This window comes from Myotis yumanensis, unplaced genomic scaffold (genome assembly GCF_028538775.1).
Source record: "Myotis yumanensis isolate MYYU_CA2020_CCGP unplaced genomic scaffold, mMyoYum1.0.hap1 SCAF_13, whole genome shotgun sequence".
NCBI classification, from domain to species: domain Eukaryota; kingdom Metazoa; phylum Chordata; class Mammalia; order Chiroptera; family Vespertilionidae; genus Myotis; species Myotis yumanensis.
The window spans coordinates 33,590,737-33,712,632 of record NW_027223764.1 but is presented as its reverse complement, the minus strand read 5'-3'; the positions used below and the strand labels follow the sequence as shown (position 1 = coordinate 33,712,632).

Here is a 121,896-nt window from a genome sequence, read left to right as displayed (position 1 = left end):
TGATGACCTGCTGTTTGCATATCTGTAAGAAAACTTGACATGCGTCGTCAGGGTCCACAGAGTTTTTTGTTTGTTTTGTTTTTTTTCATTCTCATCTCACAGGCAAGATAAGAAAACGGAAGCTCAGAAATCGACCCTTTGCAAAGTGTAGGGTCTGTAAGTCAAAACCAGAGCCTTCACTGTATAAGGGAATTCTCATCCCCGTGCTGGGTGGCCCCAGGCCCCTTTGAAAAGCTAGTAGAAGGTATGGTGCCTCTTCCCAGAAATATGTACACACACAGAGGACACCAAAAGGTGCATAGTAGGCGGTTCCCACACCAGGTGAGGCCCTGGTACCTGTGGACTATGCCAGTCGGTTGCAGTGACTCTGTGGGGATACAGCACACAGCGCCTTGCCCGTTACCCTTCAGCCACAGGTGGGAGTGTACTGTCAGCGCAGTCCACCTGCAGGTCACCCCTTAGATGCGTGCACCGCGGGGCGCCCTGCTTTCCGCGGAGCTGTCACAAAGGACAGCACTTGGCATCCTCACTGCTCTCTGCCCAGGAGCACCGACTCCAGAATTCCGGTGCCCGTTTCTCCGGGATCACTGCCAGCGGAGTATACAGCTCCTGACCGACGGGCACCCGGCGGCCCCGGGAGCCTGGGAGACCAGGGGCGACTCTCATTCATCTCCAGACCCCGGGATCTCCCCCACCTGCGCATGGGCCCTGGGAGGGTCGGCGTCGGCACAAGCGCGGCGGCGGCGGGCGCGGCGACTCCGGGCGCGCTCCTGTGAGCGCGGAGAGGGCGCCCGGCCGGCGGTGCCAAGCTCTACCGCCTTGGTGGCTCCCGGCCCGGCTCGGGGCCCTGGCAGTGCCCTCCCTCCGCCTGGCCGGCCTAGCCCCGCACCGCTCGGGGCCGCGAGAGCTGGAGCAGCGCCCCCACCGCCCGCTTTTCCGCCTCCATCTTCTCCGCCTCCTCCTCCTTCCCCCGGCAACCCGCGCAGTCCTAACCGGTTTAGACTGGCCAAGGTGCCCCGCAAAGCCGCGAGGGGTGTGTGTGCGGCGTGGGGCAGAACCCGGGGAAGGACTTCCCCGGGAGGAGGCGAGAAAGAAGGTGGAGCCCAGAGGAGGGGGCCGGCTCCCTTCCTCCATGTGGCCGCCGCCGCCGCGGAGCTCGGCGGGGGCAGAGGGCGGCGGCTCCCGCGGCAGCGCGTAGCGGGACCGATTGCCCAATACTCCGGCAGGGGCCGGAGCCGGGGCTGGGGCCGGGCCCCCGGATAAATACCGCCCGGCAGGCCGGCCCTCCAGGGGACAGCGGCGGCCGAGGTCCCCACTGCACCACCGCCCGGCCCACCCGGGGCACCGCGCCCCGTGCTGCGCCCCGGAGTCCCCCACCGCGGCCGGTGCGCAGGTAAAGGGCTGGAGCTCGCGGGAGGGTCCCACGCGTGGGTCGGCGGCCGTCCGAGCTGCCGAGCCGCCCGGAGGCCAGAAGTAACTCCTCCGACTCCGAGCTGGAGGCGGCGGCGGCGGCGACGCTGTCACCCGCGGCCAAACAGCTTGGAACCGGCTTCTGGTCGGAGTGTACGGGGGGCTGAGAGCGCTCCGTGCGCGCGCGCCCACCCCTGACAACCCTTTTGCTGGAGTGCGTCTCCGTGGTGGGCAAGTTCCCCCGGGAATCCGAGGGCGGCGTTTTGAACGGAATGGGAAGCGAGAGCGAGAGAGAAGTGGGTTCTAGGAGGAAAAAGGTGTTCTTGGGTTGGGTTCGCGGGGGAGAACTGTCCCAGACTCCCGTAACCGCATCTGGGGCTGCTGGTGGCAGAGCTGGGGGTGGGGGCGGGGACGACTCAGCGGGCCCCTATTTCCCAGAGGCCATCGAGGCCTCCCGGCGCCTTGGTGGGGACTTGTGCTCACAGGTGCCCCCGGGAGGGTCGGAATTAAAGCCCGAGTTCTCCCGGGCTGTGCCGCGCCAATTCAGCATCTGGGAGCGCAGGAGCCCAGCCTCCCATTCTGCTGGGGCAGACAGGGCCCCTGGGCCTCCTGGACACCCAGCTGGCACCTAGGAGGACTTGTGCTGACCGCTCCACCGGTGGCTCCCTAGGGCACCTACTCTGGCTTCCGCAGCGCCCAGAGCTGGGGAAACAACTGATAACCAGTTAAAAGTTGGTCATCAGCCTGGCCGGTGTTCTCAGTGGTTAGACCCAAGTACCAAAGGGTCGCAGGGTCGCAGGGTTCCATTCCTGATCAAGGGCGCATACCTAGTTGCAGGTTCGATCCCTGGCCCTTGTCCTACTTGGGTTTCAGGTTCGATCCCAGGCGGTGGTCGGGCTAGTTCGGGAGGCAACCAATGGTTATGTCTCTCACATCAGTGTTTCTCTCTCTCCCCCAACCTCCCTTCCACTCTCTCTAAAAATCAATGGAAAAAAATATCTTCAGGTGAGAATTAGCATAAATAAATAAATAAATAAATAATAAAATAATTTGGTCATCCAAAATAAATTAAAGCTTATTGGGATGCCAGGTCTAATCCAACACAGACCAATCCTCTTGGAAGTTTAGGCAAAATTTACACTAAATATGTTACTACTTACAGTAAGTTATTTAACATAACATATTTTTACTAGTTTCCCGTGTCACAGTTAGTTTGGGTGTATTTTTTTTCTAAATCTTGAATTAACCTGTAGTTCTGATTGTAGGTGGATTTACACCCAGAGTAGTCAGCAGTTCCATCAAATTTTGTTAATTTGGTACTATGTCCTAACAGTTTCTTAGATTCAGGTTGGCTTCAGGTGTGAGCAATTGTTCTGGCTCGTTCAGGCAGAGAACTGAGGACGCTAGACAAGATTCTGCAGTGAAAGCAATGGTTACTAATTATACAATCACACCTTCTTTTAAATAACATGTGAATGCAAATAACAGAGTTAGTGCCCGAGTCATTGCCAAAAATGTGCCTTTTTTTAAGGCCCTGAGAAATGGAAATTACAAAACAAAATAGTTGCACCTGCAATTTTGCAAAGACTCATACATACTTTTAGCACCACTGGCTGCCTGAGGACATCCTTCTCTGTTTCTTATCTTTTGTGTGTAGGCAAGTAGGGTAACAAGGGCCCTTGGTATCAATAGGATAAATATAGGGGCGGAGAAAAGATACGGGGAGGTAGATCAGGATATTAAGAAATCTCTTCTAACTTCTGACTGTGACTTTGCAGAGATAGTGCTGATGGTATGCATTGGTTGGTGTCTGAAGCTATATGAGGGCAGGTCATGGTGCTTAAGGGGTGAATCATGAAGCTCAAGCTAGAGGATGAGGGTTAGACAGACCTGGTCAGATTTACAGGCTTTATTTCCTCGTCCCATGCCTCGATCTTTTGAACCCCTAGCTTTTGTAGTTTTTTTCTTTTAAAAAATATGTTTCATTGATTTCAGAGAGAGGAAGAAAGAGAGAGAAACATCAATGATGACAGAGAATCATCAATTGGCTGCCTCCTGTACACCCCCTACTGGGGATAGAGCCCACAACCTGGGCATGTGACCTGACTGGGAAGCGAATCCTGACCTCCTGGTTCATGGTTAAAGGCTCAACCACTGATCCACACTGGCTGGGCTGTAGTCTTTTTCTTAAGTGAGATATTTCTTTAACTTAATTGGGTATAGAACGACAGTGGGAAAGTACAAAAGAAAGTGTCTTGCTTCTATAACTATAGCTTTCCAAGGATCACCTAGTGACTTTAATTAAAAACTGGAAGAATGTATATATGTTGAGCTAGTTGGCCTTTTCTTTGGGATGTTCTTTATAAACATCAAAGTATTTCCTGAGACTGCAAAGATTATGAGACTGAACTATAAGTTAAAACTAAGTTCATGGGAAGAATACATAGTCCCTGCCTTCAAGAAGGTTAGCCTCTGGAGAAAGATAGGCATGCTGACAGATATCTTCAACACCAGATAGTGCGATTGGATTCAGATGGCAGTGATATCAATAGTGTGATCTTAAATGGCAGAGGAAAGGAGAGGTTCACTTAAGGTTAAGAACTGAGAAAAGTTTTGTGGTGGGTATAGCATTTGAGCTGGGACTTGAGAAAGGAGGAGCATTTCCTCAGTGGAATGGAGGCCTGCTGGAACAAGGGAATAGTATAGAGCAGCGGTCACCAACCTTTCAGACTTCATGGACCACCGGTTGGCGACCACTGGTATAGAGGAATGGAAGTCTTGTGTGTTCACAAGTAGAAGAGCAGGTTGAAATAGCTGGAGCCTGGAATTTAAGGTAGATAGGCTGGGAAGTAGGATAGGGCTAGATTATGGAGAACATGACAAATCATGCTAAGAAATTAAAATGTCATTGAATATTATTATTGTTATACTTACACCAATAATTTTAGCATTATTAGCTGTAGTTCATACCCTGAAGTTCAATTTTGTGAGCTTCCCCCTAAAATACGTAAATTAATAAAATCCCAGTGGTACATGGTTCCTATAAATGTTACTGTAAAAGAGTAATGTGTTCTGAGTAGCCTTCAATTTTGGGGGGCGTGCTTAGCTCAAGCCAGATCTGATCCCTAGAAACAATAGTATGGTGACATTAGTTTTCCAGAAGAAATGAGCCATTATTCTAGTCCCCCGCGCCTCCCCCCCTACCCCCACAGACACAAATCTGCAATTTTGTGGTATAACAATTCTTAGTTTGATTAGAACTTTAGATAGGAAAATACCTCTACTTCCCCAGGCCAATATGCAGAGCAAAGCCACCTTCTATTTTCTGTTTCTCTTATTATTACTAGAGGCCCAATGCATGAAATTCGTGCAAGGGGCTCGGCCCTCGCAGCCCAGGCTTCAAGTGGAAGGTTGTCCAGAAGGATGTCGAAAGTCGTTTGGCTGTCCGCTCTAATTAGCATATTATGCTTTTATTATTATAGATTATTAATGTTTATCAAACATGATATGTCAAGTGAGCTAACACGCCTCATTTTACCTATGAGGACATAACTTACATCTTAGACTGAGAATTTCAACAGGTTACTCAGCTAAGTGAATGATGGGACCAGGATTTGGACCTGAGAAGTCAGTCTTGAGAACCTATCCTTTGAATAATTGTGCTATCACATAACAAGGGCGTAATTAAAGGATAACTATTATTAATGGTAGTCAGGAGGAGTGTTTCTCTGTTTTCCTTTGTATCCTCATTCTCATCATTCTGAGCATTTTATTTTATGTTTTATAATTGAGATATGATTGACATATGACATTGTATTACTTTTAGGCATACAACATAATGGTTATATATATATATATATATATATATAATCATTTTAGTTTCTTATATATATGTAAATGCTTACCATATAAGTTTAATTAATACCAGCCGTGGGCAAACTACGGCCTGCGGGCCGGATCCGGCCCGTTTGAAATGAATAAAACTAAAAAAAAAAAAAAAAGACCATACCCTTTTATGTAATGATGTTTACTTTGAATTTATATTAGTTCACACAAACACTCCATCCATGCTTTTGTTCCGGCCCTCCGGTCCTGTTTAAGAACCCATTGTGGCCCTGGAGTCAAAAAGTTTGCCCACCCCTGATTAATACCCATCACCACACCCAGTTACATACTTTTTTGATGAGAACTTTTAAGATCTATTCTCTTAGCAACTTTCACATATATGATACAGTATTAACTATAGTCATCATGCTATACCTTCCACATCATTCTGATTAATTTTACTTTACACAATCACATATTTCAATGTTTTAACACATTTTCAAACTATTATATGAACTTGTACATTTGTCTACTCAAAAGAAACTCTTAAACTCTGAGAAAAGACGGGATATGGGGTAAGGAAAACATTAATGAATACAAAGACCAGGCCTGCCAGGTTCTCTGGAAGAGTGTCAATTTTAAATATTCTTCTCATTATTCGATAAACCCCCAAATTGCACTACAACTTTTTTATTAAAAAAAAAAAATATATATATATATATATTTACATATATATATATTTTAATTGATTTCAGAGAGGAAAGGAAAGGGTGAGAGAGATAGAAATATCAACGATGAGAGAGATCATTGATTGGCTGCCTCTTGCACACTCCCTACTGGGGATCAAACCCAAAACTCAGGCATGTGCAGTGGCCAGGAATCGAATGGGAACCTCCTGGTTCATGGGTTGATGCTTAACCACCAAGCCACACCCACTGGGCAGGCTCCTTCTATATTTTGCATGCCATATATGTTGCCATGTGTTTTGATTTTTATTTTGAAAGTGATGCAGCAAATATACTAGTTTGTACATAACATACTGAAGTGTGTATTCTGACATCTGATTGGATTCCACATTGTCATGTTCAAATTATGCAAATCATATTAAGCAAAAGACCATACCAGTTTAGATAGCTTCATCATAGACTCCTTCACCAGAATACTGCTATTAGGGCCAAGCTTTGTGGGATAGGGATTGTATGGAGCATACTAGACAAAATGCAACAAGAACCTGGCTGGCAGTACAGGGAGCATGGATAAGAGTTTGGGATATAGGGAGGTATTGTACCAGTCAACTTTTACCTAATGTCTGGCCCTCATTTTGCTTATACTTCTGTTAAATCTCTAGATCTTTTTATCTATTCTCAGACTATGAGTGATTTTAAAATTCTGCTATTTTCTCTTCTGAACCTGAGAGCAGGACTTGGAAATAGGTGACTGCTGCATTAGTCAGTAAGGGATCTTGATACTGGTCTCTCCCCTGGCATGACACATCTGAACCTCAGTTTCCTCATACAGATGAGGAAATTGAGGCGTTGATAAGAGCAGTGGCAGCAAGTTCACAAGGGAAGACAGACATCAGAGATAAGGAAAGCAGATTGGGGTGGGAGCATGTCAGGAGAGCACAGGGGAAACTAAATGCAAGTCAATCTTGGTTCCATGTCAGGAAGACATTAGGGAGTGGAAGGAACTGGAGACAACATGCCCATTCAATGAGGGCCAACATTAGTAAGTTCTAGACAGTTTTATCTAAGAACCAGGGCCCAGTGTTGCCAGACCTTCTGATTTTTCAAGAGAGTTTGGAAATTTGAATTTTTTTGTAAAGAATCTCCCAGATTTAAAACACTGGAAATTCATTCAAAATTGCTAAACATTAAAAATAAAAATAAAAATTGGGCAGGCCAAACAAAACACCTTTGGAGATCTAGAGCTCAGACTTGGCCTGAGCACTGCCAATTTTCTCGGTGATTTCCGAGTTTCCTTTAGGCTTCAGACTTCCATGCCCCTACACTTCACCCGTTTTATCTCTGACCTATTTCTTCCCCTTTACTAAAACATATTTCAGTGCTCACCATATCTAAATTATGATAACTTTAGAGGAGCTTTTTGTCATGTGCTGGACTATGTATGATAAATCTATATGGTCTTTTTTTTTTTTTTTAAATATATTTTATTGATTTTTTACAGAGAGGAAGGGAGAGAGATAGAGAGTCAGAAACATCGATGAGAGAGAAACATCGATCAGCTGCCTCCTGCACATCTCCTACTGGGGATGTGCCCGCAACCCAGGTACATGCCCTTGACCAGAATCGAACCTGGGACCTTTCGGTCTGCAGGCCGACGCTCTATCCACTGAGCCAAACCGGTTTCGGCAAATCTATATGGTCTTTAAAGTCAAAGGATGCCTTTTTTTTTTTTTTGATGGCCATGCTATTGACATAATTTGAAGGCCCCTGCAGTTAATTACTTGTGTTAATTATCCCTTTTAGGGACAGTTAGTATGGTTATGGTTTAATTCCAGGACCCAGAGCTGTTTCTCTAAACATTTTAATTCCTGCTCTTCCTTCTCACCCCAATGTGAGATAATAATGAGTGAGGGAATTGATTCTGGTTTTCGCCTGGACAAGGTGTATTTATAGGCTTGACTTGTGGTGCTAAGACAAAGGAATCTTCACCCTGGCAAGATTTCACTATCTAGTCTGCCTCTCTTCTTAAACATAGAGCAATCTGGGGATATCCTTGAATTGCAAGTAGGTGAATAAGGGTTTGGCTGTTATGAGTTGTGCTACTACAGCAGTTTAGTTTTTTTTTTAAGAGCATATTACTGTGGATCCAAAAATAAAAATGGAAATAAAGGTAATGGATTTTCATATGATTCCAATCAATTCTGGCTCCTAAGAGAACTGTGCAGAGAAATTCTTTAATGACATTTTTTCAAAGCTGGAATTTTTGGATTTGACTGGTTAAGGTGTGTTCTTCGCTTTCTATCCATGAGCTATTTTACAAACACAGGGACCTGACTCTAATTGAAAAGATCAGGGCAGATATTGACAATGGGAAGGAAGAATTCGAGTTAATAAAGCAGGAGTGATGCTTAGAGGAACCACATGCATCACTGGGATGAGTTGATTGCAAGAAGACAAACAGAAGGCTCTGAATGACAGTTCTGAGCTACAGTTTGTTCTTATCCTGGCTCCAGTGATGACTCAACCCTCCTTTGCACCTCTGAGAGTGTAACTACCTCTGGATGTTTAACATTTAAAACCTAACCTGAAAGAATCAGGTAATTATTTGATCAAAACATCCGACATACCATCTAATGTTATATTGGTAAAAAGTTGAGATTCAAAACATCAATTTTTTATATTTTTACACAGATATTTGGCTAGCCCTTCAGATTCAATGATGGAAGCAGGCTATGAGCTCTAAAGAGTCAGGGGTGTCAATCAATTTGACCAAAAACTGCAAGGCAAACAAAAGCTTCATTTGGGGGCCTTTTTGGAATTGCAATTCTGGAACCAGATTCGGATAGGAACTGAGGTGGAAAGAAAGGGATAGAGTTTATTAAAACATAAAAAAGGGGGTTTTCCAAAGCGATTGCACAAGTTGCTTTGAAAGAGCTGTGGTTGGTGCTGGCAAGCTCACTGACTTTATACTGTATATGATTAATTTCTTGTGTCCATGGCTAGGTGAAAAAATATTTTTTGGGAGAACCAAGATGGTAGCATAGCTAAACCCTACCTCCCACAACCACATCAAAATTACAACTAAAATACAGAACAACCATCATTCAGAAATACCTGAAATCAGGTATTGATTGGAAGTCATATGACTAGAGAACTAAAGAAAAAACACATTGAGACTGATAGGAGAGAGGAGGCTCAGAATGGGCTTGTTCAACACACACTTGTGGCGGTTTTTTACTTGGGAGGGATATTGAGGCTGCAGAGGCCTCCCATGAGGAGCAAGGAGTCCACCCCCACACCAGACCCCTCAGAACAGAGTTCTAGTGCTGGGAAGAGAAGTCCCCATAACTTCAGGCTGTAAAAACCAGTAGGGATTGTGACTGAGTAACACAGAGGCTGCTGGAGTCCCAGGCAGTTCCCCTTAAAGAGCTGGTGCACTGACTTACTTGGACTCTCTCCCTCTGAGCTGCAGTGCTGGGGCAGTGGTTTGCAGGGACCCAAGGACATACATGGAAGAACTGGGTTGTTTGGCACTAGGGCAAGAACTTGGGGTGGCTTTCTCCCAGACAAAAGTGCTGGCAGAGGTCATTGTTCCTATGCTGAGACTTCCCTCTTTGCAGAGCTGACTAGCAGGAGCCATATCTGCGTTTCCATCAGCCTGATTCACCCTGTTCACTCCACCCTGGTGATTCCCTTATGTCCTGCTCCACCCAACTTGCAGCCCCATGCAAGCTGTTTGCAGCAGCTTTTTCCATATGAATAGCTTGCACTGACTCAGGTTTTAGACTCCCCTAAAGTCTCCCAAGCAAGTAGCAGCGGGTATCAGCATGCCACATTCTTCTCAATAAGAGGCCCTTGGAGGCCCAGCGCCAGCAGCAGCCTGCCTTATTTCATAGCTTGGCCTCTCCTGGGCACTTCCAAGTCCAACATAAGTAGCAGTCATCTACAAGCTCTGTAGCTTGTGCTGGGTAGCCACAGACAGGGCACAGACAGTAGCCGACTTTGTACCTCCAGGGAGGCCTCAGAGCCAGTACACTCGGTGGACAGCTTTAGACCATGCCAGATTACAACTCTACACATCTATGACCAACACACTCAAGGACAGACTCAGTGAGCACCAAAGCTCCACTGAAGCAAGTCCTGCTCCATAGCAGTATCTTTTGCACAGCAGCGCTTCCACTCTAGTTGAAGCTGGTACTCAGTGCCAACTGGCCTGGGGATCAATTCCTCCCAGTGATACCAACAGCAATCAAGGCTCAACTACAAGAAGACAGTGAACACAGCCCACACAAGGGTGTACTTAGAGTGCCCAACTCAGGTGACTGAAGAGGCTGAGGCTCTGGGCCCTACAGGACATCTATTACACAAGGCCACTCTACCAATCCCAGGAGGCATAGCAGCTCTATCTAATACATAGAAACAAACACAGGGAAGTGACCAAAATGTGGAGACAAAGAAACATGCCACAAATTAAAGAACAGAAGAAGTTTCCAGAAAAAGAATGAAATGAAATGGAAGCAAGCAAAATACTAGATACAGATTTCAAAACAGTGGTTATAAGGATGCTCAAGGATCTTAATACAAGCTTCAATGGTTATAAGGATGCTCAAGGATCTTAAGAATGTCAAGGATCTTAGTGAGAATTTCAAGGAAATTAGTAAGAACATAACATAAAAAAGATCCAGTCAGAAATGAAGGCTACATGAACTGAAATAAATAATTTACAGGGAATCAACCATAGAGTAGAGGATGTCAAGAATCAAATTAGCTATTTGGAATATGAGGAAGCAAAAAACACCCAATCAGAAAAGCAAAAATAAAATAGAATAAAAAAATATGAAGAGAGCATAAGGATCCTCTGGGACAACTTCAAGTGTACCAACATTCGCATTCATGGGGGTACCAGAAGGAAAATAAAGAGTGCAAGATATTGAAAACCCATTTGAAGAAATAATGACAGAAAACTTGCCCTACCCGATGAAAGAAATAGACTTACAAGTCCAGGAAACACAGAGAGTTCCAAACAAGAGGAACCCAAAGAGGCCTATACCAAGACACATCATAATTAAAATATCAAAAGACAAATAGAGCATCTTAAAAGCAGCAAGAGGAAGGCAATTTGTTACCTATAAAGGAGTGCTCATACAACTGTCAACTGATTTCTTAACAGAAACTTTGCAGGCCAGAGGGGGGTGGCAAGAAATATTCAAAATGATGAATAGCAAGGACCTGCAACCAAGATTACTCTACCAAGCAAAGCTATCATTTAGAATTGAAGGTCAGATAAAGAGCTTCACAGACAAGAAAAAGCTAAAGGAGTTCATCACTACCAAACCAATATTACATGAAACATTGAAGGGTATTGAAGAAGAAGAAGAAGAAGAAGAAGAAGAAGAAGAAGAAGGACGAGGAGGAGGAGAAGGAGGAGGAGGAGGAGGAGGAGAAAAAGATAAAAATATGAACAATAAAATAGCAATAAGTATATATCAACAATTGAATCTAAAAATAAAAATAAATAAATAAAAATAAACAAACAGGGAATCTAATGAACAAAATAAACTGATGAATAAAATAGAACCAGAGACATGGAAACATGGAACAGACTGATGAATCTCAGAGGGAAGGGGGTGAAGGGTAGGAAAAGATTAACCAAAGATCTTACATGCATATATGCATTACCTATGGACACAAACAATAGGGTGGTGAAGGCCTGGAGTGGGGTGGGAACTGGGTGGAGGGGGCAAGTGGGGAGTGGGGGAAGGAGGACATTTGTAATACCCTCAACAATAAAGATTTCAATATAAAAAAGTTTGATTGGATAAAATAATTTTTATTTACTTATTGATTTAAAAGAGAGAAAATTGATTTATTATTCCATTTATTTATGCACTAGAGGCCCAGTGCACAAAAATTTGTGCACTCTCGGTGCGGGGGGGGGTCCCTCAGCCCGGCCTGTGCCCTCTTGCAGTCTGGGACCCCTCAGAGGATATCCACCTGCTGGCTTAGGCCTGCTCCCTGGGGGATCGGGCCCAAGCTGGCAGTAAGACATCCCTCTGGCAGCCTGGCAGCCCTCAGGGGATGTCCACTTACCAGCAGGGAGCAGACCTAAGCTGCAGTCGGATATACTTAGTGCTGTTGAGGAGGCAGGAGAGGCTCCCGCCACCACTGCTGTGCTGGCACCCGTCAGCCTGGCTTGTGGCTGAGCAGAGCTCCCCCTGTGGGAGTGCACTGACCACTAGGGGACAGCTCCTGCATTGAGCATCTGCCCTCTGGTGGTCAGTGTGTGTCATAGTGACCAGTCATTCCCAGTGGATCTGCTGTTAGGGTCAATTTGCATATTACCCTTTTATTATATAGGATAGAGGCCTGGTGCACGGCTGGGAGCCAGCTGGTTTACCCTGAAGGGTGTCCCGGATCAGGGTGGGGGTCCCCACTGGGATGCCTGGCCAGCCTGGGTGAGGGGCTGATGGCTGTTTTCAGGCTGGCCACACCCCCTTTAGGGTGGGGGGTCCCCACTGGGGTGCCTGGCCAGTTTGGGTGAGGGGCTGAGGGCCATTTTCAGGTTGGCCAAGCCCCTCAGCAACGGAAGCTCCCAGCCTCTCCTTTTTTTCTTTTTTCTTTTTCTGGGATTTATTTACCTTCTATAATTGAAATTTTGTTGCCTTTTGCGGAGGCTATAGCCGGCTGAGGGAAGCTTGGCTTCCTCCATCACTGGAGCAACCAAGCCTCCTGCTCGCTCCAGCTCCATGGCTGCCGGCCGCCATCTTGGTTGGGTTAATTTGCATATGGTCGCTCTGATTGGCTGGTGGGCATGGCTTAAGGCGTAGCAAAGGTACGATCAATTTGCATGTTTGTCTTTTATTAGTATAGATTTATTGGTTGCATATATATATATATATACATAAATACACACACATATGTATATATTGATTTCAGAGAGGAGAGAGAGGGAGAGTGAGATAGAACATCAAAAATGAGAGAGAATCATTGATTAGCTGCCTCCTGCATGCCCTACACTGGAGATAAAACCCACAACCCAGAAATATGCCCTGACTAGGAATTAAACTGTGACCTCCTGGTTCATAGGCCAATGCTCAACCACTGAGCTATGCCAGCTGGGTAATTGGTTGCTTCTTGTATGTGCCTTGTCCATAGATCGATCCCACAATGCTCTAACCAACTGAGCTACCCGGCCAGAGCCCAAAAAGTTTCTTTTTTTAAATAGAGAGTTCAATGATGCCGAGCCAGTTCCAGGAATTGCTTTGGGAGGTAGCCGTCTGGTTTAGCCCAGTTCAAAAGTTCAGTTTCACATGGAGGGTGTGTATTAGCTCAGCTTCCTGGAGGTCTCCCAGATCCATTTTATATTGCTCTCTTGACAATATCAACTTTATTTTGCAGTTTTTCTTTCACATTTTCCCCCTTTTGATCTAGATTTTTTCTTAGAAAGCATTGATGATCAACCATGAGGAAATATTGGTCCATCATTGTAAAAGCAGCACTGATCCCTCATTGCCAGGAAGGCTCATTCCTGGTATGTCATGTCCCACATAGGAAGGAAAGCAGTTTCCTGAGTTTACAATAGAAGAGCTTATGGTCGGTCACATTTGAGCAACAAAGAGGCTTCTTGTAAGCAGAGCTAAGTCACATATTCCTCAAATAGGAAGTTCTTTTGTAGACGTGGTCTCACTTGGATTTATTTGTTGTATCATCTCTGGACATTAAGCTACCTGATTCTGGCAGTGCCTGTTGTTGTTTGATGCACCTGGTAAGACACCTAATTAAGGTAGTGAACAGTACAATCACAAAAAACAATATGATTAAGCCTGTAATATAGAACAAAGCCAGGTCCCTATTCTTGTGGGCAGCCAGCTAAATAAGTCTGTCCCATCCTAATTTTTAGAGTAATAAATAAATACTCTTTTTATTCAAGGATCTTACCATTCTTTTCTAGAATCTCAAGTTGTTGTTTCACTTTATCTGATTTGTTAACATAGAAACAAGATTCATCTCCCAAAAGGGCACAAATACCACCTTGTTGGTTGGCTAACAAATCTAGAGCCCCACAGTTTTGGAGTACTACTTCACCCAGATTGTCAGTTATTCTTTGTTGTTCTTCAAGACCAGTTGCAGTAGTGTTTAATGCTTGTACTACAAGAATAAAAATATTTCTGATAGACTTTTTAAATTCAGCTATTCCATCCCAAGGGAAGAAAGCTCTAACAAAGCTGTCCAAAGCCTCTTTCTATATAGGGTTTTGGGTGGAGAGAGTACCAAAAAGACCATATCCCAAATCCCAATTCTGTTTGATTCATGTTGGTTGAAGTTTATTGACAAAATAGCTTAGATTGGGGATAATGGTGGAGGAAGGGAGAGTCTTTCTGGCAACAGCATCAGGTCCTAACATAACAATACCACATCTGCCTCAGCGTGGGGTAGTAACGTGACCTATATTTGGGTCCCACATAAGAGGAAACACCTGGTGCTCTCAAGTGAGAGTATGTAATTAGGCCCTTTAACCCAAACTTGAGGGAAGTATTAAGTCCTATTTCTGAGCAGAGACTTTATCTTAGCCATATGTTGGATGATCATGCAGAAGACATTAAAGTCATCATGTGATTTATCATGAGTGATTCAAAGAGCCCCTGAGGTTTCCATATATTTGGATCAGGATTGAAAGGTTAGCATTTGATTGTTCCAAGTTTTCAGGCTGGCACTTCCTAAGAGACATATTTCATTTGTTTTCCACAAAACACCAAACTTTTTATCTAGTCCCCAAGTAGTATTCCAGAGCGGAAGGATATCCTCTTTCCTGGATTGAGTGGCATTATTTCCGGAATTTCCCCACATCAGAGAGACATTGTAAGAAGTAACATTGCAGTCACTTAAGGTCCCTTGAGGTATGAACTCATGGTTGTCTGAATCATACGAAAGAGTGTAGTCACTAATGCTTAAAGGGACAAAACCCATGACTCTGCCTAAACCATTTATATCTTCAAAGCAGACAGAGAAGTTATCAATAAGCGTCCAGATTGTATTTGGGTAATCCCTTGTGGTTTGGCAGGACCTCATGGATGAAAGATCATGCATTCCATTAACATTTTTTTTTGAAGTTTGAGAATAAAAAAGACTTTAAATCTGGTGTTATGTCAATTTAGGTTTATAAGCTTTCAAGGCTTAAGGGCCAACCCATTAATTCTAGTTCATTATAAGTATGGTTAATTCAGGTGTGTATATTCACAGTCAGTTAAGTTGGCACTGTTGGATAATTGTTGGATAGGAGGAGCAAAAGACTGTTGAAGAGCAAATAGGGTAGTCATTGTAGTAAGCAGACATAAGAATCTGAGTATGTTCATCCTGAAATTAGACTAAAGAGCTAGGAAAAGGAAGAATATAATCAGTAAGTGAAACAAAGATAGTCAAATAGAAGACCAAGTATAAGGGTTGCTGGGTGGAATCATGTATGGCTGACCTGGTCGAGAGTCTTGGGAGAGCCATCTGCATCAGGTGCCATCTGCTTCAATCCTAGAATGAGAAATCTAGTGGTGGACTTGGGTTGTTTAGAGATTTGCAGTTTAAGACCTCTAGTAGTCTGAGATAACCAGTCAGATTTGGGTGTCCTTTTTAAATGAGAAACATTAATCAAAGAGTCAATACCCTTAAGTTTAGCAGCACAGTGGTTAGTAGTAACACATTATATGGCTCTTTCCTTTGTAGCTGACAAGCATCTTTATGGAGATGGCATTTTCAATAGACATCATCTCCAAACTGGAGCCATGATGCTGTAGATCTTTGTCTCCCAGGAGCGCACTATGGAAAGATTGCTTTATGAGCTGTGAGTTAGTCTCAAGGGCCCTTAATAAGTTCTTTAGAGTAAATCAGGAGGTCTCCTTTCAGCAGTGCAAATTCATATATTTCTTGATCAAATCTCATGGTTCTGCATGTAATAATTTGAAAAGGAGGCAGTCTGTGTTTGGCAAGGAGACTGTCTATGTTTGCCAAAGGAACTAGATCTTAGGTTGAGCGATACCAAAGGAAGAGCCTTAGGCCAAGGCAGATTGAAAGGCTACAAGTTTTGCCAATGAAATTTTTATTACAAGACCAGAGGGCTGGGGATGATAAGCACAATTTGTAAAAGCCAGATCTTACCGTTTGTATAATTTGTCCTGTGAAATGAGTTCCTTAGTCACCAGGGAGTTCTGAGGTGATTCCCCAAGTAGGGAAGTTCTTCTCTAATATTTCACTCACTGCTGATGCTGTGGCTCTGTGGCATGGGAATGCTTCTACCCATTGAAAAAACATACAAATAATTTCTAACACAGATTTGTAACCTTGAGAAGGAAACAAATAAATGAAGTCCATTCGCAAGACTTCGGAGGGCCCTAAAGGCAGGGGGGAAACCTATCGAGGTATGGTTTTTCCCAGGTTGTACTATGGGCAGATTTGGCATTTGGGGTATACCTGGGAAGCTATTTCTGAAGATGAGATGACCGCCAGTAGTAATGTTTTTCTCATAAAACCATTTTTGGTCAGTGTTTTAGCGAGTTAAGTCATGCACATATTGTAATACATGATGTTGTATGCAGTCAGGGAGAAGTGGTTGGTAGTTCCGAGCTACCCATAACGTTCTTTTAGGGCCAAATTTACAGCCTTGTTTTAACCATTTTTTAAAAACTTTGTGGAACAGCCAAATTATGTGCTTCCATAATGTTATCTTTTTAAAACCCTAATTGTTTCCGTTGGTAGGATGGATGTTTCCATTGGGTGCTGAGATTGTTTTAATGCCTCTAACTTAGCAGCAATGTCAGCCAAGTTATTACTTCTGCTTTCTTCTATATTTGCGATGGAATGTCCAGGGATATTTATGATTACTTAAGATTTAGGTAATTGGCTAACCACTAAGAGTTCTAAAATATAAGAACCGTTTTTATCTTTGGTCTAAAACAAGTCGACAATCCTGTTTCAAGAGCTCACCTCTCAAAGGAGATGGAGGGCATCTTCATCGATGTTTCCTCAGAGGGTGAGCAAAGGAGGAGGTCATCCGAATATTGTAACTGGGTGGACTGGTAAGGACATTTTATATTGGCAATATCTGCCTTTAAAATTTGAGAAAAGGAAGTCGGACTTTCAGTGTGGTTCTGAGGCATTACTGTCCAAGTATAATGTTGCTCTTTCCATGTGAAAGTGAGGATTTAATTTCAGGATCAGCAGGGATGCTAAAGAAAGCACTACAAAGATTTATAACTGACAAGAATTTATTTTCTGGTGGTATGACAGAGTAAGGTGTGAAGGTTATGCATGACTGGGCGCTGGGGTATTAACATGATTTAGGACTCTTAGATATTAACTAAAGTGGCATTTAACAGGGAGGATAGGAGTATTAAAAGGGATCATGCAAGAAATAATGAGGCCTTGTTTGTGATACTCCTCAATGATGAGTTTGATTCCTTAAGTGGCATTCAGAGGTTATTGATGGATGTTAAGCAGAGGTTGATTTTTGTCAGTTTGAATTTTCATCATTGATACAGAATGAATGCAGCCAATGTCGGTGACATTTTTTGACCAACATTTATTGGAATGGAATCTAAAAGACGATTTGATTCAGTTAAAGTTACAGGAAAAACCTAGAATAGCTATGGGTAAGTCTATGGATGAGTTTTTTTGAGAGTCATTAGTTAGAAGCTCAAGATGTAAGAATATTTCCTCCTTTTTTAAAAAATATATTTTATTGATTTTTCACAGAGAGGAAGGGAGAGAGATAGAGAGTTAGAAACATCGATGAGAGAGAAACATCGATCAGCTGCCTCCTGCACATCTCCCATCGGGGATGTGCCCGCAACCCAGGCACATGCCCCCGACCGGAACCGAACCCGGGACCCCCCAGTCCGCAGGCCGACGCTCCATCCACTGAGCCAAACCGGTTTCAGCTATTTCCTCCTTTTGAAAGGAGAAAATATGGGCTTTGTGAGTTTCAAGAAAGTCGTCTCATCCTAAGACATGAATAAGGGCAGAAGGAACCAAAAGACATTAGTGGATTTCCTGCACAGGTTCAATTTGAAAGGAATTGGAAGGGATTTGGAGATAGTCATGGATTTATTGGAAACATCCACTATTTGTGTGGCTTCTGTATTCTGAGAAAGGAGAATGGAGAGTCTGGTGGGGTTCAGAATTGATAAGGCAGCTCTGGTTTCTACCAGGGACTTGGTTACCTCATTCCCAATAGTTAGATCAATTTCTCCTAAAGAATTAGGAGCATGGTCAAAATCTTCTTTTGATCCTCTGGGTAACCTTATTGCTGAGAAAACTTAAATTGGAGCCCTTAAAGAGGATTCACAAATTTTGTAGACTTTTATTTGTTGTATTGATTAGCCTTGTAGTTGTTTTTTCAGCTTTAAGCAATCTTTTTTCCAATGTCCAGACTTTTTACAATAATTACAAACCCCTTTGGATGGTAGTTTGCCTTGGGGACTCTGAAAGACGTATTTGCCATTAATTTAATTATAGGCTCACCCTTGAAGTTGCCTAACTTTGAGCATTTAGAGTTAGGACCTATGTGGCTTTCTTTTGGGTATCTTTTTGGGTAGCTTGGGATTGCTGCTCAGCATAGTTTACTAAATCATGGGTTTACATGGTGGCCCAGTTAAGGTGTAATCTTTTTTACCAGTTGTTCAAGTTTGTTCTGTAAACCCTCAACAGAGGCTGAATTAAAAAGCATCAAGGTGTCATCATTGACTTCATCTATGCTGGATTACTGTTTAAAAGTGTTTTCAAATCTATTACAGTAATAAAAATGGTTTTATTGGGGTTTTTAACACTTTTTAAAGTGTGGCTCTTCCACAAAATACCACGTGTGGGCGCGCACGTACAGTGCGATTGAAACTTCGTGGCCCATGCGCAGAAGTTGGTATTTTGTGGAAGAACCACACTCAAGGGGCCAAAGAGCCGCATGTGGCTTGTGAGCCGCAGTTTGCCGACCACTGGATAGGCTGATAGAAGTCAGAGAAACCTACCTCATATATCTGGATAATAAGCAGAAATTCTCTAGTAAACTCAAGGTGTCTTTTTTGAGATTCGGAACATCTTTAGTAATGGTATGAAGCTCAGCTTTAGTCCATGGGGTAGAAAAAGTAAGGAGTGTCGACTCAGGCCAGTCAAGTCCAGTGGTTCAACTTTAAAAGGAGAGATAGAGCAGGGGGTTCTAATGGAGCCTCAGATGCATCGTTATAAAGCAGGAGTTCAGGGAGTGAAGAGTAAAGGGGAGGACAGGTAGGCAGTAAAGGAGCAGAAGGTGCAGATAATGAGACATCAGAAGAACATTTAGAAATTTCTTCAACTTGAGTTTCTGAGGCAACTTGGAATTTGCTTTGGTTCATTTAGAATTTGTATTTTGGAGGGAAAAAAATTTTTGAATCACCTTATAAGTTGAGAGGCCTCAAAATGCCAATTAAAATATACTTCCCATTCAGGTTGCTTAGTTCTGTAGTCTTTTTCCAATTGTAATAAATGTTATACTAGCAAGATTGCCCAAATTAGTATGAGAACTTAGAGGAGGAAGACTAACTGTTGGAGAGTTAGGGTCGCATCAAGTAGGAGGAGACATTTAGGCTGTCTTTTTAAAAAATATTAATTGATTTTTAAAATATCAAATCTTTATTGTTGAAAGTATTACATATGTCCGCTTTCCCCTCCATCGATCCCTTCTAGCCCTGCCCCCCCTTCACCACCCTATTGTCTGTGTCCATATGTTATGCACATATGCATACAAGTTCTTTGGTTGATCTCTTTCCATCCACCCTCCCCCGCTTTCCGGAAAAACAGGTGTTTGTCAGTAGGCAAGTAAAGAAAGGTACTACAGCCCCTCTAGCAGCTGGTGGGGACTGAAGAGTCAGAGGCATAGTAAAGGGGAAAGCATGGCTTAGGAGCTGGACTGTGACAGTGGCTTGGGGATCACAGGTTTGTGGGACATTATGGAGAAGTGTGGTTTGGGCTGGATCATTGCAAATCTTCAGAGGAAAACCAAAATAACCAGCAAACTAGCTGGGTATTTAAGGGCCTACATACCTAATATCACATAGACAAAACATGGATATGTAAAACCAATATTTTCATTTTCATCTATAATTGTTGAGTAACATTATTCATTGATGGAGGGCTGTAAGTTCCATCTTTGATTTCTTGTGTGCTTAGAGTAAATGAAACAAAAACTTGTGCCCTGATAATGAATAAACTTTGTGTAGTGAGGAACCACGGGAAGATGGGAAAGGTTGGAAGCAGAATTTGAGACGATCAGAAGTACGGTCTGGAGAGATGGCTCTGGCAGCGGCCTGGCCAATGAGCTGCAGCAGGCAGCGAGGGTAAGCAGAGGGACCCATCACAGGTGCCTGTGACAGTGCCGGATTTGCAGAGACAATGGAGAGGAAGAGTCTGATCACAGGGCTCTGTGCTTCCAAGACCCTGTTTCTGGTTGATAGGGACTCTGGGGAGGTGAAGCAGGGAGAGGATGAGGAGTGGGCTTTCTGCTTGGGCAAATGGAAATATGGTGATAGTTTTCCAGGTGAAATTCAGGAGGAGGAATTCTGGATATGTCAGGCAACTTACTATTCCCATTTTATAAATGAGGAAACTGAGAAGGTTGTTCATTTGCTTAGTCACACGGCTAATGGCAGAGCCTCAGTAGGACTCCAGGAGAAATGATTCCAGGATTCTTGTTCTAGACCAGAGGCTTTTGGTGTTTCGACTGTGACCACAGTAAGATGTACTTTATAGCCTACCCTGCACACATACATGGGTGCATGTAAACACAGAAGCAGAGTTTCGCAAAGTAATACCTTATCACCTTGCAGGAGGTGCTTGTATATTTTCTATTCTCATCTATTTCATTCTGTTTTAAATTCCAATTTTTAAAAATGCTGCTCACAATACATGATTTATTTCAAGACCCATGACACATTGCATAGTTTGAACAAAACTGCTGTAGACCACCACTGTGCATTGCTTCCCAAACTATAGCTTAATGCTCTTTTCTTTCTTTTTTTTTTTTAAACATTTTTATCGATTTCAGAGAGGCAGGGAGAGGGCGAGATAGAGAAACATCAATGATGAGAGAGAATCATTGATCTGTCTCCTACATGTCCTACGCCTAGGAATTGAGCCCGCAACCCGGGATGTGCCCTGACCTGGAATCAAACTATGACCTCCTGGTTCATAGGTCGACACTCAACCACTGAGCCATGCTGGCCAAGCTTAATGCTCTTTTCTATTAAATTCAAAAAACATTGATTGAGAGCCTACTACATGCATAAATATGGAAAGAACATAAAGAATATAAGATGTGCCCTGAGCCCAGAGTATTTTCAGTGTAGTGAGGAAAAAAGGAGAAAGACAAATAAATGACTAATTAGGATGCATGCCAAAACAAAATAAAAAGGGAAGGATATAAACAGCACATAGTGAAAACATAGAGGAAGCAGTAATTAATACTGGCTCTTAATATATGTTGCCTTGACTGGTAATGTTTAGTGTTTTTTGCATGCAAGAACACTAAAAGACTTTTATGAAATGAATAGAAATATCTTTGGAAATGACTTTTAAGAATAAAGGTGAGCCTGGCTGGTGTTGATCTGTGGTTGAGCATGAACCAAGACGTCCTGGGTTTGATCTCAGTCAGGGCACATGCCGGAGTGTCAGGCTCAATCCCCAGCAGGGGCAGCTGATTGATTATATATACTTCCATCTTTAAACTTGAAGTTATCAGTGTTTATAAAATATGTTCTTATAAATGGGATATAGTCAGGCCTTGTCTTTTGTCTACTTTGACAATCTGCCTCTTAGTTTAGGTTCTTAGTTCATTTGCATTTAATCTCTCTCATCCATGTTCCATCTCTCCAATTCCCTTCCTCTTTCTCTAAAACTAACTAACTAACTAAATAATTTTTTTAAAGAATAAAGGCAAAAATAAATTTAAAGACCATAATATTCTGTGTATTATGCTCAAAGGAGTGGTCAAAGTAACATTATTATTATTTAGATATCAGTTTGTTCAGTCTAAGTCCCTGAATGATGTCAGCAAGTTCAGTCATATTAAAGAATATCCATTTAAAAAGTTTTAAAATCGAGGAGTATTTGTGAAAAGAAGTTTACAGCCAACTTTCCAAAGTAAAAGGATGCAGCCACAGGCATCATTTATGAACCTGCATTAGGTGATAACTCCTAAGATTAAGGGGAAAGAGGCTTAAGTAGAATCTATCAAAAAGCCTGTGGGCATTGGGGTATAATGAGGAGTAGTAATGTTTATCTGGTAGAGTTTTATGTATTTTAAAAAGATACCATTTGAAAGTTTTTGGTACTGTGTCTGATACATAGAAAATGTTAATAGAAAATGGTAATTAAAAGTTATTCCAAGATGTGACTAAGTCATAGTACATTTAATCCTTAGTAAATGTTCTTAATCCCATTGTTTAGGTAATTCCTAAGAAAGGATAGTATCATTATTGAGATTTAAGGACACTTGAAATATTTTTCATAGTCATGATTGACATGGATGAAAAGATCCATTTAAATAACTAAAAGCAGTCAAGTCTTTCATTCTATGTTTGTAGAGTAGAATGTGCAATGATTTAAGATGGTCTATAGTGCTGTACTTCAGGCCTTTTGCCCAATGGCCCAACACATTGAAATCACCTCAAGCCCTTTAACAACCTGGCCTCACCGCTGAGGTCCTGTTTTCAGTGGTCTAGGGTTGGCCCGGGCATTGGTCATTTTTAAGCTCCCAGGGTGATTGTACTGTGCAGCCAGGTTTGAAATTCCTTGCAGGTCTTAGTGTATCCTTTGGTGATTAGAAACATACTCAGGTGGAGATACAACCTTAAAATGGGATCCTTTGTTTGCTTTTTTGATGCACACAGAGTTACCACCTTTTCTTAAGAACTGGTTTAGAAAAGAAGAGCTTAGGAGTCTCTTGTAGCCCTTGTCAACTTTGATGATTAATTTTCACTTCTAGTCTACCGAAAAGTACCCCAATAACTGCAGAACAGCATCTGGGAAAGGGGTGTTAGTCAGCGAGTGGCTTCCTGAGTTGAGCTGAAAGGAAGGAAGGAAATAAAAGAAGAAAATGAAAGAAAGGCAATGAAAGCTAACCTTATTTGGACTTCAGTGCCTCTTTGTTTTTCTTCTCTTGGCTATTGGTGACCTAAGAGCACACTGTCTTTGTCATTGTGGTCTTTCCCCACTTGCTGACGTGTTCTTACTGTCAGGAAATTATCCAGGATGCGGAAATAAATAAATAAATAAATAAATAAATAAATAAATAATCTTTTTATTTTTTCCTGAGGGAGAAATTTGGTAAAAATGGTGTGTGTGTGTGTGTGTGTGTGTGTGTGTGTACATACGTACGCACAAACTATTGTGGCAGAGGAGTGTGGGCATTATGGATATTCTGGTCAGCTGTATTTATAAGGATAATACTTTCTCTGTCAAAATAAAAAATGAATTTCTATAGCAATCAATTATGTTTCAAAGGATACAGAATAATGAGATTTCTGTATGTCAGGCACTGTGCTAAGTGCTTTACATAAACGAATATTTACTCATCACAGCAGTCTGATGAGGTAAGTCACTATCATTCTCCCCAGTTCATAGATGAAGAAAGTGAGGCACAGTGGTATTTCAGTGACTCGATGAAGGTCACCTTCTTGGCCAGTATCAGAGCTTGGATGTACACTCAGGTTATCTAGTCCATGTTCCTATTCCTTATGCTAAATGTTCTAGAATATATGTCTTCACATATTTATAGAAATAAATATATCTGTGTTTGTACTTGTATGAAACTGAAGCTATTGACATAACAAAAAAGTGGAAATTGTTCTAACTATTCTTTGGGACCACATAATACTATTACCAAAAGATCCCAGCGCCCCCCTCCCATTAATCCTCCCTAAACTGAGAGGTTGTTTTGCTAATTTGAACAAATTAGTAGGTGAATCCATCATCATGTTGACAACTTTATTATAATCACCATCACCATCAACATTATCATCGTCATTAGAATGTTCTCAGAGTTTTACCATGACTGCTCTACTGGGACTGAGAGGCTGGCCAGGGCCTGTGGCTTGGACCCAGCCAGAGAGGTGGGGTGACCATTTTGGCACTGGCTGCCTGGAGATTCTTGGAGCTGCTTCTCCCTGCATCTTTTCCTGGGCTGCTGCATAGCAGCAGGATGGCATTGTGGGTGGTTGAGTGATTCTCCACAGGCAGTGTGCCCAGGCTTGGCCATTTGGGACAATGGGAAGAGACAGGAAAAGACTTTTCTCTCTTTGTGCTGGCAGTGGTGTGTCCTTGCTCTCCTTGGAGCCACAAGGAAGAAACTGAGCTCATTCTGTAGCCAGACCAGCTAGAGATTTGGGGGATTGGCCACATCCAAGTAAGTGTGGGGTTAATAGCATTGCCATCACCAGTGGAAATAGTGCCAAATGCCACAAGCAAAGAGGGAGCAGGCATCTCTCCAGTACTTTGTTCTCCGTTTGAGCTCCAGAGTACTTACTTGGAAAAATAAGTCATGCTCTCCTGAGAAGGTCCAATTACCGTATTTTTCCATGTATAAGACACCGTTTTTTTCTAAAATTGTTAGACTGAAAATAGAGGGGCGTCTTATATGTGGAAGTCAGTGAGGAGGGAGCTGGGCCTGTGTGTAGCTGCCCATACCTTGTCAAACAGGCTTCCTCCAATCACGAGCCTTATTGTTACTGACGTCAGCTGATGCTGTAATTGGAGGTGGAGGTGGAGAGTGCACAGATGCAATAGGAACCAGAGCTTTCTGAGCCCATAAAGATGTCAAAAGATAAAAAGATAAATACTGGTAAGCGATTGCCTCACTCTGCAAAATTCAAATGGAATCTAATCAGTTATGCAAAAGAGCATGGAAATAGAGCTGAAGAGAGACAATTTGGACCTTCTCCCACTGAGTGTATGACCAGACAGTGGAGAAAACAGGAAGAACAACTCCTTAAGATGCCAAAAAAGAAGAAGGCATTAAGAGGAAAACCAGCAAAATATTGATTTCTTAATTTTGGGTTGAAAAAGTGGGGGGCGTTTTACATATGGGGGCATCTTATACACAGAAAAGTATAGTATTCTGCTCTTGTTTTGCATAAGTTTGAGTTCTTAGAGACAGATGCTTACTTTTCTATCAACTTATAATTCCTTTAGGCGTGTTAGCATGTTAGAGGTTGGTTTTTGAGTTGTTTGATACTTTCTTACACCACTTCTGTTTTCATAAAAAAAAAAAACTTTGCAAATCTACAGACAAATGGATGCAATCATCTTTTAAATTTCATATCACACACAACGATCCCCTTCTGCGTTTTCCCAAACATTTCATAGAAAATAACATTTGCCATGGTCATCACTCCTATAAGAATTTTTGCTTTTGTTTCTACTTGAAACCTAGATGTGTAGAGATCTTTGGGAGTAAATAAGCTTTGTCCTTGACAGCATAGATGGAAGGGGAGCGCTAAAGAACAGCCAAGTGCTGGCTGCTGCCTTGGAGTGGATCGGCTCAGAGCAGAAGAGTTTCCACTTGCTCCAGGCCCCCTTCCCATGATTGACTCCCCCTTTTATCTTCTTCCCTTCCCCCATTGGGACAGAAGAGTTGACAATTGGTCAGAAGTTGTTCTTCTATCATATAGGGCAGCCATTCTCAGTCTGCTGGTGGGGCCTGGCATCAGGCATGTTTAAATCACCCAGGTGATTCCGTGTAGTCAGGGTGAGAACCACTGTGGTTGGACAGTGTTTTCCAGAGTGCATCTGTGGATGGCGTGTGTCAGAATCACAAGGCGACTTCTTAAAAATGCAAATTCTGAGAATCCTAACACATTGAAAATGCTTAGGCCTTAAGCCTGAAACTTGAAAGGAAAACAAATCCTAGTAGTACATACCTCTTTTGAATCATTCCAAATGGTAATGTGCCAATATTCAGATCTTAGTTTAAATGTTCCAAGTATTAAGAAATAACTAAAGACTAAAGCTTGGAAGCTCTAGATTTATAAATGTTTTAGTAACTAGTTGCTGTAGATCTCTGGTGTGAGTAATTAGCAACTACTCCTTAGAAAGTGACTTTCAAGTTACCAGGAATACCTTATGGTTATTAAAGTAATTGTTAACATTTATTAACATTTTTTTTTACTGTGTGGTAGGCACTGAGCTTTGCACTTCAAATTCACTGATATCCCATTTTATAGATGAGAATACTGAGGCTCAGAGGCATTAAGTAATTTGGCTCAAAAACACATGGTCAATACTATAGGCTGGATTGGAACCCAGATATACATCTAATATCAAAGCTCAAGATTTTAACCATTACTCAGTAGGTACTGGTCTGATTTATTTTCAGTTGGTGGTTCTATCTTGCCTTTATTTCACCAACAGTAATCATTCTTTAATAACCCCTTTCTGAATGTTATGTATAAATATCTCTTAACCAGTACCTACTGTTCTAGAACCAGGTACTAGAAAAATTTCCCTCTTCCTCTCTTCCCGAGCATTATGGTAAAACTAAGGAGTAAAGGGAAGTTATAAAGCAATTGAAAATATTGTTAACTGGCTTCATAAAATTTCTTTACATCCTTCTTCTATGTGTACATAAAGCAGCCAAAGGTCACTGATGTTTACATTAGAAACTCTGAAATTATGTTTTGTTTTCATTGCTTAGATTCTTCTTTTATGATGTGTAGACATACCTGCACCTTAACATCTTAACTACCTCTCTTACACTTGTCTTCATCAAAGGAGATTTAAGTAATTTATATTTGAATTCTGAGCTTCAGTATATATTTAGTATATTTGTTTGCCTATATTTTATTAGAATTCCCAAAGAATTCCTTGCCTTCATGTTTCTTTGAATACCCTAAGAATGCTTTTTATATGAACTTCCAAAGAATTTTTTATCAATGTAAATGTTAGCAATTACTTGAATAACCATAAGGTATTCCTGGTAACTTGAAAGCCACTTTCTAATGAGTAGTTGCTAGTTACTCACACCAGAGATCTACAGCAACTAGTTACTGAAACATTTATAAATCAAGACTTCCAAGACTCTTTAATCTTTAGTTACCCAAACCACAGTGGCGGAAACAAACGCTGGATGTTTGGAGGGGCAAAGGTCACAGTAGGGAGAGAGCAGTGCCAATATAGGAACTGCTTCTGGCAGAACAAGTATGCCTTTTAGTTTATGAAACTTGTTACCTATATTGGAGTCAGAACCAAACTATAATTTTCAGTAGCTTTTGAATGTTTCATTTTAACAGCTTTGTTGAGCTATAATTCACATGCCATAAAATTCACCCATTTAATGTGTACAGTTCGGTGGATTTTATTCAAGAGTTACGTAAACTGTACCACAATCTACTTTTAAAACATTTAAACATAATTTTAAAACATGTTTATTACCCCAAAAGAAACTCTGTGCTCTTTAAAGTCATTCCCCATTCCAACCGCTCAAGCAACCAATTCATCCCCATCAGCCACGTATAAGGGTTTCAGCTCTCCACATCCTGGCACATGGTTTAGAGCCTTCCATATAGTAAGAGGGGCATAAATGTAACTGAAGGAAGATGAGTCACCTAATTCTCCTTTTCCTTTAACAACAAATTCTAGCTTTAAGAGATATGCTATCTTTTATACTAGCCATAATCAAATTTTATTGACTAATACTTTCTTATTATGGTTATTTTTATTTTATGCTCTCCTCTTTTCTCCAACGGAGGTTTATAATATGTGGAATATATTTAATTATTAAGTTAAGGATAAGAAATACACTTAAATTTTAAGTTAACATTTTGTGATATCCCACCAAACCCTATAGTGTGGTTAAATTGCCCCAAAATTACAATGCTCTCTCAAAATAGTTTCTAGTTGTGAGTTTTATAAGATGTCTTTGTCATGCAGAGTCCAGGTTTGTTAACACTCTGGTTAAAATAGTCCACATTCTCAGAGTGTACTAGAATATACTATGACCATTATGTGTTTCTTAGAAGCATATTTTCATCCAGTTATGTGAATAAGGGCTCCAAATTTTGAACATACTCATGGAACATGAGTCTAAATAAAACAATACCTTCTGGTACTTACCTATCTTGTTATTTTTGTTTAGGAGAAAATCCACCACTTAGATAATATAAATGAATTATTAATGCTAGGCTTTATTATATAACTGCGAATTCTATTTGGGGGTTATAAACACAGGCTTCTTGAGACACTTTCTTCTTTGTAAGTTTCAATTGAGCATGCCGTCTTCCTGTTTCTCTTTTCCTCTGGGAGCCCTGGAGAACCTACCCTCTTCATTTCCCACCAAACCTGTCAGGCCTATCCTGATTCCACACCCAGGTTCTTGTTGTCCCACTTGCCAGAGCCACCCTTTCATGAGTCTCTCCATTGTTCTTTACAATTGACCTACTCCATGAGGCCTCCACTCCTGCTCCTGTCTTAATTACTTCCATTTCCATCTGATTCCTAAACATTTAATATTAATCCACCTCTTTGACACTCAATCATATACTCTCTTATGTACATATCATCCCTTTCTAACTGGGTTATAGTCTCCTTGAGGGCAAGGACCAGACATGTCATATCTTCTGATTTCCCTTGGTATCTAGTGCAATATAATTTAAATTGTAAGTGATCAAAACACCTTTTGAATAAACTTTGCTTTTATAATGCATTTCTGCAAGTATTATAGAAATTTTGTTAACTTAGAGTTTTTATTTAAAAGAATGTCAGAAAGACGATTTTATCACATTGGATCATAAGATATAAAGAAGGGGAGCTAATAAGATGAATTTTTCAGGACAAAAATATGAAAATATGACATATCTATATTTTCCATATTTTGTGGTCATAGGACTCTACTCAAAAGTTTAACTTTTGGCCCAAGTTAACTTTTTGGGACCAAGTAGGGTATGGGTGGGTAAAATTATCAACTTGAAATTACTGCATACTCACAATTTATTTATTCTGTTGCACATAAAAGAGATGAACACCAGCTACATCAACAAAATAATTTACTGAGTTAGCTCATAGAATGAAATGGAAGACTGGAGAAACTAGGCTTGGGCATCTCTAGGGAGTCAAGGTAAGGAACTGACAGAAGGCCTCTTCAATACACTACTATTGGGATCAATACACTCTAAATAGTTTTCTTTCATTATTTATAGCCTATTATTAAAGATTCAGGGTCCTAGGAGAGAAATCCTACTGGCCTTGCTTGGGTCAGGTACCACTCTACAGGTCAAGATCGAGGAACCTTGATGAATAGTCCCACCAACTGTTTAGCATAAGGAAAACCCAGATCCCCCAAAGGAAAAGGGGCAGGCACCATTACAAAAGGGAGGAACTGAAAACTAGTCTGTTTGTAAAATCTCCTTACAGAATACAGAATATCAGAGAAGTAGCAAGTGAGAGATATCTAAGGAATAGGGAAAACTACAGGAGAAAGGTATTACCCTGACAGAAAACAATAAATCACAAAATGGTATTTTTCACCATGCTCTATTGATACTACATGTATCTCAAACTACGAAACAAATGTCAGAAGCTGTTAGCCAACACTTTATAAAAACTTGTCTTTCTAGTCAGAGTTGGTACACATGAGAGCTTTGTATTTTAAAGGTTTGCTCTCTAGACTGTTTCCTGTGAGAAGAATTTCTCTGACTTCTTGTCCTATGTGTTGAAATGTCACCCCAGGCAATGCAACGTAAGGTAAGGCAAGGCAAGGAAAAGGTATTGGGTGGATAGAGGCATTTCTGTCTAGGTAGGTGCTAAAACTGGGAGGAAAGATATTCCTCCTCACCCTTTCACTCTCCCTCCTCCAGAAAATATTGGCTTTTTCATGATTCTATTGTTGTTTTTTTGGCCTATGTGAATGTGTACTTTTCCTAATATTCCATAATTTGAAGATTTAAATGAAGGAGAATCTCAAATGCATTTTTTTTCCGTAACCTTTTAGTTCCATTAGATGTTTGGTTATTGCTGTCATACATTACCTAGTTTAGGGAATTAAGACTCTTTTCTTTAAAAGGGATTCTGAACAAAAATTGCAAAGTACTAAATTCAGGAGAAGACCAGAATTCTATTGTTTACTTTTATAATAAAGTAAGCACTGGAGGGAGTAAACTTCTGATGAAGGGGCATATATGATTACTTCAAAGGATTTTAATATTTGGAGTATTCTGTCTGCTAACACCATTGTGTGGTCCGAGAGACTGGATTTTAGATGCTACCGTTTTGTGCACAAATTGTAACATCTTTCAGTTCTTAGTTATTAGATATTGAAACATTAAAATATTGAAGATTCAGTTACTAAATAGTCAAGTTGTTTATGCAAAGGCCTATGGCAGGTGGGGACATGATTTTCGCCTAGTGCTCTAAATGTCAAAGTGGAAGTATTTACTGAAGCTTAGGTAAATTGATGGGTGTAACTATGACTCTTTTAAGGTAGCCAAATGTCTCACCATCTAATTAAGGATGTGAATGAATGGATGATTGATATTCCTAATGCCTTTCTCTATTATCTGATGAAACCACAGCCAGGGCAATGGCTTGGCAAAATCTTTGAGCAAAGAAGACTCTGTTGACCTTGACTATAAACCTGGCATGGTGAAGAGACACAAGGAAGTGTAGATTAAGTGGGAGCAGGGAGGTCAGGCTTTGGACTTCCAAATGCATTGCCACATATATTATTTCAGAACTTAGAAAAAGAAGAAACATTTTCAAATTTTTAAAAAATTATCATTTTGATACCAAAACTTAGTAAAAATTAAAAATAAAAATAAAGCTTACTTCTGAATTTAAAAATTCCCCTAAGTAGATTGATATAATAAAAATAGTGCATTAAACAAGGAAGATTTAATCCAATAATTCAAGGATAGCTTAATAGTAGAAAATACAGACATTATTACATTAAAAGTTATAAGGAAAAGATCATAATCATCTCCTTGGGTACTGGAAATGCAGTTGATAAAGCATAGTACGCATTCTTTATAACACTCAAAAATAGAAAATAAATGAATGTTCATATAACTTGTGAAATAAACCTATCTTAGCCTCAGGGGCAGCACCTTGACATTTGAAGGCATTTCCACTAAAGTTAGAAACTAGACAAAGATATATACTCTTATTATTTAACATTATTTTGAGTGTCCTGTTCAATGCAAAGACAAAAGAAGGAAATCAGGAGTATAAAAGTTCAAAATAAGGAGGTAAAACTATCGGTTTGTAGATGACTATATAACTATATTTTATTAAGTGTTGTATATACATAAAAGAATCATTTAAATGCAGACAAGAGAATTTAGTAAGGTAGTAGGATTCAAAATTACCATACAGACATCAACAGATAAATCAAAGAAATAACCCCAATTATAATGTTAGTAAAAAGGATAAAATATCTAAAATAAAAAGAAATGTTGGGGACAACTTTAAACACTTAGAACACAAAAGTAGACTTGAACAAATGGAAATTAACACCATGTTCTTAGCTAGACTCAACATCATACAAAGTATTAATTTTCCTTAAATCGATATGTAAATTAACTTTAGTCCTCATGAAAACATCATCAGATATTTTTAGAGTCATATTCAGAAATTTATATAAAAAAGGAAATAAACAAGAAGAGCCAAGGAAATACTGAAAAGCTATGCAATGATGGAGAGAGAGAGAGGAGAAACTTAGCCCCACTAGAACTTAAAATATATTTAAAATACTTTTTTTAAAGACTTGGTAATTAAATGAATGTGGTAATGGTGAGTGAATAGATAGATCAATGGATCTATCCAAATAAACCTATTCTTGCTAAGAATCTGCTTCCTGAGAACCCAAAGTGTAACAGTAAACCCAAATCAGTTATTTCAGTGGCTGGGTGAGGCTGGAAATGTGGTGAATGGAGATAAAATTGGGAAGGAGACTTTTAACTCTATGCCTTTTTATAATTTTAAAAAAAATTGGAGCCACATGTATGTATTATTTAAATCATAAATTAAAACAGTTCAGGTTCACTTTATATGCCAGTGATATTTTATGCGTTTCCACATGTATTTTTTGAAAACGTCTTTTATGTTTCAGTTTAGAAGATATTTTTAATCCAAAATACTATGCCCCACCTCACTCTAAATATGCTTTTCTTTTTTGTTTTTGTTTAAGACCCACAGAGGCACACCTCCTGATCTCACCTTACAATGGAAATGAAGAAGTCACCTGATGGCGGATGGGGCTGGGTGATAGTGCTTGTCTCCTTCTTCACTCAGTTTCTGTGCTATGGATCCCCGATAGCTGTTGGAGTCTTGTACTTAGAATGGCTGGATGCCTTTGGTGAAGGGAAAGGAAAAACAGCCTGGGTCGGATCCCTCGCAAGTGGAGTCGGCTTGCTTGCAAGTAAGTGGGTAAATGTATGCTTCTCCTGACTCATTAGTCATGTAATTACATTTGCTGCATCATTAACACTGTGCAAGGCATAGTAGGCTATTTGTTTTTAAAGTATAACATGTTTTTCTTGCCTTCATTGAGATTATATAACCACTCTTAACCTGTAATAAGCTTGTGTGAAAACACAGAAATTCCATAAGATATTCATTCATTCATGTCTTTATTCATTTATTGGCTACTGGATGCCAGACAGTGTGCTAGATGCTGAATATGAAAAGATGAAGAGCAAACACATCATTCTGTCCTTAAGGGGCTCACAGTCTCGTGGGAGACACACTTCCATGAGTAAGAATGATACAGGGAAATGAGGGCAGTGATTCAGGAAATGATTCAGGCATGTCCACTGAATGCTGGTAGTCCTATTACATGTTTCATAATTATGCCTCTAATGCAGATACGCTGTGATCAAATCACATGTTCTACATTTGTACCACCTTTATAAGAAAAATTTTACATGGCAAAGGGCAGTCCCATCTCACAATGATGACGCTATTAAGGATTTTAATATAGTGTTTTTTAATAAGATATATGTGATATATTTTGTGTGACCTTCATATAATGTCTCCAAAAGTAATATTCTTGATAAACATTTGTATCTGATATAATAGTGATTCCTATAATCTTTACAGAGAAAATAGCAGAGGGGCTTTTGTTTTCATTTTAAGACTTAAAATCATATGGCACTTCAACTTCTGGTGTAATAGTTTAAACTCTGCGGTAATATTTAGTGATTATCACTCTAACTTGTTGGCAGACTTACAGGTGTGCTGAACTGGTGACGTAGATTGGATCATTAGCCCCCGGGGTATCTTCCTGTGTGCTGTGAACTTGACGTGATTTGTTGAGCAAATCACAATTTCTATTCTTACGGGGAAAATAAGGACATTTAATATAGAGATTTGTAAGGTACTTTTCAGCTCTAAAATAATTTGGAATGGAAATAAAATGCATTAGCCATTTCTTTTTTTAAAATGTTGTGTTTCCTAAATCATAAAGGGGACTTCTTAAAACAAAACAAAATGAAACAAAAACAGTTGCTTCCAACTGATGTTAAATTAAAACTAAGACTTGCTCCTAATGACTATGTACAGTGAGTGACTGGTTATTAGACTTGATGGTTATTAGACTTATTGTGATGATCACTTTGTAAGGTATAAAATGTTGAATCACTATGTTGTGTACTTCATACTAATATAATATTGCATGTCATTTAATAATTAAAAATAAAGTAAAACAATAAATACATCCAACTTAAAAAAACAAAAATAAGACTTGAAAAACAATGTTGGATCATCTGGCCATGTCACATAAGATCACTAAACATAACCAAACAAATGAAAATTATACTGTCATTTTTAGCTCAAGATAAACAGTAAAAGTTTGCCCAAGATTTGTTTGAAAGGGTTTTTACCACCCTGAACATGCATGATCTTGTCTGAAAGGGTTTTTCAAAATGTGAATTGTTTGTAAAACTGCAAAGTACAAGTGGATGATCATTTATATGTTAATATGCGTATTAATTTTGAGAAAATGATCTAATGTGAAGGGGAGAGAATTTTTTAATGTTCTCCAGTTAGTCACCATTTTTATTAGCAGATATTAAGTTAAACAGAAATGTAGCTACCTTGGTGGTCAGAGCTGAGGCTGAGACTCTGAAAACGAAACTGCACTCTATCCTTTTTCTAAGTTAACTCTGTCTCAAGGGCCAGGAGCACCTCCTGTTACTTGTAGGCAAGGTTGGCTGCATAATTTGCAGGTCCCAGTGCAAAAGGAAAATGCAGGGATCTTGTTAAAAAAAAATAAAGAAAACAATAGAACAGCAAATCATTGTGTGGCCTTGCTAAGAGCTAAGCCCTGTGTACTTGCATAGGTCACAAGCCCATGAAGCCAGCCCTGCTTGAGGCTGGAGATATAGAGTATCCCACCGAAGTTCAGAGGAGACAACAAGTACTGGTGTCGGGGGTGGGATGTTGGTCTTAAGTCAGAGACTACTTCAAGTCCTGGCTCTACCACTAGTTAGCTGAGAGATCTTGTGCAAGTCACTTAACTTTCATGTCATTAACTAAGAGAGGAGGTACTTGGAGCAGGTAATTACAGCTTTTGAAGATGAGCATAGAATAAGGAGACCAAAGGATTAGACAATGAGGAAATGGTGGGAAAAAATGATGGCTGAAGAGCTACCCCTTATGGGTGTGTGTGTGTGTGTGTGTGTGTGTGTGTGTGTGTGTGTATGTGTGCACTTGATTGTTGTCCACTGAACATATGTGATGTTGGCTTCCCTTGGCTCTTCATAGCATAAATTAAAGGACAAATCCTGAAAACTATGGTAATATAGAATTAGCAAGAGGGGTCTACAAGTATGTGCACCACATTAACCATTTACTTTTTTGAGAACTTTGTTCTACAGAGAAACAAACAGATCAATATCTTGGAAATGGAAAAATATCTCATGTTGGTGATTCAAATGATTGTCAGTGGTTCTTAACCAGGGGGATTGTTAGAATCACCTATAGAAAAATTTCAGCATATAATCACCTGGATTTGATCATTAGGCATTCTAAGTCAGTCCGTCTACACTGCGGCCCAGATATGTGAATTTTTAAAAGCCCCCAACGTGATTTTCAGTTGGGAACTACGTTTAAGCCTCTCTATTTAGAATTTCTTGATGTATGATTTGCTTAGACTTATTTATAAAGGGAACTATTGTATGTTTCTGCTTGGATGTGGCACTGCTTCTGCCACATAAATCATGAAAAATAAATTATGCTCAATGGTTCTGGTTTTTTTTTTGTGGGGTTTTAGTGAAAAACACACGTAAATGGGCATCTTTGCATTCTTTTTGATAAAAGATAATCTATACATATGTGCATGCATATATATATATATATATATATATATACATCTTTTTAATAAAAGATGGGCTTATAAAAAGTTGCTTTTTTTAAAAAAAAATTTTTATTGATTTCAGAGAGGAAGAGAGAGGGAAAGAGAGATAGAAGGATCCATGATGAGAGAGAATCATTGATTGGCTGCCTCCTGCACACCTCCCACTGGGGATTGAGCCAGCAACCCAGTCATATGCCCTGACTGGGAATCAAACAGGTGACCTCCTGGTTCAGAGGTCGACACTTAATCATTGAGCCACAACAACCAGGCTACAGTTGCTCTTAAGTTCAGGACTATGTATGCATTACTGGAGTTTGTCCAAAAAGCCAATTTCCTACCCATCTGTGAGTGGTATGGAGAGGGTGGTGGGCCCAGGAGTCTTCTTTTAACTAGTTCCCCAGATGATTCTGATATAGGCAGGTCATATCGTATGTGAGAAAAATGTGTTATTTTCTTTCCTCGGTTTTGTCCAAAGAAGGCAGGGTAGGGATCATCTTTGATTAGTTCTGTGATGTGACCTCTGGAACTTTACAATTGAGCAAGGCAACAGAGTAAGTACAATTGCCCAGCAGTATAGAAATTCTATTCTTCATGTACTTGTCCCTTAAGTTCGCGAAGTGCCCTGTGTGCCTGGCTCAGTCCAGCCACTTTCACTTACTTGATCTTAGTTGATCCTAAAAACAATGCACTGAGATGGGCATTATTGTCCTCCAGGTTGAGTGACCTAGCCAATTTGAAACCCATTCTCTAAGAGAAAGTGGCACCTGAGTCCCAGTTTTCTAACCTGCTAAGCCTATTTCTTCATCTTTAAATTGGAGGTAACAAAAGTACCTACCTTACGTGCTTGTTGTTTAGAACAATTGGGGTAGTGCTTGGCATATGGTAAGTGCTCAGTAGGGAACCAGAGTTACCCACAATAAAATTATTTTCCTAAGCAGTCCCAAAGGATCTGTAAAAGAAAGGGTCCCTTCAGGATGAAAGACAAAGACATTTCTAGAGGGGTGAGCAGGAGGGAGAGCTAGAACTTTGTCAAGATTGTGTCTATGCATCTGAAATTTAAAGAACCACCACTTGTCTCTGACAAACCTAGGTTTGGACAGTAGTTGAGTAGCATATTAGAGCTATGGGAAAAAAAAAATGCAATTCTTAACTTTACAGTCTTCATAATCTTAATTCCTTCTCTTTGAAACTTGAGTAGTTGAGGAGAAAATACTTCTTCCTCTGGCCTGATTTGTTTGTGCAGATTATCCTCAGGATGCATAAAGATGAGTACCAAAGAGCCTACCTCTCTGAGTTGTATATTGATAACAAGCTCACCATCATTATACTCCCCCACAGTCTCCTCTCCTCTGTGCTAGAAGGGATTAGTAGTCTCAAGGAAGAGACAGGAAAAAGAAAAGGTTACTGATAATTTGAGACATCCCAAATATCAAGGAGAATAGCAGGAACCAGGATCTTTGGAGTTTTATAAGATAGGTGGGCCACACAGGAGGATGGGCTGTATAAGGTGGACGGTCAGGAAGAGGGCGGGCCATGCAGAGTCCTCGTATGCACAAGTGTGGAGTCCACACTGCAGATGATGCACTTTGGTTGAGTAAATTTGTCTGGAGAAGGAGAGATTGTGATGGTTGGGAGGTGTGATGGTCATTGTCAATTTGGCTAGGCCACATTCCCGTTATTCAAACGCTAATATAGGTGTTGCTGTGAAGGTATTTTGTAGGTATGCTCAAACTCCATAATCAGTTGACTTTTAAGAAAGGATGATTATCCCAGATAATATGGTGGACTGATTCAATCTGTTGAAAGGCCTTAAGAGAAGAGATGAGCTTTTCCAGATTAAGAAGTTCTGCCCGTGGGCTGTAGTTCAGCCTGTGCCAAGTTCTCACCCGCCCTTCCTTGCCTAGCCAGATCCCACAATTGCATAAGCCAATTCCTGGTGATAAACCTCTTAATATATAGGGTTGGTTTATAGTTGTGAGTACATGGAACACAGTTTATTCTTATATTATGATTTATTAATTATTATATTATTTTCCTTAAGAACAACTGTAAACCTATTGTTGCCCCAACCTACAATGTCTTCTTCTGGTTCTGTTTCTCTGGCTAAAACCTGAATGATACAGAAGGAATGAAAGGTAACTGAACTAGTTCAAGAAGCGTGGGACCATTTTTTAGACAATAGAGTTGCTGAAACAGCAGGGAGATCTTTTGTTTCTACAAAGTCCCTCAAATTGCTGAGTCAATAAATCTATCCCTAAATTAATCTAGTGCAGGGATGGAAACATCCGCCTGTGGGCCGTGTAAGGCCTGAGAAGTCATTTGGTCTGGCCCTGCCAAGGCAACCACAGGTGGGACTTGAAATTCAATAAATCTAGGAGCTATTTTTCATGGCAACATAAATTTTTGTTAAGTGATTTATATTAAGCAGATGATGTTGTAAACATACAAATGGCCCTTGGCAGAAAAAAGGTTCCCCACCTCTGTTAAGTGAGTCATTATGGCCCACAGGCTTGCTGAATGTGAGTGCTGGCTGGCAGAGCTGGGTGTGATCATATATGTAGATTTTACTCCCAAGCACTGTTACCTCTTTCAAGCAGGACTGAAATTCTGCCTCCTACAAGGATTCTGTTACAGTGGCCAGTTCACAGGATATTAGGCAGTTCCAGGATTGGTGAGAAGAATGGCAGGTTTTAGTTAAGCTCTCCTCCATCCCTACATAATACTGTCAAACTAACCAACAAACAAAGCAGTCAATACTGTACATAGAATCAAGGATTTGAGTGGGTGCGGCTCCTTAGTGCCTTTCTCTTCCTCAGAGAGATGATGAATTTAAAATTCTTGCTCTCAGGAGGTCACAGTTCGAGTCCCGGTCAGGACTCATGCCTGGCTTTCGGGCTCCAATCAGTGATTCTCTCTTATCTTTGATGTTTCTCTCTCTCTCCCTTCCTCTCTGGAATCAATAAAAAAAATATTTTTTTAAATAAAATAAAATTCCTGGTCTTAGCAGGAGGAAGGAGTGCTCTTTTGTTGGGTCCCCTGCTTTATAGGAGGAAGGTAGGACTCTTGTGGGCCCAGTCTACTCAGCTAGGAAATCCTTGTTCCACTGCAGTCACAACCTGGTTACTGCTCTATTTTCTTTATCATTGTACCGTTGTTGTAGGCAGCTAGAATGGCACTGGGTGTTAGACTGGTAGGGTCAGACCAGACCTGGGTTCAGCAACTTCAGTACTTGAGTTCTGGCTAGGAAAGAATTCAGAGCCAAGACTCAAACTATAAGAGAACATTTAGAAATCATAGAGGTAGAAGAAGTAATTCATAGAAGAAATGGGCTGAGGAAACAAGTTATAGAGGCCAAGGAGGGACCTTGGAGCTTGGGAGTGAGGAAGGTAATGGTAGCACCCCTAAGGGGAGGGAGGGGAGAGGGAAAGGTGGGAGTGTGCCCCCAGGCGGGAGAGCCCACTGGGTACTCAGTCCTAAGAGTTTTATGGGTGGAGATTTTAGGGCAGGTCTCAGGGAAAGATCTTAGGATATTTATCAGCTTTCCAGGTGTGTCCTTTCAGGGTTGGTGTCTCCACTGATTGATTGGTCAGTGCCAGGGTTGGGGTGTCATTATTCAGTGCAGCTGGTCCTGAGGTCAGCATGGGGTCGCTTGTCTAGTTTTGCTGCTTTTCTGGTCCTGGAGCTGAAATACAACTGAGGCCAAATGTTATCTCTAGTGAGGAAAGGTCAGGGGTCCAAACAGCATGACGAGCCATATGCTAGGGGAGGGAAGGTCACCCTAGGGCAAGGTCCCACCCTACAATTGTCCTTTGCTAGGCACCTGAGGCTTTCCATCCTGGTGACCTTCTGTACCTGGCCCATCGTCCTTGCTCTGCTCATGTCTGTCTAAGTGCCTCCCACACCATCAACCTACATATGGCTTCAGTGAAGCAGGCCTGGCCATCTGACCAATTTTGGGACTCTGAAACTTTCTGGAAGAGAGAAGGGCATGGAAGTGAATTTATGTCCTGAAGGGAATAATTTCTTTCCCGAAACTATCTAATAATAATAATTACATATTGGAAAAATCACATAACCAGACTTCATGGCTCAGTTCAAGACTTAGTTCCTTGGCCCCTGGTGATCTCCCTGTTCTGTAAACCCAAAACACATGATCTGGACCTTTCTTTTGGTGCTTATTGCCAATAACATTAGATTCTTATGTGTGTTTATTTTGTCTTTTGGTCTAAGTCCTGGATCAGAGAAAAGATGTCAGGTTTTCCTGTCGCATTGCTGTACATTAATAACAAACAATCGGAAGGATAAATGAAGAAAACAATCCCATTTACAATTGCATCAAAAAGTATAAAATACCCAGGAATAAACTTAACCAAGGAGGTGAAAAACTTCTACTCTGAAACTGTAAGACATTGACGAAAGAAATTGAAAAGGACACAAATTAATGGGAAAATATACCATGCTCATGGATTGGAAGAATTAATATGGTCAAAATGACCATATTACCCAAAGAAGTTTACAGATTAAAAGGAATTCCTATCAAAATACTAATGTCATTCTTTTCAGAATTAGAACAAATGGGACCACAAAAGACTCCAAATAGCCAAAGCAATCCCTTTTTTGTATGTATTTTTTTAAATATATTTTTTTATTGATTAAGATATTACATATGTGTCCTTATACCCACGTTACCCGCCTACCCCCCCCCCCCCCCCGCTCATGCCCCCACCCCCCCACTGTCCGTGTCCATTGGCTAGACCTACATGCTTGCATGTAAGTCCTTTGGTTGATCTTTCCCCCTTACCCCCACCCTCCCCTACCTTCCCTCCAAGGCCCGACAGTCCAATCAATGCCTCTCCATCTCTGGATCAGTCCTTGTTCATCAGTTTATGATGTTCATTATATTCCACAAATGAGTGAGATCACGTGGTATTTATCCTTCTCTGACTAGCTTATTTCACTTAGCATAATGCTCTCTAGTTCCACCCATGGTGTGGCAAATGGTAAGAGTTCCTTTTTCTTCTTCCTCTTCTTAAAGAATACCTTTCAGCATTTCATATAACGCTGGTTTGGTGGTGATGAACTCCTTTAGCTTTTTCTTATCTGTGAAGCTCTTTATCTGACCTTTAATTCTGAATGATAGCTTTGCTGGATAAAGTAATCTTGGTTGTGGGTTCTTGCTATTCATCACTTTGAATATTTCTTGCCACTCTCTTCTGGCCTGCATGGTTTCTCTTGAGAAATCAGCTGACAGTCATATGGGTACTCCCTTGTAGGTAACTGACTTTTTTTCTCTTGCTGCTTTTAAGATTCTCTCTTTGTCTTTTCCTCTTGGCATTTTAATTATGATGTGTCTTGGTGTGGTCCTCTTTCGATTCCTTTTGTTTGGGGTTCTCTGCGCTTCCTGGACTTGGAAGTCTATTTCTTTCACCAGGTGGGGGAAGTTTTCTGTCATTATTTCTTCAAATAGGTTTTCAATATCTTGCCCTCTCTCTTCTTCTGGCACCCCTATAATTCTGATGTTGGTATGCTTGAAGTTGTCCCAGAGGCTCCTTACACTATCTTCATATTTTCGGATTCTTTTTTCATTTTGCTTTTCCGGTTGGGTGTTTTTTGCTTCTTCATATTTCAAATCTTTGACTTGATTCTTGCGATCCTCTGGTCTGCTGTTGGGAGTCTGTATAATATTCTTTATTTCAGTCAGTGTATGCTTAATTTCTAGTTGGTCCTTTATCACAACATCGAGGGTCTCATTAGATTTCTTGAGGATCTCACTACATTTATCGGCGGTTTCCATAAAATTCTTGAAAAATCTTAGAACCATGGTTTTGAACTCTATATCCAGTCATTTGCTGTCCTCCATTTCTGTCATTTGTGACCTGTTTCTTTGTCTTCGCATTTTGTCTGCTTCCCTGTGTTGGTAGAGTGGCTTTGTATGCCAGGTGTCCTACAGGGCCCAGTGGCTCAGCCTCCCCAATTACCTGAGGTGGACACTCTTGGTGCACCCCCTTGTGGGCTTTGTGCACAGTCTTGTTGTAGTTATGCCTTGATTGTTTAGGTATCACTGGCAGGAATTGACCTCCAGGCCAATTGGCAGTGAGAATCAGCTGTGTCTGCAGTGGGAGAATTTCTGTGCTGAAGACACCCTTCTGGGGGCAAGACTTGCTTCAGTGGGGCTTTGGTGCTCACTGAGTCTGCCCCCTGAGTGTGTTCCTTATGAATCTGAGGAGTTATAATCTGGGTGGTCCCACTCTGACCACTGGGTACATTGGCTCTTGGATCTAAGGAGGTGCTAATTTAGCCTCTTCCTGAGGTTACCCAGCAGGAGCTACGAAGAGATATGCAGATTCCCCTTCCTTTTTGGGGGATTTGGGGGTGCCCAGATGAGACCCAGCTGAGAAGCAATGCAAGCTGCTGTGGGGCCTTGGGCCTTCTCTTGGAAGTTCTGGGTCTGTCTGGCCCAGCTGCAATTTGTTAGGTAATTGTCAGTTTGCAAAGGACCTGGGCATTCATATGCAAAAGGCTTTGCAGCAGCCTGGAAGGGGCGGGGTCTCGGAATCAACAGGGCGGAGCAAGCAGCTATGGCTGATTCTCAGCACTGCCCTAAGGGGCCGCGCATCTCAGTGTCCTGGTAATTGCTGCCAGCACCTCTGAGGGAAAGCCGCCCTCAAGTTCCGAGTTCTGCCTGCTGCCAGACCGTCCAGTTTCTCCCCGCATGAGCCCTGGGACCCCAGAGATTTCCCAGAACTGGAGTTCAGAGCAGTCGGGAGCTTTTGATGCCCTCCCGATTCAAAAAGACAGCCGCGTCCTCAGGTGCCCGCCCCTTTCCGCGCGCCAGAGCCTCCGTACCTCTGAGCTTCACTTTCGTAGTTCCTCTGAGTCTGTGTGCTCTTCTCTTTCCTTCTAGTTGTAGAATTTCCACTCAGCCAGCCTTCCTGTGGTTCTGGATGATGACCGTTCTGTCTTTTAGTTGTATTTTTGAAGTTGTTGTCGGAGGCAGCAATTTCCGGTGTTTTTCTATGCCGCCATCTTCGATGAATCCGACCAGCCAAAGCAATCTTGAGAAAGAGGAATAAAGTTGGAGGTATCACCTTCCCTGATCTCAAACTATACTACAAAGTTGCACTAATCAAAACAGGATGGTACTGGCACAAAAACAGACACACAGGTCAATGGAGCAGAAGGGAGAGCCCAGAAATAAACTCTTGCTTATATGGTCAACTAATCTATGACAAAGGAGGTAAAAATATGCACTGGAGTAATGACAGGCTCTTCAACAAGTGGTATTGGAAAACCTGGACAGGTACATGCAAAAAAGAAAACTGGACCACTCTCCAACAACATATACCAAAATAAACTCAAAATGGGTTAAAGACTTAAATGTAAAGCTTGAAACAATAAAACTCCTAGAAGAAAATAGGAAGTAAACTATCTAACATCACTCTGAGTAATATCTTTTTGGACATGTCCCTTGAGCAATGGAAACAAACAAATAAATGTGACTACATCAAACTAAAGAGCTAATACAGAGGAAACCTTCAGCAACACAAAAAGGCAACCTTACTGACTGGGAGAATATATTAACAAATTAAGTATATCTGATAAGGAGTTGATACCCAAAATATATAAGAAACTCATACAACTCAATAACAAAAAATTAATCTGATTGAAAAATGGGCTGAGGACATGAAAAAAACATTTCTCTAAAGAAGACATACAGTTGGCCACCAGACATATGAAAAGATGCTCAACATTACTAACCATTAGGGAAATGCTAATCAAAACCACAATGAGATACCATCCCACACTAGTCAGAATGGCTATTAAAAAAAGTCAACAAATAATATGTTGGTGAGGATGTGGAGAAAAAAGAATCCTTGTGTACTGTTGGTGGGACTGCAAACTGGTGTAGCCCTTGTGGAAAACAGTATGGAGATTCTTCAAAAACTATGACTCAGAAATTCCACTTCCTGGTATTTATCAAAATAAAATGAACATAATCATTTGAAAAGATATATGTACCCCTATGCTCATTGCAGCATTGTTTACAATAGCCAAGATATGAAAGCAACCCAGGTATCCAATGATAGATGAATGGATAAAGAAAATGTGACATACACACACACACACACACATACATACAGACAGAGAAAGACAAATACCATATGGTTTCACTTACATGTGGAATCTGAAAACAGACAAACAAACAAAACAAAAAGATATTCATAGAAACAGAGACCAAAGAGATGGTTACTAGAAGGGAGAGGTTGAGGGAGAGGTGAAAGGGGAATATAGACAACAATATTGTAACAAGTGTACATGCTGACAGATGATTACCAGAAATAGTGGAGTGATCATATTTTAAGGTTTAAAAATGTTGAATCACTGTATTATACATCTGAAACTAATATAACCAATATAAGATTGTATACCAACTACACTTAAAAATAAATTTTTGAAAAAGATGTCAGCTTTTCTCTAAGTAAGCAGCAGGTGGCAGTGTGGAAATAGAAAATTTTTTTAAAGCAGTTTTCAAATTGCCATTTTCATGTCAAAGAATTTCTAGTCATTTTTTTTCCTTAAGCTTAATTTTTTCAAAGATTCATGTATTAGGCAAAAGGGATTTAAGAATTTATTACACCTTCATCCCCACCCCTAGCTTCCCAGACTCTGGATTTCCTTGTGGAGTTAATAACATGCATTAAGGAACATAGATTTGAAGTCCTACTTTGAGGATGAAACAGGAAACTTTTTAATTATGCCAGTAATAATATCTGTGTTTCAATTCCGTTGTGCTTATTACATTTGTAAACACTGACTCTCAATGTAAATGCAATTTGTTAAACAACAGAGAAAGGCCATGCCCTTATGGTGTCAGACAACCATTTATGAGATTTGAATCTTAAAATCATGAAGTATCTAAGTATTTCTCATTGGGTATACAGACAGCTCACCTATTAGGAAAGTTTGGTATTTCAAATGAATTTTTTCTTTTAAAACATGGGCACAGAATATTCCCCTCTGTGTGTCATATAAATATTTCAGTGTATTCTGTTCTGGCTCACACTGGAGAGGAGGACCTGAAATGGCAGGGGGTCAGTTCATGATCAGGGAGGAATGTGAAAGAGTCACAGGTATTGAGAGCTAAGTGCTATCTCAGTGGTCATAACCTCGTCTTAAATTAAATATGCACTTAAGCCATTCTCTGGTACAGCAGTTCTCCCTTATCTGCAGTGGATATACTAGTATTCCACTGGGTGCCTGAAACCGTGAATAAGTATCCAGCCCTATATAAGGCATGCTTTTTTTTTATACATCCGTACCTATGATAAAGTTTAGTTTATAAATTAGGCACAGTAAAAGATAACAATAACTAATACTAAAATAGAGCGATTATCACAATATTCTTTATGTGAATGGCGTTGGGGCCATTATTAAGAAAATAAGGGTTATTTGAACACAAGTACTGTGATACTGAGACAGTCAATCTGATAACCAAGAGATGCTACTGAGTGACTAACGCATGGGTAGCATATACAGTGTGGATACGCTGGACGAAAGGTTAATTCACCTCCTGGACAGGACAAAGCGGGATGGCGAGAGATTTCATTATATGTTGCTCAGAATGGCACACAACTTAAAATTATGAATTGTTTATTTCTGGAATTTTCCTTTTAATGTTTGCAAACCACAAGTGACTGAGGGTAACTAAAACCACGGAGAGGGAAACCATGGATAAGGGTGACTACTGTAATTGGCAAGAATGCTGGGCTTGGGGTCTTTGGATTGTGGCTCTACCACTTACTAACAATGAGACTATGGGTGGATTTCACCATTTCTCCTTTTGACATTTCTTAAGACTTTTTTTTATTGAAATAAAAAATACATACAGAAAAGTTTATATATCATGAGAGTATAGCCCAGTGAAATTTTCACAAGCTCAACACACCATGAAATGAGCACATTTACATCCTTCCATGTAAATGAGACTATTCGGCTAAATAACTTAATATCCTTTTATTTCTAACTAGAGGCCCAGTGCACAAATTCATACACAGGTGGGGTCCTTTGGGTGGCCTGCGGAGATTGGGCCCCAGCTCGCGCCCCCTGGTGGTCAGCGCACATCATAGCGAGTGGTCAAACTCCCGGTCAAACAATTATATTATATAGGGTGTGCTAATCTCTGTAGTTGTAGGTACATTCCAGATACAGTGCTGGTGGGAAGGAATTTCACTAGCACTTAATGCTATTCCATGAGAAGTTGCCCACCTATACATAGAACAGATCCAGGTAATGGTCACTTTTGCCTGTCGGTCAACAGTGTGCTGCCTTCCCCAGATTCCAGGTTACACATGGAATGTAGGACGGTGGAACAGACAGACCCATCCCTGGATGGGTAGGATGCTTTTCCATTTGGCCAGAATATTCTCTAGGAAGAGAAGAACTACTTCAACCCCACCTCTTCCCTCCACAGGGTTGCAATTGCTTGGATTCAATCAATCAACACATCCATCTTCATCATCAATTATACAACAGGCCTTATGCTAGAAAGAAGCTCTGGATAGGAAAGGTGCCTGGGACATGCAGGGGCCCAAAATCCTCAGAATATGAGGGTTAAGACCAGGGTCGCAGGAGTCAGACTAACTGGGTTTTTACTCTGTTCCTATTCTGGTGGCGCTGCTGCTGCCACTGGCATCACTGAAGAATGAGCACAGTTTGGGCACTTCCTTGTGCCAGGCCTTGTGATCAGCGTTACACCTGCGCTCTTATTTGTTCTCCCAGGAAACACTATGAGGTGGCCTCAATTTCAGACGAAGAAACTGAGGCACAAAGAGATCAGATAAGTTGCCTGAGATCAAAGAGCCAGCAGGTGGTAGTGCTCAAATTTGAAGAAAGTCTCGCTCAGAACCCCCCACTTAACTATGTGACCTCACCCCCATCCTGACACGTCAATTTCCTTATCAACAGAAATGAGGGTAACAATAGTATCTACCTCCCAGGGTTGCAGTAAGATGAAAATGAAAGGAGGTTGTTTATGTGAAGTACACAGTGTCCAGCACATTGTATACACACTGGAGATGCTTATTATTATTTTAGTGTTGTTATTTTATGATGCAAAGAATCATTTTACACTTAGGGTGGGATGGATAATATGATTGTGAAAAGGAGATGACTGTGACATAAGTGAAGGTTTCATTTCTTTTTTTAGGTCCTGTCTGCAGCCTCTGTGTCTCATCGTTTGGAGCAAGACCCGTGGCGATCTTCAGTGGCTTCATGGTGGCCGGAGGCCTAATGCTGAGCGGTTTTGCCCCTAACATCTACTTTCTGTTTTTTTCCTATGGCATTGTTGTAGGTAAGAAACCTAACCACTGTAACTCTCCTAAGCTCCAAGAGCTCATCATAACTTTCCCAATGTCCGCTTCATTATTTAGTTAATATAGGAGGCGAAAATGTTCAGTAATAATTTACTATCAGTGGCCAGTTCACCAAAAATTGTTGCCTTGGTAAAATGTCCGTCAGCGAATCAAAATATTTGAAATGACAAATGTGTTTTAACAGTGCACCTTATGGTTTCTTTCAAGGGGCAGGAAGGCATTTCATTTCCGTGCTTGTCTCTAAAGCACACAAAAAGGAATAAAGAGAGGGGGCAATAGGAGACATGTATGTGACTAACATCTGTCATTTCTCACTAGGGAGTGGTCCCTTTCATATTGGTCAGTTAAGCAGGGCTGTGTTCTAAACATCTTGCTGTGTCACACCATCTGTCACCACGACCCTGATCACAAAGTCAGAAGAGAAGTAAAGAGTAGATTGTAAAGCACATAATTTGTTTTTAAGATAAGGCGTGATTGAAGAACACGGAGTGGTGGGGATGACTGATGGTGACCTTGATTACAGGAGGGGAAAAGCAGAGCGCTCGGGGCTTGAGAGTTCTTTGGGGGATGGGGGATGCTTTGGTGATGTGCTCTACTAATTGTATTCAATGTTTAACATCATCAGACTCAATATTTGTAGGAGCTGCTTGTAGGGAATTTGAAAAAGACTCCCGCTTTTTAAATTTTTTCTTCGTGTCTGAAAAAGCGTAATTTGTTGACTACCAATATTTCTCTCTTTTACTTGAGACTGTTTCCCCAATCCTATATAATAAAAGGCTAATATGCAAATTGACTGAACAGCTGAACGACCTGTCTCTATGATGCACACTACCACCAGGGGGCAGACGCTCAATGCAGGAGCTTCCCCCTGGTGGTCTGTGCACACCCCCAGGGGGAGCGCCACTCAGCTAGAAACTGGGCTCATGGCTGGTGAGCACAGGGGAGGTGGAGGGAGCCTCTCCCGCATCCATGGCAGTTGGACATCGCCCGAGGGCTCCCGGACTGGGAGAAGGTGCAGGCCGGGCTGAGGGACCTGCCCCCCCGCTCCAAGTGCATGAATTTCATGCACTGGGCCTCTAGTAATAAATAATAGGAAAAATAGCAGCTAGCATTCACTGAGTACTTACTGTGTGCCAGGGTCTGCACTAAGTGAGATATCTGATCTCATTTAAACTTCCCAAGAACTGTTTTATAAAAAAGGAAAGTGAAGCGCAAAGTGAAATGACCAACTAAAGCAACATAGCGAGAACACGTGGGGTAGGGTCCACTCAGTCTGACACCACATCCTGACTCTTTTACATTTTTGTAATTGTTTTTAGTGCTTTTAGAACCCAAAGTTTATTTTAAATTAAACTACGTGCCCTAATACTACTCAGATATTAATCTAATATCTGAGAGCACATAGTATATGTTTGATATTTTATTTCTATAAAGCTTAAGATAGTTTTGAACCTGTAGCTATAGATATATTGAGTAATCATTTTGCATTCTTGTCTGAAATAATAAAAATAAAAATGTAGATATCTATGTTTATTCATGATGGGATTATTCCTTTCAGAACACAGGACAAATTATTTCTTCCAAGACAAAGTTTATTTTTGGATTGTTCTTTTTGCATAGGAAATTGAATCATTAAATTGAACCATTGGTATGATTTGGGTATCTTCCCTAAACTCTGGACTAATCATTTAAAATTTCACAGGGTTTTGCTCCTACTCATGGTTTCTAGAGAAAGCCTTTATGAGCACATATCCAAAGTTTTCACTGACCTAAAAACTAACAAAAAGTGACACATTTGCATTACCTATAGATACAAATGATTTTTTAAAAGAAAAAAATTAGCTGACATTGCCAAAGATTTATATATGTTTGATTGTGTTGAAAGAGTATCTAAGGATATATGCTAGTAGAAAGAAAAAGACAAAATTAACTAACTCCCATGATTAAATTTTAAAATTTCTGTAGCAACAGAGAGAGCTTTACCAGCTTGTGAAATTGATTTGGTTCATGTTATTGGAACCTTTCAATAGCTAACCTGGTCCCCCTCCCCTATGAACACATGGTCTTCAATTCATTAGATATTGGTCTTGATTTACTCTTGTGGCGGCTGCTGGTGGTGCTGGTGGGGTCACAGAGCGTCCACTTGGCTTTCCCCACTATGGTAACTCTTACTCCACTGGCCAAGAAACAGTATGTAGAGGGTTGTACTAACATGTATGCCTGCTCCATTAAAAAGCAGCAACTGGGGAAATGACTGTTGGATGGATCCACGGACTCAGAGGGCCTGCTGTGAGCCAGACCTGGGCCATGATCCCACACATTACCTGCTTCCCCCAAGTGACCCCACTCTAAAGAGAGACCATGTAAATACCTCAGGTTCCTAATTAACAATGTCAGCTTGTACCCAGAGTCTGACAATGCTCAAAACATATCCCACATATCCCACTGTGTGATCACCTAAATGCCGCCGTGGTTCTCTGTGGGTGAAGAGTCAGGGTATGGTTATCTACTTGTCATTGTGGTTGTTGCAATGTTTCTTCCTCCCGGCATAACCAGCCTCTCCTCTAGTTGATGGATTCTGGTTCAAAACGGGCTAAGGTCTGGAGAATATGTATGACTCTGATGTGGTGATAGATGCATGATTTGAAATCATGCAACTAGGAGGAAGTGGCCAGCTCATGGAGAGACCCTTGGGCTTCGGGCAAGGAGACATAGGTTCTGTGAGCTTGAGCAAGCACCTTTATTTCCACAAGTGACTGCCCCCTCACCGGAGGAGGCGGGCTTAGCAACCTACTTCCTATAGGTCTTGTGGGGACTCCATCAGGCCAAGCAAAAGATTTGAGTTGGAATTCAATTTATAATTAAAAAAAACCACCCACTCTGGTAATTATTGGGGCCCTGTGAGCTATTCCTTGCTAGCAGATTATTAACAGTTATTCCATGGTTGTCTTGTTTGTGGTTTTATTTCATCAGTAGGCTCACAATATAGGGCTCAGAGAATGTTTGTGAGATACATAAATGAGATAATAATGAATAGTAACACATCCATTGTGTCACCATTTGAAGTAGAGTATCCAATTGAAAAGGCAGTGACAGGAAATTATTACCCAGTCTAAACTCATTCTCCTTTCTGTATTATGAGTTCCTTAGAAAAACACAGGCAAGATGCAGTCTAATGATAATATTCATGGAGCACCGGCTCTGTGTAGAATTGTATTCTAAGCATTTTCATTCATCAGGAATGAATGAAATGGGCTCTTAAGATAGACAGACTAGCATAGGGAAGGAGCAAGCATTAACAGGAAGGCTCTGGGGTCAGACCATGTGGGTTAACTGTATTAGATCCACTTGCCAGCTATGTGACTCCAGACAAGTTACTTATCTTGTGCTCTCATTTTTAAAAGTGAGCATAATAATAGCATCCAACCTATAGGATTTTACAGATTGATGAGATATTACAGTAAATAGTAGCTAGTATAAACATTATTATTAGTTTTGTGACTTTGGAAAATTATTTAATCTCTCTGGCTTCTATTTTTATTTTTTATAAAATGGGACTAATATGAGTACAGAGATATTGTGACTGCTCATGGGAGAATGTGTATAGAGAAGCACACAGAAGTGTTTAATACACATTTGTTCCCTTCTCCTTGAATTTCTTTCTGACCTCTTAGTTCAAGAGCACAGTAGCAATTTTTTCCTACTAAAGAAGCTCTATGGAATCAGAAATATTTATCTAACAGGTTAAAGAATATAGAAAAAATAAAGTAGTATAGTATCATGTTTAATCATCCTATAAAAGATCAAAAGAATGCTAAAGTGTGTTAATTGGCATAATTCTGTTTTACCATTTAATCGATATTTAAAAAAATAACATCTTGAACATATGATGTTATCTTGTTCGGTTTTTGTGTAGCTAAAATAAATGGCAGCTTGCCAGTCTTTTAATTGGCTATAAACAATGCTGCCAGACCTGGTAATTAAGGCTCCTGTTTTCTTAGTAACTTTCCTAAATCAGAAAAAAAAAGGTAGCGAGAGACTGTGGATGGGGTGGGATGAGGGGGTACAGAAAATATGTCCTTAATGAATTTCTCAAGTGCCTTTCCAATAATTTCTCTTTGCTTTTCTGAAAAGTACAACTTCAAGTCAATTTCTTTTATTCTCGTTCTCCATAAGATATTTAGTTACCTGATTACTGTCTTCTTAATATTCTCTTCTTGATTTTTGGAAAATTTAATTTTCTTTTCCTTCATTTTCTTGGTAACATCTGCATAGGGGAGGGGAAAACCACATTTGTAGAAAACATAGTTTGGGGAGGGGAAAACCACATTCATAGAAAATCTGATTCTCTTACTCTAGTTCTAGCTATTGAGATAAAGGTCATTCTCTATATATTTCCTTTAGCCATTAGTTTTATAAGCTGTTTTTGGTTTTTAATGGTTATATCATTAAAGATAGTCTTTTGTCTCTCATTGATGTTCAATTATAATAAGGAACTTTGATCTTCTAATTAGTCTCTGGCTATATCCACATAATGCCGTAATACTCAGGTAAAAGTGAAAAAATGTACAAATATAATAGCTATTTTTAGTACCTTATTATATTCTAGGTACAGATATTAAATCTTTTTTAAAAAAATATATTTTATTGATTTTTTACAGAGAGAGAGGGAGAGGGATAGAGAGTTAGAAACATTGATGAGAGAGAAATATCGACCAGCTGCCTCCTGCACACCTCCTACTGGGATGTGCCTGCAACCAAGGTACATGCCCTTGACCGGAATCGAACCTGGGACCCTTCAGTCCACAGGCCGATGCTCTATCCACTGAGCCAAACCGGTTTGGTGAGATATTAAATCTTTTGCATTTTTTATGTCTCTTAAGACTTCCAGTTATCTTGTGAGATTGTTTTAAAGATAAGGAAACTAAGAAAGTTCAAGTAAACTCTCAAATTCCCAAAGTCATACAGCCGATACATGATAGAGTTGGGATTTGAATCTATACCTTTGCTCTTAATAGTCAATGTCATGTTCAGGAGACTTGGGCTAAGTATATAAAATTTAGAGTCATGTCAATTAAAAAAAAAAAAAAAAAAGGCCAACTACTTGGACTTTTTAACTTCCGATGCAGATGTTTTAGGCTGAAAACGTAAAAGTACTGACATTTAACTACTTTAACCTACATTTAGCTGCTCTACACTTGGATGCTCTAACCTTGTTTTTCTTTTTTAGCACCCTAAGTTATGTTCTCATTATTTCATTTCCAGGAATAGGTATTTCTGTAATACTATTTGCAATTGCCAATCCTAACCAACTCTTTGAACAGGAATATGACGTATTGACTCAGATATTTAAAGAGGGTGTTGAAATGCTTGTTTCAGAATATACTGAAATGAATTCTCCGAAATGACTAAGAGAGAAGTCCCTACACTTTAGTGACCAACCGTCTCAGTTTGTCCAGGACTAGGGGCTTTCCTTGGCCTCTAGTGGTCAAACGGGGGAAGTCCTGGGCAAATCTGAGTAAATTGGTTCCCCTCTGGCACACCGAGAGTCTAGACTGGATTGTGTGGCTCAACCCTTAGCACTTCTTAATATTGCGATATTAGAATGCACAGTTACTAAAATATTTTATTTTTATAAAAATAATACTGCAGGAAGAAACTTTTATATTACAAATTCAGGGGTTCGATAGATGTCTGTTCAGTTTCACACAAAAATATGTATAATCACAGGATATTGAAAAATAATTCATAGGTATTTTAAAAAATATGTACACCATTTCAAATTTTTTATTGCTTGTCCCCCCCAAAATAAACCAAAATTTCATTTTCATGATTTTATTTTTATGCTAGTTCTTAGAGGTGTTTGCTTTCTGTATTCTGATTAAGAACCATTTTATAGCCCTAGCTCTGTTGGTTGGGCATCTTCCTATACACCAAAATGTCCCTGGTTCGATTCTCATTCTGGCCACATGCCGGGGTTGTGGGCTTGATCCCCAGTAAGGGGAATGCAGGAGATAGCCAATGGATGGTTTCCCCTCTCTCTAAAATCAATAAAAATATATTTTAAAAAATGTTAAAGAAGGCTTTTATAATATTACAGTATTTTCTTTCAATTTAAAAAATTACATATATTTTTATTTATATACCCATATAAATACTATATATATGTATACATACATAAAATTAAAAAAATGATTGTTGTGTTCATTCTGCTTATATCTTTTGAAAACTTGTCATGGACTTCTTTCCATTCAATAAATATAATTCTATAACATAATTTTTTATGGCAACTTTAACAGACAGTTTTTAATATATATTGATTGGCTGCCTCCTGCACACACCCCACTGGGAATCAAGCCCACACCCAGGCATGTGCCTGGACTAGGACTGGAACCGTGACCTCCTGGTTCATAGGTCTACACTCAACCACTGAGCCACACTGGCTGGGCTTGAGTTGAGTGTTTGAAGGACACTAGGATATGGTCAGGTGGACACAGGTTGGAAAGGAAATGAGTGGTGGGAGAGGACATCCCAGGAGTTCATGTGCCCCTAGGCATGAAATAGAGTGCAGTCTTCTCATGGATGTTTGTTTGATGAATGCACAAGTCATATGGGAAGTTGCAAATCTGTCAAAGTATGTTTGTAACAGAGGCCAGTGATAAAGACTTTTGCTTGGACCTTATTGTAGGAGTGTGATGTGATGAGCATTATATGATAGCAATTTAGAAGGTAGAATGGTGGGGAAAGTACCAGAGGCTAAAACAGAGACTGAGAGGCTATAGCTCAGATCAGAAGAGATGAGGTGAACTGAGGCAGGGGCAGTACAGAAAGGCAGGGGGGTGGTGATCACTTAAGCAGTGGCTGTCATAAACCAGCGGTTGCCAACTGGTAGTCCACGGACCACTGGTGGTCCATGAGGTCCGAAAGGTTGGCGACCGCTGTCATAAACAGCTTGATGTCTGGGTTGATGCAAAGAGATGAGGGAGGAAAGGGCCTTTGAAGTTGTGGTGTCACCCTGAGGTGTGAGAAATGGAACATACGGTGTGAAAAGGAAATGTTAGAAGCTGTAAATATGTTTAGTTTCCACCTATTTAAGTAAAGGAAACAATGATATTTTACTAATGTTTATGCTTTCAGTTGTTAGTGATACAGATATTTAGTTTTAAAATTATTATGCTTATACTGAAGGTTTATGCTCAGATTTTTTTTCCACTGTTGGAAGTCTAGTTAAAAAAATTATTGGAGACCAGGGGATGCTTTAAGGCAGTGGCTTCCAACCTTTTTAGTCTTGGGTCCCTTTGTACTTTTTTATTTTAGGACACCCAAGGAGCTTTTGATTATGTAGATTATATTTATTGATACTTATCCTGTTAAGATTTACTATCTTAAAAGCTGAGAAATTTAACAATATTTGTTTAGTAATTTATTTCAAGGTAATAACAAACCTACTACATGTTAATATAACTAACATACTTATTATGAAAAATAACTCTATTTCTGCCTGGCCGGTATGGCTCAGTGGTTGAGCATCGACCTATGAACCAGAAGGTCTCCTTTTGATTCCCTGTCAGGGCACATGCCTGGGTTGCTGGCTCCATCCTCAGTAAGGATAGTAAACATCATCATTGATGTTTCTATCTCTCTCTCCTCTCCCTTCCTCTCTGAAAGAAATAAAAATATTTTTAAAAGAAAGAAAAACAACTCTATTTTTTCATAACAAAACAAAATTGAGAAGAGTAACATTGTTTTACATTTTCACAAATATTTTTAATGTTTGGCTTCTAGAAGACACCTGCATTCTCCTATCTGCTCTGTACTCAGTTGTTGCAATATGTTTTTCTGATTGAAGTGTATGAAGGAAATCTGGTCTCACACAAAGGTATAGTTGGAAAATGGAGGAGATTTTAATAGCTTTTTCAGGTAATTGTAGATATTCTTCATTGTCATTCAGTAAGGGACAATTTTCTGAAGGTTAATTGCAATTTGGAACCTGATACCACATCAGTAGACTTTTGTGCCCTGTTATATTAAGTCCATTTGTTTAGTCTGTACTTTGATCTCTGCATTCAAACCTGATTTTGTAACATCATGAATTGGTTATTTGAAAAATAACAGTTTGTTGAGTTATTCGAGAATTTAAAAATGTTGGCACATTTCATTATACATCTTAAAAATCATTTTTGTTAGCATCATCAGTAGGCTCATCAGAAAATCTATATGTATTGGGAACTTGTCAAATTCATGGTGATAGACACAAATTTCCAAAATTCTTGTTTTTGCTGGAATTTCTATCATTGGTAACAATGACTGTCAGTTGTTTCCCTTATTAATTTGTTTTCCAGGAAACATCTGCCAAATACCCAAGTCTGAATAAACTACTTTGTCATACATTCTTTCAAATACAAACAAGGTTACATGAGAAAAGTGGCTATTTTAGCTGACTAGTAGAACGATTACATAAGCGCTTTCCTTGCAACAATTGTAATTCAGACTAAGCATTTTTTAAAAATTGTGTTTGTTTTTACTGTGAGCATGTGATGGTGAAGCATAGAAGGTGTAAAATTTGTCACCAGTACCATGACTTGTGCTAAGGCTCTTCCAGTTTTACTGACCATCCGCATAAATGTGAACACAATGTCAAAAACAACAACAGAGAGCATCTTAGTATTATTATGGAAACAGTTTTACTTTACGGGCTCCATGGAAGATCTTGGGGACCCTGGAGATGTCTCGTTAATAACTGCTGACTTAAGATCATCCTGATACAGATGTGGGGAGGCCTCATGCCACCTTCTGCTTTTTTGAAAAGTTTAAAGAAAAGGCATTTCAAATGTATGCTACATTTTTTAAAAAGCGAGATGATCTTATCTGAAACCCATGGCCTTACAACAATTTTTAAAAACTTATTTATTTTTAGCCAAAATTACAAGCTTAAAAGTTGCTATTTCAACTTTTCTAGACTGGCATTTAGTAATTGTCGTTTTGTGTGTGTGTGTCTAAATGCCTAACATTTGTAAGAGCCCTAACAACCAAATCACAGGAAACTAAATTCATCCCTCTTCCTTAGTGAAGAGTAACTATTTTATTTCACAAAATTGATTGTCCAGAAACAAGTCTTATATATTAAAGTGTTCTATATGTAGTAATCACAACTGTATAAACCAGTCCAACTCCTGTTTTAGTTGTTAGTATTTCTTCCCTGAACTCAGACAAAAGGATGCTTTATTTTAAAAGGTTTATTTAAGTGTAATTGTTTTCATCTATCTCATTTTTAAAGAAGACTTTTTATGCAATCAAAGATGATCATCTGAGTCCTGGGTTATTTTAAGAGCTGATTTCCTAGAATGTTTATGCGATATATTTGTTAAGTCCAAGTATTTTTTCTAATTATAGTACAGGTAGCAATTAAAAGTAATGAAAGTGATCTTAATAACTTATCTAATGGGCCATGGTTAAAATTCAGTTTTTAGACTGTAGCTTATGTGTCGTTTATAGAGTGATTCTTAAGAGCAGGTGATGTTGCAGATGAAAAGCAAAACGTTATGGGTTAGAAGCCAGAGGAAATTTTTATGAAAAACAAACTGAGGTCATTAGGTACTCAATAGGGATGCAAAGTTTAAGCTAACAAACAAGAGCCTTGGAGGAGATAAACATTGAACGTTGGGTATCAAGAAAGGGAAGTTTACATTTACAGAAAAGTAGAGAATAGTATAACAAACAACTGTATGCCACTTACATTTAATAATTATTCATATTTTATTTGTTTTGTCTTTTTTTTGGTGAAGATACTTTAAACTAAAAGACATCATGACATTTTACTTCTAAATAAGGTCATGTTGTTATGAGAATGTCCAAAGTGATGGAAGAGTTTATCTGAGCCAAACGGAGAACATGCCTAGAAGTAAGATCTCAAGAGATTGAGAAAATGCTCCCAAGAATGACAGTTTTGCAGTTCTTTTTATGTATTTGGAATCAAAGGAGGGAATTTAAGGAGATTACATAAAATCTGTTGGTGGTAGGTAAAGGAGATGGGAGAAAGCAAGTTTGAGAAAACTCCCAGGTTGGATAAAAAATGGAGGGATATATACTCCCTTTACATTGGTGGGTACAGGATAGTTAACATTTGAACAGTTACAGTAAGTAGGTGGTGTTCAGGCAACAAGATCGTGTGCTCCCTTGAGGGTGGCTATACCTTTGAGGAGTCTGGAAAAGAGAATTACTCTGGCATTTCAAAGATGTGTTAACCTAAATGCACAAGTAGGATGGACAAGGCTTCAGGCAAAGATAAACCTTTTACTAAGAAAGTTAGTGAACTTTCAGAAAGGGAGATCAGAAAAACAATCCCATTTACCATCGCACCAAAAAAATTAAGATACCTAGGAATAAACTTAACTAAAGAGGTTAAAGACCTCTACTCAGAAAACTACAGGACGTTGAAAAAAGAGATAGAGGAAGACATAAACAGATGGAAGAACATACCATGTTCTTGGATTGGTAGAATCAACATCATTAAAATGTCCATACTACCCAAAGCAATCTATACATTCAACGCACTTCCCATTAAAATACCAATGGCCTTCTTCAAAGATCTAGAACGAACTCTCCAAAAATTCATCTGGAATAAAAAAAGACCCCGAATAGCTGCAACGATCCTGAGAAAGAACAAAGTAGGTGGGATCTCAATGCCAGATATCAAGCTGTATTACAAAGCCACTGTTCTCAAAACTGCCTGGTACTGGCACAAGAACAGACATATAGATCAGTGGAATAGAATAGAGAGTCCAGAAATTAGCCCGAACCAATATGCTCAATTAATTTTTGACAAAGGAGGCATGAACATACAATGGAGCCAAGATAGTCTCTTCAATAAATGGTGTTGGGAAAATTGGACAGACATATGCAAGAAAATGAAACTAGACCACCAACTTACACCATACACAAGAATAAACTCAAAATGGATAAAGGACTTAAATGTACGACAGGAAACCATAAAAATTCTAGAAGAATACAAAGGCAACAAAATCTCAGACATATGCCAAAACAATTTCTTCACTGATACAGCTCCTAGGGCAGTTGAAACTAAAGAGAAAATGAACAAATGGGACTACATCAAAATAAAAAGCTTCTGCACAGCAAAAGAAACCATCAACAAAACAACAAGAAAACCCACTGCGTGGGAAAACATATTTGCCAACGTCATATCTGATAAGGGACTAATCTCCAAAATTTATAGGGAACTCATACAACTTAACAAAAAGAAGATAAACAATCCAATCAAAAAATGGGCAAAGGATCTAAATAGAAACCTTTCAAAAGAGGACATTCAGAAAGCCAAGAGACATATGAAAACATGCTCAAAGTCACTAATCATCCGAGAGATGCAAATCAAAACAACAATGAGGTACCATCTCACACCTGTCAGAATGGCCATCATCAACAAATCAACAAACGACAAGTGCTGGAGAGGATGTGGAGAAAAAGGAACACTTGTGCACTGCTGGTGGGAATGCAGACTGGTGCAGCCACTATGGAAGGCAGTATGGAGGTTCCTCAAGAAATTGGAAATGGAACTCCCATTTGACCCTGTGATCCCACTTCTAGGAATATATCCCAAGAAACCAGAAACACCAATCAGAAAGGATATATGCACCCAGATGTTCATAGCAGCACAATTCACCATAGCTAAGATCTGGAAACAGCCTAAGTGCCCATCAGTAGATGAATGGATTAGAAAACTGTGGTACATCTACACGATGGAATACTATGCTGCTGTTAAAAAGAAGGAACTCCTACCATGTGCAACATCATGGATGGAACTGGAGAGCATTATGCTAAGTGAAACAAGCCAGTCAATGAAGGAAAAATACCACATGATCTCACTCATTCATGGATAATAAAGACCATTACAAACTTTTGAACAATAATAGATACAGAGGCAGAGCTGCCTCAAACTGATTGTCAAACTGCAGTGGGAAGGCCAGAGAGAGTTGGGGGGCAGGAGGGAGGGGAGTAAGAGATCAACCGAAGGACTTGTGTGCATGCATATGGGCATAACTAATGGACATAAGACACTGGGGGGTAAGGGAGGGTAGGGGTTTGTCAAGGGCGGGGGGGAAAAAAGGACACTTAAGTAATACCCTTTGTAATACTTTAAGCGAAAAAAAAAAAAAAAAAAGAAAGTTATAGGCCTGGTGCTTAACTACTTACTATGACCTGCCCAAAAAGAAATTTATGATCAGCTCACCTTGGGAGGTTACTCTCAGTCACTGTGTTTGTCAGATTTATGACATAATCCCTTTTTCGTTTATAATAATTTGCAGCTCTAAAAGAAAAAACTTACAAGTATAGATTTTACTGTGATGTGTTAATCTGAAGACAACTAGGGACATGCCCGAAGGTCTTTGTTTTGCAAACTGAGGTGTGCAAGCTATAAGCTCTTGCAAAATAGGTTGGGATGATGAAAGGGATTTTATAAAATTGTTTAGAGGACTTAGAGGAGGAAAAACAGTGAGCGAAGGACAAGTACTTGGGAAGGGAGACAGAGATATTAAATGGGCACATTTGATTAAACTTTGCTATTTGGTATGTGATTTAACCATTTTCTCTCCCTACAATATCTTAATTTAAACTTGCATTATTCATTTATGCTTTATAAATTGGATTATTTTTTTCAACTTGTCCCTGACCTTTGGGTGTGTAGAGTGGAAACGGAGCCTACATTAATGTGTCCATTGGAGCTGCACGGCTAGCATTGGATGTATCTAGGAATTCGTACTTGGAAGAGTTTCAGCCAGTTGGTGACAGAATGCCCTATTGGAATTATCCCCCCCCCCTGGTTTTTGCATTGAAGTAATATATGTAATTAATCTATGCAATGTCTTTTTATGTTTAGGTCTCGGATGTGGCTTATTGTACACTGCAACAGTGACCATTACGTGCCAGTATTTTGACAGCCGCCGAGGCCTTGCACTTGGCCTGATTTCAACAGGTACATTTTCAAAATCAGTACAGTATTGCCCCTATTCAGCCTTCTAATCAAAGTTAAAAGTTGGCAAACAGATATGAGTAACTACTCCCAGCTGTCACTCAGGTAGCACCTTTTTTTTTTTTTTTTTTGGCTCTATTCCTACAAGGAAATTTTATTTTCCACTGTAAATGTGGCATAGCGTTCAGAAAAGCCTAAGATAGATGTATGAAAAACTGTTTATTTCAAAGGTGTGTTAACCTGGAGGCACAGCAACACTGGACAGGGTTTGCTTCAGGCAAAAATAAATCTTTTACTAAGCAGTTATAGGCCTAGGGAATGACAACCCAGCCCAGTTAGGAATTTATGATGGATGAGATCACCCTGTGAGCTTACTTTCCATAGAACCCTTTTTCTTCGTCCACAAATATCATAACGGAAAGAAAGCTTATGGGCCCAGTAAATTGAGAGTCACGTGCTGGTGAGAACCTTGCTGAAGGAAGTGGACAACATGTATATAAAGCACCTTATCCCTGAGAAAGACAGGAGAAAAGGAAGGGAAATGGCGACACCGTCAGAAAGATGGATGCTGATAGCTCTCAACCTCCATTTATTGTGACACTCACAATTCCCACACACAAAAAAAGTGGAAAAGATTGATTTATGAATATAGCTCACTGACCTATGTGCGCAGCCAAAGACAGGCTGTTTATTCTTGCTGTTCCTTTAATAATCAAGAGATGATCACTGCAGGGGTGGAGAATATAAACATAAAAGTTTCTGGCCTCTGATATTTTAAAGTGGTGCTTTATTTTTCAGTTGGATTTTTTTTCCCTAGGCTGTTTAGGGAATTTATCAAAGTTTCTGTAGCCAATGTCTTATGAGTTTGGTTAGGAGATAAAGCTGCCAAGTTTACTAAAAGCTGTACGTTTACGTACGCTCCTTGTTAGTGAGTGAGTGTTCTTGGGAAGCCAGGCTTTCCGATACGCTGAAGAACTTCAGTAGTAGATCTGACCACAGGATCCAAATTAATGTTTTGTTCCTGAGGCCAACCCAGGGGCAGCAAAGTGATTCCAGATGGAATTATATCTAGCTGGATGTTTACTCAAGGTGGTTTAAAGAAGCATTGGCAGGTGAGAAATGGGAATCATAGTGTAGGGGGAGACATGGCCAGAATCAGAGGACATGGCTAAGATAGAAATGGGAACAGAAATAGAAAAAACAAGATGGAGAATCCAGAACAGTTGAAATGCAGTTTCAAGAACTGGACAGGATCTCCCAAAAGTGTGGGGAGTGTGATAATAGGCATGGCAGCTTAAAGGACAAGAGGTCTTACCTCTCTTATATTTTTTGTAGAGGCACTATAATGATGCAACAGGCACAGACCCTGGAGTCAGACCTGGTGTTGAATCCTGCCTGTGTCACATCCACTAGCTCTCTGTTGATGAACAAGTTAGTTAATGGTTCTGTTAACTATTAAGCCTCAGTTTTCTGAACTGTAAAGTGGGAATAAAAGAGTCCCATCAGGTTATTGGGCATATTAAAAGAGTTATTGTGTAAGACACATGGCAAGGGCTCGAAAAGTATTAGCCATTATAATTATGACCTAGATTTCCCTGAATCTCCGAATTGATTTGTGCTGAAGATGTTGAAAATTGTTCATTGAGAGAGCTGCTCCTGCTTTTCACTCAGTCTAGGGAGGAGGGCATAAGGACTTGAGCCAAAAATGGAGCTACTATGGACAGTCAAGACTTGGCAGAATTAAGGAGTTTACAGTGTCAACTCACAGGGAGCTAGGTGAGGCAAAATTAGGGAGAAGCATGAATCTACTGTCTTAGTCTGTTCAGGTTGCTATAAGAAAGCACCATAGAGTGGCCGGCTTATAAACAATAGAAATGTATTTTTTATAGTTCTGGAGGCTGGGAAATCCAAGAACAAGGCACCAGCAAATTCAGTGTCTGGTGAGGGTCCATCTTCTGGTTCACAGAGGTGATCATTTCATTATGTCCTCAGGTGGCCGAAGGGGAGAGGGAGCTCTTGGGGTCTCTTTTATAAGGGCACTAACCCCATTCATGAGGGCCTCGCCATCATGACCTAATCACCTCCCATAGGTCCCACCTCCTAATATCATCACCCGGGGGGCTAGGTTTCAGCATATGGATTTTGGGGAACACAGACAGTCTATAGCATCCACCTTCAGTGAAAGAGATGACACGCAAAATATAACTCACAGTAGAACATTTTTAAATTGAACAGAAGTTAATAGTGAAAATCCTTGCAATATGGGACCTAGTTGGAAGGAGCCTAGGCATTAAATGAAGGTTTTGGGAACTCGGTCTTGCTCCGTGGTGAACAGGGGTTGGTAAACGAATGCCCATGGCCCAAGTCTGGTGTACTGCCTGTATTTGGACAGCTCACAAGCTAAGAATGATTTTTTTCTTTTTAGTGTAGTTTTTAAAAATCACAAGAAGATATTTTTATGGCAGGGGAAAATGATGTGAAATTCAAATTTCAGTGCTCATAAATAAAGTTGTATTGGAACACAACCATGCTCATTCCTTTACAAACCTTCTCTGGCCCCTTTCTTGCTTCAGGGGCAGAGTGGAGCATTTACGACAGAGATTGTATGGCCCTCTATGGCTTAAGCATGTATTCTCTGGACCTTTATAGAAAAAGATTATTGGTCCCTGGTGTTAAAAGTTAATCAAAGCATGAGTGTCTCTCTTACTGTTTCAGTAACTGAACATCAATTACTATTTTCCCTCTTTGTGATAATATATAACTTAGACATGCATGGAAGCATAATTCATCCTTTATTTCACTTCACCATTTACACTGAGGATTTTTAAATTAGGGTTTTCTTTTTGAAAATTAAAAATTATAGTTTTCAGTTTACACAGTTCCACAAGAAAGTTCTGAATTAGTCTTTATTGCCCTGAAAGGATTCCTGCATCTTTCTAAGCTTTGGCTGCATTCTTGTGAGGTATAGGCTGGGGAAACTACTGTCTAGTGTGTAATTTGATTGTGCTGTCCTATCATATACTTAGCACATCATATGTATTCTATATATTTTTTTGTTGAATTAATATAAATGTCTTTCTTATATTTCATGATGTTGAGGGCTAAACTTAGTTGGTGAGCCATGGAGAAGTTGCTTATTTTTTCAATTTAAGGTCAAAACACAGAACTTGCAGAACGCCAAGAGTATGTGTAGGTATCTAATGTTAGGGCACTATGTTAGAATCTATACAGAGATATGGTATTAGGCAAAAATGTGAATTAACAGTGAATGGAGGTTACTGCAGTACAGAAGTACATGAAATAGTGCTATTTTCTATTCTTTCGGTTTGTTTTCTGAAGTGCTTTTAACTTTGGGAGTATGTGTCACTTTTCAAAAGATAAGGGAAAGATTAAATTTGTCTACTTATTATTTTTCAATAGTCAGCAAAGAAGATACTATCTTACTAACCACAAAATGATATTATTGTAGCTGCCATTACATCAGTATGAGCTACTAACATTTTAATACAAAGAATTTTTAGGGAGGGCATTAAAAAGTTAACTTCTAAAATGTTAGAGAGGAACAACTGTGGTCCCAAAGAAAATGCTTCTTTACAAGTCTGAGAGTCATTTGGTTATTTGTAAGAATTTTTGACAAGATGGGTTTTTGCTGCAAGCATGGCATCCTGTTGGGGTTACGAAGTAATTTGGTATAGATCATTTTTAAGTATGATCCACTGCCGTAGCCAGTTTGGCTCAGTGGATGGAGCGTCGGCCTGCAGACTGGGGGGTCCCAGGTTCGATTCCGGTCAAGGGCATGTGCCTTGGTTGCGGGCACATCCCCAGTGGGAGGTGTGCAGGGGCAGCTGATCGATGTTTCTCTCTCATCAATGTTTCTAGCTCTCTATCTCTCTCCCTTCCTCTCTGTAAAAGATCAATAAAATATATTTTTTTAAAAGTATGATCCACCTATTTACCTATTTTTAAACAGTTCTATTTATTACTCTCCTGCTTTTTTAGGTGACATTTTTCAATGATATTTAAATTTTAAAATACTCAATTTTTTAAAAAGTTGAAATCAGAACACTGCTAATTAATTCGGTTGTTGTAACATGAGGTTCCAGTATGTTTAGTGTGATCTATGCTTAAAAAAACACACCCAGAAAATCCAGGAAAATTTACTAGGCATACTTTGTGATTTCAATACCCTATCAAATTCCACTTTATTCTTTTCATGGTTTAGTAATGTGAATCATTATATTCTGGTGATTTAGCAATGGATTTGAACTATCACACCATGACAAATATCCCATGAAAATTAAAATACATTCTTCAGCTCAAAAAAATAAAATATGAATATTTACTTGTTCAAAGGGAATAAATATATAGCACAGAGCTTGGCACATAATAAATGCAAAAAAAGTAGTTGCTTAAGGTATTTGTTACGAATATGGGCTCCAGGAGTCAGAATGATGGAGTGTGCTGCTGGGGTCCAACCCCAGCAGGTCCAGGGGTCCCCAAAGGTGTGGACGGAGTCGGCAAAGAAGGAATGACATGGAGACAGGGTTCAGTTCATCAGCATAGCGAGGTTTTCCCTCCAGGATCTCCAGCCAAGTTCTGTCCAAGATCTCCAGCCAAGTTCTGTGTACAGGTTCTCTTGCTAGGTTCTCCATACAGCTTCTCCAGGTTCTCCAGCCAGGTTTGATCGCCAGGTTCTGTAGCAAGGTTCTCCAGCCAGGTTCTATCCAGGTTCTTTTGCCATGTTCTGTCTAGGTTCTCCAGTGAAGTTCTATAGCCAGGTTCTGTCCAGGATCTTTTGCCATGTTCTCTCCCTAGGCTCTCTCTCTACGTTCTGTGTCCAGGTTCTGTCCCTAGGTTCTGTCTAGGATCTCCAGCCAAGTCCTGTCTCTAGGTTCTGTCCTCTGCTGTCTTGTTACATCTGTATTTATACCAGTTGATTTTAATCCTATCAATTTCTATTCCAAAAGTTAGGGCGTTTCTTATCTCCATTCCAGGGAGTAAAGATTATGTAGCTCAAGCATGATTGTTTGTAGTTAAAGTGATTAACTACCCGCCTGGCACTTAGTTAAGGGGTTTTATCCCCTCCCTAACTTCAGGGGAAAATCCCTACCTGGGAAAACCACCTTTCTCGGAGAGGTGACCTTGGTTAAAACACATAGCGCCAAGAAGGTGAGCAAACATATTAAGAACAGTATGCCATATATGCCAGGTCCCTTGAAACAGCAAGGATGGACCGGCTCCCGGCAGTGTGCCTCCTACTTATGCCACTTACAGCTTGGTGACCTGCGGCAAATTTCTAAACCTTTCTAGCCTTCAGTCACCTCAGGTACAGGTTGAGAATAATAATAGGACCTACACAATATGACCATTATCAGGATTAAACAAGATCATGCAATGTGCAGTGTTGAACACTGTCTGAACTACAAATGCTATTTCTTAAAATAAATATTCTATCAGTATTACTATTATTGTTGTTATCATCACCTTTCATATCCTTGCTGTGATTTTTCATACGATGGCACGCCCGAGTGCCAGTGGAAAAAAGAAATTGCACTGCGGTACCGATAATGCTTGTCCCGAGAGCCCCACGTTATAAGAGATTAAGATTGAACAGTTCTGTTTCCTTTTCAGGTTCAAGTGTTGGACTTTTTATATATGCTGCTCTGCAGAAGCTGCTGATTGAGTTCTATGGACTGGACGGGTGCCTGCTGATTGTGGGTGCTTTAGCTTTAAATATATTACCCTGCGGCAGTCTGATGAGACCCCTCCGGTCCTCCGATTGCCCTTTGCCTGAGAAAACAGCTCTGGAAAATGTACCAGATAGATACTCCATTTACAACGAAAAAGAAAAGAACCTAGAAGAAAGCATAAACATCCTTGAAAAGAGCTACGGAGGCGAGGAGACCTGCAGGAGCACGCTGGCCAATGGTGACTGGAAGCAGGACAGTCTCCTTCACCAGAACCCAGCAACCACGGCACACACAAAAGAGACGGAAACCTACAAAAAGAAAGTGGCAGAACAGACATATTTTTGCAAACAGCTTGCCAAGCGGAAGTGGCAATTATATAAAAACTACTGTGGAGAAACTGTGGCTCTTTTTAAAAACAAAGTGTTTTCGGCACTCTTCATCGCTATCTTTCTTTTCGACGTCGGAGGGTTTCCACCTTCATTACTTATGGAAGATGTAGCAAGAAGTTCAAATGTGAAAGAAGAAGAGTTTATCGTGCCTCTTATTTCCATTATTGGCATTATGACAGCAGTTGGCAAACTCCTGTTAGGGATCCTGGCAGACTTCAAGTGGATTAATACCTTGTATCTTTACATAGCTACCTTAATACTCATGGGCCTGGCCTTGTGTGCAATTCCATTTGCCAAAAGTTATGTCATGTTGGCCATACTTTCTGGGATCCTAGGGTTTCTTACTGGTAATTGGTCCATCTTCCCGTATGTGACCACCAAGACTGTGGGGATTGAAAAGTTAGCCCACGCCTATGGGATATTAATGTTCTTCGCTGGACTTGGAAATAGCCTTGGACCACCAATTGTTGGTAAGATATTTATCTTAAAGTCACCCATTTTACTGTTCTCCTTTGTGACTTCCCAGGATATAGAATTTCGGATTGTAATAATAGCACAGATTTGCCCAAAATAAATCTGCATGGGAAGTGTCATGATAATGATTTATTCAAAATCACTCTGCTGCCCTAGCCGGTTTGGCTCAGTGGATAGAGCATCGGCCTGCGGAATGGAGGGTCCCGGGTTTGATTCCCAACAAGGGCACGTACCTCCATTGCAGGCTCAATCCCTGGTACAGTGCTTGTGGGAGGCAACCAATCGATGTGTTTCTCTCACACCGATATCTTTCCTTTCCACTCGCTCTAAAAATCAATGGAGAAATATCTTCAGACGAGGATTAACCACAAAAAAATCACTTTGCTATAGTTGCAAAGCCAATGTTCTTGCTCAGGGATTTGTGTTTGTTCTTTATTTGGGAGGAAACCAAAATGCCTGTTTATTCTTGTCCAAATTTTGAGAAATTCTCCTTTTCTAATTCCCAGCAGGCCATCTACTTTGAGAGTAGATGGAATATATATTCTAATACTAACTGTATAAAATTGATGAAGTTAGAGTATGGGTTTCATAGTCATACTATTTAAATCAAACTCACTTTTTTCTTCCTCTCTCTCCAGGTTGGTTTTATGACTGGACCCAGACCTATGACATTGCATTTTTTTTCAGTGGCTTCTGCGTCCTGCTGGGAGGTTTTATTCTGCTGCTGGCATCCTTGTCCCCCTGGGAAACACGCAACAAGCAACTCCCCAAGCCAGCTCCAGCAGCCTTTGTGTACAAAGTTGCCTCTAATGTTTAGAGCAATATTGGAAGGCAGTATGAGACTGTTTTTTCAGAGAAAAATTACACGGTGGCTGACGCTGACTGATTTTTTAAAACATATCCTATTCTCTATGCAGCCTCTATCTCCTGTATTCCCGCCCCCCCTCCCCCATTTCTCTTTTCCCAAGAAGCGGGACTATTCTGTGTTGCTATGATTCACGAGTTCTTGACATTATAAAATTTTGGCAAGCCTCAGAGGACTTTCTGTGTGTAGAGAAATAATTTCTCTGCAGACTCCATTCGTTCCATTGCAAGGCACCCAGAGGGGGCTCTTCTGTTTTAGACCTGCAGGCGCCATGATGAGATATGTGTGCTTGCCGCTATGGACTCTTCTCTACATTAGATGAGCTAGTGAATAGAAGACTTTGAGCCAGTCAAGAAATGAAAGTAGTTACTAAGACAGGATTAAGAATTGCAGTGGAGCAAACTGATCATTTTTTTAAAAAAAAAGACATTTTAAATTACAGTCACCGGTTCTAATCATTCTGTTCTATTTACCTTGACGAAGCACCCATCAAGCATAAAGTGTTTGCTGAGATGCAGGCGATCTCCAAACGGAGGAGTAGTCACTATAGCCTTTCTTCATGGTTGGCCGCTATAACCTCTCTTACTTTTGTCTGTCAGCATCCATTCAGCTGATGTTTCCCAGGAAGTGCTGATTTTACCTATTTCCAAATTGGAAATGCATATTTAAACCATTCCGTTCTGGCAAATGGGAAATATCCATTTGCTTCGGGCACAGTGAGGACGAATTGCAAGTCCTTGCATATCTTCTCGGTTTTTTTGCTATTATCAGATTTTACCACTATCACATTTTAATTCAAGGGCAAAACTAAAAAGTGTGTTTGTGTGTGTGTGAGAGAGAGAGTGTGTGTGTGTGTGTGTGTGTGTGTGTGTGTGTGTGTGTGTGATGTTCTAAGTCTGTGTGGGACATGGGAAGGGGAAAAGGCAATAAGAAGTTGATACCCTGATTCAACTTCATTCATTCTTAAGAAAAATGTTCTGGAAGAAAATAAATGTTTAATGCATTGACATTTTTCTAAATAAATGTTTTTAAAACTTTTGTATGCATCCAATTCTTCTATAGGTCCTTTTAAAAAAATACCACTCTGAGAGACTTTAATTCTGTAGGTCTAGGCTGTGGGCCAAGGATCTATATTTTTAATGTGATTCTGATAACACAGCCGGAGTTGAAAATGACTGTTGTAAAACTGGCAACACAGAAACATTTATTCTCTCAACTAAAACAAACAAACAAGAAACCATTGAGGTGATGAGTTTTTATAAATAGCCAAGTGTGATTCTTTAAATAGGAGGCACTCTTCCCATCATGCCAAATTTGTTTTTGTTTTTTTCATTTCTTTTGAAATACATATGTAAGATTATTTCATACTTCTATGTTGCCTTTCTTCTAAGGCACCTGAAGCACTTTATAAGCATGAATCCCCACAACACCTCATTGAGGTGGGTAAATAGTGTTTTTCTATGCAGTAAACCTGGGGTATGGGGAGTTTCATAACTGAGTTAATCCTACTCAATAAGGAAATAATGGGGCTCCAAAGTGCCTTGGACTTTCGCTCCATACTCAGACTTCTGGAATTTCTGTACCTCATTTTTTAGTTACTGTCGAGGTTGGTAGATAAAATGAGTGACATTTAAAAAAAATTAAACTAAATGTTTTTGTGTTGTAAGTTCCTTTTTGCCAATGTTATATTCAGGAAGTCCAATAACCTGATAAAGCTTAATGTTTATGGCGTCCCCACATTCGTCAATGTTGATAATTGTCCAAATGCCTCTTTTCTATGTCTACTAATGTCATCCAATGCGTGCATTATCCATTGTCTAGGGAATGAATTTTAATGCACAATAAAATATTTTTTTTTTTGTTTTATATCAGTTTGGTTGCTTTTTCTCTTCTTAGCCAGTCCCCCTCCCCACTTCAAAATTATGTACAGTGACACTTCCCTTGAATGTAAACACAGAAATTACCTGCTAACTACTTCCAGAATTTGATGATTGGACATCAGTATCTGCAAAAGTCAGTTTGCTAAGTTATTTTGACCATTGCCTTCCTAAAAGCTAATATGTCAATCCTACAGAATCCTTTTGAGGAAAAAGGGACAGAATCCTTTTCAAGATTATTGGCAGGCCCTCGTTGGGGCATGACTATTCAAATCTCTTTTTCCAGTGAATTTTCTTTCTCCTAAACGCTAAACGTCCCCACAAGACTTGCAACCAAGGGAGCAATGGGCAGCGGCAACTTGTCCTGGGCTAACCCCCTAATCTATCTCCAAAGCCCTCTTTTCTCTGACTTTCCAGTGAGCTGACAGCAGCCGCGCCAAGGCTCTCTCCTGTTGCTTCTTCTGTCCTAGATAGAAGCCCTTCCTTGTTTCACTGTCCCCAGCTTTAATAAATGTACTCTCAAAAAAATTTTTTAAATTCTTAATGATGATCTCATCAGTCATTAATGGAATTTTTAAATCCAAACACATGATCTTATTTATCCCTACTAATAGCCCTATGAGATGGGGATTATGATCCTTGTATGGTTCGAAACTTAATTTTCATGCTATGAACAACATATATGTCATTTCCAAAAGCAAAATGAGAAAGGTTTGATTTCTAACATGTCTAGGATATGGGGCCTAGCCAAGCTTGCTACTAAAGCCAAGCTTCTAGTGTATAGAGATGTGATATTTATAGATAAATTATTTATAACTTACCTATTTCTTAAGAATTAGCTTTTTAAAAACACAATAATGAAATTATATTGATTAGAATACAATCTTTCTTTTGTGAGTTAAAAGGTATTTCTTGATATTCCAAGTGCCTGTGGCTGAGCTGGGGAAAGCTTGAACTAAGAGAGTTTGCTAGGGACCCTCTTCCCAGAGTTTAATACTTCCTCACTCCTCTCTCTCTCTCTCTTTCTCTCTCCCTCTCTCTCCACCTAGGAGCCAGCAGGTGATCTAATTTTCTCTAGAGTGACCATGTCATCAGAAGATAAGGTTCAGCCACCAACTTTTGAAGGCCCCGTGAGAAACAATTTCCAAGAACCAGGAGTTCCAGCCCTGGGAGGTCACGACTGAATGGTATATCCATCCTGTAATGCTGGCTAGGAAGTCCCATAGCCTCAGAGAGCCGCAACTTCTAGCAATCACTGTAGGATTATCTTAACTGAGGACATTCCAGGAAAAGGAGAGCTCTAATTTTATGGAAAGAATATCTCATTTTTTCTTAGAAGGACTATTATATCGAACAGGTAAAATACACAATATACATTAGCAGTGCTAAACAGTTTCTCTTTCATGAGCAGAATTTTGGGGCATTTTGCTTTACAGTCAATTGTCTGAAGGATGCCAGTTAATAAGATGCCTCTTTAAATAAGGAGCTTAACCACAACCAGGTAAAATGATCAGTTGGCTTTAGCAGTGTGGAGATCATTTGTTGACCTTGACAAATAGTTTGGAGGAGCAGTCAGTACACAAGGGAGACCATGAATATAGACAACTTCTAAGGCATTTTATTCTTATACTAGAGGCCCGGTGCACAGATTCATGCACTGGTGGGGTCCCTCAGCCTGGCCTGCAGGGATCACGCTGAAACCTGCTCTCCGACATCCCCCGAGAAGTCCCGGATTTCGAGAGGGAAGTTCTCGGGTGATGCACCCTGGAATCGGTTCCCTCCTCTCTGTTCGGCTCCCTCCTCTCTGGTTCCGGGTGCATCACCCAAGAAGCGCAACTGCCAAGTCACCACAGCTTGGTAGCTCCTGCATTGAGCGTCTGCTCCCTGGTAGTCATTGTGTGTCATAGCTACTGGCCGGTTGGCTGGTTGCTTAGACTTTTAACCATATATATATATATAATATTGTTAACTGTTGAACTGACTTGAGCCTGGGATTATTTGGCCCCAAATTACTGTTTCTGTCCCCATAAGAGGTTTAAATACAGGGACAATTAGTGTTGTTTTGCCTCATGACCAAAAACAAATTCCTGACTTTGATCGTCCATGATAAGCACGTGTGGAGATGTCCTGAGGGAGGACGCACAGATTGTTACAAATTCACCCACAGTTCAGGAAAAACAACTTGAAATGTTTGTCTGACTAACGGGTGACCCCTGGCCTTCGTTTCTGTGAAAGTTACCTCTACTGCATTAAGGAAACTAAGACAAGCCATTCTGGTTGGGCCTGTTGGGTGGCAGGTGCTCTGGATGAGGTGGGAAGTCATAACCCCCTTTGATTCTACAGCACTGACTGCTTTTATAAAAAAGCTTTCTTATCTGATATCTCATTTGATCCCCATAACAAGCATGTGACATAGGCAACACAGATGATGGTCTCACCATTGTAGAGGAGAGAACTGAGGACTCCAGTGACTGAGGAACTGCTGTGGGGCACAGAGCTGGGATGAGCATTTGGGACTTCAGTCAGATTCTACGGGCTAATTCATCCCTATTGCACTTTGCTCAAGTGAGCAGCAACCAAGATCTGCCCCCCTGAGTCATGTCTTCCTGATAATAGGAAGGAAAAGGGCAGCATTTAGCCCTTACCAATAGCGAGGTGCTTCAATAACCTGAGAATGCCCTGCTCTGCCTTCGTGTCTGGAAGTCATCAGCTCTGGCCTGAGCTCTGCTCTCACCTCTTGGGACCTTTCAGATAGTCTGTTTTTCACAGGTTGTATCTCAAAGTCTGATGGGGGGTGACAAGCCTATCGGGTTGTACGGGATGACATCTACTTCTATTAAAATCAAGTGGAGCTCCTTTTAAATCCAAGGGATTAAAGCATGAGATGAAATAACATATTCGATGAAATAGCAGGTGGCTCTTCATTTTGTGTTCCTGACATTATATAACTTAGCTTCCATTTCCAAGAATGTTCCAGAACTAATTTTAGAGAGTGCAATTCACATAATAATGTTCCTAGTCAAAACAAACAAAATACATCCATATGTTATGTTCGTATGGGAGGACATTAAAGGGGAAATTTGGAAATGAGGTGGTGAGATTGATCAAGCTGAATTTTTTCTGAAAGCTGATTATTTCTCCTTTACGATGTTATAATGCCTATAAAAGGCATCAAGGTGAGATCACAAGGATCCTCAAGCAGCAAACACATACTGAGTGTCTGAGAGTTTTCAGAATGTGGGGCACTGGTCTGATTACTGATACACAATAAGGTGCATTTACGTATGACAGGTTAACTTCCAGTTTTCTAGCTCTAGATGCTTAATGGAATTGCTAAGGACATCCCAAACTCAGAGGGGAGAAAGCCCAGATGGAAATTCTTCCTATACCTGAAATTGGAGCCCTGACAGCCAAGTATCATAAGATCTAAATGAAGGAAAAGCAAAAATACTGTTGAAAAAATGGCTGGTGAAACCACACATAGTCTTAGTGATCTTCTGCTGTCCAACAATAAGTACGTATCCAAAGAGGCATGTGGGGGTGGAAGAGAAGGGTAAGAGGACTGCATGCCCCTTGGAGCCCTCAAATCAAACAGGCTTCCTTTACAGGCGTGAACACGGGTTTGGTGAAGAAGTTCTGATACAGCCACTCTCATATGCTCAGGATGACAGACATTGGAATAAACTATTCATAGACAATTCAGCAATATCAGAATTAAAATATGCATAGCATTTGATCCAGCCACTTCACTACTAAGAATTCACACTAGTCTTGTAGATGTGCTAAAAAGTGCACCCAGTGATCGCCGCAGCAATGTTTGTAAGAGAAGAGCTAGAAACAACTTCCATGTCTAAGAAGCGGACTTGCTAAATGCACTATACTATATTGCTACAAGGAATTGCTGCACAGCCATTGAAGACAAGGATAGACTAAATGTATTGATATGGACTGTGTTTCAAGACATAGTTTTTAATATATTTTATTGTTGATAGTATTACAGATATCTCCCATTCTCCCCACCCCCTTACTTAAGACATATTAAATGAAAGTGTAGGGTGTGTGTGTGTGTGTGTGTGTGTGTGTAGCATGTGGGTATTGTATGTGTAGCAGTCAAGATCCCATCAGGAAACGGAATTTGCCCCAGATAGTTCAAATGTTGAGACTTTAATGAAAGGACTCTGGGCAGAGGTGTGGGCAGAGGCACCTGGACACTTGCACCAATGGGAAGCCTCTACCACCCTATATTGGAAACTGTGGTTCCCTACTTGGGTCTCCTTTTCAGGGCTGATGCACCCATTCCTAGTGGCTGGAAATATCAACTGTTGTTGGCTCATAGCAGACTGTTCCCTGGGTTGCGTTCAGCTACAACAGTTTCATTCAGGCCACACTCATTCCTGGGGGTGGCTGTGGCCAGTGACTAGCTGATGCAGGGATAAAAGAGCCCAGCCCCCTTGTCTCAATTTAGGACAATTCTGAAGGGCCATCCCAGTTCCAGAGCACCCTGTAGCATCAGCTAGGCCTCGCTGAACTGTATTTCATGTTAGCGTCTCCTGGCCAATTCTGCTTTTCTCCTTTCCTTACAGGTGTATCTCCCAAGGCATACCTCAATAAGCCATCTGCATGCATCTCTCCATCTGAGTCTGTTTCCAGGAAAACTAGTCCAAGGTACATCCCTGGAGCTGAAGGGCTGAAGAAGATGGCGCCTGGAGTAGGGGCTGCATGCAGGAACTAGAGGTGTGGAGGGATGCAGCTACCACCAGAAATATGGGGCCAAAGCAGAGAAAGAGGAGATACCCAAACTTCTATATCATCTGACTCTCCAACACCCTTCCATTGTCTCTCAATGGACAAACTAATTGGAAACCAGCCAGCAGGGGAATCTGGATAATGAGGTAAGCAGGGACCACCTTTTGGGGGCAAAGAATAGGACATAAAATGAATAGGGAATGTGAGTGGCAATTCACATTATCTTCCACTTATATAAGCAGGAGGGATATATAAATACTAGTACACATACACTATAACACACATAAAATATGCTTGTTTATGCATAGAACATTTCTGGAATGATCCAGAATTTTTTTTTTTTTTCGCTTAAAGTATTACAAAGGGTATTACATGAGTATCCTTCCCCCCCCCCCCCCTTGACAAACCCCTACCCTCCCTTACCCCCCAGTGTCTTATGTCCATTAGTTATGCTTATATGCATGCATACAAGTCCTTCGGTTGATCTCTTACTCCCCTCCCTCCTGCCCCCCAACTCTCTCTGGCCTTCCCACTGCAGTTTGACAATCAGTTTGAGGCAGCTCTGCCTCTGTATCTATTATTGTTCAAAAGTTTGTAATGGTCTTTATTATCCATGAATGAGTGAGATCATGTGGTATTTTTCCTTCATTGACTGGCTTGTTTCACTTAGCATAATGCTCTCCAGTTCCATCCATGATGTTGCAAATGGTAGGAGTTCCTTCTTTTTAACAGCAGCATAGTATTCCATCGTGTAGATGTACCACAGTTTTCTAATCCATTCATCTACTGATGGGCACTTAGGCTGTTTCCAGATCTTAGCTATGGTGAATTGTGCTGCTATGAACATCTGGGTGCATATATCCTTTCTGATTGGTGTTTCTGGTTTCTTGGGATATATTCCTAGGAGTGGGATCACAGGGTCAAATGGGAGTTCCATTTCCAATTTTTTGAGGAACCTCCATACTGCCTTCCATAGTGGCTGCACCAGTCTGCATTCCCACCAGCAGTGTACAAGTGTTCCTTTTTCTCCACATCCTCTCCAGCACTTGTCGTTTGTTGATTTGTTGATGATGGCCATTCTGACAGGTGTGAGATGGTACCTCATTGTTGTTTTGATTTGCATCTCTCGGATGATTAGTGACTTTGAGCATGTTTTCATATGTCTCTTGGCTTTCTGAATGTCCTCTTTTGAAAGGTGTCTATTTAGATCCTTTGCCCATTTTTTGATTGGATTGTTTATCTTCTTTTTGTTGAGTTGTATGAGTTCCCTATAAATTTTGGAGATTAAGCCCTTATCAGATATGACGTTGGCAAATATGTTTTCCCACGAGGTGGGTTTTCTTGTTGTTTTGTTGATGGTTTCTTTTGCTGTGCAGAAGCTTTTTATTTTGATGTAGTCCCATTTGTTCATTTTCTCTTTAGTTTCAACTGCCCTAGGAGCTGTATCAGTGAAGAAATTGTTTTGGCATATGTCTGAGATTTTGTTACCTTTGTATTCTTCTAGAATTTTTATGGTTTCCTGTCGTACATTTAAGTCCTTTATCCATTTTGAGTTTATTCTTGTGTATGGTGTAAGTTGGTGGTCTAGTTTCATTTTCTTGCATATGTCTGTCCAATTTTCCCAACACCATTTATTGAAGAGACTATCTTGGCTCCATTGTATGTTCATGCCTCCTTTGTCAAAAATTAATTGAGCATATTGGTTCGGGCTAATTTCTGGACTCTCTATTCTATTCCACTGATCTATATGCCTGTTCTTGTGCCAGTACCAGGCAGTTTTGAGAACAGTGGCTTTGTAATACAGCTTGATATCTGGCATTGAAATCCCACCTACTTTGTTCTTTCTCAGGATCGTTGCAGCTATTCGGGGTCTTTTTTTATTCCAGATGAATTTTTGGAGAGTTCGTTCTAGATCTGTGAAGAAGGCCATTGGTATTTTAATGGGAAGTACGTTGAATGTATAGATTGCTTTGGGTAGTATGGACATTTTAATGATGTTGATTCTACCAATCCAAGAACATGGTATGTTCTTCCATCTGTTTATGTCTTCCTCTATCTCTTTTTTCAACGTCCTGTAGTTTTCTGAGTAGAGGTTTTTAACCTCTTTAATTAAGTTTATTCCTAGGTATCTTAATTTTTTTGGTGCGATGGTAAATGGGATTGTTTTTCTGATCTCCCTTTCTGAAAGTTCACTATTGGTGTATAGAAATGCCTCAGATTTCTTGGGGTTAATTTTGTATCCTGCTACATTGCCAAATTCATGTATTAAGTCTAGTAGCTTTTTGATGGAGTCTCTAGGGTTTTGTATGTATAATATCATGTCATCTGCAAATAAGGACAGTTTTACTTCCTCTTTTCCAATTTGGATGCCTTTTATTCCTTCTTCTTGCCTAATTGCAATGGCTAATACTTCCAGTACTATGTTGAACAGGAGTGGTGAGAGTGGGCATCCCTGTCTTGTTCCTGTTCTTAGGGGAAATGGTGTTAGTTTTTGTCCATTGAGTATGATGTTGGCTGTGGGCCTGTCATATATGGCTTTTATTATGTTGAGGTATGATCCTTCTATTCCCACCTTGATGAGAGTTTTTATCAAAAAAGGGTGTTGGATTTTGTCGAATGCTTTTTCTGCATCAATTGATATGACCATGTGGTTTTTTTCTTTCAATTTGTTTATGTGATGTATCACATTTATTGATTTACGGATGTTGTACCATCCTTGCATCCCTGGGATGAATCCTACTTGGTCATGGTGTATGATCCTTCTGATGTACTGCTGGATCCGATTTGCTAAGATTTTGTTGAGGATTTTGGCATCTATGTTCATGAGGGATATTGGCCTGTAATTCTCTTTCATTGTGATGTCTTTACCTGGTTTTGGTATTAGGGTGATGCTGGCTTCATAGAATGAGCTTGGAAGCGTTCCTTCCTCTTGAATTTTTTGTAGTAGTCTGAGGAGGGTAGGTTTTAGTTCTTCCTTGAATGTTTGGTAGAACTCCCCTGTGAAGCCGTCTGGCCCTGGGCTTTTGTTTGCTGGAAGCTTTCTGATGACTGCTTCAATTTCTTCCATAGTTATTGGCCTATTGAGGTTTTTAGATTCTTCCTGATTGAGTTTTGGAATGTTGTATTTTTCTAGGAATTTGTCCATTTCCTCCAGGTTGTCCAGTTTGTTGGAGTAGAGTTGCTCGTAGTATTGTTTAACAATCATTTGTATTTCTGTGGGGTCTGTTGTTATTTCACCTCTATCATTTCTGATTTGGTTTATTTGGGACCTCTCTCTTTGCTTCTTGGTGAGCCTGGCTAGGGGTTTGTCAATCTTGTTTATCCTTTCAAAGAACCAGCTCTTGGTTTCATTGATTTTCTGTATTGTTTTTTTGGTCTCTATTTCATTGATTTCTGCTCTAATCTTTATTATCTCCTTCCTTCTGCTCACTCTGGGGTTTTCTTGTTGCTCTCTTTCTAATTCTTTGAGTTGTAGAGTTAGATGATTGACTACCATTTTTTCTTGTTTTTTGAGATAGGCCTGTAGAGCTATAAACTTTCCTCTCAGGACTGCTTTCATTGTGTCCCAGAGGTTTTGGATTGTTGTGTTTTCATTGTCATTAGTGTCCAGGATGTTTTTAATTTCTTCTTTGATGTCATTGGTAACCCAATCAATATTTAATAACATGCTATTCAGCTTCCAAGTGTTTGAGTATTTTGGGTTGTTTTTATTGTAGTTTATTTCTAACATTATGCCATCGTGGTCTGCGAAGAAGCTTTTTATGATTTCAATCTTCTTGAATTTGTGGAGACTTTGCTTGTGACCCAATATGTGGTCTATTTTTGAATATGTCCCATGAGCACCTGAGAGGAATGTATATTCCGCAGCTGTGGGGTGAAGTGTTCTGAAGATGTCAATTAAGTCCATCTGATCTAGTGAGTCATTTAGGATTGCTGTTTCTTTGCTGAGTTTTTGTCTAGCGGATTTATCCAGTGATGTCAGTGGTGTATTAAAGTCCCCTACTATGATTGTATTGTTGTCGATCTCTCCCCTGATATCTTCCAGAAGTTTTCTTATGTATGTGGGTGCTCCTGCATTGGGTGCATATATGTTTACCAGGGTTATATCTTCTTGTTGTATTGATCCCTTTAGTATTATGAAGTGGCCTTCCTTATCTCTGGTTATGGCCTTCACTTTGAGATGTATTTTGTCAGATATAAGTATTGCTACCCCAGCTTTCTTTTCCTTTCCATTTGCGTGAAAGATATTTTTCCATCCCTTCACTTTCAGTCTGTGTGAGTCCCTTCTAATGAGGTGGGTCTCTTGTAGACAGCAGATGTATGGGTCATGTTTTTTTATCCATTCAGCCACTCGATGTCTTTTGGTTGGAGCATTTAGTCCATTTACATTTAAAGTTATTATTGAAAGGTATTTGTTTGTAGCCATTTCTTTTTTGTGTGTGTGTATGTGGCTGTTTTCTTTCTGAGCTTGATATTTCTTCTTTTTACACCAGTCCCTTTAGCATTTCTTGCATGGCTGGCTTGGTGGTGATAAACTCCCTTAGCCCTTTTTTGTCTGTGAAGCTTCTTATTTCCCCTTCAATTTTGAATGATAGCCTTGCTGGATAGAGTATTCTTGGATTCAGTCCTTTGCTTTGCATCACTTTGTAGATTTCCGTCCATTCTTTTCTGGCCTGATGTGTTTCTGTTGAGAAATCATTTGATAATCTAATGGGAGATCCCTTGTATGTTACTTTCCGTCTCTCTCTTGCAGCCTGTAAGATTCTCTCTTTATCCTGAACATTTGCCATGGTAATTATGATGTGTCTTGGTGTGGGTCTTTTCGGGTTCACCTTGTTTGGAACTCTCTGGGCTTGTGTGACTTTTTTCTTCCCCACCTCAGGGAAGTTTTCTGATATTATTTCTTCGAATAGGTTTTCTAATCCATGTTCATCTTTCTGTTGTTCTGGCACCCCTATTATTCGTATGTTGTTTCGTTTCATGTTGTCCCAAAGCTCCCTTAGGCTCTCCTCCTGTCTTTTAATTTTTTTCTCCATTTGCCGTACAGTTTGAGTGTGTTTTGCTTCCTTGTCTTCTAATTCACTAATTCGGTCCTCCGCTTCTCCCAGTCTACTGTTGATACTTTCAATGGAGTTTTTTATTGAAGCTATGTCACTCTTCATTTCTTCTTGGGACTTACTTAAGTTGTTGATTTCTTCATCTGTTTCTTCTAGCTTCTTGCATAAGTAGTTGAGTTTTTCATCTGTTTCTTCTTGCTTCTTGAACATGTGGTGCATGTACTCTAGGAACCTTATTCTGAATTCTTTTTCCGTCATGTTGCATATCTCTGTCTCACTTAGCTGCTTTTCTGGGGAGTCCTCCTTTTCTTTCCTTTGGGGGTTTCTTTGCCTACCCATGTTTGATCTCGCTGACATATGTAGATGTTGAGATGTTCAGTGGCTGCTCCCTGGGTTGCAGGGGCTCCTTGGGTTGTGGTTGCTGCTCAGATGGTTGCGGTAGCAGCTGCTTTCCAGTTGGCAGCAGCTCCTCTGGTGGGTGTTGTTCACAGCTGTGTTGGCTCTTCTGGCTGGTGGGGGGAGGCTTCACGTACAGTTGCTGTTCCACAGACAGAGGGTGTGGTGATCAGGAGGCTGTGGTGATCAGGAGGCTGCGGTGCTCAGGGGGCTGCTGTTGCTTGGATCTGCAGTCTGGGAAACGCTCCTCTCTTATGGGCACTGCATGGTCTGATCAGTTCCTCAGGATGCCCCCTTTAGTCTCAGTTCTCCGCAGTCACAAAATCCAAATCTCAAATCTCCTGGCGCCAGCAAACCCGCGGAACTCCTTACCCTGGTCAGGGTCTGTGTCTGTCCCAAGAGACTCGGCTGTCTGCCATGCGGTCTCCCTCCGACCCTCTGGGCTCAGGTCTGGCAAACTTTCCTGCCCAGATCCCTGGTTTTTAACCTTTCCAGGGGAGGTCTGCCCTTCCAGGCTGCAAGCCGTCTCACCAGCTGAGTAAATTTGCCAATTCAGGGTGGGTGTTATTAGTTTCAGCTGCTTACTCCGTTTGCTCCGGGACAAGACCTGGGACGCGTCTGCCTATATCGCCGCCATCTTTCTCTCCGATCCAGAATTAAATATGTGGTTGCTTCTGGTTAGGGCCACTGTGCAACTGGGGAATGAAGGATACTTGCCCTTCATTCATTTTCTTCTGACCATTTGAATATCTTTTATACATGTGCAAATGTGTTTAATATTCTATTTGAAAAAAAATGAAAATGAAAATATTAAGCTTCTAGGTAGAGGATTAAGGAGAGAGGTTGGAATGAGTGACTGGTTCCTTCATTTATGGATAGTTACTAGGTGCCTTGAATTGTGCTCCATGAAGACCCCTCCTCTCCAGGAATTTACAGTCTAGTGTGATACAGAGGGTGACAATAATGCAATGGGGACAGTGCTATAAATGAATGAAGATGGATTGCAAGCTACAATGGACTAGAGCAGAAAGTGGGTCTCAATCTCAGCAAGTCTTCAGTGTATAGGAGAGAGCCAAAGCTGAGGCTGAAATACTGAGAGTTCCACCTCAGTTGGCCAGTAGGACTCATTCAGGATAAAGGGAAGATACTGGATACGTAATGGCAAGAAAAGGAAGGATTTTGTATGCTATACTCACTAGTTTTCATATTGAGAATCCATGGAAGATAAGTTTTGTTGTTTTTAAAAATATATATTTTATTGATTTTTTTTTTACAGAGAGGAAGGGAGAGGGAGAGGGATAGCGAGTTAGAAACATCCATGAGAGAGAAACATCGATTCAGCTGCCTCTTGCACGCCCCCTACTGGGGATGTGCCCGAAACCCACGTACATGCCCTTGATCGGAATCGAACCTGGGACCCTTGAGTCCGCAGGCCGACGCTCTATCTGCTGAGCCAAACCAGCTAGGGCAGTTTTGGTTTTTTAATTGAGATAAAATTAAGTGTGCAGTTGATGAGTTTTGGTAAATGTGTATACTTATGTAATTACCATCCCACCAACATTTCTATTACCCGAGAAATTTTCCTTAGGCTTCCCTGCACTCAGTCCACACTCTGGGGTAAATCACTGTTTATTTCTATCACCAAAAATTAATTTTGCCTTCTCATGAACTTCATATAAGTGGAAACATTTAGGATCTATTCTTTTGTGTTTGACTTCATTTGCTTAACATAATGTTTTTGAGGTTAAGCCATGTTAAGTTTGTCAGATAAAATATAGGGTGCTAAATTAGAATTTTAGACAAACAACAAATAATTTTTAGTAAAAGTATGCCCATGAAATACTTGAAGTTGTATTTTTATTTAATAAATCTGATAAGTCTAATCTATAGTGTTGTGTTTTTAATAGTCCATTAAAAAATGCTGAGCAGTACTTTAAAGTATGAATGCACCATAATTTGATAATTTTTCTCCTGTTAATGGATATTTAGGTGTTTTGTGTGTTTTTTCCTTGTTGTTGTTGTTATTACAAATGAAGCTGCTGAGGATATTCCTGTACAAGTCTTTTTGTGCTATGTGTTTTTACTTCTCTTGGGAGAAATACCTAGAAGCAGAATTGCTGGGTTGAGAGGTAGAAAGTCATTTTTTTTTTTTTTTGTTATAAGAAACTCCAAGTTTTTCATTATATACTCCACGAAAGAATTCTGAGCAGAGGAGTGATGTGGTCACATTTATATTTCAGAAATTTCCCTCTGACAGGAGATGGTACATGTATATCAAGGAGATGGTAGGAGGAAGGGGCAAGACTGGAGGCAGGGAGGCTGTAAAAGGCCATTCAAAGTCCAGATGAAGATGACAGATAGTTGGATGGTGGTAGAGGAGAGGATGATAGAGAGATCTAGGTTGACTCAATTGGCTTCTTAATGCATTATCAGTGAGAGGTAAAGGAAAAGGAGAAGTCTGGGTGTATGTATGGCTTTCCTGACAGGTCCTTGCTGAGAATTGGTAGGGACAATATCTGCTTTATACACTAAGCTACATGTAGAACGGTGTCTGAACACAGTAGACTACAAACCAACATTTTGAAAAATATATATTTTATTGATTTCAGATAGAAAGGGAGAGAGAGACAAAAACATCAATGATGAGAGAGAACCATTGATCAGCTGCCTCCTGCATACCCCCTACTAGGAATTGAGCCTGCAACCTAGGCATGTCCTCTGACTGGGAATTGAACCGTTACCTGTTGGTTCATAGGTTAACGCTCAACTACTGAGCCACTCTGGCTGGGCTACAAATCAACACTTCTTTGCCCGACTCCTCTTCTCCTAGTGCCGTGGTTGGCAAACTGCGGCTCGCGAGCCACATGCAGCTCTTTGGCCCCTTGAGTGTGGCTCTTCCACAAAATACCACAAAATACCATAAAATACCATGTGCGGGCGCGCACGTACAGTGCGATTGAAACTTCGTGGCCCATGCGCAGAAGTTGGTATTTTGTGGAAGAGTCACACCGAAGGGGCCAAAGAGCCGCATGTGGCTCGCGAGCCGCAGTTTGCCGACCACTGTCCTAGTGGAAACAGCTGGGTGTCTGGGAAATAAGCTCTATGCAGTCAGACGGGCGAGCCATTCACTCCACACTCTGTCACCTCCACAGCGGTTGTGATGGGAGAGTTGAGAGAAAGCCCTGGAGCTGAGTCCTTTTCTTGCACTTCAGGGAAAGCCTAGCTGTGGCTGCACAGGTGTTGGGCCACTGGTCTGATTCCCTTATTTCTGTTTAGCTCTCTCCCGGGGTGCAAAGTAATCCAATGCCTGTTCTTTTAAGCCAATACGGAATTCATTACTGCTGAGCCAGGGCTGCAATATCAGCTCTTCTTCCAGTAAATCTAGATGAAAATGGCCTCATTTCCAAGGTCCATTGTTGCAAAAATTATGTAAGAGCTATAATCCCAGAAGAGAAAGCTGGTTTATCCTGTCTCCTAGAATTTCTGAGTCAAATGAGAGCTTGGAGAGACAGACATCTATAACTTAGAAACAGAATTAACCAGAGTCTGAAGAACCAAATCAGATTGAGACCTTGAAGCACAGAATGAAAGTGACTTAGTCATTTTATTCCATGAGGATTTCTGACAAAATAGTTAAACTTTAGATCCTAACTTTCTACACTGTGTAAACCCTTCAGAGATTTCTTGCTCTTTGTTCTTCCCAAGTAGCTTAACCCCCAGGGGAAACTGACCTCGGAATCTCTTGGGAGAAGTCAGCCTCCTTTCTGATGTGGGAGGCTGACCTGCAGGGTTCCTACGTGTCCTCCTCACACCACTTAGGAGTTTTTGCATTTCTCACTTAAGCCAATATATATATATACAAAGGACATATGTGCAACATGTACACATTCATAAGCTCACAGTACTGAGAGGAGGGAATAAAGGACTGGTAAAGGTTGTTCTGCTATCCATGAGCTCATATTCTACTTGAAAAGAATGACATGCAATTAGAGCACAAATCGATACATGTCATGATAGAGATGAGTGCAAGTTTTATAGGTGTGGGGAGATGCAAAATATTTGTCCACTGGTAGTCACTGCAAAGTCTGCATTTCTCACCAACAACCATGGCCTGGTGACTAAGTGGGTGCCAGATGGACATGGGACATTTGCAGGGGGCCAGCACTGATGCCAAGAATGACAACTGTCCTGTGAGTCCAGGCCCTATCTGGGAGTGCTGGGATGGACACAGGGAATGAGGGTGCTGACTGGGTGACAGACACTTCAGGCCTGATGGACAGAGCAGTCAAGGCCATGGGGATACAAGGAGGGGTTGGGGTACTAGGGTAGGGTTATCATTCCATTGGGATCGAAGTATTTCAAGATCTTAAGTGCTATCTTGTGCCCTGTTCCTAGAGCAGCAATATCCTACAGAAAAACAATGCAAGTTCACATATTTAATTTTTTAAAAATGTAGGAACCAAATAAAAGTGTGTGTTTTGGGCTGCAGGTTCATTCCAGCCCCGTCAGGATGCTCATGAGGTAACCAATCAATGTGTATCTTTCACGTGGATGTTTTTCTCTCTCATTCTCCCTCCCTCCCTCCTTCCACTTTCTCTAAGTCAATGGAAAAAATATCCTCGGGTGAGGATTGAAAAAAAAGGTATTTATTTGAACAAAAGAGGGATTACAATCTGGGGCATAGGTTCAGGTAGCAACCTAAATTTTGCTGGAAATGGAACAAAGAAAGACAGGGTTTATAAAGGGCAAAACCACACGAAGCAGTTCTCATGAGGTCCTCCATGTCAGTGAAGGTTGTTGGCTGGGTCAGCTGGGATTGGTTAGGACCATTATGAAAATGGAAGATGCTGATTATCAAAATGGATTGGTTTCTTTCAAGGTAAGAATGCAAATGGTTTGGTCAACGTGATGAGGAGAAACTAAAGACCATATAGGCCCACACAACAATCATTGATCCAGGATGTTTGCTGTTCAGCCGTGAATTGTTTAGCAATAGGTCAGCAACTTAACCAGAGTTCCAAGACCTGAGACGGGAGACTTGGTAGGCCCTGCTTCCTCACTGGCCTCCCGATTCCATTTTAAACGACTCTCTGTTATCAAAAGTGAAGAAACAGGGAGGATTAATTTTTATATTTTATTTTACCCAATAGATCCAAATTGTTATCATTTCAACATGTTATCAATATAGTTGACATTTTTTTTGAAATCCAGTGTATATTTTAATATTATAGCCCATTTCTACTCAGAATGTACCCAACAGCCACTTGTGAATACACTATTGTCAGTGTAGGTCTAGAAAGATAGTGGGAAGGCCATCCTCTTTCTCTCTCTTTGATCCCTGGCTTTTGGGGGAGGTGACTTGCAGTTGCCTAAAATTTCCTGGGGGGTTTTCCTTCACTGCATATCCCACCTGAAAACACACACAGCCCTTAACAGTAGGTAAAGAATATATAATGAAGACATGGTGGGTTTTTTCAGCTCTGAGGTCAATTACATTAATTGCCTGGCCCATTGCTTCGTTCTGGCTTCATTACCAACCAGTTTGACTAAACTGTTCTTTAAGCTCCTTTAAATTTTCAGACCAAAATTACCTGCAGCTTCGAATTCCTGAAACCCAAATATCTGTGGCTTCACTAGGATAAGTGGGAATTCACTGTGTGCTGAGGCCTTCCTTCGGAGACCCTGCCTTGGTTGTATTTTCCTTTTTTGTTCCATCACCTGGAAAATGGACCTTTGCGCTCCCCTTTGCCCTCCTCGCGGCAGGTAACACCTGCCACCCCAGGAAGCATTTTCTGTGCTTTAGCACCACCTTGTGGTTTCAGAGGAAAAGTCCAGAAGTAGGCCGCATCCATCTTGGGATCCCTGAGCATAATGAACAGCCTTGAAGGGCCATCTGGCTTTTGCTGTCTCCTTCAGGCAGAGAGGAAATGAGATTTATTACTGAATATGGAATGTCTCCTGTAGACTAAACTGCCTGCTGAGAAGTCAGGTGGTGTAGTGGGTCCCATTTGAACTAAGCAGAGAATCGTGCAGAAACACAAGTCCAGGCTGCTCCTATTCTAATACTTAAATTGAATTGTGTCCACATTTCACAGATGTCTTGGTTCAGCCAGAGAGCTTGGCATCTGCGTCTGCTGTTACTGTAAAATGTTGAGGTAATGTTTTCAGTTGCTTCAAGTTAGGGATTAGTTTCTGGCCATCAATGATACATCCTGGAAACTGCGTTCTCTTCACGGACCTGCAACCCAACCCGCAGCTGAATTTCACCAACAAGCATGTTGGTTTGGCCAGCGCAGGTTGACAACAAATGGCATGAGGAAATGGATAGGTGGAGCAGGACCTTTGCTGACGTCCATAACCTCATATACTTCCTGTTATCTTGCACCTGTGCTCCTCAATCCCTTTATCATTTACTTCCGTTGGGATGGTGTGTGAGTTTTCAATTTCCTTACTGGTCTGGAGAGGTTGATTGATTTGCCTGTGGTCACACTGTTAGTCACTGGTAGACCCTATTGACCAACTTATCATTCTTAACAATGGACTGCTTCAACGCACACATTTCCTAAAGTCCAAAGTTCGCAGAGATATGCTTGTGCTAAGAGTGAGGAACAGAGTGAATATCCTGAGGCTCCCAGTCTCCCAACACCAGAACCTTAGCTTGATTGTGCTAATCCTATCACAATGTGTACACATATCAAATAATCACATTTTAGATCTTAAATAGATACAATTTCTATTTGTCAATTATATCTCAATAAAGTTGTGGGAAAGGACCTTAGGGGATCTGTTTAACTATTGTCGCCAGTTTAAATCCAAGTTCCACCCTTCATTAGCTGTGTAATTTGGGCACAATTTCCTCTTCTGTTTCAATTAATACACATAAAGGCCTTAAACAGGGCTTAGGGCAGTGATGGCGAACCTATGACACATGTGTCAGAGGTGACACACGAACTCATTTTTTTGGTTGATTTTTCTTTGTTAAATGGCATTTAAATATATAAAATAAATATCAAAAATATAAATCTTTGTTTTACAATGGTTGCAAATATCAAAAAATTTCTATATGTGACATGGCACCAGAGTTAAGTTAGGGTTTTTCAAAATGCTGACACGCTGAGCTCAAAAGGTTTGCCATCACTGGCCTAGGGCCTGCTAAGGATTCAGTGATGATGACAATCAGGGCTGGGACTAAGTGAGGTGCAAAATGACTCTGCAGGTGAGTGCCTCACTGGCTCACTCCGTCCCATCCCAGAGGACAAGGATGATGATGAAGTCGTACTTACATGGTGTTTGCCTCAGTCAATCTGGGCTGCCATAACAAAGTACCATAGACTGAGTGGCTCATAAGCAACAGAATTTTTTTCCTCATGCCTTTGGAGGCTGAAAGTCTGAGATCAGGGTGCCACAATGGCTGGGTCCCAGGGAGGACCATCTGGTTTGCAAATGGCTGTCTTCTCATTGTACCCTTTCGTGACTGAGAGCAGAGAGGGAGAGCTGGTTCTCTTCCTCTTCTTATAAGGATCCTAATCCCAGCATGGGTGCTCCACCCTCATGACCTAACCATCTCTAAGTCCCACCTCCTAACACCATCACTTCGGGGGTTAGGATCTAACGTAAGTTTTAAACAAATAGTCAGTCCATGTTCTTGTCATTGTGTGTCCCAAGCGGGGTGAGGAGCAGCCAGGCAGCCCTGATCGCTTCATCTCTGGTCTTGCCTTCTGAGTTTCTCCATAAGGGCTTCATTCCTCCTGGACACACGAGAGGACCTCAGGAGAGCAAGCCATTAAGCTCTTCCTCATCCTTAACGTTTCCCAAGGTTTAGCTGAGAGGAAGTTTTAACAGGGGAGAAAAACAGAGTGCAAGACACTTGCGTAGGTAAACAGGCTTGGAATGGAGAGGAGAGGAGAGAGTGAGCCAGGAAGGGGTAGACTGCAGGGTCCTGGACACAAGCTTCCCCGAGTCATGACTATTGGCTGAGCACGGCTTTGCTGACCCTTTACATCTGACAAGTGAACTGGGGGGTCCCCTGACCCTGAGTGGAGATCCTTCCATATCAAGAAATGCACATCTGCTTACCGGATTCTGACTACATATTCCAACAAGGGCAAGGAGCAATGATTGTGATTAACCGGGTAAAGCAATTTATGCCCTCTCCACCTGCTCCCCAAATTAATCATTTCCTGTGTTGTCCTTTCCCTCCCCCCAAAAGGGTCATAAGGCACCTGCAATTCCAAATACTACAGAAAAACAGACACAGCTCCTGAACTTGAAGGCTCCTGGATTGGAGGCAACACTATGGGGTCCTGCCTGCTCTTGGCCACACTGTTCACATTTGTGCTAAGGCTCTGGGGCTGCCATACCAGTCACATCTGTGGCTGCAGGAAGGGCTAAGGGGCACAGGAAAAAACCCTCAGAACTAAAAACTCCTTCCCAGCAGGTGGCCTCAGCACCTGTAGTTCCTGTGTGACTCTCTGCGGTGAGTTAAAGCATTGGCAGTCCTTAAAAGTACAGTTCAGCTAAGGGAGCAATTAAAGTGTTTACTTGCCACTTTAACCACAGTACAAAAGTACATATTACATGGATTTTGTGGAAGGTGAGTTTTGAAGGGGTAAGTAGTATACACCTGGAAGGAAAATGTCAAAATGCAATATTGCAGAGGGTAGGAACATTGCATGTGCGAACACACACACACACACACACACACACACACACACCTCCCCGCCCCTCACACACACATACACACACACACGAAGAGGCTACAAGCACAAAGCACTGCTGCTTAGGAGCATACTCTGAAGACTGGGAGGATTTGCATGTATTTGGCTTGGGCTACCAGGCAGCCACCAGGCTCTCCTGCTGGCCCTTGCAGGCACAAAGTGAATGTTTAGTGCTTGAAATGCCTTCCCCAGAGCTGAATCCTAAGGGCATGTTCAAACCTCAATGGAGGGGAAGACTTGGAGCCAGTATCAGCCAATAAATCACAGACCAAAACATTAGAATGCAAGACCTAAAATATGTGAAGAGCTGAGCATTTAGGCCACATGTTTGCAGGGAGCTGGGTGGAACGTGGCAGGGGTAGCAGTCTCTCTGAGTCTTCTTTGAATTCTAGGGTCTAGAAGCAAACCAGACCTGGGAAGTTGAAACTCTTATCTTCAAAGGAGACACACGGGGTGGGTTCAAACTCTTATTCTTCGATTTCCTAGGTGTATTAATTAGGAGGCTTAAATGATATTTACTATTTAATAGAAGAGGAGGTTGAGATCCTGGGTAGTGCCAAGGCTGCTAAAATAATTTCATTGATTCCATCAGATATTCAGTTCTATTTATCCTCCTGCTCTGACATCAGTATGTTGGCTTTTGTCCTCAAACATATTATCTTATGGTAGCAAGATGGTTGTCGTAACTCCAGGTATCACATTCCCAAATAATTACAGCTGAAGAAAAAAAAGTGGAAAGAGGTAATTGCTTCTAAGGCATGCCTTTTTACAAGGAAGGGAAATCTCAGGAGCCCCTTGAGACTTCTCTTTGAGGGCCTCTGGCCTCGATGGGTCACAGGCCCCTGTCCTAGCTGTGACATTTTCAGCCTCCAGAGTGAGAGGTGAACTCTGCCAGCAAAGGGTAATGTGATCAGATAGGCAACTGAGTCTCTGAAACACAGGGCAAGAACCTTAGTATCTCTATCCTCAGTTTCTTCATCCAATACGTTGGTGTTGCAGAACTATGGTCTGCTACAGATGGAATGTTTGCGCCTCACCCCACCCTTGAATTCATATGCTGAAACTTAGTCCTCAGTGTAGTGGTATTAGAAGGTGGAGCCTTTTGGCCATTGCTCCAACCTCATGAATTGGGACTAGTGGTTTTATAAAAGAGGCTCCAGAGAGCTCTCTGCCCCTTCTTCCAGGTGAGGACACAGTGAAAAAATGGCCATCTGTGAACCGCAAAGTGGGCCCTCATTAGATACCTTGCTCTTAAACTTCCCAGCCTCCAGAACTGTGAGAGATGTATTTCTATAGTTTATAAACCACCCATTCTATGGGATTCTCTTCTAGCATCCTGAGCTAAGACATGTTCCTAACAGAATGCCTGATACCCTAGATGAGCTCCATAAAACTGTGTTCTTTCACTTTCAGTATCCATAGCTCAAGAATTTCAGGAGCCCATTGTCCCAATGGTCATGTGTTTGGGGTCATGAGGACAAATGATGGGGGCAAGTGAATTTGACTTAGGTAGGGTTGACACCTTCCTACTAGACTTTAGATTAGAGCAATGATGGCGAACCTATGACATGCGTGTCACCTCTGACACGCATGTCATAGGTTCGCCATCATTGCTCTAATCTCATTTTTTTGGTTGATTTTTCTTTGTTAAATGGCATTTAAATATATAAAATAAATATCAAAAATATAAATCTTTGTTTTACTATGGTTGCAAATACCAAAAAATTTCTATTTGTGACACGGCACCAGAGTTAAGTTAGGGTTTTTCAAAATGCTGACACGCCGAGCTCAAAAGGTTCGCCATCACTGGATTAGAGCATGATAGGGCAGTAACAAGGAAGAAGGAGGAGGAGAGGGTGAACTCCACAAGGGGAAAAATGGTTTTGAAGGCTTCTGATTGACATGTGCACAGGACTTCAGAAGGTGCCTATTTCTAAGACCTACATCACGACCCCACTTAGGAAGCTGATGTGCACCGCCCAGCTGCACTTCCTACAGGGCCAGTTCAAATGGTGTAAAACAGAGGCACCAGACACTAGTCCCGGCAGAAGCGACCAGGTTGACATTCCCCGTGCTGAGCAGCACAAGGGAAATGTGGGTGTTGGGACATTCATATGCGGCCATCCTGGCAGGAAGGTCACAGAGACCTTTGACATGGTACCCTGAGAATTCACGTGAGGCTAGGATGGTTGTGATGCTTAAAGGGGGTTGAGCAATTAATATTCAAAGAAAGAAAACAGAAAAATATCATTTTGGAAACCATAATGAAAGTATTAATCCAGGCAGGCATGATCAAGTTGTGTTCAAATCACTAGAGGGTTGAAGGACAACCGAGCATTCCCATAGCGTCAAAGTAGTACCACATGGATACACGCTTAGGTGTGAGGTGACAACTTTACAGTGCAGTGTGATAGCAGACCGTCATCACACTGATCCAGGGGCAGGCTTCCCGTATCAATGGTGCTTCAAGCCTTTAGACTGAACTTCTATTGTCTAAGAATAAGCTGACCAACACTGCAGGAGAGCAGCAAAGACAAATCTAGAAGCTGGGAAATTCTCCAGGATGTTTGCAGCCACCTATTTCACCAGGCAGAGGCCACTGAATTAGGGTAAATGAGACTATAGTAAAAAAATTAAGAGATGCAATGCCATCTTTGTTCTGAATTGGATATTGTTTTTAACAAACGAGCTATGACATTTTGGGATTAATTGGAAAAATATGAATATTGTCTGGATATTCATTGAAATAGTAATGTGGAGGTCATTGATTGAAAAAAGAGAGAGAATAAAATAGTATACGACCTCATTTCAGTTCAGTACACACATATATGTCGATACGTATGTAGAAAATGACCCAGAATGACATGCACTAAGGTGTTAACCATGGTGGTCTCTGCATGGTAAAAATGTGTTTTTATTTTTAAAGTTTTACTTGTTTGTATTTTATTATTTTCTTCCAATGCATATGTCCTGCTTCTGTAATAATACCTCATTTTTTCAAAGGTTGTTTTAAAAATTCTTAAACCAAACACACAAAAGGGGGAGAGAATAGAAAAGCATGATTGTTAAATTGTCAATTTTGCTGAAATCTGGCTCGATCTAGGAGAATATCTATGATGAATAGCTGTATTGTTTGTTCTCACTCTTCCTTTCATCTAAGGAGCAATTGTTGAGCTGCTGAAAGTGACTGCCTTGAATAGTTTCTGCATCTGTCACGCCACTGTAATCAATCTGGCCACTTCCACCCAGCAAAGGCATTTTCTCAGCACGGCTCCTGGAACACATTTTAAAGCTTTTGCTTTTTAATCGTTGGAACGAGCACCCTCTCCCCGCTCCTGCCCCTGAAAAACTGGGACCCAGAGTCAGGAAGTGATTACCCAAGGCCTGAGCCAGTTAGAGGACAGGGATACAGGTCTCCTGATTTTTTTTCTTCTGATGAATCAATTCACTTGTCATATATTTATCATCTACCCTATTGGGGTACTGGAGGGAACACGGTGGCGTAGGCACTGTTCCTGCCTGCAGGCCTGCCCCTCGTTGGGGAGAGCTTTGTTTCTCAGGAATGCCCTCCCCTGGGTTCAAAAGACCCTTGTCTATTGGGTAATGAACTAACCATCTAAATGTGCTTCTATGAATTTCCACATGAAAGGTAAGAGAGTCTTAGTTCAATATCATAGTTCAATTACAGGAGCAAAGTGTGCCTTCTGCCTCTTTACTGGGAAAGTCAATAACCCAGTGGTGACATGTGGGAAAATAAAAGAGTTCTACACAAAATAAGGGCTCTGTCTCAACCACAGTGCATCCTGGGGAAAGTGTTCTTTCTTTAGCACATTCTCTGATTCTCAGATAACCCTCATAAGAGACTTAGGGATTCACTCTTTCATGGATTAATCATTTTGCTATTTCTTAAATGAGTATTGCAGGCAGAAGTCACAAATCAGGTGTGGCTGAAATGAGGAAGGCTGGGCTCAGCATTTACCTTTTAATCCTTTCTATTTTCCCTGACAGCAGAACCATCCTTGGAGGGATAGAGCTGGACATGGAAAGAAATTGTTCTAATAAACAGCACTGATTGTTTCAGCAGTACAGGCAGGGCCTGGTTCCTGGTTTCCTCTGGACACTGTATTGTATAGCACTGTGAAACTGCATTCTGGTACAGCCCAAACTATAAGACAAATATCCACAAGCCCATATTGATATGAGTAAATGGTTGGATAAGTTAAGTAATGGGGAAAAGAGGCAATTTTCCTATGCAGAAGGGTTCCAAATAATCTGTGTAGATACTCCACCCTCAGTGAGGTGAAGCTTAACACTCTACTCCTTAGCTGTGGGCTGAACACAGTGATTTCCTTTCTAGGAGTACAGCGTGGAAAGGAAGAGAGGAAAAAGAGTACTGTATAATGGAGGAACCTGACAAATACTACTTGAGCCTGTTGATCAAGGTCAACATCAATAGTTAGCCTGGTTGGTGTGGCTCAGCAGTTGAGTATTGACCCATGAACCAAGAGATCACTGCTTCGATTTCTGGTCAGGGCACATGCCTGGATTTCTGGCTCGATCCCCAGTGGGGGACGTTCAGGGAGCAGCTGATTGATGATGTTTCTCTCTCATTGATGTTTCTATCTCTCTATTCCTCACCCTTCCTCTGTCTCTAAAAATCAATAAAGGTAAAAATATATTAAAACCCCCACATCCATAGTTATATAGCATGCTAATAGTATATACCCTTGATACAATGTAATGAAAATGTTAGTTTACCTCTGATCTTCCTCCCCCCGAAACCTACAGCCCTAGTCAGATCATAAGAAAAAATCAGACAAATCCTAGTGGTGGGACATCCTACAATATACCTGGTTAGTACTCTTATGATGGTAGCTTTAAAATGTTGCCTTTCTATAGTCCTGCATCAGCTCACTTTGTTCTGTTTTGATCTTTGAATTTATTTCAAATATCGCTTTGTATCTACCACCTCTTACAAGTTTCAAATGGTATTTGCCTAAATTCAAAGCTTTTCTTACCTTAAAAATGTTTTGCTGCAAACTATTTTAATCAAAACCTTCTCTTGGAACAATAATCCAAAAAGATTTTCTTTCACTGCCTATATTTTCTTGGAATGGTCATCTCTTTTTCCTTTAAAGCCTACCTGATTTAAAGTCATTGACAAGATGTACTGGAATAGTAGCCCCCTCCCCCTCTACACCCCATGCCAATATTGTGACTTAACAGTCAAGAAAGAAAATATAGTATCAGTCAGATATGTATTAGAATAGGAACACAGCGACATAATTGCAAGATAAAGTCACAGTTTGGCATTTTTAAAACTCTTGACCTTTTTGTCCAGATATCAACCAAAGACGGAGAAAAACTCTGAGACTGTGTCACCTATTTTACTCATGGCTATGCTCTTGAAAGGGAGAGTTCGATCAATGCACACAGCTAGCAAATGTTCCTCTAATGACATAGTCATTTGGGATAAGTGAGTTTTATTTTGGCTGAAGAGGGAGTGAGTTATTGGGGAAGTCTGCTCTACTGGAACATCAGCCGTATTTGTAAGGGAGAAAGGCTGCTAGGAGATTTGAGATGTTCTGACTGGGGAACATTTGGCTATTTGAACAGATGTCTCAATTTTTTAAAATATATTTGAGGTCCTCCATCCATTTGTTTGAAAAATTAAAAAAGGTTGGATCATGGTCTATGATTTCAGGAAGAAAAATCTGAGAAAAATTGTTCTTGCCTGTTATACATTAAATAAGATACTTTAAGACTACTCAGTAAGGAGGGACATTCAAAATGCTGTTGTTTTAAAGAAAATGATATTTGTGTTGAATTATTATTAACTAGAGGCCCAGTGCACAACTTTTGTGCACTGGAGGGAGTCCCTCAGCCTGGCCTGTGCTCTCTCGCAGTCTGGGACCCCTTGGGGCAGTGGGATATCCCCTGAGGGATCCTTAGCACTGCCGTGGAGGTTGGGGAGGCTCCTTCCACTGCAGCTGCGCTTGCCAGCCGTGAGCCCAGCTCAGGACTTCTGGCTGAGTGGCACTCCCCCTGTGGGAACGCACTGACCACCAGGGCAGCTCCTGCATTGAGCATCTGCCCCCTGGTGGTCAGTGCTCATCATAACGACCGGTCATTCTGCCATTTGGTCAATTTGCATATTAGCCTTTTATTACATAGGATTACTAAAGGTTGAACATGGCCTAAGCTAGAAAGAGGCAAAACTAGAGTTACAAGGTAGGGCTCCTAATGACCGTGACAGGATCATTTCCATTATGCCTTGTTGACATGGAAGGTATGAAAAACTTAGAATTCTTGTTGGAGACCCAATATGTTTTCATTTATTGCTGGATCTCATTGTTCTATTTATTAAAAAGAAATAAGTGACCAACCTTGGCATAAAAAATGTAAATAAGCTTCCCATTCATCATTTTGTGAAAGTAAAACCACATTTTAATCAATATAAGCAAACATAAAAATTGCTATATATTTCATGGTCCAATTCCCCCATATTTAAAACCAACTGAAAAATATTTTGATATAAATGTAGATTCACATGTGCTTGTAAGAAATATTACAGAGAGATTCCATATACCTTTCACCCAGCTTATTCCAATGATAACATCTTACATAATTATAATATACTATCACAGCCAGGAAATTAACACTGATACGCTCCATTGACCTTATTCAGCTTTCAACAGTCTTATATAGCCTTAAGCTATGATCTTAGGAGATGTATAAAGTCTGTTTTGTTTTATTTCAGTGAATCCCCATAGCAGAGAGGAGAGGGCATGCACGGAATGCCAAGGCAGCCAAGCCCAAATCCAAATCCAAGCTGTATGAACTCTGCATGCTTCCATTTTCTCACCAGTAAAGTGGGGATAACAGTACTGACTACATCACAACGCTGCTGGGAGGTGTGCTGAATAAATATCACTTGTTACAGTCATGTCCTCTCCTTTCTGTATGTATTCACTTTCACGTTATTTTTACCCCACGTGTAGAATTTCCATAGCTGCTCCCACCTTCTAATCAAGGATTTTAAGGAGAATAAGGATGTCTAAAGGAAAAAGTACTATCTATTTTTGGTCCCCGAAGGGAGTATGAAAACAATAGTTTTGTGCATAGGAGAGGAGTAAATCTTCGCTTATTTACAGAAGAGAAGCTGCCCAATAAATACTTTCTTGGCTACAACTGTTAACAGAATATACATCCCTACCAAGTTTGTGTCACCTCCAAAACAAATCTGAGACAAGGACTTAATTTATTTAGAATATGATCAAAGAAAATATGAGAGGAGTAGACAAATGAAACAAAGGAAAGGCACCCCCCCCCCCAAATAAAAAATAAAAAAAGTCTGGGAGGCAGTGTGGATGTGGTCTCACTGAAGGAGTCAGGGATCTGGGTGTTTATCAAGTCCCCTTGGCATTGGTGGATGGGTGCTCCAGGGTGGGAGTGAATTAATTCCCTGGCACTTCCCATCAGCTCCAGGACAGAGAGAACCCTGAGGCAAGCAGTTAAAGGTGCTGGCAGTGGGAAATGGAAATAACCAAGAACATGCTAAGTGTCAAGGGCATAGGGGTGGATTCTGCTACAGTCTGTTTCTTGCCTCTCACACATCCACTTGTGGCCCATGTTACCTTTATCTCATACTATTTCAAGTTTGTAGCTGGTCACAGGGGTTACTGGACAAGCTACAGTCCCCACTGTTGCCATTGGTTTCAAGGACATCATTGATAATTATCACCTTCTTCTTCCACAATTCTAGGTCCCTCTAACCCTCAGCCACCACTTCCGCATGTGGAGGTTGCTTACACAGCAGGGTAACCTACACCTTCATCTCTGAGGGGCCTGGGTCCCTGGTTAGTGTCTTAGTGATGCTTTGGTTGTTACACTTGCTCATTTATAGTTACTGGGAGGCATGGAAGCATCAAGAGGGACTCTGATGAATTCTCTGATCTCCAGATCTACTTAGATAGCGACAACTCTACCTACTATAATTACCAGACAATGATCTCTGGCAATGTAGAAACCCCTTTCTTTACCTGCCCATAATGAAAGATTTTGGTGGAATCCTTATTGTTTTCTCTAGTTGAAGCATTCCTCTCACCATAGGCCCATCCACAGTCTTATTCTCCAGACCTAAATGAAGGTGGGAGTTTTACCTGGGGTAAGGATATCATCTTCATTATGCATGTAGGAAGTGAGAAAATGATCACCAAGAAACTGACTTGGGCCAGTTTTCTGTTTATCACCTTGTCTCCTCTTCACTCCCTCCACTCTAATAGGGGGGCATACAGTGATCTGTGCAGACCCTCTACCAAACAGTCCTCAAGGCATCTGGTCATTCCCTTATCCTCTGGGTGCAAACAGATGGGTAAATGGCTCTAGGTCCTTTTGGGATGGGATTAGAGGAGCTATCCCATATGGACTTGCTCTGGTATCGCAGGTTAAATGCTTTTAGTAGCTTCAGTGGAGAGGTTGTGATCTGAGAGCTGATTCTGGTCTGGAAACAAGGCCCGAGTTGGAGTATTCATCCATTTCTATCAGTTATTGGTTGAAAGCTGTCCTGGAAGCGCTAATTCCCTGGCATTTCTGGTCGGCCCAGGAGGAGCCCAGTAGGTTCCTGTGGTCAGAGAAAGCCCTCAGGCATTGAGTAGGGGATATTGAGCAGACATGCCCGAAATGGTAAACACTGAAGGATCACTGGGTGTGGGGCACCAACCACACTGTTGACAAAGCCAGTAGTTTGGGAAAATTTGGGCATAGTATTACCCACAGGTATCAGAGAATCAGTGGATTTCTGCATCCGCTAACTTCAGGATTTATTTTACTCCCACAATCCCAATTTATAAGTGGATTGTGCTTAGGATCTACTTTTTCTCCTCTAAATTAGAAAACAAAAAAGCACGCTAATTAATGAAAGTCATTATAAAAGCCACACACATGATCCTTAAGAAAATATTGTAATACTAGACATGGACTAAGAGCCATAGGAGCACCAAAAAGAAATTTATTATTCTGATGAGCAAGTTAAGGGGGGAGGAAATACCAGAGACCTCGAACATCTCTGCTGACTTCCTTGGCTCTGGTCTCAGTCCCTGCAGCAGCGGTTTTCAACCTTTTTCATCTCATGGCACATATCAACTAATTACTAAAATTCTGCAGCACACCAAAAAGTATGTTTTTTGCCGATCTCACACCAAAATAGGGATAATTTTGGTTCATTCACTCTGGAGGACTATTATTGTGTTGGCTGTTGTCATTTTTTATTTGATAATCAAAAGAGGTGAGTGGCCCTGACTAAATAGTAAGGTATTGCATGTTTAAAAATTCTTGCAGCACGCCTGCTGAAAATCACTGCCTTATAGCATCAGAACATCCCCATTGGTTAGGAAAGATTTGACTATCGTTATGAGTTTATCAAAGAGAATGATGGATACTAAAAAAATTAACATGTTCAAGGTCACATTGTAAATTTTAGGAATACAACTGTGCTTCTTGATTCTGATTAGTATTAGTATTCTGATACTCACTCAGCTACTCTTTATCTCACTTCAATTGGTATCTCAAAATATATTGGTAAGCTCATACTCCACAATCTGTTTTCTCTGGGGGAATGGAGAATGACAGCCTACCTATCATGGACGTTGCTGTAGAATGAAATGTGACTTTTATGTAACCACAGTAATATATGTATGCTATAAAAATGCCTTGCAGTCTGAAAATGCTACAAATAAATTGGGAAATGAAGACTAATATGCTACTGAAAGGTTATAATTTTCAACTCTCAGTGTGAGTCAGACCCCAGGCTCCTTTGAAATGAGGTTGACAGTTCTCCAGCATTAAGCAGACACACAATAGAATCCATCTTACACATTATAGATGTCTCACCTACCACCACAAATGGCATATGCCTTGGGACCTCTTGTTGGAGGGGTGACCCCAACAGCCAGGTAGCTTGACAGTAATATCTTCCTGTTAATTTTGTTCAGACACAATTTGTCCTTACCAAAAATTTCCTTGCAGGAATATTTTACATCAAATGGCCTTGTAACATACTTATGATGATATTCACATATAAAACACTAGAAGATTTGTGTACTGGAATTGTCAAACCTTTATTTTCAGTATCCAAAGTAGTTTTAGCAAAAGGTGCCACATATATATTTTAGGAAAAAATATATGTGAATAAAATATTGATATTTTTAAAAATATATTTTTATTTATTTCAGAGAGGAAGGGAGAGGGAGAGAGAGATAGAAACATCAACGATGAGAGAGAATCATTGATCTGCCACCTCCTGCACGCCTCCCACTGGGGATGGAGCCCACAGCCTGGACATGTGCCCTGACCGGGAATGGAACTGTGATCTCCTGGTTCATTGGTCCACGCTTAACCACTGAGCCACACCGGCTGGGCAAAGTATTGATTTTTCAAGTGCTTTATCTATTCTTTATTTTACAGTGGTCCCCCCCCTTACCCAAGGTTTCACTTTCCACTGTTTCAGTTACCTGGAGTTTACCATGGTCCAAAAATATTACATGGAAAAGTCTAAAAATAATTCATACATTTTAAATTTGGAGCCATCCTGAGCTGTGATGAAATCTCGCGAGGTCCTGCCCAGGACGGACCGTCCCTGGCCAGCCCCTCCGCACTGCGCATGCTCCCGCCCCTTAGTCGGGAGGAGCCATCTTGGTTGTCAGACCACCCCGGCCGCAGTACCTGGGCACTGGCGTTCAGGTAAGCCTGGCTTTACTTGATATTGGGCCAAAGCACAAGAGTAGCGATGCTGGCAATTCAGACATGCCAAAGAGAAGCCGGAACGTGCTTCCTTTTAGTGAAAAGGTGAAAGTTCTTTGCTTCATAGAGAAAGAAAACAACAGCCGTATGCTGAGGTTGCTAAGATCTGGACGAACCTTCTGTCCGTGAAACTGAAAAAGAAAAAGAAACGTGTGCTAGTTTTGCACCTCACACTGCAAGCGTTACGGCGATGGTGCATTGTCAGTGCTTAGTTAAGACGGGAAAGGCGTTTTGTTGGTGGGAGACATGACATGGTCACAGCTCGGTGGTCCTTTTGACGTATTGACGTATGACGTGTTGACGTATGACATTGACGTGTTGACGCATTGACGTGTTCGCGAAGGCCCGCAGCAGCCTAACGCCACCGCGCAAAGCCTGTCACCCACCTCAGGCCCTCTCCTCGCAGGGGCACTGTCAGCTCACACAGCACAGGAAGGGCGAGGACAGACAGGAAGGGACTTTGAGAGAGAGATAATATTCACATAACCTTTATTATGGTACGTATTGTTATAATTGTTCTACTTTATTATTAGTTATTGCTGTTGATGTCTTACAGGGACTCATTTATACATTCAGCTCTACTATAAGCGTGGACGCCTAGGGAGCACATACTGTGTACAGGGTTCACTGCTGTGCGCGGTTCCAGGCGCACCCGGGGTGGTGAAGTGTATGCCCGGCGGATAAGGGTGCACTGCTGTGCTTGGAGGACGAAAGGCGGAGGCCGATGCTGGCCATCACTCAGTTCCCAGAGAGCTGCTGGAGCCATGTTGTGAGTCTTTGCTCCAAATCTTTGCTTTTTGTTCAGACAGCGAGTGAACAGTCTTCTTCCTCTTTACAACCCCCCGCCCCCCTCCGTGGAGCACAAAGGTGAAGTTAATTGGAGGGAAAGGAATGTTTGATTTCTTTTGTCACCTCCCAGCCAGCCACACATCCGTTCACCGCACCAGTAGATTGTATTAAGCCTTTTATTTTTCTTCGGATCTTTAAATTCCTTAGAGTTTGTAGAACCCGCTTTTATTTTGCGAGAATGGAGATGATGCTTTTCTTCTCTCGGCGTCCTCAGCTCCTCACAGGTTATCCGCAGCAGCGCTCTCTGTGGCCCCTGCCCTTGCTCTTGGTCCAGCTTGAAACTCATTTCGAGGACCTGGGTCCCTGTTACACCTTCCATATCTATCTGTGACTTCAGTTCCCTCTGAACAGTATGAGTTTCACCTTTTTCAGCGTGACAACAATGCTCTTAGACCAGTGATGGCGAACCTATGACACGCGTGTCAGAGGTGACACGTGAACTCATTTTTTTTGGTTGATTTTTCTTTTTCTTTGTTAAATGGCATTTAAATATATAAAATAAATATCAAAAATATAAATCTTTGTTTTACTATGGTTGCAAATATCAAAAAATTTCTATATGTGACACGGCACCAGAGTTAAGTTAGGGTTTTTTAAAATGCTGACACACGGAGCTCAAAAGGTTCGCCTTCACTGTCTTAGAGCGGACAGAAGTAAAACAGTGGGCACGTTTGTTCTTGTGGTTTGTTAGTATTAAATCTCCTCTCCCCCAAAGATTGAATGCAGCGTATATCATCACCTAAACAGAACAAGCAACAAAGAGTTAAAAATGAAAACACTATGGTGAACATTGTCTCCCCCTCCAACCCCAGTACCTCAATGAAAAATAGTCATCATTAGCTAATTAAAATATTCACTTCATCTTGGGTCTTAACTTCCAACTTACGAGTCATGGCTCTTAATAAGCCACCCGTAAGCTGTACGTTTTTAGGCTTCCCATTGCACTGAAGAGTACTGTCCCACCTTTACTTTAAAATGTTTTCAAGGCCTGCCACTGACCCGTTTATTTTGAATGGTGATTGGGTGAATAGGAATTGCAAATCATTAGACCTTTATTATATCAACGGTGGGCTTTGGGAGATCAAAGACTGCATCTTACCCATTTAAACACTTAAATGACTTTCAGCAAGCAGATCAACGTCTTTGAACTTAGTTTTCTACTCTATAAACGAGCTGTAATGATTAACTGTAATAATGTCTGAAAGCCTGAATAAGGTGACTGACAGATGAAGGAAATCTGTAAAGTTTCCCTCTCCTTTGAATGAATTGTGCCATCAATTCTATATTAAAGCAATCAATTTTGAAACATTATGGAAAGTTTATTTTTACAGATTTTTATTAAAGCAAATTCATTAATCAGGATTCTGAATACTTGAAAAAACAAACAAACACACAACCCATTAGGACTTCAAGCTCTCAAGATGTATTTCCAAATCTTTTCCTAATAAGACTCATTTTTCAAAGTTTATTATGACTGATATCAATACTGTACAATTTGTCAGAGAGCTTTTAAAAATTTTTTTAAATAAAATTCAATTTGTGGAAGTACAAATTTTAAAACCTAGTTTTCTCTTAAGCTTTTAAGTTCAACTTAGAAATCTCTGGTTCTATTTATAACCCTAGTATTAAACAATAGTTTTTAAGATAAATTTTTATAAGGTTACTTAAGTTTTGCTGAGAGAGGGAGGGAGAGAAAGAGAACTCATGGACATGGACAATAGTGTGGGGATTGTGGGGAAGGAGGTGGGATGAGGGGAGGTGGAGGAGGGGACAAGGGAGAATAATTGGTGATGGAAAGAGACTTGATTTGGGGTGGGTAAACACACAATACAGTGTACCGATGATGTGTTGTGGAATTGTGCATCTGAAACCTGTATAATTTTGTTAACCAGTGTCACCCCAATAAATTCAATAAAAAGGAAATAAAAGCAAAAGCATACAAACAAATAGAGAAGTGGACAAGAACTAGAATAGCCACAACAAAGAATATGTATATGGATAATAAAAACACAAAAAGGTACTCAACCTCATTATTCATCTGGGAAATGAAAATTAAAACCACATGATACTCTGCCAGAAAGCCTATTAATCAATATGCATCCCTCATAACCAATTCATACATCAAAGGCTCATATAATTAAGGAATAGTTTTGTTTTTTTTAATATATTTTATTGATTTTTTACAGAAAGGAAGGGAGAGAGATAGAGAGTTAGAAACATCGATGAGAGAGAAACATCGATCAGCCGCCTCCTGCACATATCCCACTGGGGATGTGCCCGCAACCCAGGTACATGCCCTTGACCGGAATCGAACCCGGGACCTCTCAGTCCGCAGGCCGACGCTCTATCCACTGAGCCAAACCGGTTTTGGCAAGGAATAGTTTTAATTGCCAGCTCTATACAAACTAACATACTTCATCCTAAGAAATTTTCTCAGATGATGGGGAGTAGAGATGGGTTCTAATCTCTCTCATTCTTATAAGTCAGGCTGGAGGGAAAATTCTTTTAATTGTCTATCACTTTGCTTTCATTATTGAATGAGAAGTACCCATGTACTTAACACACAATAAGACTCTTTTGAGAACTGAGTAGAAAAACTAGATGAAAAAATCAATCAATATTTTTAGTTTTTAAAAAATTGCTGATAAAAACCCAATTCAAACTAGGTTAAGTAAAAGGAGGGATTTATTGGAAGAATACTGGGGTAGTCATGGGAAAAGCAAGCCATGCAAATGAGAAAGGTGCCATTGAACCTTAGGAAGTAAAAGCTAGAAACAGTGACTAGAACATAAGCAAATCTCAGTTTCTGCCTCCCATCTCTGATTTTCTCTGAGTTTTCTCTGAGTCTCTTGTCATAGACTGGCTTTTTCCACCAAGACAAATGTCATATTATATTGTCTTATATTTATATTATAAATATAAGTGGGCTATAAAATCATAAGGGTAGAGAACTCATTTATATTATCTGTGGCTGTATCTTTAGCACTTGACATCTGGCATGCATAATTGGTTCAATAAGCATGTTTCAATAAACCATTGTTGAATAAGTGAAGGCATAAACAAAAGAACAGGGAATAAGTACATTTTAAGAGCTGTGGTAGCCTGGAGAAGGCCATAGTAATGGTACACTATATAGAGAGTTTGAGAGTTTCTTGAATAATTCTTATAGCCAATTTAAAACTCTTGCTATGTTTGGCACTGTGCCCAAAACTTGTCATACATCATTTTACTTAATCTCTGTAGGTTGGTTTTTAGAATTCCCATTTTACGTCTGATGAAGTTTAAGTAACAATCCAATGGTTGCACTCTAGGTACACAGAGTAGCTGGGTTTAAAACTCAATACCTAACGCTCATTCCTGTGTTATTAGCCATTCCCTGCATTGATTCCATCGTTAGCAGCTCCAAGGACGAGAAAAGAATGGACTACCTAGGTCTTCCAGCCCTTGACGTCTATTTACAACTTATTTCTCAGGAGGGAAGGAAACCTTCCTGATGTCATTAATATATTGGCCTTGTAGGTTCTTTGGGAACTGAATAAGTGGGTAAATTCTTATTCTTCCTGGTAGTGAATTAAAATGTGGAAAATAAAATTAGCAGTTATAGTTTAACCATGAGGGAGAGAAAGAATAGCTATACCCTGATTAATCATTTGCTGAAGCTTGTTGAAATTCAGTAGTTTAAATTATGTAGAATGAAAAATTTAAATTTGATAATTATTTTCATTCTCTGGTTTTATTATGGGCCTGAGTGAAAAATTTCCAGAATCTAGTGATTTATCAGTACAAAATGTTTCTTAATTTAGAAACAATGCCATAATTACCTAAGTTTTTTCATTTGTTCTATTCTCAGAGTTCATGTTTACTTATTTTTTTTTATTAAATCTTTAGTGTTCAGATTATTACATTAGTTACTCTTTTTTCCCACCATAACTCCCCTCCACCCAGTTCCAACCCCACCCTCTGCCCTCACTCCCCACCCACTGTCCTCATCCATAGGTGCACGATTGTTGTCTAATCTCTTCACTCACCCCCACACCCCTTTCTCCCCCCCCCCCCAAGAATAGTCAGTCCATTCCCTTTCTATGTCCCTGATTCTATTACAATCACCAGTTCATCAGATTATTTATTCACTTGATTTTTAGATTCACTTGTTGATAGATGTGTATTTGTTGTTCATAATTTGTATCTTTACCTTTTTCTTCTTCTTCCTCTTCTTACAGGATACCTTTCAGCATTTCATATAATACTGGTTTGGTGGTGATGAACTCCTTTAGCTTTTTCTTATCTGTGAAGCTCTTTATCTGGCCTTCACTTCTGAATGATAGCTTTGCTGGATAAAGTAGTCTTGGTTGTAGGTTCTTGGTATTCATCACTTTGAATATTTCTTGCCATTCCCTTCTGGCCTGCAAAGTTTCTGTTGAGAAATCAGCTGACAGTCGTATGGGTACTCCCTTGTAGGTAACTGATTTTCTTTCTCTTGCTGCTTTTAGGATTCTCTCTTTGTCTTTTGCTCTTGGCATTTTAATGATGATGTGTCTTGGTGTGGTCCTCTTTGGATTCCTTTTGTTTGGGGTTCTCTGTGCTTCCTGGACTTGGAAGTCTATTCCTTTCACCAGGTAGGGGAAGTTTTCTGTCATTATTTCTTCAAATAGGTTTTCAATATCTTGCTCTCTCTCATCTTCTGGCACCCCTATAATTCGGATGTTGGTACGCTTGAAGCTGTCCCAGAGGCTCCTTACACTATCTTCATATTTTCGGATTCTTTTTTCATTTTGCTTTTCCGGTTGGGTGTTTTTTGCTTCTTCGTATTTCAAATCTTTGACTTGATCCTTGCGACCCTCTGGTCTGCTGTTGGGAGTCTGTATAATATTCTTTATTTCAGTCAGTGCATGCTTAATTTCTAGTTGGTCCTTTATCACAACATCGAGGGTCTCATTAGATTTCTTGAGGATCTCACTACATTTATCGGCGGTCTTACCAGTCTTTTTGAGGGCTTCTAAACAGTTCTTTAAAGACCTTAAAAGTGTGGTTTTGAACTCTATATCCAACAGTTTGCTTTCCTCCAATTCTGTCGTTTGTGTCCTGTTTCTTTGTCTCGGCATTTTTTTATGCTTCGCTGTGTCGATAGAGTGCCTTTCTGTGCTAAGTGTCCCAATTACCTAAGGTAGACACTCTTGGTGCACCCCCTTGTGGGCTTTGTGCACAGTCTTGTTGTGGTTAAGCCTTGATTGTTGTAGTTATCACTGTGAGGAATTGACCTCCAGGTCAATTGGCTGTGAGAATCAGCTGTGTCTGCAGTGGGAGAACTTCTGTGCTGGAGACACCCCTCTGGGGCTAGACTTGCTTCGATGGGGCTTTGGTGCTCATTGAGTCTGCCTCCTGAGTGTGTCTTTTATGGTTCCACGGAGCTTAAAGCTGGATGGTCCCACTCTGACCTCTGGGCTTCCTGGCTCCTGGATCTCTAGGGAGGTGCTAATCTAGCCTTTGCCTGAGGCTATCCAGCAAAAGCCTCCCTGCAGGGCTTGGGCGGGGCGGGTCCCAAGGGATCAACAGGGCGGGGTTAGCAATTATGGCTGCTCTCAGTCTTGCCCTCAGAGGCTCTGCTTCTCAGTGTCCCAGTAGTCGCTGCAAGCCCCACGGAGAGAAAGCTGCCCTAGGGTTCTGAGCGATGCCAGACAGTCCCGCTTCTCCCGTATGAGTCTGGGTCCTTAGAGACTCGCCCGGAACTGGAGCTCAGAGCCTGAGACTCCCTCCCGATTGAAAACAACCGCGCCCTCAGCCTCCAGCCCGCTCCACATGCACTCCGAACCTTAGTATTTTACTTCAGCACTGCGCCTCCTCTGAGCCTCGGTATGCTTTTCTCTTTCCTCCTAGTTGTAGAACATCCATTCAGCCAGCTTTCCTGTGGTTCTGGATGATGTCCGTTCCGTCTTTTAGTTGTATTTTTGAAGTGGTTGTTCGAGGCAGCAAACTCCCGTGTTTACCTATGCCGCCATCTTGGTTTCTCCCATGTTTACTTATAACAAGCTCACAGGTGACACCCAATTCTCAGAAATTTTTGCAATTCTACTTTTGTTTTATTCTGATGGCAAATTTGTCTTTGGTAGCTTCCCTAGAAGGCAACTTTCTTATATTTCCTTCTGTTCTTTATTTTCATTCTATATTAAAGAATTCAAATCATGTGTAAGTGAACATTTAGCCCGTCATTCAGATGGTCTTTTATTTATTTATTTGGTGCTGGGTAAAGCCAGCCCTAGAATGAAATAGACCGATGATCCTGTCATTCAGAGTGACATGCCATTATATGAATATGAAGGCTAAAGATAGGCATGTGAAACTGACTCTCACTTATGCATTAATATTTTTAACTGGGATCATTTTTTGATCTTGTAATTATGAATCATAGAGTTGGATTTTTTGAGTGTAATTTACTAGAGCCATAATTCTTGATGAAATTGCAGTAAGCATGTCAGCCTCTTTGATTAATCAGAGTTTGTTCATGTCAGTGCTAAGCATGTGAAAAAGTCACATTTGTCTCTTTTCTTGTCCTGTGTTACATATAAGTTCATAAACTTCAAGACAAAAAGACTCATCCTTTCCATTTCTTTTACACTGTGTTTCACAGTCCCCCCAGCAGTGCTTTAGCACCCAAAAAACACTTGATGACAGTGTGTAATTGACACTTCTCTCTTTGGGGTATAGCTCTCTTTGGAGAAATAAAATAGGAGTTTCAGTGTCATGCTCTATGTGGAATGCTAGTCCATATGCCTCCAGAAGCTGCTGGTGGCTGAGGACAGATTCCATTTGACTTGGCAATAATTTCCTTTTTCTTCATTTCCCACAATCGATCTATTAACAAGTCGAGTTACCTCTGCCTTTAATGTTTCTCAACGCTTTCCATCTCTATAATATTAACCCAGACCAAGACATCTTTTCAGGTTTATGTACAAGCAAACCCCTCCCTTTTTAAAAATTGATTTTTAGAGAGAAAGGAAGGGAGAGGAAGAGAGAAAGAAACATCGATATGAGAGCAGAACATCCATTGGCTGCTTCCTGCACACCCCCTACTGGGAATTGAGCCTGCAATCTGGGCATGTGCCCTGACCCAGAATTGAACAGGCAACCCTTCGGGTTCACGGAAAGTCCAACCAATGAACCACGAAAGGGTATGTACTGTGGCTGCAGGCTCCTCCCCTGCCCAAGCCCTGGTTAGGGCGAGTGCAGGAGGCAACCAATCAGATGTGTTTCTCTCACATTGATGTTTCTTTCTGTCTTTCCCTTTCTCTTCCACACTCTCTAAAAATCAATGGAAAAATATTCTCAGATGAGGATTAAAAAAAAAAAGTCTTCATAATGCTGTAAAAAAATTAGGGAATAGAAGCCTCATTGAAAATGAAGTAGAGAGGACAGAAGGTAGTGCTCTCATTCCCTACATTGATCCCACAACTAGGAGAACTCTAAAATATCCCTCCCAACTTCCTGTTCACATCTATAAGAGTTTTCTTTATTTTAGCAGACTTGCATGTTCCCTGCAGCAATTCTTTGTTGTTCTGGAATAATCCCATTTTTGCTGCAAAGGAAAGGAGAGGGTGCTTACTTAATCACTAACTAAGAGAAAACAATGAACTTTCTAAAATTCCTTACTGAGACAAACCATGGGGGTAGTCACGTCTGTCTTCTGCAGCTTCAACACTAGACCAGTGATTATAGAAAAACAGTGTTTGTTCTTTATACACCTGATAAAAATCACCTCAAAGTTTCAAAGTAAATTACTTCCAGACCCTATCCCCAGGCTCCCTGACACCAAGGGGGTGCAATGACTCAACATTATCTTCCCTAAACATCCCTTCCATTTGATGTAAAACTGTTCATCATTGAACTGTTTGTACCCTAATTGAAACTTGTAACACAGCAGAGGCACTTTTCCTTATGTCTCAGCTTATATAAGTGCTAATTTTTCTGATGTTGGAACACTGTTTCAAGGTTTCTTGAAGCTTTGCTCTCAGGCTATAGTCCTCAGGCCCAAATAAGATATTTTCACATATTCTGGTTCTTTTTGTAGGCATGAATTTGAGTTTAACAAGGACCTCCAGGGATTCTGATACTAACTAATGTTTGAGAATGACTGTCAGTTTGGCAAGATGGGAATGCTGGATGGCCTAGGTTACCTCTGGCTAAGCACTGTGTTATGAAGGGTATGTTAGGTCAGCTTCACCGTAGATTAGATTAGCTTCTTCGGGTTGGCTTCCGAGTATTTTGCAGCCCCCAGGTGAGTGCCTACATGCCTGACTCTGGTCCTTGCACTGCTTGGAATCAGAGATTGCAGCATCAAACACTGGTTAAGAGCACAGAATCGTTGGCACTGCCACTTCTTAGCTGAATAATCTTAGGCAAGTTATTTATGTATGCTGAACCCCCAGGAAACAAAAATAATCATTACACTATCTTTACAGAATTTGCTTCAGGAGTAGATGGAATAATCCATGTGAAGAGCTTTGAACAGTGTTCATAGCAGAACAGGAGTACAGTAGCCCTGGGCTTGTCCTATGGACCATTTTTTCCTCCTCTATGGGGAAGGTTGGCCTGATTATCAAATGACATGCTCACATGTTTCCAGAACATAACCTTTTCATAACTTGGAGATGTCCAACCTAGATGGTTTTGGCTTTGCCATTAACTAGAGGAGTAAATCAGCCCGTACAGACCACAGTTATCCCCAGGGCAACAAACCTACCCAGTTGCCTGTGGTTGCTTTTGCATTAGCCAGCATCTTTTTTTAGAGGAGTGCTAAACCCTTGGTCGATATTGTCAACAATAAACAGCCTTCTCTTTGAGGAAAATGTTTTATAAAAATGGAATTGTTTAAAACAAAGCCTTTTTTCAAATAGGGTAAAACATTGAAAACTTAAAAATATACACCCAGGGAAGAAAGCAAAATCTAAGGAAATGTATTTGAAAATGTAGTATCAGTGAGAGATAATGCAGTGCTTCAACATAGTTTCTCTGTTTTTTGCTGTCATGGATAGGTAGAAAGATCAGTGGGAAATTGCAGATAATTTTAGTGGTACATAGAGGGGAACTATGGGTTTCTTATTTCTTTTTGTTGGCATCTATCATGGTCCTTTATTTTATATCCCCACAGGCCACCCCTAGAGTCTGTATCTGTCTTACTTCACTGGGGACCATTTCCCCAAACTCTTCCTATCTCATACTGCACAAGCCCACTGCAGATCTTGAATGCGCTCTGTATAAATCCCAGGCCTGCTCCAGATTTTACTTTGTGGGTATCCTCTCTGAATTGTGACTTCCCAGCTGCCGCCTATGTTTCCTCCTCTTTCTGGCTTTCCTTTGCTGTACCAGCCTATCTCCCATACACTGTTACCGATCTGAAAATGGGATTATTTAAAACAAAGCCTTCAACCAAAAGAACACTCCAAGTTGATTTTGTTAGTAGGAACTTTACTGCAAGCCAGCAAGATAGGAGTGTACCGAGGATCATTCCTAAAGCAGTGCCTCCCCAAGAACAAAAGACCACATAGGGCTAGTAGCTTACATCATAGCATGTTGAGGTATGTTTGAGGTGAGGATGCACACTAAGCAGACAGCTATACACATATACATCACATGTACAGAAAATGGTGAATAAGCCTGCCTTGGGTAGAGATTTCAGTATTATAATGAGGATATAATGAGAAAAGTTTATGCTGAGGCCACTGAAGGATCCTTTGGTCAGTTCCAGCAGGTCAAGGGCAGTTTCTAGCAGCTTCCTTATCTTTATATTCTGGTCCTGAAGGAAAACATCCCAGGCAAGCACTGTTGGAGTTCCATCATCAATCAAGCAAATGTTTAATCTTGTAGGCTTTCTCCTAGCCCCTAACCCTTCTGTCCCAGCTAGATAGGCTACAACACCTTTTATCTTCAGTGAATTCTACTATGTGTTGTTTTTCTCTCTGTTGAAGGCCCTTCAGAGCAGGAAGAGGGACTCAGGCTTCTTTGTATCCCCAGCATCTAGTGTCCTAGATGCCCAATAAACATTTGTTAATGCTGATGGTAATGATGTTGACTGAAAACTGGGTTGATTCTCCAGGCTCTCCTTAGGATTAGATTCTTAATTAATTTCAGGTCCATGACAGCAATGAATAAAACCTAAATTGCTCCCTACCTAAGAGAGAAGGGCTGTGGTCAGGAAGAGTAACTCCCAGAGAAGTTCTAAGTAAGTTTCTCCCTTTTCCTGGTGCTAGTTGGTACCACGGCCAGGATTTTGAGAAAAGACATGGCCAGTACAAGGAAACTGCTAATAAGTTACTATTAACTCCCGTGTGCTTCCAGCAGATAAATAAGCATTAGATAATATTTTTAAAAATTCTCCCAAGAATTCCAAATGCCTTCCTTTCCCTCAGCTGCAGAAGGACACTAGGTGTAATTTTCCATTTTCCCCCACTGCTCTCTGAATCACAAGGATACATTCAAGAAGGGAGCTGGCAGGGACTGATTTCTACAAGTCATTGAAGGCATGTTATTAAAAGTTAATGTATTTCCCTAGCTAGGTTTGGGACTAATGTAGCAATAAATTGAATGAAGATGGCTCAGACTTCTTACATAATGAGAAACCAGCTAATGTGGAACTAGGAACCTTCTGGTTTTCTAGGGGGAAGGGCAGGCATTGAGCAGTGTTCAACATTTCCAAAGCATCCACGGCAGCACAAGAATCCAAGAGATGAGGGAATAGTCAAGCTATTCCGAATTAAATCTCTCCTACTTACAGTCTCACTGTTTGCTTCTTGGTTTGGGGCTTAGCGTGGTCATGTTAAAGCTTACATTCCTGGGCACCTATGGAAGTTTGTGGTGAATAGAGAGAAAGTTTCAGGGTGTTGTTTCAAGGTGACAAGGGCAGGCTTTAGGCCAGAGTTTGAATCTCAGTCCTGTCACTTACTGACTTGAGTACGTTGTTCAACCACTAAGACTCACTTTCCTCCTTTTGGAAATGATAACAGTACCCTATTAGAGCTGTAAGAAGTAAATGAAGTCATAGCTGGAGAATGCTTAAGAGTGCTTAATGTATGGCATATTCACAACAAATGGTAGCTACTTTTACTATTGGTGTTGAAAGTTTTTAATTAACTTCATTTCTTCTGAATTGGTGAAAACAAATTCAAGATTCTTTCTGTATTTCTTCCTTTTTTTCATCTTTCTTTCTGTTTCTCCTTCTTCCACTTCATCTTCTCTCTTTTTTTTTTTCACTTCATCTTCTCTTTAAGCCTTTATAATTCTGTTGGGCTTCCTAGAGAAATAGACATGTTGCAGGGTTTATGTGGGGTTGGTTTTTTTTTTTGGTCATTGTTGAATATAAATACTAAATAAATGAATAATGATAATGTTTCAGGATATAATAGAATGAGCTAAAATTTTATTTCAAAAGAGTCAAAGCAACCATTACACAGATCTTCTGAGCATGAGAAGGTAGAAAACAGATTTCACCTTTCTCGACCTCAAACTGCCCCACTGTAAAATGAAAGGTTCAGCTAGATGACATGTGGCAGGGCTTCAAATATGTCAGTATTTCCCCCTCACTAGGAATGGGTCAGTTGCAGTAATAAAATGTGCTGAAACTGGCTCTAACCGTCTATTGTAATGAGAAACTGCTTTATGAGTGCCCTCGGATCTAAAAAGGGATGGGAGTGGGCAGGCCCTTTTCTGGGGAGTTTTCAGGTGAGGCTGCATCTTGACCTGTACAGGGTCAGGTATGACCAGTAATCAGTGGTCAGCTGGTGGTGGTGAGGCTCTCCAGGAAGCCCATGGGAGGTCAGGAAATCAGAAGGCAGCTGATCAGAGGTCTGAAAAGCCTAGGGCCTCCTCAGAGGGGTGGACAGATGGGATGTACCAAAGCAGGTCAGGAGCTAGGCAAGAACAGGGAATCTTCAGAGCAGACTGGAGGAAGTTCATGGAACACTCAATTCTGGTTAGTATGCCATAGGGTAAGCAGTTGGGTCAAGCCAGTTGTTGACCAAGAGCTGAATGATCTCCTGAGGTCAGAGGCAACATGGCGGAGAGGGAAAGGTATAATTTTTTTGTCATGCAGGGAAGGTCTGCATCCTGGCTGGACTGTTTACTTACTTGGCACATGGGGAAGCTGTTTCACTGCTCTGGCCTTTGCTTCCTGACTTGTAAAATGGGGATATGAGTGCCAGCCTTTCAGAGTTGTTGTGAGGGTTAGAGGCAATGTGCTCAAAAAAGTGGGAGCAATGATTAGTAACTTCCTCATCCAATACTAAGGAATGATGCCTCTTGTTTTGTGCTCCATTCTTCAATTAAATGAGCCTTAAGAATTAAGTTATTTTACATTTATTGGAATATCCTATATCCATGTTTCTCAAAGAGTGGCCTAAGAACCCCTAAGTCGAAATCACTTGGGTAGCTTATAAGCATTGTTTATCACTTGGCACCACCCCAAGCCATCTCAACCAGAGGTACGGAAGTAGAGACCTCTGGATCTGCATTTTTAACTAACCACATGATTTGAGGACCACTGACTTATTCAAGGGCAGTAGTTGGGATGGTTAAGAACAAAATGTATGAGTCTCTAGCTATAATTTATCACCTAGGGTCTAAATAAAATTTTATTCGCAAAAATATTTCCTAAAAGAAGAACTAGAAAATCTCTGTTGTAGTGGATAGAGCATATGTTGTCTTGGGTTCAAATCCTGACTGGCAATTGTGTGCCAAGTGACCTTATGCAAGGGGTTTGCAAAAGACTGCAGCCTGTTTTTGTAAATGCAGTTTTATTGAAACACAGCCCCAACCATTAATTTACTAATAGTCTCTGGCTATTTCCAGTTACAATGGCAGTACTGGGTAGTTGTTACAGAGACTGTATGGCTTGCCAAGCCCAAAATGCTTACTAACTGGATCTGCATTTAAGAAAAAGTTTACCTTTCCCTAACTTAGGTGAATTAAAGTACCCCTTAGTTTTCTCATAGATAATATGGGATTAATAATACCTATCTTGTATGGTTGTTGAAATAAATAAATTATATAATTGATGGAAATTTCCTAGTATGGTTTCCAATAATAATATTGGCTAATATTGTTTGCTATGTGCCAGGCACTGATTTAAACACTTTACATAGATTTTCTTACTTATTGTTGGTAACAGTCTGTGAAAGCTTATTATTATTCTCATTTTACAGAGGAGACAGAGAGACTATGAGTAATCTGTCCAAGGTTATACAAACTACTGTGCTGAACTTTTTCAAATAAGGTTAGTTTCCTGCCTTTCCTCCCCCTCCTAAAGTTGGCACTACCTGTACCTCATCTATACACAGATCTTAAAACAAGCCCTCTGAATGTGAGAAGATTCTGAAGTGGGGAAGGGATTGCAGAGTTTATCCCATATAAACTCATTGTTTTAAATGTAAGGAAATTAAGACCCTTTGTCTAAGCCCCTTAGATATTTGCAAAGTTAGGACTGTCCTCAGGGGAGCCCTCACACACCAGTCAGCTGATAGCATTAAATAATTGATTGGCTCATCTCTGTGTAGCAGAGTGTGTATGGTTGAATAAGAACTAAACACTTAAGTCCTTACTGCCCTCAAGGTTATAACTCTTTCAAATACACTCATAGTTATTGGGTGGGCTGAGCCACAAATGCCTGTTAAATCCAGACCATCTTTTCAGGTCTGTGTCTCTCCCCACCCCCAGGGATTTAGGGTTTTCAGTAGTATGCATCAGTATGACCATATTAGCTATTAAAATATTGAAATATTTCTGTATCTGTTGGAAACCCCTGAGCCTGCCTAGTGCTTTCCCATTGACCTGGCTATCTGGACCCCTGTCTCCCCTCATCTTCCTACAATCCAACAATTAAAAAGTTAACCTCTGGAAGGCTAAGGGGCTTAGATGGCCCTGATCCAGGCCTCTGGTTGTTCAGTGCAATTGCAGAGCTAATTGCTAAATCCAGTAATTTGAATGTCACCCCAGTTTGACATTCACTTCTTTGGGCACGATAGGATGAGCTGAACCAACCATATTCTCTTTCTCAAGAATTTATGCTTACAAGACAAGATAGTGAGACTTTTAACTGGAAATTGGAACTTTAAGAGGATAGTGAAGAAAGTGGTGGCCAAGGTGGGCTCTGAGCAAGACTGAAATGTGAGGAAGCTGAAACTCAGTGAGCTGCAAAGGCTGGGGGTAGAGGGTGGAGGTAGAGCACATAAATAGAAACAGTGACACCACGAGTGAGAGCAGATGGTCCAGGAGAGGGACAGAGGGAGCCATTGGACCTAAGATCCACATCAATTGTTGAATGGTTTCTAGTTTTAACAGACTCCCTATAGATGCCTAAACCAAACTCCTTATTCCTGAATAAATCTCTTCATAAAATAAAAGAGCCAGATAAATCAGTATGGTTTCAGCCAATAGTTATTCATTCTATTTAAATTAAACTACAGTAGGAGACGCATTACATCATTAAATCTATTGTAAGCATCATCATACCACAGATTACATCAATAGCATCTGCATGAATGGCCTGGGCGCTATGAGAAAATAGACCCTCATTGTGGCGAGGTTAGATGAGGTTAGCAGCTGAAGCCTAGAAGGCTAAACAATGCTCTGCTCTCTCATTTCTGGCCTTGATTCAGGGCTGCTGCCTGTGAGTATGAATTATCACTTTTAATAACCAAGTGGACATTTAAATGGTAATGAGAATATTATGATTTTCCAAATGAAAAGCCTCAATCTAATGCATTTTCCTTTGAGAACACTAATTTGAAAATAAAATCATAGTTAATTTAAGCTGAGTTAAATACATACAGGCAACATTGGAAATTACCAGCAAGTGCCATTTATACCACTGCTTTTACACGGATACACATCTACCTATACAAGTCTGTAGTTTCCTACTTCCTGGGAAACTGAGGACAGTTGGTGAGAGATTGGTCACACCTGAATCTTTTCACACGATTGTAAAATGTACTGGAAGTTCGAAAGACTGAAAGATATGAGAAGATTTTAAGTAAAAATATTGATAAAAGGCAAAATTATTCCAAGGGCTAGACCAGAAATGTAGTTTCGAGATGAGGCAACACTCAGGAGAGAAAAAAATGTCCCTTAACGTGATATTTGAAGCCCCATATGCTTTTCACCCTCTTTGCCCTCTTCCCATCTTCTGTGCCTCCACCTCGTGGACAGTCCTGGGGGTCACCTGTCTCGCTGTCTCTGCTTGCCCTTTCCCTTTGACTCAGAAAGCCCAAACCTCTGATGGAAATTCTGTGTCCTTCAAAACCCACATCTCCACGCTTTCCCAAACCCTATTCTGACGGAATTTTTATTGCATTTTTGGATGGCCTCTTGTCCTATGACACTTAAAACACATTACCTTGCTTTCCAATGTTTAAGGTACAAGTTTTGCTTTTACCGTTAGACTCTAAGCTGCCTAGAGCTTTTGTGCATTTTTTTTCTTCTGTATTCCTGAAATATATATGTCCTACCCTCTTCACCATCCCCCACAATACATAATTAAGTCACTGTTCAAAGGACACTTCTGGGGAGCCTTCCTGGACTTCTCAGACTAAGTCAGGTGCCCACATAACTCCTTGTTTTCTTTTCGTTGTGACACCAGATATTTATATAATTATCTAGTAAATGTCTGTCTCCCACTCTAGATCAGCTGGGGCAATGTGAAACATTTAGTTTCCCAGGCCCTGGAGATTCTGATTTGGTGGGTCTGGCATAGGCACTGGGGAGGGAGGGGTTTGGAATTTCTACGTCTAACAAGTACCCGGGTGATTCTTATCATCAAGAACACTTGGCCGATGCTGCTGTAGATCCCGAGATTCGAGACTCCCTTGGTTTGAAGCGAGGCCTTGGCAGAGTGAGCGAAGAGACAGTATTTTCCATGTCCAGTTTCTGTTTTTGTTTCATATCTTTTGTAGAAAGACTTGCATTTTTAAAAATAACATGTTGCTTTTTTGATCCATTCTGATTAGAATATTTACCTCTGTAGCAGGAACCTTTTCTCCTTGAGGGCCTTGATCACACCTGCTTTACCTGATATCCCCTTCCTGTCTCTGCAAGTGATGCTGGTAGGTGTCCTTTTCATTTGTAGAGTCTGTTGAGGTTGAGATCAGCTCCCCCAGACCCTCTCTCAAGGCGCCCTGGGCTAACAAATCAGGCAGGGCTTTTGGTCAGGAGAATTTTGAGAGAGTTTATTGGTCATAGAGTGTTTCCCAAGAAATGGACCGCAAACAATAGGCTGGGCTAAATCTGATGCAGAAAGACAGCCTTTCAGAGTGATTTTAAAAGCTCATACAATCCCTTTTTGAGTCTCCCATGATTTCCATTGCATTCTTAGCACACACAGGCAAAGTGAACACTTCTGGGTGACAAATGACGAGAGGGAAAAGCATGCCCAGGCTGGCTTGCAGCCTCCAGCGCTCGCTTTAGGAGCTGCCAATCCCACCTTCCCCTTCACAGTGCTTATATTTTCTGCTGTCTGGCCTCTACTCATAAACAATGAACCCAGAAATGAGTTACAAAATTTTGAAACCACATGACAAAATATTTTAGTAAAAGATTAGTTTATTTCCATTGAGATCATATTAGTGAGACTTTCCTTAGAATTTGATTTTGTTTTTTCAAAAAAATTCAGATTATAACCTAAACGAAACATTATTAACCTTACCTATACATCCTGAGAGGGGGGAATTTTGTGCGTGATGGATGACCTTGTATATTCACCTAAAAGTAAACATTATCTCATGAACCACCACTAAAATCCGCACAGAGAAATAACACCCATGTTTCTTCTGATCCTCTTTAAAGCTGAGCAGCTTCGTCCTGAAGGTTGCATTTCCTTTCCATGGGAAACTGTGGCTCTCTTACCTCTGCAGGAACATTGAGGTGTCATTTAGGTTTCATTCCACTTGGGGTCAGTATTGTGCTCCTGATTGCTGCTATGCTCTTGTTTTTGTAACTTAAAATGTCAATTTGGGAATCTCAGCGGAAATATCCATATAGTAACAAAATTGGACTGCCCCTTCGATTGCCAGCTGCAAAGTCACTTTGTAGCAGACTTGGTGGCCAACTGATTTCAACTCCTTTGTGTTGGCACCCTCTTTTACTATTACCTCTGAACCTTTTTATCCTTAGGAATGCTATAGGGATAGGATTTGCTGTGACAGCTTAGCATCACACAATGGTGACAAAGGCTTAGCATCAAGGAGGTCTAGAAGGCAATATTTTACCTCTAGCAATTTCTCCTTGTTGCTATTAGCAAAACCCATTGGGTTTTTCTTTACAGGAGGTAGATTAAATTATATGTTTCAGGTAGAAGAAAATAATCCTCCCCCCCCCCCCCCCAAAAAAAAACACACACACACACACACACACCAAAAAAAAACCCCAAAACAAAACAAAACCAAAAACAAACAAACAGTTGTTCTCTTCCTTAGCTGCACATTAGGATTGCCTAAGGTCAAATCCTGATGTCCAGGCCATATCCTAGAATAGAGGGAAATCTGGAAGGAGAACTCAGGAATAAGCATTTTTTAAAGCTCTTCAGATAACTTCAATATGTAACTAGAGAAGGAACCACTGACGTAAAGGAAAATACAGAGTGCTGGAGCTAACGGTAAATACAGAGGAATTCTAGAGTTAAAACAGGCTAAAAAATGAGCCAGAAATCACAAAACTAGTTCCTTCTATTTTATTAATTATCAGTATGATTTTAGACAGGTAATGACCTTGGGTTCTTCTTTTGTAAATAGTGTAAGGACCAAAGGCCATGGGATATGACAGTCTTTTGAAACAGGCTGTGCTTCACATATGTGTATTATTATGGTCATTTTATAAACATTCCACTCACTTTTATTGTCTTTATAAACCTTAAACAGTGTCCTCTTCCCCCTTTCTGAATTTGACTTCCTCAAAGTGTCCTGGGCTTCAAGCTGATATAATGGAAGCAGAATTTCCTAGATGGGTCCTGGGCAGGAATCTGCATTTTTAAAAACAAACCATAGGACTTCCAGTTTCAAACAATGGAATAAGTGCATTTCATCGCTCAGCTTTCCTAAGAATACAGCTAAAAACATTACATGCAGAACAAGCACAAGAAGTGTCTGAAAGATGGAGAGAAGGTAAACTGGTTAAGGGCCCCAGGTTTCAAGGAATCACATGACGGTGAGTTCTCTGGGTTTTCATTTTGCCTCCTGTATAGCCCAGACTGGTTGCTGGAGAAGCCTGCAACCCAGAAACTTCAATGGAAGCAAAGTCCCAAGAAAAGCCTGTTCTCTCTTGTCAAAAGTTGGGGAAAGGGGTAGTCTAGCAATATAGAAACTTTTGGACAATAAATGGCCTTTCCTGGCAAAACACTAGGGAAGAAACCATGTTGCACTCTTACCTTGTCAAAAGGTCAAGAAGTCTAGATGGAGGACCTAGACTCGCCCCCTGGACTGGAGGTAATAATGAGATCACCCCCCCCCCCCCCCCCGCCCTCCGTGCTCAGGCGGTGTTTTAAGGAAGCCAAGTAGGGAGCCTGGGTTTCTGTCCCCATCCTGGGGTGGTGAGGCACCCCTTCCTGGACCTCCATCCTCTCCATTCACTGGAGGCCACCAGGAGCTTGAAGGCCCTACTCCATCTGGTGGTAATGAGTGGCTTCCCACTTCCCCACCATAGGGGTGCCCGTGGAGGTTGAGTGGGAGAGTCTGGACTTCTATCTCTTCCCAGTGGTAACGAGGAAGAGAGTCAGTGTGTTCCTTCCACCACTGGCCCAGTTTTAACTTAGGCGAGCTAAAATAAAAATGTAAATAAGATCTAGAGTCTTAAAACATAACCCCCTTAAAATGTGTCCACACACACACAAAAATCACCCATAAAGCCAAGAACCAGGAAAATCTCAACTTGAATGAGAGAAGAAAATCAACAGATGCCAACGTGGAGATGACACAGATGTTGGGGTTATCTAATATTTTAAAGCAAACATCTTAAAAATGCTTCAGTAAGTATTTATAAACATGCCTGAAGCAAATGAAAACAAACTATTGAGGTGATTTCTGTGCACCTCAGTGTTTGAAGAGCACCAGTTCAGGGAGTTAAGGCTTCTCTGAAGAAATGTGGCAGCTGGCCAACTAGGACTGTTTCTTAAACTCAACGTTTCTGTGAGGGCCTAAGCCTACTTAGTCTTAACTATCTCTTGAATGCTTCCAACTTATTTCTTGGTAGTGTCATGTAAACCTATGTAGACTGAATGACTTGACTCATAATTTCCTACACGCATGTACTTACTGATCAGTACTCAATGGGTATTTGCAGGGAACCCTCGTAAGTATTCAGAGTTCTCTTTCTGGGTATCTCTGTTCTGTCTGTTATGGTGACTTGCAGACTGTAGCTGCCTTGGTCTTCTCAAATCCACTTCAGTTTTCCCAACTCATAGATATTGCAAAGCTCTACCTGAGTCTTTCCTCACTTCTCTGGGCCTGAAAACTTTCCCCAGGTAGTAAACTGGGAGACTTGGTATCACTATTTTTTGTTGCCTAATATTGAATGTCTTAGGAACCATCATTTCTTATCTTTTGTAGATTTTTTTAGTTGTTTTATATAGGAAAGTGAATTCTGTCCCTGTTGTATTATCCTATATAATAAAAGCCTAATATGCTAAGTGTCTAGTTGTCCATTCGACCGTTCAACCAATCAAAGCGTAATATGCTAATGATATGCTAAGGCTGCTCAACTGCTCACTATGACATGCACTGACCATCAGGAGAAGATAGTCAAGCTGTCGACCAGTCGCTATGACATGCACTGACCACCAGGGGGCACATGCTCTGACCGGTAGGTTAGCTTGCTGCTGGGGTCTAGCTGATCGGGACTGAGTGAGATGGGCCGGACATGCCCTGGAGGCCTCCCGCAGTCCCTCCCTGGCTGATCAACCTCCTGCATCCCTCCCCAGCCTCAGTCGTGCCCCGGTGGGGTACCTCGGCCTAGCCTGCGCCCTCTCGCAATCCAGGACCCCTTGGGGGATGTCAGAGAGCTGGTTTCAGCCTGATCCCACAGGCCAGGCTGAGGGACCCCACTAGTGCACGAATTCGTGCACCGGGCCTCTAGTAAGTTCATCAAATGATGATCCCTTTCAAAAGTTACAAGCATATGTGTCTTAGTCTATTATGGCTGCTATAATAAAATACCATATACTGGGTGGCTTATAAATAACAGGAGTTTATTTCTCACAGTCCTGGGGGCTGCAAAGTCCAAGATCAAGATGCTGGCAGATTCAGTGTCTTTTTTGGGCCCTCTTTCTGGTTCATAGATGGAACCATCCAGCTGTAAGTTCACATGGCAAAAGGGGCTAGGGAAGCCCTCTGGGTTCTCTTTATTATAAGGATACTAATCCCATTCATGAGTGCTCCACCCTCATGACCCAATTACCCAATATCATCACATTGGGGGCAGGGGGGGTGTGCAGTGGGAATGTCAACATATGAATTTGCAGGGGGAGGGTGGGGAAGGGATTACAGACGTTCAGATCAGAGATTCTCAACTTTTTTCATATCATGATACACATAAACTAATTACAAAAGTTCTGCAGCACACCAAAAATATATTTTTTTGCTAATCTGACAAAAGAAAAGGTATAATTTTTATTTCATTCACACTGGGCAGCTATTGTATTGGCTATTGTCATTTTTTATTTGACAATCTAAGGTATTACATGTTTTAAAAATTCTTGCAGCACACCAATTGAAAATCACCTGTTTAGGCCATTGCAGTATGCAATTAAAGTGGATTTTTTTATATACTTTAAAACCCTTTTTTATTGAAGGAGATTGACTCATTAATCATATGTAAATTGTTCCAAGGCAGAGAGTAGAGGCTCTTTTATTATGACCTAAAACAAAGCAAGCAAAACAAAACTAAATGAACAAAGGAATCACTATATCATGCTGGTCAATCAGGTGACACCAAACCCTAAATTCTCCAGGTCTGATTTGTGGTTCTTGGCCCTCACATAAGCTGGGACAAGATCATCTGCCCACACATCTAGTGGGTGTGCTTTTTTGAATATTTGAGACAGTCCAAACACATACCAATGGCCATAAGATGGGTGGGAAATTGAGAAATGATAAAGAGGTTCCTTTCTAGTACAGAATTTCCTAGAATGTGTTCCTTGAAATTCCAGTGTTTTAGAAGATATTAATAAGTATTCAGGGAAAATACCAACCACAGAATAAAATTTCATGGTCAAATAAGATGGGGAAATGTATAAATATAATGTCCTCATTAAGGATTCACAATGCACTTGAACTCTGAGAAATTCTGCAGTTAACTTTGATTATGTCAGATAACCAAGTGCTTTTGATAATTTCTCCTTTTGCCTGAAATAGTTATATTTTTCATTTGCTAACAAGATACCTGACTACTACAATCAGAATCAAATCCATATATGTACTAAAGTTATGGAAGTAAAACATATATATCCGCAGAGTCCTTGAACTGATACTGCTTTTGGTTCAAGTCCTCAATGAGAAAATTGTAAATTGAAATAAGAAGTAAATATTATTAATAAACTTACTGAATTCTCAAAAAACACAATATGTAAAAATACAAGATTTCAAATTTTTCAGGGATCATGAATACATTACCCATCATTATGCCTAGTACAGCCTGGGCACATACTAAGCATTCAGTAAATACATGTTTACTAGTCATTCACTCAATAAATATTCATTGAACACCCATCATATCTCAGGACATGTATTAAGCACTAAATAAAAGAAATCAAATTTAAAAATAACCTCTGCATCACAGGGAGTTTGCAATTCATGGGGAACGAAAATAAATAGTCATTGCTCATTAATCCAGGAGTACCTTTCCATTCCCTCCTGCACAGATACTACTTGAGGACCTACCATGTACCAGCCACTGCTCTAGGATCTGGGATGTAGGGACGAACACAAAAGATGGAGTCTCTGTCCTAAGGAGATTTGATGGTAAAGACAATTTAGAAAGTGATTGGATATGTTAGTAAGCAGAAGAGAAAACCAAAATCTGAACAATAAGTGAGCGAAGTGAAAGAAGGTGGACCTGGGCCCATGTAGAGACTTGCACAGGAAAATCCTGACAATGGGAAGGAACACGGCTGCACATGCATTGAAGGACAGCCAATGTGGCTGGAGCAAAAAGCAAATGGCAAGTGGCAAGAGGGAGCGGGCTAGGTCATGCCCATCTTGCAGGCCAGGTTTAAGATTTTCATCTTTATTTTATGAGCAGAAAGAGAGGGATGTGAGCAGATTTACCTTTTCAAATGATTTCCTCTATAATTGTACTATGGTTACATGAGAGAATGTCTGTGTTTTAGAAAACACACACTGAAGAGTTTAGAGGTAATGGGACACAATATGCAATTTACTTT

General features: G+C 40.7%; 1 protein-coding gene across 1 annotated transcript; it reads left to right on the top strand.

Annotated features, from left to right (window-relative positions):
* The first annotated feature begins 1,066 nt into the window (after positions 1 to 1,066).
* On the top strand, positions 1,067 to 68,915 carry SLC16A9 (solute carrier family 16 member 9). Its single transcript, XM_070432802.1, has 6 exons — positions 1,067 to 1,393; positions 32,107 to 32,337; positions 46,481 to 46,624; positions 59,539 to 59,634; positions 65,263 to 66,180; positions 66,823 to 68,915. Exons 2-6 carry the CDS (start codon positions 32,142 to 32,144, stop codon positions 66,999 to 67,001), a joined length of 1,533 nt encoding a protein of 510 aa, XP_070288903.1. The 5' UTR covers positions 1,067 to 1,393; positions 32,107 to 32,141; the 3' UTR covers positions 67,002 to 68,915.
* Positions 68,916 to 121,896: the final 52,981 nt, after the last annotated feature.

Bases quoted from the DNA above. Each gene is read 5' to 3' on its own strand.
- SLC16A9 (XM_070432802.1), top strand. From the start codon at position 32,142: ATGGAAATGAAGAAGTCACCTGATGGCGGATGGGGCTGGGTGATAGTG. The intron at 46,625-59,538 runs GTAAGAAACCTA...TTTTATGTTTAG, and splicing joins TTCCTATGGCATTGTTGTAG to GTCTCGGATGTGGCTTATTG. The intron at 59,635-65,262 runs GTACATTTTCAA...TTTCCTTTTCAG, and splicing joins ACTTGGCCTGATTTCAACAG to GTTCAAGTGTTGGACTTTTT.